Source organism: Odontesthes bonariensis, chromosome 6 (assembly GCF_027942865.1).
Source record: "Odontesthes bonariensis isolate fOdoBon6 chromosome 6, fOdoBon6.hap1, whole genome shotgun sequence".
In the NCBI taxonomy this organism is placed as follows: Eukaryota; Metazoa; Chordata; class Actinopteri; order Atheriniformes; family Atherinopsidae; genus Odontesthes; species Odontesthes bonariensis.
In genome coordinates, this window is record NC_134511.1 from 24,697,939 (window position 1) to 24,820,568 (window position 122,630).

The window sequence follows — 122,630 nt, forward strand, 5'->3', positions numbered from 1 at the left end:
TTTCACCATTAAACATTGAAATGTTTGAAAGAGATTAATATTGTTGCACATTAACATCAACTGATCATCAGAGATCAGTAGCTCCAATAGTTATATTCAGAGGAAATAACAAAAATAACTCATATAAAATCAGGTTATTACATTAGTATGTCCAGTTGTTTGTTATATGACTTTTAATTGCATTGGAAGAAAAGTTTAACATAAAGCTGAACTGCTTAAGGTAGAGTATATAGTAAGAAAAAAGTTTTTAACAAGTAATGGATTATGACAACATAGTTTAGATAATCATTTGTTGGTTTTGTCAAACAAATTAGCTAGCCTCAACATTTCTTCAAGTTATGACTAACTTGTATAACTCATAAGATTGATGGTGAAAATGCAGTGGAAACAATAGCAAGTGAAATACAGGATTTATTTTTGTGATTATGTGATTGATTTATTCTGTTCTTTTACAGAAAAAACTACAAGATTACAATTCAGCGCCGCACTCATGGCGGGGAGCATGACTCTGGGAAGCATCGTCAGTTACGAGAGGACTCCATTAGATCCAACTTCTCAGCGGCATAATCAGCGACTGTAGCAGAGAATCTCACACGTGAATGTGACCAAAGACTTTAGTGTGATTTTCAATGAATCCACGTCATTTGAAAAGAGACGTTTATGTTTGTACTCCATAGTGTTTTGACTTATTATAAACTGGGGCAGTTGTAACAGGCTTAAACTTAGATTTTCCTTTACAGAAAGACATATAATTGTTTCATTTAAAGATTTGGACATAATATTTTTTAAAGATTTTTTTTCTTACTTTTTTTTCTCTTAATACAGTTAAAGAGTGGTTACAGTTACTGTAAATGTTTTGGTGCTTTGGTGAAATTTTACATTTGCTTTCAGCATGAAAAGTGTGGATGAAATCTACTTTTGCCTTGAGTATGACAAAAATAGGCATGATATACCAAAATGGTGGAGAAATATCTCAAAAGATGATAGAGATGGAGCCAAATTGATGTGGGCTGGATTTATTTCTACATGCTAAAAGCTACTGATCTTAAGATACTGATATGGTAAGGATTGCAACAAGCTTATGATTAAGCTTATGACAATACCCACAATCGCTGTGTGGCAGCTGGAATGAGCTCTTGCCGCCCACTACCCTGGAAAGCAGAAAAAGGAGCTTTAGAAAATGGATAGATGGCTGAAGAGGAATAAATGAAAGAATAAGTAAAGTAAAATGTGGAAATAAAAAAGCAATACAAAAGAATAAATAAATGTACTTATTGTTTTTCTTAATTTAAGTAATATTTATGTATTTTACAGTGGATTTATTTAATGTAAATTACTTTACAGTTTTTATTTTTCAAAATTTGATGTATTTTTCACTGTCACAACTAGTGACAAATAAATGTTCCATCTTTCTTTCGCAATGCTTTTTCTTACCTTTCTTCGATAGTCATTTGTCAGCCAAAAGTTAAAGGGGGACTCCGGAGCATTTGAAGCGCGTTTCCATTGCTAGAGGTTGTCAAATACTGATAGTAGGACACAGAGAGGTGCAAATCTGCGCTCCCTGTGTGGAGATTGCGCTGTGCGCACAGCCTGTCATGCGAGGCTAATACGTGGTGGCTACGGGCAAGCGCTAACCCTTCCACGTAAAACAACAACTTGCACACTGCAGAAACGTCACACCACTTTATAAACCATCTGACAATAAAGTCACAAACCTTACCATCAAAACCATATGCATGGTTCTCACATTACTGGCATGGGGACGTTACAAAACAACTTTATAAACAGCATGTAACTCACCGGTTAGTTGTACGCTCGCGCATGTGAAAGCCCAAAAGAGTCGATGGACGATAATCCCATATACAAAACAATTATCTTCTCTAGAAAAACTGTGTTCAAGTATTTAAAACATTAAAACAATATTACTGGGCATGTATTAGCCTCGCATGACAGGGTGTGCGAACAGCGCGATCTCCACACAGGGAGCGCAGATTTGCACCTCTCTGTGTCCTACTATCAGTATTTGACAACCTCTAGCAATGGAAATGCGCTTCAAATGCCCCGGAGTTCCCCTTTAAGGAGATGCCAATATCTGGCCTCGAACTTCAAACAGCAGGATGATTTATGAAAACTCTGTAGCGAGCCAGATGTATCTGTGCAGGTGGTAAGGCAGTATTCCACCACCAGGTATCTTCATTAGCATCAAAATGAAGACGCAAAACACCCAGGATTGAAACTGACTAAAAGTCAAATCATCCTAACATCACATGAAACTGAATGACAGAAGAAGAAGAACAACTCTGACCACTTTTTTCCACAGCTGTGATTATTATACTTATTTAGCTGTTTATTTAATTAATTGCAGTGATGTAAATAACATTAATCCTGGTCTTCTCTAATGATTTTGTGCTGCAGACACAAAGAAAACTGAATATGTGGAGATGCATTTTACACTTCTTCTTCTAGTTTTTACTGAAGATGCGTTTTTAAAGTTAAAGGATCTATTTAAGAAAATATGGTGAAAAGGCACGTGAACTAACTAACTGTATGAGATACATTTTTACTAAAAAAAATTAATGTAATGAAGTGTACCGTGCTAATACATTTATTTTATACTTTGTTTTGATGCTGCAACTAAGATCAGCAGGTTTCATACAAAATTTCAGTTTGAATACAAACACCAGCAAATGACATTTCATATGTGCAGAAATGTATTACTCTGCCTAAGCAGGAAATCCGTCTATAGGCAGTTGCTTTCAGAGCAAGTTTTTGTCTGTAATATTTCAGTAGACTGGTGGAAGGAGTTCATTCTTTTTTGGGGTGGTAGGTGAAGCCCTGACATTAGAGACGCTTACCCATATACACAAGGTTGTTTGTGGCCAAGTGTTGGCATCTCCTTAACGTTTTATGGATATAATAGGATACTAATAAAATGTAACTTGATATATATGTATATAAATATATACAGAAAAAGATGATATACCTGCAATCATTAAATTGACATTTATTTGAATAATTTTTTTTTTGTTTGGATTAAAAATAAATAGAATCAGTCATTAATTGATGTTAACTGATAATCCAAATAATTTAAAAAAGCATATTATTAATATTTATCCATCCATCCATCCATTTTCTATTCCCACTTAATCCGTCTGTTGGGTGGGGGGGGGGGGGGGGGAGTCTCCAAATATTTATTAATTTATTCTTCCACATTTTTATTTACTTCTTTATTCTTAAATATTTCTTATTATATTTGTTTTCATCTAATTCCTAATTTATTCATTATTTGACAAATGTATTCTTTATTGTGGAAGCTCTGTCATTTTATATGTATGTCCAGCACTTTATGGCTTGAAGTGACAACATGGAAAAAATATTGAATTGCTGTGGCTTTTATTTTTATTTTTCAGGTAACTCTGTTTTGTCTGGGTTGCATTATTCATGCATATATATCTTTATAGAAGGTTTCTATCGAGAAAAATTCAGGACGGTGAACTTGATAAACTTCCAAGCCACCCATTTAAGTGTGTATCTTCAAGAAAATATTCTTATTGTTAATTAAGTGTACAGAAATTCTAACAGTTACATCCTTGAGCTCCACATTCAACTTTATTTAAAGATCCATTCAGTATCTAATAGCGTCTAATGATGTAATAGTGAGTATAATACTTGAATGATTAAACTTCATTTGATTTAGTTTGTTTTCGTTATCATTTCTCCATCTCTTTTTGTCAAATGTCCATAATGACGTTCCTTGGGGCTTGCGTTTGAGTCCATTTCTCATTTTGGCTTTAGCCACCATGACAGCACGATCTGGCCAAAATATGGACTCAACAGATTCACTCAGGGCAGCCTTATCCAACCAATGCGTGTTATTAGGTGAACATGAGAAAGCTCTTCGGGTGCTTGATGAGTCAAGTAACCATCGCCTTGAACAAGTGTTAGACATGATGGTTCAGATTAACGCGCGTTTGACAGCACTCACCGCAGCTACTACTGACGTTAATCTACAATCTCAGAAAATAAAGTAGAGAATTGTACCCTTCGGGGTACGATGGCTTGTCACTGGGGCAGTACCCTCAGAAGGTATAGTTTTGTACCCTTGTGGTTTGTGCCTTACAGAGACCGATCTTGTACCTCTGGTGGCAATTCTGTACCCTTATCCCGAAGTAGCCTAACACAGACTGTCTATTGTACCCCAGCATGTAGAAAAAAAGGTACATATATGTACCTTTTACCACTTGAGTACATATATGTACCTTTTGGACCCTCAAAAAGGTATATATGGGTTACCTTTAGGTCCAATAATTAACCCTACGGGGTACATTAGTATAGATTGTACCTCAGGGGACAAAAAAGGACTCGTACTGTACCCCTATTTCTGAGAGTGTACCTGCTGCGACTCCACAGGTCCCGTCTCCCTCACCACCTCCTTTCCTACTCCAGAGAGTTATGCATGTAATATTGGGGGTTGTGAAGGCTTCTTACTCCAGTGCTCGTTGGTCATCACTCGTTCCCCTCACTCCTTCCCCTGTGAGTCCGCTAAGACAGCATACGTCCTTGGTTTGCTAAAAGGTAAGGCTTTAGCCTGGGCAATAGCCTTTTTAAGTCTAACTCTATAGACACCTTTCCTTTCGACAACTTCATTGAGGAGTTTTGTAAAGCTTTTGACCATCCTCTTAGTGAGGATAATGCTGCTAAACGCCTGCTTAACTTGCACCAGGGGAGCCAATCAGTCTTGGACTTCCTTATTGAGTTCCGGATTCTCGCAGCCGAGACTGATTGGGGTTCAGAGTCCTTGCGGGGCATATTACAAAATGCCTTTAATAATCAGATAAAGGATCAGTTATCCTTTCGTGACGAGCCATCTTCCTTGTTTAGTGTTTAGTGTTTTGTTTTCTTTTACAACAATCCACAAGTCAAAAGAGGGTCTCAAAACAATACCCTAAATAAAACAAAATCTCCAAAACAAATAATTACATCTTAAAAAGAGGTAATTCAAAATTCCAAACAAAACCAAAACTAAGCCAAAACAAAATCAAACAAACCAAGAGGCTTCAAAACCAGTTTTAATCAAAATAACACAAAACCATAGACACAGGACTCTTTAAAATCAACCTAGCTACAAACAGGTTCTAGTAGCCTTCAGAACATACAAAAAAAAAAACAGTCAGCACAAGCTAATAAAGCTATCCAAATGATCAAACAAACACCCAGCAAAGATTCAAGTATTTCAACTAACTGTAAATGCAAAAGTGACACATATGGTTGTATTCTGAAAAGCCTAACAAAAAATAATATGAGAGTAAAGTGAATGTAATACAAACAAGTTTTATTTAAATTGACGGTAAACACAACTGTACAAAAAAACAGGTTTTAGAGGTCTTCAAACAGTGCAAGAAAACACACTATAAATATATCTAGCCAAGACTTTTGAAGGTTGAACCTTGTAAACAAGTGTTGGCTGCGTTAGATTCGATTCTTTCGATGGCAGCTCAAGAACAAGCCGGAGGAATCTCAAGTAAAATAAAGTGTTTATTGGAAGTCACATGTCGAAGCATATCAGCGCTGGGCTCAGTGGAACAGAGCTCCCGCAGGAAGTCCGTCAGACTGAGCCTCGATTTCCGGTTATCATTTGCATTTATAGCCTCATAGGTTGGACTCACACTCGACCGAGTACGATTGGACATGAGTAGGTTCAACATGCTTCGTCATATTCTCTGGATCAGCCAAACAATGTGTGTGTGTGAATCTGCACCTGTTTTCCCAGGCTTTCCTAATTGTTTTGTCTTCCCATTCCTGGATCACTTTAGGTCATCATGGAAAAGTACTGAGACTATTTCATTTATAATGTCTAAGAACAAAGCCAATTTTTACAGGCTGCATAAAAGTAAAAAGTGCAGTCAGAAATGTTTTGTTGTTTCCACACAAACTGTAAAAAAGTAATTGTAACTCCAGGCAGTGTCTCTGTTAGTTGAATATTAATTAGATGGGTGTGTAACACCCCTGATTGCCCCCACCCCCCTGTCACTCTCCATGTGATAATTGTCTGTCTCGGGCAGGACATTGTTGTTGAATGGGGCGTGTTCTCACCTGTGAATAGCCACTCAATCACCTGGTACTTTACATGTGAATAGCGATAGGTGTGGCCTAGGAGGCTGCTGCAGTCAGAGAGTACAGAAAATCCGAAGATTTCTTTTCACTCTCTTTAAAAAGGGCCAGCTATATAATTTATTTTAAGATATATATATATATATATATATTTGAAAAGTAGAAGTTTCAAGGTTTTTAATGGTGTCACTTATATGTTTGAATGACAAAAACTCACAGAGTTACAGATGTGTTTTTGGAGAAGTGTGAAAATCCCGCCGGCAGGTTCTTACGGTGCGTTCGCACCAGACGCGGTGCGAATATTCGCACCGCCTTACGGTAGGCGTCCATTGTTCCGTCAACGCAAGCCGTATCCAACGCATTCAGTTAATTTTCAATGAAATCCGGCCGATCGTTGTCGCCGTGCTCGCAAAGAATGCTGGGATTCCGGCACGGCGAGCGGGGGACTGGCGGCACGTCAAAAAGTTGGGCTCGCTCGAAGTTTAGTAGACCATGTAGTTTTTTTCCCCTTTGTTTATTCACCCCTGAATGTTTCGGGTATTGCTCATGTCATTGCTATTGCGGGCAAAATGAACAGCAGCAGTGGCCAGTGTGGCTGTGCTAAAACGATTGTAGGCGAATAAACACACCTAAAACATCAGGCAATTGTGTGAGCATCTCCACTTTTGCAGTAAAGTAATGACCATCAAGGAATAGAGGTTCAATCCAGTGCATCAAATTCTTTCATGGGCAGAGGTGGAGTAGTGGATTAAACGTTATCAATAATTGTGATAGGCATTCATTTCAACAAAAGAACCAAATCACACCCATGGCCATGTTTTCACAAGATATCTTGTTCATGTTCCATTTTTAAAACAGAGAAAAGGTGCAGGGACAGGTGATGCATTTTTAGAGGGAGAAACTTTGGTTGGTTAAAATCACAAGTTATTTACTTTCCCCCGGAGCCATTCTACCGTATGTTCTATCTACAACTTCGTATACATGCCCACTGTAGTAGCAACACGGCGACACTAGGCATCCAATCCGGTGAGTTAAGGCGCTAGCATGGTTGCCGCGTCTGTCACGGCGGTGTCGCACCGTGACGTCAAAATGACGTATCAGGCCTGGCGCTTCCCTTGAACAGACGGCGCAGCGCGTTGTCGTGCACCAGTCGATTTTTGTAACTTGACTGCGCCGAGAACAACGAACCGGATGGACCGTTGTGAGACCAGGCTCAGTGAGGAGGTGCGTTTGTACAGACAGCTGTACGAAACTGCAGTGAAACAGCACAGGGAGCACGTAAACTCCAAAAACTGGTGCACAGAGATTGGCAGAACTTTGGGGAAAGAGGGAGAGTTCTGTAAGAATGTGTGGAAGAAGCTACGGGACAGATACGTGAAGGCAAAGAAGAGGGCAGAGACTCTGTTGATGCCGGGGGCTTCAAACCTTCACCTATATTAACTGAATTAAAAAATTAAAATGATCCGAATACTGCAGCAGTATCATTAATACAGTATTCCTGCTCTTGACAGCGGCATTGTTTTCTTCTCCACTTTCGTCACCTCTGTGACGGAGAAAATTGCAACTACTGGCGCATCGACTTGCGCTGCTTGCGCCACTATACATGGCGGGCACGAAATCGTGACGTCATCAACACCGCTCGCGCTAGCAGACGCGGCAACCATGCTAGAGCCTTTAAGTTGGCGTGACGGAACAATGGACGCCTACCCTTACTCGCGCGATCATTGTCGCAGGTGTAAATTAAATTCAATCGCCTCAATCGCGCAAGTAAAAAACGAGTGAATAGCTCAAGGGGCTATCCATGGCTGATATAAGTACCATCGCGTCCTTGTACCTGCTCTGGCAGTCTGAGATTCGTCTGAAACGCACACGCCGTCAGTGACATCATCCGGTGGTGCATTCAGCTCGGATAATTTCACCGCCTTCCCCATGAGTTCCGTCTGGATGACGGCCGCCTCCAGCGGCACCCCAGGCCCACCAGGATCCAGCCCGACGACCCGCTCGGGAGGACCGGCGCCGCGATCTCTCGGCAGGACACCAACCACAGGCGCCCCGCAGCTGAAACGGAGCCGCGGCCCAGCTGCGGAGCGCCTGCAGCCGACGTCCCGCCGAGAGATCACGGCACCGATCCTCCCGAGCAGGCCACCAAACTGGGTCCCGGCGAGCCCGAAACATAAGTCGTCCAGAATCTGAACGCTGATAGGCTGTCTGCCGCGAATATTTCGGCAAACTTGGATTCGCATATTTTCACTTGCGCTGCGGCAATCGCCTCACCGCACCGCCTCACCGCTCCTCACCGCGCCGCCGGCTCGAATCCGCGTCTAATCGCGTCTTTGCATTGACTTTGTATGTAATCGCGTCGCCCGACCGCGTCTGGTGTGAACGCACCAGTGTTGTGCCAGTTCACAGCTTTTCTGAACTAGTTCAAGTTCAGTTCATACATGCTCAAAGTGAACAGTTCACGTTCAAAGTTCACAATTTTAATTCTGAACTAGTTCAAAGTTCAGTTCATTTTACTTTTTTCGTGAGATATTCAAATAAATACTTTTTTCACACTACGAGCAAGAAATCACTATACGTTCTTGCTCATTGTAGACATTTGCTCATGACACTGCGATTGTGGGTTTCTTACCAGGTGATGAAACTTGCAGCAGTACAGACAAGGTAGACCAGTTCTATACTTAGTGCAATGAAATCTACCAGCATTTAACTAAAAAAAGAATAAATAATATGAAATGCCGTCAGGGTCTTGGTTTGCAAGAGTGTACAATTGTTTTAAATGTTCATAAGGAGAATCGGTGTATGTCTCCGTGCCATCACTTCCACTAGCCTTTTTTTTTATTGCAGCGCGCTCTCTCTCTCTCTCTCTCTCTCTCTCTCTCTCTCTCTCTCGCTCGCTCCTCCAGCCCTCCACGCTCTCGTCGTTGCCTGCTACGTGGCGTTGCTATGCCTACCCCGCTCTGCTGCAATTCATCACGGGTAAAGTCGTGCGGAAGCCAGTATGTTATTCAACTATTCTCAGCCGGACACTACGTTGCCCGCAATGCATTGCGCACACAATGTCAATGTCTGGTGATACATGATTTAAGCGGCACCAGCGAGAATACAGGAGGGAGGAACTTTCTCTCGTTGTGTTTCAAAAGAGAAAACAGATGTCACTCAGTTTTCAATGGAAAACAAATTCCAACGTTCATTTACAGTGATGTCTGCCGTTCATGACACATAATGTGAACTAATTCACGTTCAAGTTCTTTATTAAAAAATGTGTTGCGTTCAGTTCAACGTTCACGGAAAAATGAGCGTGTTCAATGAACGCGTTCTTTTGAACTCGTTCACGCACAACACTGGAACGCACCGTTAGACTCCAGAGTGTTAAAGAAGGAAGAACCAATCAGAGCAGGAGTAGGCCTCAACCAGGAAGTGCCAGGAGTAGAGTTGCATCCAGTTCCCTCAGTGGAGACAGCAGGCAGGAACCTACTCTTATACGGGAAAAAGAAACATACATACGGTGGCCCTGAAGTGCAAATCACAACGGCAACAGAGAAACGACAATGGCAAAAGAGAAAACACAACAGCAAATCAAAAAACACAACAGCAAAAGAGAAAACACAACGGCAAAAGAAAAAACACAACGACATTAACCAAAACGGAAAAGGTAGGTACCCTCGGGCGAAATGAATCGTCGCTGATTGGACTGGTGGTGGTCCGTGCTTTAAACCGGAAAGACTATGGTTTACATTTTTAAAAATATAAGTGCTGCTATTGACAACTTACACACTGCTATTAACATTGCATTCTATTACTCATTCATTGAGAGTGTTTTGGCTTTCTCTATATGCATCTGGTATCACTCCATTACTGTACAGGATAGGAACCGCCTGCATCACATTGTCAAGGTGTGTTCCAAGATTATTGGACTTTCTGTTCGCCATCTGAACACTGTGTACGAGCAGCAGGCTAGCAGGCTGGCTCGTCGAATTCTCAAGGACCCTACTCATGCTCTGTTTCCAGCATTTGAGAAGCTGCCATCTGGTCGCAGGTTCCGCTGTCCGGCCCGTAAGACCCAAAGGAGGAGAGCAACCTTTGTTCCCAGTGTCATTCTCCTCTTGAACTCTAAGAAGTCTGAGACAGTGACTATAACTATAACTTAGATCTTCTGTACAATTCTGTAGTGCAATATCTGATGTGCAAATTACAATATCACCTCGACACTTTAACCATAATGTCACTTTAATTTTTTATTGTCGATATAACCGACGCCTTATTTTATTTATTTGCAAAATATTTTATTTTATTTTAATTGATTTTTTTTTTTTTTAAATTTCATTTTATTTTATTTTTCATTATTTATTTTTTATTTTTGTCACCCCTTTCTGTGTTTTATTTTCTTTATGATTCCATTTTCTTGTTCTTTTAATGGACCGCTTTTCGCCCTTCTAATTGCCCTTCGGGGAAAAATAAAAGTTTTTTCTGACTCTGATTCTGATTCTGATTAAAGAATACTATATTAAAAAATCAGTAATAATGAACTCATATGATGATGGTGGCCTTAACTTTTTAGACTTTTACACTTCAAATAATACTTTCAAAATAAATTGGTTTAAACAATTTATCAAGAACACATCTTCAATTTGGAACTTCATACTAAATGTTATTTTCTCTAAATTAGAAGGCCTACATTTCTTTTTACTTTGCAATTATAATGTTGAAAAAATCCCCTCAAAACTATCCTTCTTTCATAAACAGATGCTTCTTTCTTGGTCATTGATCTACAAAAAGATTTTTTTCCCCACATTGATACTACATAATTATGGAACAATATTGGTATGAAGTTCCAAATTGAAGATGGGTTCTTGATACATTGTTTAAACCAATTTATTTTTAAAGTATTATTTAACGTCTAAAATGTTAAGGCCACCATTATCATATGAGTTCATTATTACAGATTTTTTAATATAGTGATTTTTGTAACATCTTGTCAATATCTTTTGAGATCTTTTTGTTATCATCAAGAGATAAAGCAGCAGGTAAGACGGGATATTTACATAAAAATATTCTTTAATAGCAGCGTGTACGTTGTCACTAGCAGCGCTTTTATTTTGAAAACATGTAAACCATGGCCTTTTCAGCACGGACCACCACCAGTCCAATCAGCAACGACTCATGTCGCCGAAGGTACCTACCTTTTCCGTTTTGGTTAATATCGTTTTGTTTTCTCTTTTTCTGTTGTGTTTTCTCTTTTGCTGTCGTGTTTTTTGATTTGCCGTTGTGTTTTCTCTTTTGCTGTTGTGTTTTTTATTTGTCGTTGTGTTTTCTTTTTTGCTGTCGTGTGTATATATATATATATATATATATATATATGTGTCGATATGATGTAGATACATGTATGCATTTTATGAATATGCAATAGTGCAGAGTGTGGGGCCTTCCTCTAAAAATTTTTGCATTTCTTAAATGCAATTTCTTCCATTCTAGTCGATTTTAGGGTGACTAGTTAGACATGGCAAATCCTAAATCCACATCTCATTCATAGCCTACATCCTCAGCTGCCCATCAAAAGACAATGTTGTTTAACAGAGAGAAAGTAGTCTAGGCTGGTTCAACAAATTTCAAAGCAAAGGTGAGATGGTAAATGTAGATTTTTAATGGAGTTTCATGCCATAGTCATAGATCAATTCAGAATTTAACAGAAAATTTACAAAATGACAATGTACATGGTCCCTCTTAAAAATAACTTAATATATACAATATAATATATTACAAACATCAATATATAAACTCAAATCAGAAATCAAAATATTAATAATATTAATACAAACATTAACATTCTGTAACAATTGTGACCATCAAAAAATAACCATTCATCAGGGTTGCTGATCCATTTTTTTGTTTGCCTTTTCTTGGTCTCTTTTTTTTTCTTTTTGCCTTTTTTGTCTTTTTTTTTTGCTTTTAATGTCCATATCGAAAGTGTCTCTCTTCAATTTCCAACTCATACAGTACAGTCCCCTCCAAAAGGCTACCAGGCACACACACACCACCAGACAGACAGACAGACAGACAGACACACACCACCAGGCACAAAAAAACCCAGAAGATATCAGTGTGTGCATATCTAATCATCACATCGTAAAGAACTGTTATAGCGGGTTGTGGCAGACTTTGCGTCTTTCACTATCTGAGCCGGGGGCTCATACTTGTAGCACGGCTCTAGGTCGTTCATTTTTATGCACATAATGGAAGAGAGGGTACCATCGAGTGAAAGCCTATTTCTTGTGTTACCTCAGTGCAGTGGCAAATTCTGTCCTTCCCCTCAGACTGAACTGGCCACGCTCACTTGAATCGAATAACACTACATTGCTGTAGTGAGACAGCGTTGCGTTACCAATCAGATTTCGCCTTGGCAGACCGGCGTCACTGACGTACCGACTGACGTACCGACTGACGTACCGACTGACGTACCGACTGACGTACCGACTGACGTAATGACAAGCCGTTTCCAGCGAATCAACAATCAGAGAGGGATTAGACACTCTGTCGTGGTCCAATCATTAGTTTAAGGGGGGGGGGGGGCTCAGCCATACTGGGAATACATGTTAATGACCCCAAAGACATAGCCTCAGATTTTGCAAAGTTAATTTTGTATCTTGAAAAGATACTGAATGACAAAATGACCTTAATCAGGCAAGGAACAGCAGTTTGGGGGTGCAATAAATGTATCAAAATGTCATCTGCATATAAGGTAATTTTGTGTTCCCTCTCACCATCTGCCTTACTGCCTGGGCCAGTGGCTCTATAGCAATATCAAAGAGCAGGGGGCTGAGGGGGTCGCCCTGCCTATTCCCTCTGTGAAGGGGGAAATGATCAGATCTCAGCCCGTTAGTTAAAACCGCCGCTGTCGGAGTGTTATACTGAACCTTAATCCAATTCAAAAAGTTATCACCTAGGCCAAATTCTTCCAGAGCGTAAAACAAATATGACCACTCGACCCGCTCGAATGCCTTCTCAGCATCGAGAGACAGCACGATGACCGGGTCCTCACAGTTTTGGGTTAATTGGATGATGTTAAGGAGCCTCCTTACATTATCACAGGAGTTCTGGCCCTTAACAAAACCGGTTTGGTCCTCCTTGACAATATGAGGCAGCACCTTCTCTACCTTCTAAGGCCAAGATTTTGGAGAGCAACTTTTGGTCAGAGTTAAGTAGGGCTATCGGCCTGTAAGAAGCGCAGCCATCCGGGCATTTTCCTTTTTTAAGAATAAGAGAAATGTTGGCCTACCTGAGGGATTGAGGTAGGATCCCATTTTCAAACGAATGATTAAGCATAGACAGCAGTGGGTCTAAAAGAATACCACTAAACTCCTTGTAAAATTCATGGTTCTGGTATCAAATGATCTAACCCCATTAGAATCAGCAATAGAGACTATATTTGGAGAGTCTGCCCTCTTCTTGGGAAGATTAGCAAGATATCTTCCAGGTTTTTCCCCAAACTCATATAGTTTCTGCCTGGCAAATTTTAGGGGCTGTTCAGAGTCTAGAATCAGAAAGGTACTCAATGCGGCGCATGCAGATAACAGCAAATCCGGACTTGGGCTAGATATGTGACTTTTCTCCAATTCAGCTAGTCGAGATTCAAGATGTTTTTGCTGTTCATTCTTCCCACGTCTCTTGGATGCAGCAAAAGATATAGTCAATTCACGGGAGTATATTTTACATGTCTCCCAGAGGACAGAGGGATTATCTGTGGATGGTGAGAAGACAGAGGAAGAGGTTTTCGACGCTGTGACGCTTTGCGGTAAGACGTATTGCATCACTTCCTGTTACCTTGCTTGTGTACCCCAAAACGGTTCCGGGTGCCCACTTGAATGACTTCAACCAACGGCTTGCAGTGTTTCAGTGCAATCTTTATTTTTTCCAGTTCGCTGTTCAGCAGGGAAATCGTCGGTAGAAGCCATCCCATTTGGACTTCCACTTCTCATTGGATGGTGTTGATGGACTGGGCGACAGGGCTCATGGTGTTGTAGTACTCTTTGAGGAAAGTGAGCTCAACTGGATGGAACCTGTTAGGGAGAAAACACACCACTGTTTTACAATTATGCATGAATATTGTACCCCAAAATCAGTAACCTAGAAATTGTACAAAGCAAGGTTTTACAGTAGACGTATGAACCATTTTCGAGGTTGTCTATGACTCCCTATAATAGTTTAGTTTACTTGTCGATCAAATATTTGTTACCACCACTAGAATGCAGTAGTAAGTAGGTTGGTGAAAGCTGAAGAGTGTATGTTTAACATGTTACTGCACTCTAGCGGTGGTAAAAATATTTACTAGCGCCTGTAAACTAAATGGCAAACATAGTATTAAATGATGACTTTAATGTAGCATAGTACTTACACCTTGGGGATCATTTGTAAAGAGGTTAAGTGGTTTTCAAACAAGTCTCATTTAAATACGATACAGGTCAGGGACATTCATAGAATCCATGGCAGGCAAAATAAATAAATAAATACATCATTCAAACTTACATTGGAACCATCAACTCTGCACAGATCTCTCTCAAAGCTGGCTCTCCCTTCTCTCTCAGAATCTTGAGGAGCCTTTCTACAGCCATAAACATTGAGTTCCACCTGGTGGCGTTTGGTCGTAGCAGCTGGAGGGAGTAGGCATCTTCCCCAGCTTCAGCTGCTTGGCAGGGTCTTCCACACTTATTCCACAGCCCATGACACTTGCTGAATGTTGAGCGTTGCCGTTTTTTGTATCCATCGTTGGCTGTTGCTTTTTCAGCATCAACTGTAGACACTAAGTTTAGGAGATGACAAGCACATCGTTGATGTTTTGGAAGCTCAAACTGAAAGCCATCATTGTCATCTAGGATCGAAGTCACGTAAAAAAATTCCACTCCCTCCTCCATCTCATTCCCTTCCTCATCCTCGTTCTTTGCCTCTTCAGCTTCATTATTGTTTTTGTCCCAGTAAAAACTTGAAAAGCCTTCAGGAAGTTGGAGCCATTATCGGTCACAACTTTGTTCCTGATGCCATATTCAGAATGGATGTCATTGAGTGCAGTGGCCAAAACATCAAAGCTGTGGGAACCTTTTAGCTGTCTGCAAGCTAGGGCTGCTGAATGTCTAGTTAGGTCTGTAGGGTTCACTCAATGGGCAGTCACACCAAGGAAGCTCCTCCTCCTAACTGACCAGCAGTCTGTAGTGGTGGCGATGTGGCCACTTTACTCATCTCCTCAGTTAACACGTTTTTCATAGTTCTTTGCTAAATCTTCAATCCCTGATCGCAGGGTGACCCGTGTGATAACTTTGGCAGTAGGAAGGAGATCTGTGAGAAGCTCTCTGAAGGCTTCATTTTCAACAGTTGACAATGGCTGGAGCCTGTTGACAACATACTTAACAATGGCCCTGTCAACTGCACTCTGAGATATGGATCGGTATCCAGCAAGGTGGTCTGTTTGAGGGTGGAGGTTCCAGCTTCCGAAGCCTTCTTTCTTTTCTGTGAAGTCAGCTTCTCATATTTTTTCAGATGGTGTGGATGTGCTCTCTACATGAAAAACACAAAAGTAAAAGAAATAATAATATTAGTTTAAATGATACTCAAGACAGCATTCAACAGTTACCACAGTGACGGGTCTGGATTGTTTTGACCACTTTCATCATGGTGTCCCAATTGTGGGCATGTCTAACATTGATCAACTGTCAACTATATTTTATCTTTCAAAAATGCCAAATTGTTTAAAGCCAAAACATAATGCAGCACACTGAGCTTGGACTAGCTTTGTGGTTAACATAAATGCAGTTTTTGTTCCAACTTTTGCAGATGTGCTCTGTATCTGTTAATTATTACATGCACGTACATGCACTTTTTTCATATCTTCTCTAGACCCAGACTGGCAATAGCTGTGCATTACAACAAATATAATTTAAAAAACAAAAACAAAGCTATTATATTGAACAGCATGCTATTTTACTACAGCTCCTATGAACAAACAGGCAACTTTTCAATAGTCTATTGCTTAACTTCAAGTTAGATCTTGTATGATTTGTTTCTGTATTTTTTTCAATAAAAAAGTGAAGCACTTGATATTAAAATGTATTATGTGGGAGGGAAACTGCCTTGGCCTCACAGCAAGAAGGTTCCAGGTTCAACTCCCGGCTGGGGCCTTTCTGTGTGGAGTTTGCATGTTCTCCCTGTGTATGTGTGGGTTCTCTCCGGGTACTCCGGCTTCCTCCCACCGTCCAAAAACATGCATGTTAGGTTAATTGGTGTCTCTAAAAAATTGTCCTTAGGAGTGAGTGTGAGCGTGCATGGTTGTTTGTCTCGTTTGTCTCTGTGTGGCCCTGTGATGGACTGGCGGCCTGTCCAGGGTGTACCCCGCGTCTCGCCCATTGACCGCTGGGATAGGCTCCAGCCCCCCCGCGACCCGACTTACGGATTCAGCGGTAAAGATAATGGATGGATGGATGGAAACTGCCTTGTTCGAGTAGGTTAAGATGCTAACCCTGTTTTATTGACACTCCTGGAGAACAATTTGCTTTTACAATATGTTTTATACATATTTAAAGGCCTACAGAAAGCTGACACTACACCCAATACATAATGATAATACATACACAGAGGAACAATAATGATCATTGAGCTATTGTAGTATGCTTGTTGAGTGGTGAAGGCAATAAAACGTTGGGTTCAGTGCAGTTTTTATTGCGAGTAGATGTACGAAGTGCTGTGGGTGCGTGTGTTGCTGTCATGCCATGGACTCATGCCATGTGTTTTATGTTTTAGATCATGTTTGGTTTTTAGATAATGTCTTTAGTTCTTAGTTTAGATCATGTTTTTGGTTCAGGTCTTGATTAGTTTCATTCACGTCACCTGCACTCATTTCCTTCAGCTGCACTCCATCCTTAATCACCCTCCACAGTATTTAGTTTCCAGGTTTCCTTTCATTTCTTGTGAGATTCTTTCCCGTCACCCTCCATGCTTCGCCACGCCACAGCTAAGTTAAGGTTTTTCCTTTGATATGCCAAGTGTTTTATTTTGTTATACCTTTTTCCACAGTTCAGGTTTTTCTATCCGGCTCAGCCGCGCTTTCCTTTGATACTTTGTTTTTGTTAATAAATCTACTTTGCTTTTGAAAATCCGCATCCGTGTCCTCCCTAAAAACCCCCAAACTGACAGAAGAATCTCACCACCATGGACGCGGCGGATTACGCAGCCTTTTGGGAGCTGGTTGGGGACTTCTGGTGCCGCTCAGGGCCGAGCAGCACCTCCTAGGAAAAGCTGAACTCTGCAAATGAAGTTTTGGACTTCTTCTCTCAGAAGCAGGTACTCCAGCACATGCCAGGGGCGTCGGCTATTTGGGAGGAGGTCAGGACTGTGCAGCGCACTGTCTCGCTGGAGGTTTTCGGCTTGGAGCCAGAAGAGGTAGCTGCGCTGTACAGCTCCTCCTCCTCCTTACCTGCAGCGCAGCCCCAGGACCCAGCCGTCCCAGAACTGGCCCCGGCCCCGGCCCCGGCCGTCCCAGAGCTGGCCCCGGAGGCCGCGGGGCCTGAGCTCGTCACAGAGGCCGCGGGGCCTGAGCTCGTCACAGAGGCCGCGGGGCCCGAGCTCGTCACAGAGGCCGCGGGGCCCGAGCAAGCCACAGAGGCCGCGGGGCCCGAGCAAGCCACAGAGGCCACGGGGCCCGAGCAAGCCACAGAGGCCGCGGGGCCCGAGCAAGCCACAGATCAGCCCACAGCCATAGCCACAGATCAGCCCACAGCCATAGCTTTAGAGCAGACCACAGCCATAGCCACAGATCAGCCCACAGATCAGCCCACAGCCATAGCTTTAGAGCAGACCACAGCCATAGCCACAGATCAGCCCACAGATCAGCCCACAGCCATAGCTTTAGAGCAGGCCACAGCCATAGCCACAGATCAGCCCACAGCCACAGCCACAGAGCAGCCCACAGACTCCTGCTTTCGAGCCCCTCCCTCCCACCCCCAGATATTGGGGATGTCTGGGATCCATCCCTTAAGGGGGGGGCTCCCCCCTCGCCGTCGGAGGTCTGGGGGCCCACCAGACCACCGCCTCCTGTTGCCACATCGACAGATGTCTGGCCGCCTGCCAGACCACCGCCTCCTGCTGCCACGTATTTGGGGGGCTGGGTGCCAGCCAGACCATCACCTGCTCCTGCTACCCCGTCTGCGGTCTGGGCGTCCGCCAGACCACCACCGTCTCCTGCCGCCACGCCATGGGAAGTCTGGGCGTCCGCCGGACCACCGCCTGTTCCTGCCGCCACGCCATGGGAGGTCTGGGCGTCCGCCGGACCACCGCCTGTTCCTGCCGCCACGCCGTGGGAGGTCTGGGCGTCCGCCGGACCACCGCCTGTTCCTGCGCCACGCCGTGGGAGGTCTGGGCGTCCGCCGGACCACCGCCTGTTCCTGCCGCCACGCCATGGGAGGTCTGGGCGTCCGCCAGACCACCGCCTGTTCCTGCCGCCACGCCATGGGAAGTCTGGGCGTCCGCCGGACCACCGCCTGTTCCTGCCGCCACGCCATGGGAGGTCTGGGCGTCCGCCAGACCACCGTCTCCTGCTGCCCGAAGCCGGTACGAGCTGCATGCCTGGTTGGCCACTGCAGCCACGCCGCCGGATGTCTGGTCCCCCGTCGGACCGGTTTCGAGCCCCTCCCTCCCACCCTCAGATTTTTTTTTTTTTTAGGGTCGTCTGGGATCCGCCCCTTGAGGGGGGGGCTCTGTCATGCCATGGACTCATGCCATGTGTTTTATGTTTTAGATCATGTTTGGTTTTTAGATAATGTCTTTAGTTCTTAGTTTAGATCATGTTTTTGGTTCAGGTCTTGATTTAGTTTCATTCACGTCACCTGCACTCATTTCCTTCAGCTGCACTCCATCCTTAATCACCCTCCACAGTATTTAGTTTCCAGGTTTCCTTTCATTTCTTGTGAGATTCTTTCCCGTCACCCTCCATGCTTCGCCACGCCACAGCTAAGTTAAGGTTTTTCCTATGATATGCTAAGTGTTTTATTTTGTTATACCTTTTTCCACAGTTCAGGTTTTTCTATCCGGCTCAGCCGCGCTTTCCTTTGATACTTTGTTTTTGTTAATAAATCTACTTTGCTTTTGAAAATCCGCATCCATGTCCTCCCTAAAAACCCCCAAACTGACAGTTGCCCTCAGCACCAGCAGCTCACACCACCGGGGACAGAGGAAGCAGAGAGACCTGCGGTCGGAACTTGTGTCTGTGTCTCGCCGTGTTCAGCTCCCTGCGGTGCGGACGCTCAGGGGGAATCCACCTGGCGGAGAGCGGACACACCGCGGGATGGTTGCCCTGAAATCAGCCGGCAGACGTGTGTCCATGTCGGGGCTCTTGATGATCGCTCTGCCGAGATTTCCACTCTCCACCTGGCGGAGAGTGTGTCCGCTCTCCGCCAGGTGGATTCCCCCTGAGTGTCCGCACCGCAGGGAGCTGAACACGGCGGGATGGCTCCGGCTGATTTCACCAGAGAGGAGGCAGGCGGACAGGGAGACATAGACACAAGACCGCGGGTCTCTCTGCTTCCTCTGTCCCCGCAGGGGCGTATCTAGCCATTTTGGGGCCCTAGGCAAAATATAGACATGGGGCCCTCATTTTTTAAATACACACATAAAACAAATTACCATCCCAATACCCTTATTTTAAATTGAGATTAAAGAATCACAATAAACCAATACTGCACTGCCACTAACAATGGTATCAACTCTCCACAGTAAAATCAGTTTCAGATTTCTCCAGCATTTGCCAAAATTATATGTTTATTATTCAGATCAAACGAGAGAGAGAGAGATTAGAATTTCCATGACACAAGTAAGTTACATGTGAAAATCAAATAATGTTTTCACTGCCAGAGATACAAAATGATCTTATGCTTAACAGAACTAAAATACAAAATGGACATGAGTAAAACCACCATTTACATTTACCAATGAAAGGACCAAAGAAAAGATTTTGTGTGTGGACAGGAATAACAGTGGTTCAGTGTTTGCTTTGTAAGCAAAATCAAGCCATAGGAATGATTTAGAAATTTGAGGACTTCCCAGCACTTTACAAAATTCCAGCATTATCCTAGAAGTAAAGCCCTCCCTCAAAGGCCTGCCTGCCAAAGTATTTTGTGAGTGTATGTGTACAGAATAACAACAATATATAAACATAGTAATTTGGGGATTTTTTAAAAGGCTTAGACAGGCTGGATATAGATAGTTAGATACTGTAGCTGGCTAGTTAGATATAGGCCTACACAATTTAGTAACTAAATGTGTATTGATACTTCAAATAAGTCTTTGATATGTTTTGCTTTATTTTATAACAGCATTTAACCTACAGAAATAAAATGCAGATGATGGCGCGTTCACCTACCTCCACATATTTTACAGTCATTAAGTCCCCTGTGGACAATACTGAAGTCACTATTACATACAGTGCACCTCGCCACGGTGTCATCAATGCCGGTTTGGCAATGGTATTATCCGGGACCCATCCCGGCCCAAACCACCGACCTGGGCTGCTTGGCCCATGGGGAAAATAGTTGTAACTAATTTTTGTCACTTATCTTATTCTTGCATTAATATCAAATCGACTGTAGTCTGCATAAATTCACCATTGGAACGCAGCCGTCTGCTGCATCACAGCAGATTAAATAGGTTCTACCATGTGAGGGAATTCTCTCCTCCCAAATGTTTCAGATGGTTTGGCCCATGGCTCGTCTTTTAAATAACAATGGCGCGACACAGAGCGCGTCAGTGATGGAGGGTAGAAAGAGGCCAAGTGGAACAGAGAGGGCTAAGCTAAAAAAAAGACAGGAGGTGGCACCCAAATGTGCCAAATTGACAGATATCTTCTCAAGACAAGCTGGTAGGTTACTGAGAGACATGGATAATAGGCCTGGTTGTGAATTTGATCAAATAGGCTATAACGTGGCAAACGTTTTTCAATGTCAACTCAACTGTCATGTCATCTGACAGCTTTTGTTGTTAAATATGTAAAATCTCACAATTTATATGATTTAGAAGTGTATTCCTATATTCAAAGAAGAACCGAACACTTTCTTTACATTCCAGTTCTGATGAACAATTGCTTAACGCTTTATCACGCTTTATCTCCTCATCAACTGTAGCCTGCATTCCCACAGGCGCGCACATGTGGTTACTAACGCAATATTATAGGGGCGATCACATTTGTTGTTTGATATTTGTTATTAAATGCATCTCAAACATGCAATTAAAATAAATATAATTATTTAGAAGGGCTGTATGCAAATATTGTACATGGTTCGCGTGCGCAGGGACAGGGGCAGTATGGCAGGGCAGGGCTAAGCGCGAGCACGTTGGGGTGTTTAGTTGCCTTTTTTAATTACTGGAGAGTCTGCATACGCGTTCTATCCGCGGGAATCTATTTTCAAGTTGCAATGAGCACTTATCCGGACACCGCGCGGGCACGACGCTTTGATGTGAAAGGAAGAATCTGTTTTCTTGTTGATTTCTATCCATTTCGGACTGAACACGAATGTTTTTTGTTTGTTTTATCTTTTTTTCATGGACTCAAATTCCTCCTCCATATCAGAGTGGCCTGAATTTGAATTAAATTCCCGGACTGAGTAAATGCCCCGCCCCGGCCCTGGGTGTCATCATTCTTCACCTTCACTAGACATGGATATATAGCATATTCTGCTGTAAAATGAGTCTTATATTTTCGTTTTTTACTCAAGGATTCACCCTCTGCCATTTGGCAGGATGTACAGTTTTGAGTGGTAACTTAGGTGACTGTCAGAGAGTAAATTGAAGCCCTCCCACACCGAACGTTTTTTGGCTTATTTTGCTGACTAAACCAATCAGCGCGCCCTCTGACAAGCAGTCGTCTTGAGCGCTGGTTGAACAGAGCATCGCTTTGGACAGATATGCACAAGTTTCACAAGCAACCTCTCATACCCCTCTCTCTCTCTCTCTCTCGTGCCGACGCAGTCGAAACGCGCATGGTGCACGAGTTATTATATTGCCTGCCTCTCACTCGCATTGAAAAAAAAAAAAAAAACACTCCCTCGCACTGGGATGGCAGACCCCTTTTCAGGGGTGGCGGCTGCCACCCTGTTCCGCCCTGGTAATTTCGCGCGTCTGAGAGTTTCTCAGAGTCTGTTAAGCCTGATTCTTACTCGGCGCAAACGCGCAACTGTTCTGGCTCGAGAACCATTAATGACGTCATCGAAAGCGCCAGCCCCTTCACAGCTCCTTCAGTTCATAAGCGCAGTTCGCGCCGAGAACGCAACACATTTGCAGTTCTCTCCAGACCAGCGAGCGTCACTGTTGAGGAAACAAGCTGAAAAGCATACGAAGAAAGCATACACAATGCCACCTGTGGTGTCACGTCAGCAGAGGCTGGCACATCTGATGCGGAATGAATTTACTCTGGGTGTAGAACTGTATATGTATCTCAGAGCTAAGCGGCAAAAACAGAAGAGAAGGTGGAATGTTCGTCCTTTGCAACAAGACGAACTTTGTCAAACGTTGTCCCAGTGTAACTTCATAGACGTGTCGTACAGATGTTTGTAGAGGCGCACCCTCTCGGTCACCGCGGTCTCTGCAGTGTTCATGTTTCCTTTCTCTTGGTCAGCTGTTTCCGGTTGAGCGCGCGCGAAGTCAGAAAAAAAGTTGTGTGCGCGCCCTTGCGCCGCGCGAGGATTTTCTAGCTTGCGACGGGGGGCGTGGCGGAATTTTGGGTCACGTGACCGTTTGCGCCATTTGCGACCAGCTAGTATGAGCGAGGTTGCGCCGAGTATGAATCAGCCTTTACTCTGGTAACTGACCGAGAGGTTAAGTTACCTCTCTTTGTGAAACAGGCTAGAGTTACCCCTCTTTCTCGGGGTTGAGTACCTGCCTTTGTGAAATGGAAAACTCAGAGTTTCCCTGATTTCAGGGTTAACCAACTCAGAGTTTTCACTAAACCTGCTTTGTGAAACGGACCTCTGGTCAATCATGGTGCATTATAAATAAATAGAGCATTATAAATAAATATCCAAGTCAAGTATCAATGTTTTTTGAATGATTACCTTCTCTCTTTCTCCCTATCTTCTTTTTCTCTGTCTGTATCCCTGTTACTCTTCATCTGTGTCCCTGGTTTGCCTTCAAGCTCCTCTGCTTCACACCTGTCTCACTCATCTCTTCTTCATGTGCTTTTCCTGCACTTTGTCAGGTCTCATTCTCTCATTTTTTCAGCAGCGCATCTGCAATTCTTTTGTTCTCTGTCCGTTTCTTTCTTTTAGCATTACCACTATCATAACTCCGCTTCATTTTTCACCGAGTCGCATACAGTTCCCTCGCTTTGATTTGAAATCACGTTATGTCGCACATTGCTACGTTATCATATTCTGGACTAGTCCAATGTACAATGGATGGGGGCATGTGTGCTTGAACAATTATTATTTAGGCATTAGTTCGGTGTTATGCTGATATGTCTGTTTTTTTCATAGAAATATGTTTTCTTTACTTTACATAAGTAACAAATTAACATTAGTTTTTTTGTGTATTTACTTTGGCTGGGACGGTCAGATTTGGGGGCCCCTATGAAAGACAGATTTGGTTGGGGCCCTAGGCAAATGCCTAGGTTTGCCTAATGGGAGTTACGCCACTGTGTCCCCGGTGGTGTGAGCTGCTGCTGCTGAGGGCAACACACGCACTTCGTACATCTACTCGCAATAAAATTTGCACTGAACCCAACGTTTTATATTTCCAAGCGACGTCCCGCGGCACACATCGAAATTTGCCGTGAAGAAGCTGTCCAGGTCTGGCAAACTGCTGGCTTCGCTACTAGAACTACTGGGGGTTGTTCCAGCAGCTGGCACTCGCGACGTCACGCACCTGTCGTTCCAGTTTGCCAAATTCGAGTCAAATGTGGTGATAGTTTATTGGGCCTAATCAGGACTATCTAGGGGCCTAAAATTATTTTAAAATCATAAAAAAATTCCATGGTATATAAGGAATCGATCTGCTATTTCAGTTTTGTGCAAAAAATCACCTTTCTGTAGGCCTTTAAATGACATTGGTAGTGATTAACATTACTTAATTCACTTACCTCAATGTGTTTCTTAAGGTTGGATGGAGAGTTCTTAAACGCCTTTTGCTCGTGGCACTTCGGAAGGCACAAGAGACACTTCATTCGGTAGGTTTTGGGATTTTCCCCCATCCCGAGGTAGCCAAACATTGTTGCCAGGTATGACCACGGCTGACCGCGTCTTCCTCCGAAGCTGTAGCGTCTTCTGTGTCTCCCTCGTTGTGAACTTGCTCTGCGGCTGCCATAGTGCTGCTGACCTCCGCCGCCCCGCACATTGGTATAATCCGGTTCCATATAATTGTTTGATTATTTTACCAGAATTTGTAATGAGGTGGCAAATGTCAAAGTAATGGAGTGAAAGTACATTTTTTAGCCGGGTTATTGTAATTTTGATTTTTTTGTCGTAAAGTGGGTGTTACTGACGTCCTCGTCGTGCTACTGCCACAGACAGCCCACAGACCTGCTGCCTATTTATTCATTCGGCTAAAATTCAAAATTAGTAACCCGGATTTTTTTAAGTAAGCGACGCACCTCCACGTTATCAGTCCTAGTGTAGAGTAATTAATAAATTATAAACAGCATAGTTTGTGCCTGTATAAGCTTGCCCATAGGAAACCGTTTCATGGCCGAATATCTCAAGAGAGCAGCCAGACGCCTCTCGAATATCTTCGGAACAGCTCCAAATGACCAACAACAAGCAGGGGTGAGTAGAACATCATGTTATAATGTGAAATCAAGGGCCCAATGTCAAAAAACCGGTCTTATCCTTTCAGGTCACAAGAAATCATAAGTGCATTTCCTTCCAAAAACAGCTAAGAGCATAACTGGTGCTAGAGTAAGCGCGGTAAGTTAGGTACCTAGACAAATGGGCAGACACTTTAGAAAAGAAAGACAATTTAGGAAAGAAAGACAATTTAGGAAACAAATAAGTGCGTAAGGAGCTGGGACGAAGCAGGTGATGTCCTAAGAGGGCGGATCTGGGTAGTGTTTCCTGAAGAGGTGGGTTTGCAGCCTGCGGCCAAAGATGGGCAGCGACTCAGCTGTCCTGACATCGGTCGGGAGATCGTTCCAGCATCGGGGCGCCAGAACAGAGAAAAGGTATGAAGGAGCTGTTCCTTCCACTGCCCGGTAGGCCAGCACCAGAGTCTTAAACTGGATGCTGCAGCTACAGGGAGCCAGTGTAGAGAGCGGAGAAGGGGAGTGGTGTGGGAGAACTTGGGGAGGTTGAACACCAGACGAGCAGCAGCTTTCTGAACCAGCTCCAAAGGTCTGATGGCAGAAGCCGGGGCGCCAGCAAGGGGCGAGTTGCAGTAGTCCAGGCGGGAGATGACAAGAGCCTGGATGAACACCTACGCTGCCTTGTCGGTGAGGAAGGGGCGAATCCTCCGGATGTTGGAGAGGAGGAATCGGCAGGAACGGGTCAACCTTCTATCGCCCCTAATTTGGTAATTGATGCTATCGTGTTTATGATCATAGGCTTAAATCTGTACATGCTAAGAACTGCTGTATTAATGTGTGTGTGAGTGTGACTAGTTTATACTTTAGTTGACCGTAAAAGTACCATTTAAATACAGATCTTTTTCAAATTCCTTTGTAAAGAAACTGATTTTTAGCAATTTCAGCTGCAAATCTCTCAGGGTGTCTCTATATTATTGACACATAAGCCAGTGGATTTTTTGTTCATTCCTGAACACAGAAGTACTCCCTCAAGCTAGGTGAGGTGTTGACTCAGAGTAAGCTGTTCCAAGACATTTAAACGTTTCCGAGTGTTGTCTTTAGTATTCTGCTGTCCACTGTCATGCTGAAAGGTGAGCTTCTATCCAAGTTGCCCAGTTCATTTTCCTGTGCCTTGCAACACTCATCATTCTGTCGATTCTGACCAATTTCTCAAACTCAACCAAAAACAAACATCCCCATTGCATTCATCTCCAACCACCAACCTTCTTTTTTTGTGGAGTTTTTTCCCTATATTGTTATGGTAAATCCCAATCTGTACTTCTGCAGAACAATGTCCCTGACCTGTTTTGAGAGCTTGGTCTTAGAACAGAATAGAATAATACTTTAATTATCCTAAAAGAGAAAATATATTATTGCAGAAAAATTTTAATTAAAATAAATAATTGATTAACTGGTTAATAAATAAGAAGATAAACAACTATTTTCTATCATCTATATTCTGTTGATAATGTGTCCATTATTTTATACATCCAGTATTGCTTCAACTAGAATCCACTTGGTCTCCTCTTCTAAATAGGCTCAGCATTTAGTTTTAGTCCAGGTGTTATTCAGATATCTGTAGTCCTCCACCACCTCCACCTCATTTTCCTCTAAAATTCACAATTTTCCTCTTTGTCTTGTTTACATTCAAGATGAGGGGATTATTCCCATACCATGCTACAAAGTATTTGACCAATTGCCTGTCCATCAATGATACATCCAACAACTGACAGGACTTGTCAGGGTCTGTGTTTTCGGTTCATGATTTATTTTGATAGTTTTGTCTGCTTCCTGTTTTATTTTCCTTCACTTCCTGTTGTGCGTCATTTTAGGTTTCCTGACTCCTGTGATGTCTGATTGCCCATTGTTTTCACCTGTGTTCTGTTTATTTATACCTTTGCTCCCCAGTGTGTCATTGTCAGATTGTCTGTGCATTTTGCTAGCTTTCCGGCGTTATTACTTCTCGAGATATTGATTGCATTCCTGGTTATCACGACTCTTTGCCCGTTTTCTGGATTACCCCTTTGCCTAGCGATTTTGTACCTTTGCATTACTGACTGCCCTCCCGTGTACCGACTTGGAATAAACTCCGTTTTACTTATACCTCGTCTGCCTCTGGTCTGCTCTGTGGGTCCACTGTCTGTCTGGTCACGACAGCACAATCTGACCAAGACCATGGACCTCGCAGTACCAGATTCTTTCCGGGAGGCGTTGAAGACCCAAGCTCAGTGGCTCCGCATGCAGGAGGAACAGATGGCCTCCTTAAGGCAGGAGCTAGCCGACTCCAACAAGCGCCAAGAAGCGGCGTTTGCCACATTGTCTACCCAACTCAGCGACTTGAGGGTCGGTCAGCAGCAAGGGGAACCCACCGGGCTCTTTCAGACGGAACGCGGTGGCCCGCGCACCTCCCCGACACCGGCTCACTTACAGCTATCCAACCCCGAGAGGTTTTCCGGTGAGTCTGGCGACTGCAGACCCTTTCTGACTCAATGTGAGCTTCATTTTGAGTTTAATGCAGCCGCATTCACCTCCGATCGCAGCAAGATAGCCTACATGATTTCCTTTTTGTCCGGTCGGGCCAAGCACTGGGCCACGGCGGAGTGGAATCGCCGGTCAGCCATTTGCAACTCTCTGCCATTATTTGAGAAAACGTTCACTCAGATTTTTCAGACTGTTATTCCCGGTCGTGAGGCTGCTAAAGCCCTAGTGTCCTTGCGTCAAGGAAGACGCAGTGTTATGGACTTTGCTGTCGAGTTCCGAACATTAGCAGACAGTGGGTGGAATCAGCTCGCGTTGGGGGATGCATTCTTTAATGGTCTTTCTGACCGCATCAAGGACTCATTAACTCCTTTGGATCTACCCACTGAATTAGACGCATTAATTTCTCTGGCTGCTAAAATAGATAAGAGAATGTTGGATCGTGACCAGACCAGGGGTTTTCCCCCGGACCGTTACCCCGCCGCCCATTCATCCAGGAGCTTTCCACCTCGACATGCATCTACGCCCGTTCTCCCACCTACGACCACCGCCAGCAGTGACACTTCGGAGCCCATGCAGATTGGACGCACCCGACTCTCTCCTGAGGAACGCCTTCATAGACGCAACGAGGGAAGGTGCATCTACTGTGCTCAGATGGGACATTTCCTGGCTAACTGCCCCATGCGGCGCAGTGGGGCGACTCATCAGGCTTCAGTGAGGGTATGTAGCTCTGCCAGTAGAGAGAAGTCTATCCGACATTTCTCCCAAGTGACTCTTTCCTCTGATACTATAACCATTCCTCAATCTGTTCTCATTGACTCTGGTGCTGATGCTAACCTGATGGATGGTAATTTAGCCAAGAAACTTAACCTCTCGTTTATCCCTCTAGACTCTCCCGTGCCTGCCACCGCCTTAGATGGGCACGTTATGTACATTGTGACTCACTGCACCTCTCCTGTGACCCTGACCTTCTCCGATTCTCACACGGAGCGGATTACCTTCCATGTTTTCGATGCCCCACAACACTCACTTGTCTTAGGATTTCCCTGGTTAACCCTTCACAATCCTCATATAGACTGGTCCTCCGGTCCTCTGTCGTGGGCTAACAACTGTGATACGCAGTGTTTTTCCAGTCCAGCAGAATCCGACGAGAGGGGAGGTCTCTCCTTACCTGAGGATGCCGACGAGGAGTTTCCGGACCTGTCATCTGTGCCTCCCTGCTACCGGGATCTTAAACAGGTATTTAATAAAACAAAAGCTACTTCCCTTCCTCCTCACCGGCCATATGACTGTTCTATAGAGTTGCTTCCTGGCACCTCACCCTCTCGTGGTCGTCTGTACTCCCTGTCGGGACCTGAACGCCAGACCATGGAGGATTACATCAGTTCAGCGCTCAAGTCTGGGATTATCCGGCCGTCGTCTTCACCTGCCGGAGCGGGTTTCTTCTTTGTGGGGAAGAAGGACAAAACTCTGCGGCCCTGCATTGATTACCGTGGTCTCAACGACATCACAGTTAAAAACAGGTACCCTCTTCCTCTCATCACCTCTGGGTTCGAACTTCTCCAGGGAACCAAGGTATTTACGAAATTAGATCTGCGTAACGCCTACCATCTTGTTCCCATCAAGGAGGGGGATGAGTGGAAGACTGCTTTTAACACCCCCACTGGACATTATGAATATTTAGTAATGCCTTTTGGACTCACTAACGCTCCTGCTGTGTTTCAGTCATTGGTAAATGATGTTCTTCGTGATTATTTGAATAAGTTTGTTTTCGTTTACCTGGATGACATTCTGATTTTTTTCTCCTGATTTAGTGACTCACAAGAGACATGTCAGACAAGTTTTGGAACAGTTATTAAGATGTCATCTTTATGTCAAAGCAGAAAAGTGTGAATTTCATGCATCCACGGTGTCATATTTGGGGTTTATTGTTTCTGAGGGGAGGGTTGGCATCGATCCTGAGAAGGTTCGGGCAGTGCAAGAGTGGCCCTCACCCACTTCCAGAAAAGAGGTTCAACGGTTCCTGGGGTTTGCTAACTTTTATAGAAAGTTTATCCCCAATTTCAGCCGCATTGCTTCCCCTTTGCATTTTCTAACCTCTTCCAAGGTGCAATTCCTCTGGTCTCCACAGGCAGAGTCCGCCTTTCTGAAGCTCAAGAGTAGCTTCGTCTCAGCCCCTGTGTTGACGTTGCCTGACCCCACGCGGCAGTTTGTCGTGGAAGTGGATGCTTCGGATTTAGGAGCAGGGGCAGTGCTTTCCCAACGTTCGGGGAGGGACGACAAGCTTCACCCATGTGCTTTCCTGTCTCGTCGCTTTTCGTCATCAGAGAGGAACTATGATGTGGGGGACCGAGAACTCCTGGCTGTCAAGCTGGCCTTGGAGGAGTGGAGGCATTGGCTGGAGGGCGCAGAACAACCATTCCTGGTCTGGACCGACCACAAAAATATTGAGTACATCAGAACCGCTAAAAGACTGAACCCTTGACAGGCCAGGTGGGCTCTTTTCTTCTCTCGTTTTAAGTTTACCATTTCTTACCGTCCTGGCTCTAAGAACATTAAGCCCGACGCCCTATCAAGGCTGTTTAAAGGGGATTGCAACATTTCTGAGCCTGAGACCATTATCCCCGAGAACTGTGTTTTGGGTTGCGTCACCTGGGGAATTGAGGAGCAGGTCGAGAGAGCTAATCGGGGAGTTCAGATTCCCACGAAGGTACCACCCAACAAATTATTTGTCACCCCTGATCTTCGGGGCCCTGTGATTTCCTGGGCTCACTCTTCTCTCATTTCCTGTCATCCTGGTTTCCGCAAAACGCTGTCCCGGGTTCGTGAGAGGTTTTGGTGGCCATCCATGAGGGATGATGTCTGTGAGTATGTGGCAGCCTGCACAACCTGTGTGCAGAACAAGAGCCAGAGCGTCCCCAGTGCTGGACTGCTTCAGCCCCTGCCTGTGCCACAGCGGCCCTGGTCTGATATTTCACTCGACTTTGTGACGGGATTACCACCCTCTGAGGGTAATACTGTTGTACTTACAGTAGTGGACCGTTTCTCCAAGATGGTGCGGTTCATCCCATTGTCACAAATTCCCTCTGCCAAAGAGACGGCAGAGGTGCTCATGTCTCAGGTTTGTCGAGTTTTTGGATTTCCCAGGAATGTCCTGTCTGACCGGGGTCCGCAGTTCGTGGCACAGTTCTGGAGGGCGTTCTGTCAGCTCTTGGGTGCCACAGTTAGTCTGACCTCGGGCCACCATCCTCAAACCAATGGGCAGTCGGAGCGGTTAAACCAGGAGCTGGAGAAGGGGTTCCGTTGCCTTGCTTCCCGGAATCCTGCCTCCTGGAGCAACTACATCATGTGGGTGGAGTACGCCCACAACACGCTTCCCTGCTCTTCCCTCGGCATGTCTCCATTCCAGTGTGTGTTTGGATACCAGCCCCCTCTGTTTCCTGCGCTGGAGAGGGAGGTCAGGGTCCCGTCTGCTGTCGCCATGGTCCGTCGTTGCCGGCGCATCTGGGCTCAAGCCCGCCAGAACCTCATCAGGGCTTCCCAGAGCCATAAGAAGTTCGCGGACAGAAAGAGAAGAGCGGCTCCAGCATATCAAGCCGGCCAACGGGTGTGGCTATCTACAAGACACTTGCCTCTAAAGGTAGAGTCTCGTAAGTTGGCCCCTCGTTTTGTGGGTCCATTCCCTGTGTCCAAAGTCATTAACCCTGTTTGTGTGAGACTCAACCTCCCCAGGTCCCTTCGAGTAAACCCCTCCTTCCATGTCAGTGAGGTTCTGCCTGTCAAGACCAGCCCATTGGTCCCTCCTACCAGACCCCCTCCTCCCGCCCGGATCATTGGAGGGGGCCCGGTTTACACCGTTCGCAAACTTCTGGCGGTTCGCCCCAGGGGGAAAGGGTTTCAGTATCTTGTGGACTGGGAGGGTTACGGCCCAGAGGAGAGGTCCTGGGTTCCATCTCGGCACATCATGGACCCTGACCTCATTCGGGACTTCCACCGTGACCATCCCGAGGGTCCTGGGCCTTCAGGGGCCGGCCGTTGAGGGGGGGGGGGGGGGGTACTGTCAGGGTCTGTGTTTTCAGTTCATGATTTATTTTGATAGTTTTGTCTGCTTCCTGTTTTATTTTCCTTCACTTCCTGTTGTGCGTCATTTTAGGTTTCCTGACTCCTGTGATGTCTGATTGCCCATTGTTTTCACCTGTGTTCTGTTTATTTATACCTTTGCTCCCAGTGTGTCATTGTCAGATTGTCTGTGCATTTTGCTAGCTTTCCGGCGTTATTACTTCTCGAGATATTGATTGCATTCCTGGTTATCACGACTCTTTGCCCGTTTTCTGGATTACCCCTTTGCATAGCGATTTTGTACCTTTGCATTACTGACTGCCCTCCCGTGTACCGACTTGGAATAAACTCCATTTTACTTCTACCTCATCTGCCTCTGGTCTGCTCTGTGGGTCCACTGTCTGTCTGGTCACGACAGGACTCTTAAGTTGTACTGGAAGTCTGAGTTCTACAGAGTAAAGAGAAACAGTGAGAGTACAGCCCCCTGTCGTGCTGCTGTGCTGCTGACCAGCATCATGGAAAACAATCCCTTAGATTCAGAATTTATGATCTGTTAAATGTAGGTCCATTACTTATTGAAATTACAGGATTTATTGCAATAAAATATGGACAAATGCCAAATTGGTGTAAATTTTCACAAGACATTCTACATACAGAGCCAACACAATAGATCAGCCTTTTCTTTGCCACTATGTGCTCTCATGACCTCCTCTGAAAACAAGATTTATGAACTTTTGAAAGACTAGTTTTCTAGAGTTTCTAAAAGTAGAATAGGAGGCAGAGGCCTCAGTTATCAGGCCCCTCTCTGTGGAACCAGCTGCCAGTTTGGGAGGCAGAGCCTTCAGTTATCAGGTCCCTCTCTGTGGAACCAGCTGCCAGTTTAGGTTCAGTTTAGGTTCAGGAAGCAGACACCCTCTCTACCTTTAAGACTAGGCTTAAAACTTTCCTTTCTAAATAATTTATAAAGCTTATAATTAGGGATGGCTCAGGTGATCCTGAAACATCCCATAGTTAAGCTGCTATAGGCCCAGACTGCTGGGGGGCCTCCCACGATGCACTGAGCACCTTTCCTTACTCTGCTCTCTTTACATGTAAGGGCTGGGTATGCCATTATTGCTGCCTTCAATTTTTTTCATTTTACTGTATGTTCTCATAGAAGACAGATCGCTAGTTCTGATAAAGGTTCTGTTCTAGGGAGCTCTCTACTGTTGCCTGCTACCATGTGAATGCTCTGGATGGGAGATTGCATCGACTTGAAGATTTAATGTGAACTATTGGCTTCTTCATTAGGACAACGATTTACGAATTTGCATTAGATAAATGCAAAAATACTGAATTTGACTGGATTGAATTAGATTGCCTGTAGTTCCCTTGGTTGACTTCTGTTGTGAACTGGTATTATATGCCCTAAATAAGGCTAAATTAAATTGAAAATCCTGTTGTTTTTTAACTATATTTTTTATGGCATTTTCATAGCACTTTATTTTTACAGCTCTTACAAGTTTACATGTATTTTTTTCCCATTGATTCACTGAGAGGCATCGGGTGTATTTTGGAGAGAAGTGGACAAAAAAGTAGAAATTAGCGAGTTACAAATGAGGCAAGAAAGCAGTGGCAACCGGAGGGATGTGGGGAGTGATATCTGATGTTTGATTGCTATCACTGTTGTAAACATTACAAAGAGAGCCACTCACTGTAAGCCTCAACAAAGAAAGCTAAGTTTTCCCATTTCCCAATTACCCTATTATGATACTGATATGGACATTATCCATTTGGCCATCAACAGTTGATTTGGATGACGTCAAAAACATTTTATCAGATCAAATCTCACACTCTACATGGCCATGCTGACAATTTGCAGTGGAATGCATTCCCTCTCAGCTTTGGAAGAAATGGCTTCCTTCCGTCTTTGCTTGATACTTCCTTTCTCATTAGTACCATACAAACCTTATTGTTTAACTTTCTATCTGCATTCTACACAATGTCAAAATGAATTCTCTTCATATCTTTCAAAGAATTAATTTAAAATGGAATCTTTCAGCAAATATTTGAAAAATATTCAGATTTTACGGTCACAAAATTGTCACAATGCAGCAAAATAGACAGAAGTTTGTGTTAAAGTCTTGTGCAGCATATCAGTGACAGACAAGAAGACCATGACGTTACTTGCTTATTAAACTTAGATATTCAGATACATTCAGTAACATAAACCTTGCTATTTCCTTTTAGTAACTACTTGGAACAGTGGGAAAAAAACAATAACAAATAAATAGAAAGAAAACCTTTATTTTTTTTGCTGGACTCAGGCACAGGCATCAGGAAAGCTAAAGCCCACAGTGCCAGTGTTCTCATCATAGTTTGCAGCACCATTGTTTTTTTTTTAAAGAAAGAGGAGGAGGGAGGAGAGAGAAAAGAAGAGAGTTTGAAAAGATAGACACCAACAGCCAAAAACCGGGTAACCAACTGCTGGATCTGTGGAGAGAAAAGAAAGCAAACTGTGGCCATGCTCAGGATCGTCAGGAGCACCTGCAGAATCATAAATGAAGAGAAAAACAGAACAAACAAACAGCAACAACATCACCAGCAGCCAGTATATGAGAGGGAAAGTCACTGTAGTTACTGATTATTATTAAAGTCACAGTCCCAGTGGAGTGAGCATGAATGCTTGTGCATGTGTGTATGTCAATTATATGCCAATTTTTTTTACATGAATTATGTATAGCAATGTGGGAAGGGAGCCACAACCACACCCTGCCAAGAGATTAGGAGCAGACAGGTAAGGCCCCTGGACCCAGGCAACCAGTAACCCCCATGAGGCAAGGAAGAGAGAAACCAGGCAGCCCATCACAGGAAAGCCACGCTCCAGTCCAATGGACAGCAGAGGGCCCAGCAATTAGGACCTCCACAGCCATGGAGCCAAGGAGCCAGGGAACCGAGGTCGACAGGCCAGAACCTCTCTGCCCAGGATCAAGAGCCCCATGTGGCTGAGGACCACACCTCCACCCGGCAGAAGCCCCCAACCGGAGAGGATTGGGCCACTCCAGACAGCCAACCCGAGTGACCCAGCACCCACCCCAGTGTGTAAGGCAAAGTTGCCCCAGGAACCAAGATGCGACTGAGGGTAGCAGGGAGGAGGCTACCCTCATGCCCACACACACACACACACACACACACACAAGAGGGAACAGTGAAGACGGGCCAGAGGCCAAAATGCCCCTATGTGTGTATGAGGTGTCGGTGTGTATTGTGTAGAAATTAATTACTGCCAATGTAGTCCAAAATTCTTTGAAGAATTCTACTGGAAAACTGTCTGGACCTGGGGCTTTATTACTAGATATTTGTTGGGGGGCTTTATGAAGTTCTCCTAATGTGAGAAGAGAATCTAAAGCCATAGCCCACTTATGATGTAAATTTGGAAGGCTGATGTTACAAAAAAACTGGTAAATGTTCTTGTCTAGTGGGTCAATTTGTGATGAGTATGATTTTTGGTACAAGTCTGTAAAAAAATTTAATTTATTGCATCAGCATCATGGGTGATATTTCCTGATGCGGCCTTAACAGACACTATGGTTGTTATTTCTTGTTTAGTTTTAATTGGTTCGTTAGATGTCTCCAAGACCTGTCGCTATGTTCAAAGTTCTCCAAGCAAAGTCTTTTCTCTATGAGCTGTGGTTTTTTAAATAAAATAAATTTGATTTGATTTGATTTGATTTTGAAAATGAGTTATTTTATTTCATTCCAGTTTAGCTTTTCTTATTCTGTTTGGAATGTGTTCATCTGAGGAGGCACCGTAGGCATCCACTTATGATTTAGTTTTTATTTCTTATTCTGATACCTTTGAATTCTTTTTTTTTCTTATGCAATAAAAAAGATTATTTTGCCTCTCATAACTGCTTTCCCTGCTTCACGAAGAACACTTGCCATATTCCAGGTAGGTCAGTATTTTCCAAATATCTAGCCAATTCTTTTTCTAAAAGTAATTATATTAAAGTATAATAGTATAATATTAAATCAGGGTCTTTAAGTAATGATGTATTAAATCTCCAGTTTCTAACTGGTGGTGTAACTCTGTTATTCTTCAGTGTGATAGAAACTGGAGCGTGATCACTGATAGTGATGGGGTGGATTTTGGTGTCTGAAATATCACTCATCAGAGAACTGCTAAGTAAGAAATAATCTATTCTTGAATATGAGTGGTGTACTGCTGAGAAGAAGGTGTACTCTCTGAGAGTGGGGTGGTGGGAGCGCCAAGCATCACAAAGACCAAAATCATTCATATATCGTTTAACAACATTTGTGGACTGCCAGTTCTGCTGACTTCCTGCAGTACTGCACCTGTCCACTCCTGAGTCAGATACCATGTTAAAGTCCCCTCCTATGATGAGTGTGTTATCTGAGTGATCAGAGTCAAAGTCAGGTTTATTGTCAATTTCTTCATATATACAAGACATACAGAGAGATTGAAATTGCGTTCCTAACTATCCCACAGTGAAGACAGGACAAGGCATTTACCAACAAGTAACATATGACAGTAAACATTAAAGTGCACAGGAGACAGCAAATGAGGACAGGCTTATCCTCGTCATACTAAAATAAAATAAAATGAAAGTAACGGTGACAATAAAAGTGCAAATGACAAGACAAAGACAAAGTGCAAAGACAGACAGCCGTAATAGAGGGGGGGGGGGTTCAATGAACGCGTTGTTTTGAACTCGTTCACGCACAACACTGCCACTGAAGCAGGTGGCCAGTCTCCCTTAATCTCCCTTAAACACCCACCTCACCCGCAAAGCCAACACAATTGTGAGCGATGCCAGCCACCCCGCAAACAACCTGTTCAGCCTCCTGCCCTCTGGACAAGATTTGGGAGCCTCCTGCCCTCTGGACAAGATTTGGGAGCCTCCTGCCCTCTGGGAGAAGGTTCGGGAGCCTCCTGCCCTCTGGGAGAAGGTTCAGGGGCCTCCTGCTCTCTGGGAGAAGGTTCAGGACCCTCCGCTCCCGCACCACCAGGCTCACCAACAGCTTTTTCCACCAGGCTGTTAGAATGCTGAACTCGCTACCCCCAGCACCCACCCCCCACCCCAAAGTAAGATGAGGGTTGATCTACTACTGTAGACAACAAAGCAAGGCTGCTCAATTTCTCCATTGACAAAATAAATTCACAACTCTACAACATAAAAATTCATAAAAATTCATGTAGAATATTAGCCTTCATTCTCACTGCAAAGTCAGCCTGGAAACCACCACCCTTATTTTTGCCTGAGTTTGGGAACCAATCACAGAACGGGGGGGGCAGCAAGATGATGACGACGTCTCTGCGCTACACCGAAGCTTGTAGAGTGTTAATCCAACATGGCAGCGGACACAACGTTACCGTTCGATGCAGCCTTAGAAAGGGTTTTAAGTAAGTTTTAAAATAAGTTTACTTTTATTTTACTTTTTTTTCTTCTTCTAACTCGTCGAATTTCTGTCGTCATCTGGTATAAGTGATACAATTGGCTATGAATCGCGCGCAAAGCAGCATGGGAAGAACCTGACGCCATTTGATAGACATTCGTAGCGCCCAATAAACGGCTCTAGGCATTCGTAAACCACGCCTCAAAAACGAGAAAATGCACACCTAGTTCCAAGACCACCATCTCATCGAGATTGTGGACGCGTTAGCCAGGCTAGTAGAATATAGCATATACTTTGTTGTCTACAGTAGTAGATCAACCCTCATCTTACATTGAAGCTCCCAGATCAAGGAAGTGACGTTGACGCAGCTTTAGCAGCAGAGAAGCTATTAGGCTTGTGTTGATGATAATAATAAACTCCTGGACTATGTACAAACTTCCAAATGCATCGTTTTGTGAGTACAGACCATATTTGTACTACTGTAGAAGTTTGGTGTCATGGCATGTGATTTTAGTGTGGTAATTTTGGAGATACCTCCAGGGTCCATTAGCGCTTGTACTAAGCTATTCGGGATAACTCAGTAACTCAGCTGATGTTCGGCCAAGATCGAAAAAACTTCGGGTGGGTTACTCAGCGGATGTCACGGTTTAAATGACCCTAGAGTGAATCTACTCCGAACTATCACTTTAACTGTAAGAAACCTCTGATGAGGTGAATTAAGGGAGACTGGTCACCTGCTTCAGTGGCAGTGTTGTGCGTGAACGAGTTCAAAAGAACGCGTTCATTGAACACGCTCATTTTTTCGTGAACGTTGAACTGAACCCAACACATTTTTTAATAAAGAACTTGAACGTGAATTAGTTCACATTATGTGTCATGAACGGCAGACATCACTGTAAATGAACGTTGGAATTTGTTTTCCATTGAAAACTGAGTGACATCTGTTTTCTCTTTTGAAACGCAACGAGAGAAAGTTCCTCCCTCCTGTATTCTCGCTGGTGCCGCTTAAATCATGTATCACCAGACAGAAATGGTTTTGACATTGTGTGCGCAATGCATTGCGGGCAATGTCGTGTGCGGCTGAGAATAATTGAATAACATACTGGCTTCCGCACAACTTTACCCGTGATGAATTGCACGCGGAGGGCTGGAGGAGCGAGAGAGAGAGAGAGAGAGCAATGACGAGAGTGAGAGAAAGCGCTGCAATTAAAAAAAAATGGCTAGTGGAAGTGATGGCACGGAGACAGACACCGATTCTCCTTATGAACATTTAAAACAATTTTACACTCTTGCAAACCAAGACCCTGACAGCAAAAATCTTACCTTTCTGTGTAAGATATGTCCACCTGCGCAGCAAAAAAAAGTTAGGACATCAACAACGTCCTTCTCGAATTTGAAACGCCACATTGAGTTAAAACATCCCATCCAGTGTGAATGCATATATGCACGCCCTCGAGGGTCATAAGGGAGGAAAGGGAAAAAAGACCCCCTGCCAACCCCAAACGCAAATGACACTGCCAACTGGTCTACCTTGTCTGTACTGCTGCAAGTTTCATCACCTGGTAAGAAACCCACAATTGCAGTGTCATGAGCAAATGTCTACAATGAGCAGTTTCAAAGAACGTATAGTGATTTCTAGCTCGTAGTGTGAAAAAAAGTATTTATTTGAATATCTCACGAAAAAAGTAAAATGAACTGAACTTTGAACTAGTTCAGAATTAAAATTGTGAACTTTGAACGTGAACTGTTCACTTTGAGCATGTATGAACTGAACTTGAACTAGTTCAGAAAAGCTGTGAACTGGCACAACACTGTTCAGTGGTTGGGACACCAAAACACGAAAGAAAGACAAGCAGCAGCAGTTTGGTCCGGTCACCACAGATCAGAACAGTGCAGCTTTTAAGTCAAACCATCAAAAATACAAAGACAGAGAAAACAACAAATTGTGAGAAGCAAACAAGGTTAATGGTATGCGATAATGTCATAAAAATGCATAAAGATGGAGAGAAATTAAATCAGAATAGTGGTTCTGTGCATAATGGGAGGTGACGCAGCAGCCTCGCAGCAATAAAAACAGATGGTTCTGAGTCTTTTCAGACAGAACTATGACGGAACATAATCAAAAAAGAAAATGGTGGTGGAGAGTTGTGTTACTGGCAAAGGTTCAGGGAAGAAAAATGGGGTAGGACTTCACAGAATAGTGTTAGCTATTACTGATTAACCACAATTACACAATTGGACCAGAGCAAGCTAAAGTTAAAAACCTCTCTATTTCAAATGTATTGCTGTTGGCCTGCAATATTGTCCTTATGATTGCCTACATTATACTGTATCATTGTAGATGTCACCAGAAATACTTGTGCAATTTATGTACAGTGCATAGCAACAGTAAACAATAGTAGGCTACATGTGCTCAAATTGTCAATACAGTACCGATACGGGCAGGAAATGACATAACTAAATAAAACACAAATTAAATTGTCACAGTGAAATAAGGTGTGCAGCTTTCAATATAATGTTTCAATCACAGCAAACAAAAAAGTAATGTTTAGTTCAATTTGACTATATAATTGCTTTGCACAGCAAGCAGAAGAACAAATGCAAGTTTGATTGCATGTAAAGTATCCATGATAGTATCACCTCCTGTTCCAGATTCTTCTGTTGAGAAGCACAGTCATTTTCTTCCCGTTTATGTGAACAAAAGAAATAACATTAGGGCTAACATTATTCCTTCCTTTTCCACCTCAATAGCTTGTCTTTCCCAACCAGTAATCTTTGAAAGACTTTCTCCCATTTCACTACAAGATCTAAACAGACTAGCTGATTCAATGAGAAGCTCCTCAAATCCATTAGATGTGTTACCTTCTTCCTTGTTTAAAAATGTTTTGGGATGAGAGGAATGGCGACGTAGGATTTAGCTCCCACCAGTCGGAGCAAACAAACCCCCCCTAACTAACGATATCGTGAATTCAGTTATAAATGAATCCAGCTGAGCACGGGGGAATCCGAATAGTCATGAAAGCACAGGAGAAAATGACAAAACTCGTAAGTGAAGAAAGCAGCGAAATGGAGGAAAATGGCGAATATCCAATAGTTTAACTTAAAAAATAATTATATTTGTTGTTTGATTTACGTACTTGGAAATGTGTCATCTCTTAAGACATCAAAGCCAGATAAAGCAAATGTTTACTTTGTTTATCTTGGTGTGCATCAATAATAAAATGTTTTCTTGTGTTCTCTACAATTGAGAACATCAAACATAACAGGACTAGCCGCTCATTTCCCTGCACTTAACATCTCAGGGGAGAAGTGAGGAAAGGGAAAACAAGCAGTGCTGTACAGCCTTATCAGTGGTTGCCTGCCCAAAGCAGCCAGAAATCAGGCAGCTGAAACTGAAAATTCTCCAAAGAGCAAAGAGCCAGAGTCAGCCTTTGGAATGTATGTGACTTACATTTCTTTTTCAGTAGTCGTAGTAGTAATTAAAAACAAACTATTGCTGTATAAGATTATAGTAAACAAATGACCCCTTGATTATAGAGCCGAATGCAGTTTAAATGCACATCCTGTGCAGACTGATACATGCCTCACACCTACACACCTTATCTTAGCTAGACATTCCATCCATTCATGAACACAGGTTTTTGTTTTAAATTAAAAGATTTTATTAAAGAATACAATAGAAAAATGCAAGTAACTCTGGAGTTATGACTCAGCACCTTTTTTTTTTTAATTTTGGAATTCCAACCATACTAACTTTATTTCAATATGAGAAAGACGCCAAGTCCACCAAATTTAAAAATAAAAAAACATTTTTGATACTCTTCTTAGCAACACATTGTCTTTATCTGATGCACAAGAGATAAGGTTTTTTTTGTGATCACATACACACATGGCAAGTGAATGTTCAAATTTTAAAAGGCATTGAACAGTAAGACTGTGTTTTTTTGGCTGGTAAGTGAAAGAAATGTCACTTGCATATTTTACCAGCATTTGGCTGATGGCTGGTTTAATTGTCCCCTAAATGCATCTGTCAAATAGGTTGGTTTAGGATCTATCTTCCAAATACATTTGCCTCCCTTATAATGGCTGCTAAATAATGCAAGAATAAGCACAAAACTGCTTAGTCAATAGCGCTCTTTTATATAAAAAGTTAAGAAAAAGTTATTACCAGCTGTAATGGTCTCTGCCCTTCTTCTTTGTCAGCTTCATCCTCTGGTGACTTTTTTCATAAGTTTTTTTTCCTGAAGGAATTTAATTAGCTTCAAAGTTTTTCTCTGCGAACTACCTTGAAAAATCAGTTTTCTGACTTTATCTTGGAGTGTCATCCTGGTAAACTCACTTGTTTTTTCCTCTTCCTTCTCTTTCCGGTGCGGGTTGGCCGCTTCTTTTTCCGCTTCTTTTATTTTGAAAGCAGACAGTAAAACTGAAGGTTCCGGTTTCAGGTAGCGGGCGGCTGACAGCTTACACCAGCTTTAAGCCGGAGTTACAGTTGACGCGTCTGTCACGGTGGTGGCGGACTGTGACGTCAAAATGACGTTTCAGGCCTGGCGCTTCCCTTGAAAAGACGGCGCAGCGCGTTGTCGTGCACCAGTCGATTTTTGTAACTTGGCGGCGCCACCAACGAAAAACCGGATGGACCAATGTGAGACCAGGCTCAGTGAGGAGGTGCGTTTGTACAGGCAGCTGTACGAAACTGCAGTGAAACAGCACAGGGAGCACGTAAACTCTCAAAACTGGTGGACAGAGATTGGCAGAACTTTGGGGAAAGAGGGAGAGTTCTGTAAGAATGTGTGGAAGAAGCTACGGGACAGATACGTGAAGGCAAAGAAGAGGGCAGAGACTCCAAGTGGGGATGCCGGGGGCTTCAGACCTTCACCTCTATTAACTGAATTAAAAAATTAAAATGATCCGAATACTGCAGCAGTATCATTAATTACAGTATTCTTGCTCTTGACAGTGGCATTGTTTTCTTCTCCACTTTCGTGGTTGTAGAGTAGTGGTAACCTTCACGCAGCAGCGCCACCTCTGACGGAGAAAATTGCAACTACTGGCGCATCGACTTGCGCCACTATATACAGCCGGCACGAACTCGTGACGTCATCAACACCGCTCGCGCTAGCAGACGCGGCAACCATGCTAGAGCCTTTACACACACAGGATCGACGTGAACGTCATTCTGATCCCGCCTGAAAAATGGACGCAGTGGCCGCAACACCTCCCCCAAGTCGGATTCAAACATGAAGTGGACCTCGAAAAGAAGCTGGGAAGAGGAAGTGTAGTGAGAGTAACTCCTCTGGTAAGTTTAACTGCTGCTAACTAGTTAGTGCAAAGTCAAACAGTATCCAGCTACGTAGCTAGCTAGCTAAAGCTAGACGCATGACTGTTGCTGCCCATTGAATCGATGGAAGCACGAAGTCGGTCGCTCCTCTGTGTATCAGTGAGGAATGAAGTGGCTGCCCAATTGAAATGAATAATCAAATCATTTTTTTTGTTACAAACACATGTGGCTATGATATAGGATACTTGTTTACAATAAGAACGCTGTTTTCATATTAAAATACTTTAGTTTATGCATCTGGTAACAGTAATTGCTAACTTATTTGATATACTTTTACTTTTTTTTTTTAAATTAATGTCATTATTATTAAAACACAGATTGCAAAGTAAACCGCATCATTATTTATACATTTAGCCGCCCTGTATGTCTGTTCCCAACAATGCTGTTACTCAGAATGTATGAATTGTGCGTTGAACCACGGCACCTTGCCACAATGTTGGTTAATTGCATTTACGCATCACATATGATCTGTACATCGATCGAATGTCCCACACGGCTGGCATGGCTCGGGTCAGGGTAGACTGGCACAGTCCCAATCTATTGGCCAGCTCCCTCTGGAATGCCCCGGTTTCTATAGGAACCCCAGTGTGCACATCACCTGTGTGCACAGGCAGCGCATGGCTCCTCGATGTGTTGCGCTCCAACGCCGGCCGCAGCTCTGCGCACAGTTCCAGGAGGATTGCCCTCGGAAACCTAAAGCGGCTGATGAGCCAGTCACCATCATGTTCACACACGCTCTCTTGAAAGGACAGCAGCAGGGGAGCTCAAGCTTTGAGCACCATCCATACCATGCAATAATCTTCTAACGTTATCCGTTGCCAATCTAGACTTTATAAACCCTGTGTGGTCACTGTTAACCAACCCTGTCATATGGCCTTGAAGGGGCTGGGACAGTAATTAGGCATAAATCTGCATTTAAAGGTCCTATGGCATGAAAATAAATGGAGGCTTTTATATATTTTTATAGGCTTTAGTGGTCCCCTAATACTGTATCTGAGTTTTTTTCCCCAAAATTCTGCCTTGGTGCAGAATTACAGCCAGTCCCAAAAATGAGCTTTCCTTAGGATCCTCAGAATGAGCTGTTTAGTGGGGGTGTGGCCTTACTTACGCCCGTGGTACCATGCGCAAATGTTTTGTGAATCGCTATGGCAAATAGATGGCACGGCAGCCCTATGCCGTAAAACTAGCGAAACCTGTTCATATGAGCTTACTTTGACAATATGACGAACTAGTTACTGAACAACTCTCCTAACAGTCAAACATCAAGCAAGTGCTACACAAGATACAGCAAAAAAGGCGTGCGTGAAGGGGAAAGCAGGAGTGAGGATTTTGACATTCTCATCTGATTGCTCTGGTTTGCAAAGATGCACGTAGCGTGAGTCATTTCAATCAGGGGAAAGGCAGATATCGTACGCGCCATAACACCAACAGCAGGACGGCTATCAAAACAACAAATAAGTACACAACACTCGCGTTACAGTAAATGAGGTGTCCACTTGCATACCTCATGCTATTTACTGTTACATTAGCGACAGTGACCCAGCTATTAGCTGCAGAGCTAACGACACAGACAGACTGACCGTTTTGACTCTGGAACCATGAATGAATCATTATCCTGATGAAATGCACGGAATTTGCGGATTCATTCTTCTTCAGGAAGCTTGAAGTAGGGGGTTTTGGTCTAAAATGAGCGAGCTAACCATCTCATGGGCATGCAAACACCTCCAACAGCCCAGTTGACAGAGATAAGAGCTTGCAGATGCTATTAGCTGCATAGCTAACTGTTAGCTAACGTTAGCTGCTAACGATACAAACCCTTTCTTGTGGTAACAAGTTATGTAACTATACTGTACATACAGGAAAGCAACAGAATAATAGAGCATTAAATTACTTACTCGGGAATGAGATCCTTCCCCAAGTAAGAGGGCGAATGGAGCAGGAGATTGACAGGCGGATCGGTGCGGTGTCTGCAGTGGTCTCTGCACCGGCCCGTCGTAGTGAAAAATCAGCTGAGCCAGAAGGCGAAGCTCTCGATTTACCGGTCAGTCTATATTCCTACCCTCACCTATGGTCACGAGCTGTGGGTAGTGACCGAGAGAATGAGATCGCGAATATAAGCGGCTGAAATGAGTTTCCTCCGCAGGGTGTCTGGGCTCTCTCTTGGGCTTGGTATTGGCCCAAGTTCTGAAAACATTTGTAGGTGAAAAATTTGACGCACACATACACAAATCTTTTCGGTTCTGTCGTCACTTTCCCAGAAAAAAAACCAAATCTGTCCACTGGCTCATTAGAGGTTCTGATGCAGGAGCTCTAAACAGATTTTTTACATCCATGTACAGCGCAATGAGCTGGCCAAAGAGCTGTGGGCGGGGAAAGGCAGTTTTGGCATAGCCATATATGGGCTCTGGGTGGAAACAACCTCCACGTCATAAGCGGCGCCCACGTCATAAGTGGCGGCTTTCCCGATCAGGCCATCTGCATGGTCACATTTCCAAAGGCGGAGAATAATTTCCAGTGCATGGTTAAGGTCTATCGTCATTTTTAGCCACTGGGGGACCGCAGGCAGGCGAGGAACTCATATTAATGTTAAACAACCTTAAAAAGGGAAAATTTCATGCCATAGGACCTTTAAAGCTGCCGTCGGCAACTTTTTTTTAGTCATATTAGCTTGAACTGTCATGGGATTCTGGAAGTAGAACATTAAATAGGCTGTTCAGGAAAAATCCCGAATTCTGTAGCTCCCTCTAAAGCCTGTAATCATGCTTGGAAAAATCGAGCGCTCCCGGCTGTTTTTAACAATCACGTTAGGGTGGAGGAATCGCTACCTGTCAATCACAGCTTGTGCACAAGCTGCTGAGCGTGAGTCTGCCCCAGCTTGTGTGCGCGCACACTGGTGTGAACTCACGTGCACAACCTCGTGCACAGAGGGGGAGGGGTTTGGGGGGGCGATTTGGAGCTTGGTAGAGGTTGGGGGAGGGACCTGAAAGTTGTATCAGTTCGAATTTTCCGACTTTAGACTCGGAATTTTGAAAACCTGCCGACGGCAACTTTAAAACTGAAACAGGCCTGTAACTGGAGCACTCGACCGGATCCTTTCCGTTTATTAAGAAGGAGTGAGATTAAAGCCGAATTAACATCCCTTGAAAATTAACCCACTTCGATTGAATATTGGATCATGTCCACTAGAAGCGGGCTGATCAAAGGCCAGAAAGTAAGATAGAATTCAGGTGGGATTCCGGCCGGCCCTTGAGATCTACCTTTTCGCATGTCTGTGACAGCTGCCTCACAGTCCTGTAATGTAACAGAGGCATCTAGTTTTACAGAGTCATCTTCACTAAGGCGAGATAATTTAATGTCATTTAAGAAATTATTCCAGACATGTTTATCAAAATGACTTTCCGAACCTGATAAAAGGAGGTAAGAGAAGCATTTACTTTTTTTTGATCAGATTGTATTTTGCCATCTTTATCTTTAATCCAAAAAATAAAAGCAAAGTGCTCATCTGTTCGAAGCTTCATTGCTAGTCAATGACTGGGTTTAGAGGAGTTAAAATAGTAAGTTTGCCTCATTTTGTGCATGGGGAATTCTCTCTATATAGGGAGTATAGGGAAATATTCACTGAGTCAGGTATTTTTAGCACGTTTCTTGTGTTTATCTTAAAATAGTAGTGTATATTTTACGCTGGGCCGCTGCTGACATTGTTTACAATAGTTATTGCCAAGTTATGGCAATTTCTGGTGATTTCAATCATCTCTCCCTCTCTGCCATACTTTCAACTTTTCATCAGTTTGTCAAATGTTTCCAGACAAAATAAAATGTTGGATTTATTCTATGAAAATATTAAAGATGCATAAAGCTGCTCCTCCAATCCTCCATAAGGAAAATCAGACCACAAACTCTTCAAGCAGCTGTAGCACATATGGAAGACGGTCATATGTAATACCGAATGTGTGTGATTTAGTCTCCAGCTTCCGCACACTACATGTTGCATTGTTCTTGGGCAAGACAGTGAACCTTGTTTTGCTCCTGATGCACCCATTGGAGTGTGTATGTGTGTGCCAGAAGAAGTGTAACCTGTAATACTGTAGATATAAGATGCTCTGTACGAGTGTGTGAGTGGTTAACTAAAACTGCTGTATGAATGTAGTCCATTTACCATTTAGCGGCAACCTGTGAGCAAAAAGAATCTGAGGAGATAGTTTCAGGAAGCTAAATAAACTGATGGGCTGCTTTGAGGCTGCAAACTGGAATGCACTTTCTGTGACACTTATATCATCACTAAGTGTGTGACAGCTATATCAACTTCTGTCTGGAGAATCTCATGTTAATAAGGACAGTGAAGTGTTTCACAAGTATTAATCCTAGACCACCAGTGAAATAGCTCTTGAACATGAAGAAGGGAGGTAAGGGGAGACAGAGTTACTGAAGAGTGTAATTAAGCAGCTTATGAAATAGATAGGAGAGAGCAAGGGGTGTACAGAAAAAGGGAAATCATACTTCAGGAGAACCACATGAGGGATGTGTGGTCAGGGATTAAAAAATTAATTACTAACTGTCAGGGTGAGAATTTAGGAAAAAGTCTGTATAAAATAAGACAGGGAAATGGAGTAAAGCAACCAAATACTTCACAGTCCTTTTGTAGCCTTGAATTTGAGTCTCCTCTCATACTGTCTGTGCATTTGCTCTGAAAACATGGTCTTAATTTAGAATACAGATAAGCCTTTTTTCACAGACAACTTATTGCAGGACTGAGGGCAGACTGCTTTTGAGTGAAACCATTTCCCTCAAGCATTTGTGTGTCCTGACTCTGAGTAAAGTTCACCTCTTCATGCATGCTGGGAAGAAAAGCAGGATGGTCACTGTTTAAACAAAATTTACAGTTTAATGGTGTCATGTCTTGAAAGGAGGGATAGTGGAGTATTTGTTGACATTTCCCAGACTCTTGCAACTATATGTGTGTGCTTTATTTGTTTCTAACAAAATTGAAATAATGCAAGGCAAAATAGCATGCTTTTTGGGTATTGAAGTTGCTCCCTTAACTCACCCTTACTTAAAATGTTCACTTTATTTTATATCAAATGGCTCAAATGCAGTGTTAATTTCGTCAGCTTTTTTTTAATTTAGTCTTAGTCTTAGTCACAATGTCGAAAATCAATTTTAGTCTTAGTCAAATTTTAGTCATTTTAGTCAACACTGTATATAATAGAACGTCTCCACACACTGCTTCTCTTTTTAACATATATCACACTGTACAGAATAAAAAACTTCTCCACACACACACACACACACACACACACATTAGCTAGTTACCGGTAGGTTGATCATGACTGGCTTTACAACTATACCCAATCAATTTCAACACAACGTGCATCTAAGTTCGACTACTTTTCGGTCAGTATGTGCCACTCTCATAGTAGCTAGCTCTGGTCTGGCGAATCTACTACCATATTTTACTCGCCAAAATATTCTGATCAACACAACACAGGCAGACGTGTATTTTTCATTATCCCACTGTCCGAACACACTACGCTAACTGTTATGATTCTGACACACTTCTGATCATGTTAACGTTGAGTGCTGTTCACCATGCTTGTCGGAAAATAACCAATTCAATATAATGATCAGTCATGACCAATGTTTCCAAAAGCTTCTATGCGTAAAAGCATCTCTCTCCAATTGTTTTGATATGGGCGACAAATAAACCCTCAGCGTGACGCTGTCAGAGCTAGTTAGCTAACTAATGTTCTGTGGGACAGGCGCCGTGCAGGGACAAACAGGGCAACAGCGCGTAATCTTCTATGAAGTTCAAGAATTAATTATAAACAATTCCATTTTTTAATGTCCATTCGTCCATGGCTTGTAAATTTCGTCTCGTCTTAGTCTCGTTATCGAAAATCATTTTTTATTTTCGTCATATTTTTATTTTCTGGAAGCAATTTTGTGCGTCATCGTCTCGTCATCGTCACGGGAAAAAGGGGCGTTAACGAAATATTTTCGTCATTGTCCTGGTTGACGAAATTAACACTGCTCAAATGTTATCAAAAAGAGCTCTTTAAAGCTCAAATTAAGCAATAATTATGACGATGATGATTATAATTAGTATGTATGCATACTAGTTTATGAACATTGGTGAAAATATTAAAAATAATAATCATACTGAGACATTATTTGAAAGTGAAAAAAATTATTCCCGCTTAGGAGTTGGCTTCCATCATGCATGTCAACGAGTCAGGACATCAAGGACAATTGTGTATGCTGACACATAAATAGTGTATGTGGTTGTCTCTACCAGTGTTAGCTTACTAGTGGACTGGAAACAGGTCCAGGGTGTACCCATATTCTTGTCTATGACTAATGGGTTAAACAACAATACCCCATGGACCTGACTAAATAGATGTTTCATTTTTATCAACTTTTTTCAGATATATAGATGAAGGAATATTACACTAGAGCCATGTTGATAGGTCCTCACAATTCTCAAGCCAGAACTTCTGGAAAGGGGCACAAAACCACAAAGCGTGTGCATAATCATCAGGTGTGTTATCTGTGCAATGTGAGCAGATGTTTGAGTGTGTTAGACCCATCCTGAACATCCTTTGTCCTGTATAATGTGTTCTGTGAAGAATTTTGTATTGGATGAGCTGCAAATTAGGATTTCGAGTCATTCTGAAGGTGTTCAAACATATTTGTGGCCAGAGGTTATGGTTAGAATTAGAACTGAAGGATAGATCTGCTACCATTTTGAGGATGGTAAAGAAATCGTGTCATCCATCTTAGACAGTAATTTATATATTTTTGATAGCAGTTTTGGGATGCAGATGCTTAAAAATACTGCCACCCTAATAAGGAGTTGGAAGTCTAGTTGGTTGAAGATATATTTTCATCGTTATTCTGACTTCAATTCAATTCAGTTTTATTTATACAGCACCAAATCACAACAAATGTCATCTCAAGGCACTTCAATAATATAGTCCAATTCAAGCCAATAAGAGTCAAATTCATTTTGGTCATAATCTGACTCATTTTGAATTTAATTAATTGGATTTGATCGAATTCATACATACAGAGCCAATTCAACAACATTTTCCTAGCTAAGGAAACCAACAGATTGCACCGAAACTTGTCTTCAGTCCAATCTCCTGTCCTGAGCGTGCTTGAGGCGACTGTGGAGAGAAACGACTCCCTTTTAACAGGAAGAAACCTCTGGCAGAACCAGACTCAAGAAGGGTGGCCATCCGCCTCCACCAGCTGGGGTTTGAGAGGACAGAAAAGAGGGGACAACAAACACTGTAACACCATTCAAAGGATATCTGTTGGAACAGGGAAACACAAGTTAATGACCACAATAATGTCACATGTACATAATATCATTTGAGAAATTAAAGTGTAAAAAGAGAGTAAAGTGAGGAAAGGTGTGACAGATGAGACCCCCCCAGCAGGGGGGCCTATAGCAGCTTAACTATGGGATGTTTCAGGATCACCTGAGCCATCCCTAACTATAAAATTAAGATTGCTTTATTGTCATGTTACATGTCACAGAAAATTACTCTCCGCATTTGACCCATCCACATTGGCACCTGTTGAACCAGGTTGCATCTGTCTCACATTCAATGAGACAGATGCTATTTCGAGCAGTGGGCAGCCAATGGAGGAGCATGGGGGTACAGTGCCTTGCTTAAGGGCACCTTCACCATGGTAAGGAGGTGGACTATTCGGTCAAAAGTATTTTGATACACGTTAAGAGCCTCAGAAAAGGTTAAACGCTTGCCCGAAAGAGCCCGCTTTCATGGAAATCAGCACAATTGGACAACTTTGAGCAGCGGGCATGAAAATTTCTCGCGGTTTTCCCTTTGGCCAACTTCCCTGGGCTCCAACAGGTGGGATATGTTTGTAAAATGGCCGGAATTCTCCTTTAAAGGTACAGAGGGTGTCTGCTTCCTGAACCCAAACTGGCAGCTGGTTCCACAAGAGAGGGGCCTGATAACTGAAGGCTCTGCCTCCCATTCTACTTTTAGAAACTCTGGGAACCTCAAGTAAACCTGCAATTTGGGAGTGAAGTGCTCTGTTAGGAAAATATCTTATAATGAGATCTTTAAGATATGATGGAGCTCGGTCATTAAGAGCTTTATATGTAAAGAGAAGAATCTTAAATTCTATTCTGAATTTAACAGGGAGCCAATGAAGAGAAGCTAAAACTGGAGAAATATGATCTCTCCTGTTAGTTCTCATCAGAACTCTGGCTGCAGCATTTTGGATCAGCTGGAGGCTTTTCAGAGAATATGTGGGACAGCCCAATAATAAAGAATTACAGTAGTCCAATCCTGAAGTAACAAATGCATGGAGCAGTTTTTCTGCATCACTCTGAGACAGGATGTTCCTGATTTGAACAATATTATGAAGATGAAAGAAGGCAGTCCTAGAAACCTGACAAAATGATAGTCAAATGATAAATTCTGGTCAAAAATAACTCCAAGGTTCCTCACTGTAGAACCAAGCCAAGCCAAGGAAATACCATCAAGAGGAACTACATAGCTGTATAATTTCTCCCTGAAGCGCTCAGGTCCAAAGATAATGACTTCAGTTTTCAGAGTCATCCAGGTCTTTTTGTCTTTAAGACATGCTTGTAGTCTGACCAACCTATTGGGTTTATCTGGTTTCATAGATAAGTACAGCTGAGTATCATCAGCATAGCAATGGAAATTTATGTCATGCTGTCTAATAATGTTACCTAATGGAAGCATGCGTGAAAAGAATCGGTCAAAGCACAGAACCCTGAGGAACTCCATGACTTACTCTGATGTGTGAGGAAGATTCTTCTTTTACAAGAACAAACTGAAATCTATCAGATAAATATGACATAAACCAGCCTAATGCAGTTCCTTTAATCCCAATAACATGTTCAAGTCTGTGTAATAAGATACTGTGATCGACCGTATCAAATGCAGCACTGAGATCCAACAGGACAAGCTCAGACACAAGTCCGCAATCAGAGGCTAAGAGGAGATCATTGGTAACTTTCACCAGTGCTGTTTCTGTGCTATGATGCACTCTGAATCCTGACTGAAACTCTTCAAACAGATTATTTCTGTGTAAATGATCACAGCAACTATTTTTTCAAGAACTTTAGACTTTAGAACTTTAATGGAGATTGGATATAGGTCTATAATTAGCCAACACTTCTGAATCAAGAGTAGTTTTTTTAAGTAAAGGTTTAACTACAGCAACCTTAAAAGGCCGAGGTACATATCCTGTCAACAAAGACAGATTCATCAAATCCAATATGGAAGTGTCAATTAATGGGAAAACCTCCTTGAACAGTCTGGTTGGGATTGGGTCTAAAATACAAGTTGATGGTTTAGAAGAGACTATTGCTGTTGTTAGTTCAGAGAGATCAACTGGACAGAAGCCGTCTAAATACAAATCAGGTTCTAAAGATACTTCTAAAGCTGCTGTACTTGATGATACATCACTGATAATAGTGGGAAGGACTCCATCGATCTTCTCTCTGATAGAAACAATTTTATTGATAAAGAAGCTCATGAAATCATCACTGCTGAGAGTTAAAGGAATAACTGGCTCAGCAGAGCTCGGACTCTTAGTCAGACTGGCTACAGTGCTGAAAAGAAACCTGGGATTGTTCTTATTCTCTTCTATCAATGATGAATAATAAGCAGTTCTAGCTTTACAAAGGGCTTTCTTATACGTTATTAAACTATCTTTCCAGACTCAGCATCCTTCTGTTTGAGGAATGGTCTAACCCGTGTAATATTTTGTAAGTGATAGAATGCTGTTCTTGTAACATTTCCAATGTGAGGTTTAAAAGTTAATTTGGAGTTTAGAATTACACTCAGATTTCTAATTTCATCCTTCACTTGTATAGACAAATTTCCAAATTGGTTCAAAATCTTTGATTTTTCAGCTAGGTGGCCAATTATAAGAATTTCTGTTTTTTTTTCATTCAATTTTAGGAAGTTTCTATTCATCCAGTTAGTGATGCTGTTCAAGCAGGATGTTAGTTTGTCTAGAGCACTTGTATAATTTTGCTCAACAGAGATATAGAGTTGCGTGTCATCTGCATAGCTATGATAACTGACTCCATGTTTTTTAATAATGTGTCCTAAGGGTAGCATATAAAGAGAGAACAGTAGAGGACCCAGTACTGAACCTTGAGGGACACCATAATTTATATCATAATCATTGGATCTATGCTCGGCAGACTAATAAAGAACTTTCTGCCTCTAAGATACGATTTGAACCACTGTAGGATTGTTCCTGAAAGTCCTACCCAATTTTCAAGTTGATCTATAAGAATGTTGAAGAATGTTGTCTTCTGTGTCAAAAGCTGCACTGAGATCTAAGAGAAGGAGGACAGATACCTGGTTTCTATCCGCATTAACTCTGAGATCATTTACCAGTCTGACCAGAGCCGTTTCAGTGCTGTGACCTGATCTGAAACCTGATTGGAATTTATCAAACACCTCATTATTTTTTTCAAATTCATTTACTTGTGCAAACACGACTTTTTCTAGGATTTTACTAAGGAATGGTAAATTTGAGCTGGGTCTGAAATTATTTAAAACTGATGAGTCAAGTTTGTGTTTTTTCAGTAAGGGTTTAACTACAGCAACCTTGAGGGCATCTGGTACAGTGCCTGTATCTAAGAAACAGTTGATGATATCTAAAACCTTGTGAATAACACTTTCTAGAATCTGTTTAAAGAAAGAGGTTGGTATTGGATCTAAAGTACAGGTCGCAGAACTTGGCTGAGTTATTATTTTACGCAGTTCTGAGAGAGATATCTTTCTGAAATCCTGCATTACAGATTGTGATTGAAGGATTATCAGAGTTTCAGGATTTGAGCTCATCAGACTTGATATAATATTATAGATATAGTCTATGGTTGAAAATAAAAATTTTGGATTGTTACTATTCTCATCTATAATTTTTGAGATATGTAACTGCCTCTGTGTTCGAATGGTCTTATTGTACACTTCTATGCAATTTTTGAAAATGTCAGTGTACATTAAGTTTTGTTTTTCTATACACCCTCTCTGCTCTACGACACTTTCTTTTTAGTTGTTGAAGTTGTTCAGTTTTCCATGGTGTTTTCTTAGTCAAAGAGATCATTTTTTCTTTTTCTGGAGCAACTAAATCTAGAACTGATCTTGTTTTTGTGTTAAAAAAGTTGACCATTTTTTTTGCATCAAGGTCCTCATAGCGAATTGGTGTATTATTTAAAATGTTAGTGAAATCATTAGCAGTTGATGCCTTGAGGTACCATTTCTTTTTTAATTTTTTAGTTTTGGTTCTCTTATTTAAATGGAGTGATACTGTAAAAAATACACAATAGTGATCTGAGACTGCAACATCTAAAATTTCATCAATGTCTAAGTGCAGATTTCTTGACATCACTAGATCTAAAGTATGTCCTCTGTTGTGTGGGGTTAGTAACATACTGATTAAAATTAAATGTTTCTACAATTTGCATAAAATCCTGAGCTTTTTTATCCTAAACATCATCTATGTGAAAATTAAAATCACCAATAAGAAGAATTTTATCATACTGAGTAACACAGATAGACAGTAATTCTGAGAATTCAGGGAGGAACGTGGGTGAATATTTTGGAGGTCAGCAGAAGGACTGACTCTTGACCTTTCAATATGATTGCTAAATATTCAAATGATTGGAAACTATCAAAAGATACAGTTTTTTTAATACAGTTGCTAAGCCACCCCCTTTCCTACTTTCTCTCACAGAGTGAAGAAAGTTATAACAGTTTGGAGCAGTTTCAATAAGAGAAGAAGCCCCATTTGAGTCGAGCCAGGTTTCTGTCATAAACATAAAATCTATCTCTCGCTCACATATAAGGTCATTTATAATAAAAGTCTTCCTAAGCAGAGCTCTAACATTTAAAAGAGCCATCCTGAAACTCTTCTGGCCTTTCTGTACTAAGACTCTCTGATTTAACTTCTATAGTAATTAGGTTAGATAAACTTCTACCCTTACTTCTACCCTTACTCTTAATCTGACTTGTTCTACTAGTATTTAAAACTAGAGGAATAGTCATATGAGGAGGAGGAGGGGGAAGTCGTCCACGATCCAGCCTGGTACCGTGATAGGATACCACCTGTGCAACAAGTCCAGAGGTGAAACTTCCTCGCTACTAAATATTCCACAGTTATCTTTTAACACAGCTTTTTGTTGACACAAAATTAACACACATTAACAACCTGTTTTGTACAGGAAAAGTACAGACAAGAGCCGTCAATTGTGCTTGTTCCACAGGCAGTCCTTAGTCTGATTAAAAAAAGCCTGGCGTAGCTTATTACTACTGGCGCTCACTTTTGGCGATACTCCCCCTTGTGGTGGAGCTGGGAAACACACTCTAATAAAACCCATATAAAACACACATTTAAATCTGGCATTTTGCATAGAAATACACACAGTACTTCAAACAACTCAAACAATTGTGACCAAACATTTGTAGGTGTCACACATGCTTCCATTAGGTAACATTATTAGACAGCATGGCATAAATTTCCACTGCTATGCTGATGATACTCAGCTGTACTTATCTATTAAACCAGATGAACCCAATAGGTTGGTCAGACTACAAGCATGTCTTAAAGACATAAAGACCTGGATGACTCCGAACTGTCTGCTTCTAAATTCAGACAAAACTGAAGTTGTTATCTGGAGTTATTTTTGACCAGAATTTATCATTTGACTCGCATATAAAACAGGTTTCTAGGACTGCCTTCTTTCACCTTCGTAATATTGTTCAAATCAGGAACATCTTGTCTCAGAGTGATGCAGAAAAACTGCTCCATGCATTTGTTGCTTCAAGATTGGACTACTGTAATTCTTTATTATTGGGCTGTCCCACATATTCTCTGAAAAGCCTCCAGCTGATCCAAAATGCTGCAGCCAGAGTTCTGATGAGAACTAACAGGAGAGTTTTAGCTTCTCTTCATTGGCTCCCTGTTAAATTCAGAATACAATTTAAGATTCTTCTCCTTACATATAAAGCTCTTAATGACCGAGCTCCATCATATCTTCAAGATCTCATTGTAAGATATTTTCCTAACAGAGCACTTCGTTCCCAAACTGCAGGTTTACTTGAGGTTCCCAGAGTTTCTAAAAGTAGAATGGGAGGCAGAGCCTTCAGTTATCAGGCCCCTCTCTTGTGGAATAAGCTGCCAGTAAATGTCCGGGAAGCAGACACCCTTTCCACTTTTAAGACTAGGCTTAAAACTTTCCTTTTTGATAAAGCTTATAGTTAGGGATGGCTCAGGTGATCCTGAAACATCCCATAGTTAAGCTGCTATAGGCCTAGACTGCTGGGGGGCCTCATCTGTCACACCTTTCCTCACTTTACTCTCTTTTTCCCCTGTTTAATTTCTCAAATGATATTATGTACATGTGACATTATTGTGGTCATTAACTTGTGTTTCCCTGTTCCAACAGGTATCCTTTGAATGGTGTTACAGTGGGTTTTTTCCCCTCTTTTCTGTCTTCTCAAACCCCAGCTGGTGGAGGCGGATGGCCACCCTTCCTGAGTCTGGTTCTGCCAGAGGTTTCTTCCTGTTAAAAGGGAGTCGTTCCTTTCCACAGTCGCCTCAGGCACGCTCAGGACGGGAGATTGGACTAAAGACAAGTTTTGCTGCAATCTGTTGGTTTCCTTAGCTAAGAAATTGTTTGTTGAATTGGACTAATTTTGAATTTAATTCATTGGATTTGATTGGATTATGATTACAATGAATTGGATTCTAATTGGCTTGAATTGGACTGTAATATTGAAGTGCCTTGAGATGAAATTTGTTGTGATTTGGTGCTATATACTGTAAATAAAAATGAATTGAATAGAATTTAATTGAATATTGGTTTTTAATACTTCAATGATTTTCACAGATCCTATGCTCCTTAAGGACTATGCCTTTCATGGATACTGCTGTTGTACCAAATCATGATTATAATAACTTGTTGACATCACAACACAAAAAAGAGACTACTCTTTTTGGACAGAGTTGCAGGCCTAAATGTAAATATGGATGTACACTAACAAATTAAATTAGGCAAATTATACAAAACATTAAATATTTTGGATTCAGACTGTCTGCAATTAAATAACAGTGGAAGAAAGTGGAAGATTTACAGTTTTTAGAGTTTTTTTTGGTTTGTTTTTTCCCCCCAGCTTTTTTTTGCATTTTCCATACTGTCCCAACTTTCTCTGATTTGAGGTTGTATAAATACAGGAAATGTCTCAAGCCGTCCAAAAATGTGTTTATTTACAAACAGGTCTTCATTTAATTTGCCGGTGTTTGTTTGTAACATTTATGCTTCACTTTTGGGAGATTTCTTTGGCTCGGGTGCTAAAGCAGATTGCTTACTGGATTACAGTTTAATCCGTCTTCCCTGCTATATGCCTTGTGTTCTTCAGAAAGAAAATAAACCCCAGTTTTCTTGTTTTGGCAGACTAGCACCTTATATGGTATCTGTGTGAGTTTGTGTGTGCTGCTACTTTCAAACTGAACTCTTCTGTTTAGGATTATGATGGGAGAAGTTGTGCATGTGATTTGAGAAATCAGACCTCTTGGAAAATTCCACTTCCAAGGTTATCAGTAACACAAGAAGGGGGTGTTTGTATGAACTCTTCACATAAATACAACCCCAATTAAAAGCATCATATGATTAGGTGAATGAGAAACACATTGTAAAGTGCTTTGTAGGACCAAGCAACATTTTAATGGAACAATAAAAATGCAGACCTTTTTGCAATGCAGTTACAAAACCCAATATGTTCAAAACAGTCGAGAAATCTTCTGCAATGCAATAAAAACAGGAGTTCTGGATTTGTTTATTTGTTTGGAGAGAGCACAAATTTAAAAAATGTTGTTCACTAACTTAATTTTATTGTGTTTGGAAAATATGAACAAATCTAGAAGTTGATGCCAGTATGCGTTCTGATTGTGCCAAAATAACCAAAGAAACCTAAAAGATTAAATGTGAAAACTCAACTTGAAGATTAAAACTTATTAGCAAACATTTTTTGAGTTATTGTTTAAAGCAGGGGTCTTCAACGTTTTTCAGGCCAGGGACCCCCAAACTTATGGATAGTTGGAGCAGGGACCCCCCTACTATTTATATGGCATACAGTTGTGTTTTATATTAAACGGGGCCTAGTGCCGTGTATAATCATAGCTACTCTGTTATTGTACATTCAATACTAAGCTATTCAGATAATACACAGGTTAATATATTCATGTTTTTATTTTAAACATGTGCAAGGTACAGGGTGGCCGTGCCACTGCCATTTCTAAACAAACATCTTGCATACAACACTGAGCTATTAAAATCATCCACAGATTTTAACTTTAAACATGCATGTAGATGGGACAATGAATCCTCAAACCATCTGTGAATGGGACACATACTCTCACATTAGTGAGATGTCTGACCCTGATGAGCAGCACACAGCTGCTCTCAGAGAAACATCTCAATGGGCATACCCCAGGGCTCCATACTAGGGCCGCTGCTTTTCAGTCTCTTTATAAATGATCTGCCTTTGATTTGCCCAGGTGTCCGCTGCCAACTTTACGCGGACAATGAAGTTTTTTATGCAGCCCCAAAGACACCAGAGCAAGCTGCAGATGTTTTATCTGCATGCATGGCTGAGGTTAGTCAGTGGCTCTTCAAAAATCAATTAGTCCCTAATCTTACAAAAACAGTCTCTATGTGCTTTTCAATCAAAAAACAAAAATTAGATCAAAATTTGAAAATATTTTTCCAAAATTGCAAAATACAACAGGTAAATGAAATGAAATATTTAGGATTGGTTCTTGACCCACAACTAAAATTTGATGCACACATAAAGAAAATATCCAAAACAATTCAAAGAAATATAAATTGCTTTAGACTTATTAGGCTCTTCATTCCAAACCAGGCGGCCCTGCTGTACATGCATGGGATAATATTTTGTCATATCTCCTACTGCATGACAGCATGGGCCCAGGCAGCTCCCTCAGCCACAAAGTGCATTGGTTCACTTTACAATCAAGTACTCAAAATTATGGACAGAAAACCAATCCATTATCACCATTGTCAAATCCTCTACAAACATAATTTGTTGAGCTTTGACAGTTTTAGCAATTTGTGTTTTCTCAAATTATTTTTTAAATGCTATCACAATTTGGCTCCAGAACCACTCAGGGAATTTATAATGAGACCAAACAGCAGCAGGACAACAAGAGGCAGCTCCAACCACAACTGTACAATCCCTAAGTGCGGAACATCATTTGGACAGTCGGTCTTTTCTTACAAAAGCTGTAAACTCTGGAACTCAATGCCCACAGATATTAAGTCCATCAGTGAGTTTAAATTGTTCACCTTTAAACTTAAATTTTGGCTTAAAACAAACCAAAACTGTACTCACTTGTAATAATGTGAGAGTGAATGAATGAGATGAAAGTTTGAACTGCACTGTTGTATTTATAGATTAATGTTCTTATGTAAATTAATGTCTATTTTAGGTCTTGTGTCAGCATAGAAAAGCCTAACCAGGGACGGGAGTTGTAAATTAGCACTTGTTGCTATACTTTGTATGCATCACATCAGCTACAAGCTTTGATTTGTAACTATGTCTGATTGTATTGTCCCTGGCAAATAAACGAAATAAAGATAAAGCTGATCCAGCCTTGGACGGATGGAGGTTGTCAGGCAGAGGGTCATATCAGCCTCAGGCTGCAGCCTTGACCTGTATTTGTTTTTCAAGTAAGTCAGTGAGGAAAATCCACTTTCGCAAAGATAGGTTGTGGCAAAGGGCAAAAGGCTCAACATGGTTTTTCCTGCCAATTGCGGAAAGTCTTTCTGGCAAGAGATCCAGAACTGGGTGAGTGGTTTGTGTCATATATGTGTCTGAACGTACTGTCAGTGGATAGTTCGATTAGCTGATCCTCCTCTGTCACTGTCAGGTGTGTGCCGTCTGCTGCGTTGTCTGTGAGTGGAAACAGTATCCATGTCTTGTCCCTGCGCCAGGAGTCAGCCTCAGAAAAGTAGTGCCCAAATTGTCCCTTGAGCGCCTCCAAATGCGCAAGAATTGCGCGTGTTACGGGGGGTGAGAGCACAGCAGAATCTCCCAGCTCATCCACTGATGGAAACATGGAAAATATTTCCTCCCCGATGCGCTCCCTCCACCTTTTGATTTTTTTTTAGAAAGCCTTCCATTTTGTCATACAGATGAATGGCATGTGTATTGCAGCCTTGCATTGAACTGTTCAGTTTGTTCAGCTCAGCGAAAACATCAGCAAGATAGGCAAGTTTGGTGACCCAAACATTGTCAATGAAAAGTGCAGCCAGCTCTTTTGAAGAAGCAAAAACTCCCGAATAGACTTGCGCAATTCCACCACACGTGACAACACTGTTCCCCGTGAAAGCCACCGAACCTCGGAATGGTACAGTAGTGCAGTGTGTTCTTCTTCCTCAGCAGCACAGAGATTAGAGAAGAGACGTACACGGAATGTCATTCTCTCTAAAAAAAACATAGATCACTTTGAAGATTTCAGAACTAGTTGTGCGTTGAGGGAGGCACTTTCAAAACAAAAATTCCTCCTGCATTTCCTTATCATCGACAAAGCGCACAAACGCCAGAAGCTGGGCGTCCTTCGACACATCTGTTGACTCGTCTAATTGTAACGCAAACGCATCTGCCAACCTCAGCTTCTCTATCAGTTGCACCCTTACATCAGACTCACATCTCATCTATACGGCGAGCTATGGTTGTGTCCGACACTGGAATGGTTTTCAGTTTATTAATGTCAATATCATTTCCATCCATGGTTTTACACATATCGGTTGCTGAAGGAAATATTAAATCCTCTGCAAGTGTGTATGGCTGTTTCTTCTGGGCAATCCGAAGAGCAATTAGATGAGAGCATTTCAAAGCTAGCTCACCAACTTTGGCTGATTTTCTGATCAATGTCTGTTGACCTTGGAGGGAGTTGAGGCTAGCTTGGAAGTATTCAACAGGTTCGTCTTTTAAGTGTCTGTGTGTTGTCTCCAAGTGACGCTACAGCTTTGATGGCTTCATAGATTCATTTGAAAGAACAGTAGAGCAAATGACACACATTGGAAACTCAATGCCATCTGTCTCCTTAAAGGTGAAACCGAACTTCAGATAATGATCTGCATATTTTCGGGTCTTCTCCCTTTTGCGCTCACCCTTATTAGCTGCTACATCTGCAGCAGGTTCTGCCTCGTCACTTGCATGTTCACTGGTGGTTCCTGAGGTGGATGGTATCTCGCTTGTGTTTGTGGATTTTTTTGGTCGAGTTACAAAACGATCCATTTTATATATATTTGGTCTTCTCAATAATGTCGCTGCGTGCGTCCTTGTGTCTGGGTCTTCAGTAAACTGGGGACTCTCGGCCAATCACGGGGAACCAGACAGAGCCAGCGTGTGTCACGCGGCCTCGTGATTGGCACAGCAGCAAAAGGGGCGGGTCCTCCCCTTTGTGTACAGGGGGCCTGGTGGGACAGGTCTGGGGCGTGCTATGAGTGAACTGGCGCCTAGCCTCAGATAGCTACTGTGTGTAGCTGAATGCGTGCATTGCTGACTGAAAGATAACGTCTTCTGCCTCCATTTTTCCGTTCGCTACAATATTTTGGATTCGTGTTAATGTGCATTTAAAGACATTGCAATTTGTGAGAAAAAACTGTTTGGAAAAAATAAAAAAAAAGAAATATTAAAAATCGTATATTAAAGGTAGGGTAGGAGATCCTGGATTTTGAGTCCAGCGAAGCTGCATTTTGAGAATACACAGGTCAAAAGTCCCAATCCTTTTCTTCACTTTCCCCCCGAAGGCACGCCTCTAGAGTACATGAACGCGCACGAGCACGAAGGTGCACGAGCGCTGTTCTGACAGCAAGCATCGATCATTGTGAACGGTCCGTTCACAATGATTGGATAGTGTTTTTCCTAGATTGTACGTTCTAGAGGCCACTAAAACTTTTCATATTTGTGTAAAAACTTTTAATTAATTGGTTGCAATGGGGGTGTGAAGAGTATTTCAAGCAATATGTAAAAAAATGTTCCAGAATAAGATCCCCTACCCCATTTTTAATCAACCAAAGATTTCGCGACCCCCCTGCAGTACCTCCGCGGACCACCTGTTGAAGACCTCTGCACTATATGAATGAATTGGATTATTTTGTAAATAATTATGATTACAATTAATTGAATTCTAATTGGCTTGAATTGGACTATACTATTTAAGTGACTTGAGATGACACTTGTTGTATTTGGCGCTATATAAATAAAAATGAATTGAATTGAATTAAAAGCTCAGACAAATACGATGGAGCGAGGCCGTTAAGATCTATAAAAACAAACGTTAAAGGACAGGAAGCCAATGGAGGGAGTTAAGAACAGGAGTGATGTGCACACGTCTGTTGGTGTTGGTTAAAAGACGGGCAGCAGCGTTCTGCACAAGTTGAAGGCGACTGAGAGAAGACTGGGAGACGCCGACATAAAGTGCATTGCAATAGTCTAACCTTGAACTTATTAGGGCATGGATGGCTTTCTCAAGGTCATGAAGACTTAAAAACATTTTAACTTTGGCCAGGAGACGATGTAACCATGTAACAATACTGTTCAGTCAATGTAAATGCATATGGTACAGTGAGTGAGAAGTCCATCCACTTTTTCTCCATACCTGCTTCCAAGGGCGTAACAATGGTGTTGACATTGGTAGGGACATAATTTGCCACTCCACCACCACCTAAGGTTGAGGGACACCTCATTTGTGTATTTTTGTATTTCTTAGATGCAATTTTCTGCATTTTAACCAATTCTGGGGTGAATAATGGCAAATCCTATCTGATTCACAGCCGTCTGATTTTTTTTAATGAAAACCATTCTGGCAAGATTGAGGATTGATTTTTTTATGTAAGTCACTCAAGTTTCTGGTGACTTCAACATTATCACAGGCTTAGGCAGACATTTCCACAGTAAGATGTTTTATTATTACATGTGTTTCTGAAAGTTTGGGTGCTGCAGTTGTAGTGCATTTTGTAAAAAATATTAACTGATGAAGTTTCGAAAGTGCACACTGCAAAGATAAGTGTGAACAATAAAAGTGGAAATGTAGAATTTTTGAAAAATGTAGGCGGATGACTACTTAGCATTACCAACAAGCATTTATTAGCTCTGCACAGTTCCCACAAAAATTAAACACCAATAGTCAAAAGATTAAGGTCCAGCAAACATTTATTAAAAATAAAGACATAAACTGTCACATGAAAAACACATTTCCACGACTCACTTTTTCCTGAAAAACTATTAAGTTTGTAGCTTTGAGCCTATTAACTAGCCAAATCTTGTATGAATGAGCCAAATGCATGGCACCGCCGGTCATTGACGCAAACAAACAGCTAGCATATTTGTTTTATTTTAATGCTATCCAACCTGTCCTTGTGGATATGGCAGACAGCAGCATGGTTCAACCGTGCCTGCGTCATTGTTGTCCTGAGCCATGTTTTCAACCTCCTCAGAGCACTGAAACTTTGCTCAGCCTCTGTTGACGAGCTGTTTTCCCGCTATCACCGTTTAGCAACCAACCTAGCAACAACAAGCCAGGCATAGCGCTATAGAAGGTGAGCCAATCACAGATAGCAAGGCTGTCCCCACCAATGACACGCCGTCTTTGAGAGAAGGAACTGCGGAAGGGGAAAACTGACCCTTTGTTTCCCGAACGCTGTGCAATTTCCCATTCAAAATTGGTATGGACAGGGCGGTCAGTGGCAGTGATAGTGGGTTAAGCAGCCGCCCCATATACAGAGGCTACAGTCCTCACTGCAGCTGGACCCGGTTCAACTCCCGCACCGAGTGGCCCGTGCTGCGTGTCTTTCCCCTCTCTCTGCCCCCTGCTTCCTGTCTCTCTCCAACTCTCCTATCATTAAAGGCATAAAAAGCCCCCAAAAAATACTTAAAAAAAAATAAATTGGTATGGACATTTTCTACGTATCCAAATATTGGTATGGACACGTCCATACGCGATTTTACGCCCGTGCCTGCTTCATCCCAATCAGTGTTGCAGGGGGATTGGAGCTGATCTCGGGTGCGATTGGGTGGGGGGGCAGGGCAAACCAGTCTATCACAGAAAGCTTTTTGGTCTGTGGGAGGAAGCCGGAGTACCCACTGAGAATCCCACTGATGAAAGGGGAGAGAATGCTTCTGTTTGAAGAAGTGAGGTGATGGTGCCAACCACCCTGCAGCCGTATCAGCATAGTGTATTTGCTCGTTTATTTTTGTATGTGTTCAGGAATGTACCATAGGTGCTTCAAAGATAAACTGGTCAATCGCAACTGACAGGTTGACAACCCCAGCTTTGCAGCCTGTGAGCAAGTTGACTACAAATACACAGCCCACTGTTATAAAACTCTTATTCCAAAACAACAGAAATGCTGTGGAAGTTGAATAAAATGCAGGCATTCGGAACATTTTTCAAACCTATTTTTCACCTGAAACATCACAATAAACACATTTAAAATTCTGAAGATGAGATTCCTTTTCTTTTATATTTTGTGCACTGGAATTTAATGCCAGCCACGTTTGATAATTGAGGAGACTAATTCTTCCCCTTTGTAAAACATGCTCATTATGCTAAGTTATAGTTGTGGTATTGCTGTTCATGTAAACAAAATCAGTGATGCATCTGTCGACCGTCCAGCTGTGGATTCAGCATGCCATAGCTCACTGCGGCTGCAACCAAAATGAATCGCATGCCAGGAAAGGCAATTTGACATTTGAATCTGATTTTGTGAAAAATATAGTCTTTTTAGACATTCAGGTGTTAGTATTTGTTCTTTCACAATTATCAGTGTAGGTGGCATCTTACTTGTGTGAAATAAATCTAATAGATGGCTCTCTCCTTGTGTTATACAGGGGGATATGTTTGATACATTCTTTGCCAAAGCGTTGGGTAGTACACATTTAAAGTTTGTCAATAGCATATTGGAGATGTGGTTTGTATGCAATTTTTTATTTGTATAAGAATTAAGTATTTGGCTAATTAACAGCCCTGAAATGGTATGTGTATCGTTAAAGTTTTGTCAAACTAAGAAAAATACAAGGTAGAGAGGGCAGAATTGGGATCAAGAAAAGCGAACCAGAAAACAAATCGGATTTTTAGACCTAACAACATCCAAGCAGGAAACACAGTGAATACGTTGTAGCATTGGGTTGTGGAATGCACGTCCAAAGGTGACGACTGTACCATGTTAATAAGAAGCCATGTTGATTTATAGCAACGGTTACTGCTTTTAGATATTGCAGCTCTAACCACCTGTTCAATAAATAAGGACAGCAACCTAAAGTCAGTCATTTCTTTTTCCTTCAGCATATTGACATTCCTGTTGTCAAAGTAACAAGCTAATGGGATTTTGCCATGCTAGTAAGCATTATACTGTGTTTCCTTGGTAACCATTGGTGTGGGAGCAACAATTCGAAATAACTGCCACGTAACGGCTCTTTTCAAAATGGTTACAACTAGGCTGTTTTTACACTGAGTAGCTCTGTGAGTGTGATGTGTTGATAACTGTGAACTTATATCATAAATATCTTTGGAATTTTAGCCAGTATTAACATACACGCTGCTGAAACAACACCATGTAAAAGATCTAAATAAAGCAAAGGGTAAATGTAAACTCAGACATGTTTTGGCATTCCTGTGTGAGTTGTGAAACTTCCATCCTGTTTATATGAGAGTGCTGAACTGAATGTACATCCCACTGCAGACATTTCTTTATGTTAGTTGATGAGCGGAATATACTGTATGCAATGCCTATTTAATTAAGCTGATTGATTGATTTCTGCTTCCATAACATATTTTGGGAGAAGTACATGTTATTTATATTATTTAAAATACAATCATTGTAAATATTAAAAAAAAAAAAATACTAGTAATTTTGAGCTACTTGATTAATTTTGAATTTCCCCCACTGGGAGATGAATAAAGTATTTTTCTATTTTATTTCATTTAATTCTAATTAATGACACAGTCCTCTTGTGAACTTTAGCTCATAAATCTCCCAGAGCCAGCAATACACAAGATTGTTGTGAGGATTATGCTCACACATTTTCTTACTAGTTGTGATGTTTGATTTATTAATTCATGATTTGGTATATTTGATTAATCTGATCAACCTTGTTTATTTGACTCTTTTCACTGTTTTTTTTCAAGAATTTAGTCTTCTTATAACACATCTGCATGTCTGGAAAGGATGAAAATGTGCCCATTACTAGCTATCAGGACCAAAGAAGACGGCTCAGAAGAATGCCCTGTCCTCTGGCAAACACTGGATGTGTTTGTTTAACATTCATAAAGCTGTGGGTGTTGTAGCAGACGTCCAGCAGACGTATGACGACCTATGACGTATCAGCTGGGTCAATATTAGACACTGAAGGTAAACAGAGCAAATGCCATTCTGGAGCATCTATCTTTGAACAAGCATCAGGAACCTCACAAGAGGCATTAAAAAGGGTTGAGGGAAGTTCACAGAATCCACAAACATGAGATTTAAAAGGCTATTTTCTCCTTCCTATTCATTCGCAGTTTACTTTTGTTTTACCTGCCATTTCACTTGCTGTTTGATTGAGTTTAGGCACCATACCCATTTGGTTATGTTTTAAAATGCAACACTTCATACTATTTATCCTACCTGTCATATAGAAACACACAGTTTATAGATGTATTTACTAGTTTCACACCAGACTCATTATTAAAAGTTACTGTTGTATAGAACGCTTTAGAAAACAATTCCTACCTTTTATCTGCTCACCTTCACTTCTTTTGATAACATTACAAAATGCATTAACAGACTACATAACACAAAGCACCAACATACCATCAAATATATTTGTTACACAAGTAAAAAAAAATTAAAAGTAGAAGCTCTGACTAAATAGCTCCCACTATGACAGATGCATATACTATTATTTCACTTAGGCCTTAAAAACCTCTTACAACAGATAATATATAAACAGATAAAGATCTTTTTCATTAATATAAAACAAAATTTCAAACTATTTATATTATTTTATTGTTTTTTGTATGTTATATGAATTGGGAGATAATTCCCCTGCTCTATTGCCAGACATAACTGTTCGTCACAAGGCGTGGAATGGACTAAAAAAGTTCAGAGTATGTGGTTGGTGATGTTCTTGGTGTCTGTTCTTCAGCAGGCGGGCAGACAAACCGGGCTCCCGGTGGCTGGAGACCTTTAGCGCTGAAGGCTGGCAGACAATGACTCCAGAAGCAAGGTTTTTCCAGGGCCAGTAGCAGAGGACACACGGAGTAGGTATACTTCAGGAAGAGGCTTGAGGTAGGGGGACGCATGTGTGAGTCGGTCAGTACTTCCAGTACAATCTTATCCATATCCCTTGCAAGAACGCAGCGTCCAGTTCAACTCTAACTAATCTCAAACACGCAGTACTCAATGTCAGATCTTTGAGTCAAAATTGAAATCAAAGTCAACTTTATTTGTATAGCACATTTCATGTACAAAACCATTCAAAGTGCTTCACATAAAATAAAAGACTTGACACTGCAGTCAGTCTGTGTGTATTTTAATTACATATAGGAACATTACTACCACCCAGAGAGTGGGTCCGGATACCTTGCATGGCGGTTGAAAACCATCCAACAAAAAAATGCAGAGGAAAGAGGTGTGTCTGTGAGCAAATCTCCCTAAAGTAAGTTTACTTGTCACAGTTATCAATAACTTGAATGATCGCAATTATTATGCATAGCTGTCATAATTGTTTACATTCGTGGTTACAAAAACCGCAGGATGAAACTAACAGAAATGTCATATTTCCATCCCTTTTCCATTCCTTCCATCACTATTTCCATGTTGTTTCCCACCATTTAAGGTTTGATTGGTCCTCTTTTAATGACATCATGCCATTCATTCAGACAAGTGTCTAAATATAGACAGTTTAACGTGGTTTAGCTAAAGAAATGGAGCCGTTCAATACGGTTGAAAAATCCAGTATTTAAAGAAATGCTGCAAAAGACTGACAAGCCAAAAAAGATTTGTATGGCAGTTATTCGTAAACTAAAAATTCATAATTGTGACTGCCCAAGTTACATATGATATTGATGAATTGTGTAGGCAGGAGTCCATCAAATTGTGTTTTGTCTTTGAAGTTGGTGGGCCAAGCCGTGTTCAACCCAGACCCTTCACTGCTGACAAAGTGTTATCTGAAGAGGATGTGGAAGCAGCTATTGCCGTTTTGAAACACTCTGCTGATGAGGACACCATCCGTGAGAAGATGAAAGCTACCTTCATTTATCATCAGTCAATGGTCAACAATGAGAAGAGAACAGGGGATGTGTTCTCAGTCTTCCTGAGATTACTAGACACACCTGGACTGGTAAGACATTTCCAGTTGTTCAAAATGAGAAATCGGCAAAATTAAGTTTCCTCAAAAACAGTCCACAAATGGGACATCATGCATTCAGTGTGTCTCATCACTCCTTTCTTTGCATTACAGATAGAACAAGATTTCAGACTGCTGTTTTGGGAGGCCACAGCCAACAAATTCCGGGAAAAGTGTCCCACTAATCTGAAAAGAAAAGTGATAACAGAAAGCCATGGACTGGTACCAACCACAGAGCTCTTGGATTTAATGTGCAATGCAGTTCAGTCATGGTGCTTATTGAGGAATGCACCACTCCTCTTTGGAGATTTCGTAACCTCTACTGACCAACATTGGGGCCATCCTCCTTTATTACTACAAATAATGAACATTGTGTTTTCTCTCATGTTATCTCAAGGTCTGTGTGTATATTTGAAACATTTGATTGTGGAACACCACAAACTGTTCAAGATGTTGTATCCCCAGAAAAAAACTTTTACCAAAGCACCATTTTCTTATCCATTATCCAGAAAATAGGACCTGTACTTCATAGTTGGTGCATGCGCTATGAAGGCAAGCACAATCTTTTCAAGAAACAGTCAACCAAAACGCTGGCCAAAAAACACCAGCAGGCGATCTTACACAACTTTTAGTCGGTCAGACATTGGCCCCGGGAAAATGGTGTCTTTGGAAATTGTCAAGGCAGTGCAAGTGCCTTCCAGTGTTCCAGTTATGAAAGTGAATTGGGCTAAACACATCTGGTTATTTGTGGCAAAGTTGAATCTGAAATGTCTGTCTTTTACCAGATTGAGTCAGTGCTGATAATACATGACAAATTGTTGCTGCTCACTTTGCCTATGTTTACAGTTACCTTTAAAGAACATTACCATGCATATGAGGTGACCAGGACAAAAAACTATTTTGTGGTCTTTCATGCTGACAGCCTGCATTATCCAAGTCCTTTTGACATACAAATGTTATCCGGAGGGAATGAAATAGCTCTTTTTGTTGTTGCATATCTGTTGAGCATTAAAGCACACTGTTACTGTCACCTTGTCTAAATGTGTTTTTTCCATTTGATAGGTTAGAACACACACATATATATATCTATATAGATATATAGAGAGAGAATCATCACCTAATGTAAAAAAGAAAAACTTAAAAAAAACACTGGAAATAAAAACTGAAATATTTTTAGGGTCATTTTAAAACTCTATTGGGAGACAAATTGGCTCTATAAAGTGTAATCATATTACTCTGAACAGTGTGAATAAACCTCAGTGTTAAATACTCTCTTAGAGTTGAATTGACACTGTTTTTTACTGTGTGTAAAGAGGCTAAATTTATTTGGGCAGTTGATGTTCCAGATTAATGAACATCGACATCAATGATGGTTTTGACAATTTTATTTCTACCTTTAATCGTCTCCGTGTTTATCACCCACGACATATTCACTCCATGCTGCACAACATACCAGAACACTTTGGGTACCAAAACCATGCCCCATGTCAACAGATTATGTATGCTCTTATGCAGAGCCTATAATTAATTAATCAAAATAAGTATTCATTGATAATCTGTCTTCTTCTGAACATGTGTTTAGTGTCAATTCTGAGGTCAGTGGCTTTGGCCCTGTAAATACAATGATCAATGTAAATAACTCGCAGTGCTCATTTACAAATCCTATTACATGTCCCAAAATAAAAAAACTGAAAGGAAGAGTACCGACTATAGCATACTGCAGTCCCCTGAGACAGAGTCCTATTATTTAATGCTACATTACAATTCAATTGTGAATATTGAGCTTAAAAATGGAGCAACAATATTAAGCTAGTGCATTGTTTTTATTGTTCAGTACAAAAACATCACTGTATTGATGCAATCCACCCACCAAGTGTAATGATCATCCACCTACTCATCCTCCCACATCTTTACTAAAACAGCTCAACAACAAGTTTAACACACAAACCCAGAGAATGTAGACAACTAAATGTGTAAACTACAACTTAAACTAGTCCATTAGAAAACAATCCCAGGGTTTATACAAAACTAATTAACAAACATGTCTAATTAGCCCGACAGGTAACATTGGGAATGCTTATATTCTCTTAATGGCATCGTCAATCTCTGAAATCTGGTCTTTTAGTTGGTTCCATTGTTCAGGGTTCAGGGAAATACCTGTAAGAAATAAACAACAGGGGAATCTTACACTACGAGCGCAGACTAATAAAAACGTTCAGCTGTTACTTTGACTACTTGCCTTGTGTGTTATTTCCAAATAAAAAAGTACTGTATATGTGTCATTGATTTTTAAAACATAAGGGAATGTGTTTACCTTTCTTCCCTGGCTTCATCTCACCATCTTGGTTCATCCAGTACTCCCTGACATCAATCAGGACTTTACCCTTGAATTCTCGAACGCTGACATATCTCATCTTCCCAATCTACAAGAAGTAAAAGTTGTTTTAACTATTGCTCTATGAAGTTTATTCAAAATGCTGGGAAATTGCAGGCACACGCAGAAAATGGGTGGGAGGGTTGTTCCCTCATCCATTATATCGTTGTAAACACACTCTATTTTACATGAAAGCATAAAATGCATTGATCCGGGCATATAAGCAGCAAAAAACTGTACAGCCATTCAGTTCAAAATATGACAGTTTAACTCACAAGTGGAAAATAATCAGTTGCCAATCTTCCCAGGACTGAACATCCCTGACAGTTCACTCCAAGGTCAGACGGTGTGACTGTAACATCTTAGACTCTACCGGCCTCATTTAGAATATACAGGCCTCACAACACTTATGGAACAATGTCCTCTGGACAGGCTAGATCAAAGAGGGATGTTTCATCATAATGCACAGGAGCACGTTTGGAGAAAGCCAAACACATAATATCAGCACAAAACATCCAAGTTTTTTCAGCAAATATGGGGGCAGTCTTTTTTCACAACCGTTGTTCACAAAGGCATATCACCAGGGCCGGTTTTTGCTATGGGCAATCCCGTGGATCCGGTAGATTGACGGGTGAACGGACGGCGTTAATGGGAAAAGCAAAGGTAATAATGTGGAATCATCATGGATCATCATCATGGTAAAAGACCAAAGAAGCCATCAGGTGCCCAGTTTAGAAAGAGAAGAGAAGAAGAGGAGAAACGGGCAAAAGATAAAGGGATGCAGATTTCTATGAGTGACGTAAGCTATAGGCTATCTGTTAGCCTCTTGCTAACATGTTGCTATTAGCCACGACTATATTTGATTTTTAGTTTTGCTGAACTAGAATTAGAATGCATGTCATGAAACTAATTGCACCCAAAGGCAACCTGGTCTAGTTTGTGTTTGCAACACAACAAGTGCAAATTCAGACAGAAGTCCTGACAGTGGATTTTTTTTTTATTGTTATGAGCTATATGCTAAATTAAATAACTTAAATAACTTCTAATATACATTGACATGGCATTTTGTAAGCTACATGTAGTATATTTTTGTATTTAGAGAGCTAGAGAGCTTTAGTGTGATGTGAAAATCCCTGTATTTTCCAGACTATAAGTCGCATTTATTTCACAAAATCCATTTGTCACTATATTCACACTTTCTGCCCTTTCTCTGCGACACTTGGGCCCATGGGGATGTCAAGCGTGAGGGCGACCTCGTCCATGTTGGTGATATGATCCGGTGAAGCGTTGTGTTCAGGTACCTGCTTTTCAATGAACTCACGGAAACCGTGGACCTTGGCTTGGAAGTCTGCCGGCAGCTTCTGACACACCGTTGTTCCAGCACCCACCTGTGGACTCTCCAGCTCTGCCATCTTGCTTTCAGCTTAGCTTAGTTTAGCTTAGCTTCCTTTGTTTTCTTCACTGCAGTCAGATTAACCTCTGCTTTTTCTCCAGTCCCTCAAAAGTTTCTCACTTATTCCAAACTTGCTTTCTGCTGCTCGATGACCGTTTTCAGCTGCATGTTTTACTACCTGCAGTTTGTAATCTACAGAATAGGATTTTCTTCTTTCTCAGTTGTCTTTAAGTTGATGTTTCAGTGGTACAGGAGCAGCATATAGTTGTCACAAGCCCACAGTGTCCTCTCGTGGCTGTAGACAGCAATGTTTACTCCTTAGTTCATGTGAGTCAGTATGAATTAACATTTAAAAACATGTTAAACTTGTGTATATATATATATATATATATATATATATATATATATATATATATATACACACACACACACACACACACACACAAGTCGCACCACCAGTGAAACTATGAAAAAAAGTGTGACTTATGGTCTGGAAAATACAGTACTTTTTTTTTTTTAGGAACGCAGAACAAACTAATGACGGGTGAGAAATTGCAGGCCTAAAAAGGTCCTGGTAGGCAGGTAGTACTTTGGAGACTATCCTGAACCTTTGAGGTGGAGCTGGCAGCACTGAACATTTCTGAATTGGAGTATTATTTCCATTTTTCTATCCAACTCACCTTGGGTAGCTCTAAAATGGAGTCCCTCAGTGGGGCAATTTCAAATTTGTCACGTAGCTCAAAAATGTTTCAATATTTAGAATGATTGTATATTAGAACAAAAACTATAGTAATAACTAGGGCTGGGCAACGATTAAAATGTTTAATCTAATTCATCACATGATTTCCCTGATTAATCACGATTAATGGCATTTGTACGCACAATCCCAAAATGAATCCAAAAGTAGTGTATAGCTTTTAGCATTTGGTTTTATTTTAAATGTGCTGCCGTATGAATGAAAGTGCCATAACATTTGTTGTGCAAACACACTTTTAACATCAGCATCTTTATGTAGTTGTTATGTAGAAGCCTCGCTCCACTGTCTGTTTCCTTGAATGACTTGCTGCTATCAGTTGTGTGTTTTGCCTTTAAGTGATATTTTAGACTGGAACTACTACGGTGATAAGACAATTCAACTTGGCAGAGTTTACAGATGACTTTGGTTCTGTCGACTCCGCCGTCTGGAAGAACTTTAAAATGAAAATGGTCGAGTAAAAGTTCCGTACCCTTCTCCATGTTTGGTGGATCCGCCGATTACTTTCTTTTCCGGTTCCGCAGCAGGCTTTTACAAAATAAAAGCCTGTGAGCAACAGACTTTTACAAAATAAAAGCCTGTGAGCAACAGACTTTTATAAAACAAACAATAAAACCTGTGCGAATGCGTGATAAAATATTTGTCGGCGTTAAACAATTAATGAGTTAACGCGATAATAACGTGTTAACTCGCCCAGCCCTATCTTTAAACAAACAAACAAAAAAAAAACAGTCAAAAAGATTCACATAGAACCTTTATTGTTATACATAACAGTGCCTTAGTCTCACAGTACCCTGCCTTCATTGTTCATACAAATGCCGTATTGAAGGTTGGCCAGCAGGTGTCAGCATATTCCATTATATCAAATGCTCCGAAACAGTGAACCATTTCAACACAATTGCTTCATATTGATTCAGTGCTTCAGAAAGCTTTGGTTTCTCCATCACTACAGAATATCTGTGACACTCACCTGGAACATATTGTCCTCCCCACTGCCGCTGCCCTTTGAAGAACCACCTGGCTTCGAGCTCTCTCCACTCTTTGCCTTTTTGGCGGATTTCTCTGGCGCACTCGGCTTCTTTCTTTTTGCCTATAAGCAGATGTTGCCCATCATCATGTCCTCGTTAAGGATGGTAATTACAGTATTTGTATTAAAGTCCAAAGTTAACTAGCATACAAAGACCAGGGTAAAAGTTTACCAAAACAATTAGAGGGAGTACTGATAAGGTTTCAGACAGCTTTTAGCAGTAACAGTAGAAAGACATTTCTACTTCTTCACACAAATCCTAAACAAAGACGAGTATACTATTATACTTGTGATTTAAGCTGTAAAAGCATGCCTCCTGTAAATCACCTTGAATTTTTGTTTGTAAATATAGATACAGTGCTCAGCATAAATCCCTGTTTGAAAAGTAAGATTTGAATCAATATCTCAATGAACACAAGAACAACATGAAATTAAGGTTAATAATATCACTTAGATCACAAAATCTTCAGTTTTACTCAAATTTGTTGAAGCAAAAAGTGAATACACCCCTCAACAAAAACTACAAAACGTGGTATTTTGTATGACCGCCGTGATTTTTGGGGACAGCACCGAGTCTTCTAGGCATTGCAAGGAACAACATATTGTAACATCTATCTTTTTCCATTCTTCAAGAACAACCTCTTTTAGAGCCTGAATGCTGGATGGAGAGTGCTGCTCAACTTGTCTCTTCAGAATTCCCCACCGGTGTTCCACTGGGTTCAGATCAGGAGACATACTTGGTCATTCCATCACCTTCACCCTGTAGCTTTCGATATTGGATCATTGTCGTGTTGGAAAAGTGCCCGACGACCCATGGCACGGAGTGATGGTAGCATCTTCTCTTTCAGTATCGAGCAGTGCATCATACCAACAATGAGATGCAGCCCCACATGAGGACACTGCCACCACGTTTCACTGTAGGCACCATGCATTTTCCTTTTTAATCCTCACTTTTGCGACGCCATTTTGAAGCCATCAGCTCCAAAAGCAGCGATCTTTGTCTCATCACTCCAGAGTAGAGTGCCAGTAGTCCTCATCTTTTTCAGCATGGGCCCAGGCAAATTCTAGGCATGCTTTTTTTTTGTGCGTGGGCTTGAGGAGAGGCTTCCTTGGTGGACGACACCCATGCACGCCATTCCTCTGCAGTGTGCGCCGTATGGCGGCACGGGAAACAGGCACCCCAGTTTGGCTTTCCACTTCTTCAGCTCACTGCAGTGAATGGCCATTTCCTTCAAGCCTTCGCATCAGAAGACCCTCCTGCCGAGATGTGAACTTCCACGAACGGCCTGGATGTCTCTGTGAGATGTTGCACTTCCATCCTTCTGCATCACCTTTGCTACAGTACTCTAACTGATATGCGAAGCTTTGCTGATCTTCTTGTAGCCCTCACCTTTGTTGAGTAAAGAAATGATTTCCTTTCTCAGGCATTGGGACATTTCTCTTCCATGTGGTGCCATTGCTGACAGCATGAAATAGGAAGGGCTTTTCTTTGGTAAGCAATGCCCTTTTAGAACCACCCGTCTGCTGGTAAATGAAGAATTACTCACCTGTGGTTGAAATCTTGTTAGAATTGTGTAGTCTTGAGTTTGGCTTTTCTCCTATAACTATAATTGTTATTAAACTGGATTTTTTTCCGACATGAAAAAAAAAAAAAATCACTTGTTTGTGTGTAAATGAACAAATCTTGCTTGCAATCAATGGCCCACATTTGTGGGAGTATTTTGTAGTATAGTATCCCACAGAAAATGTTGATGGGGTGTACTCATTTATGCTGAGCACTGTATATTGTACCTGTCAAAAGTTTGGATCCTGACCCATTCAATTTCACAGAGTAGGCGTTTCCACATTTTGACTGGAAATGTGTATATATTCCAAGTACATGGGAGAAGTGCTCCAGTCAGAAGTAAGCTTTAAAGCACAAACCTTGGTCTCCACTTCACTGTCAGAGTCACTTCCAGATGTGGAGGAGAGCACTTCCTTTGATTTTGGCATTGTGCTGCAAACAAGAATAAAACATCAGTGTGTGATCAGTTAAAGGAGAGCTTTCAGGGCCATGGCCACTCCAGATCCCCATCTTTAAATAAGATTTTTTAAAAGCAAATGTCAATATTCAGCCTATGTAGCTTTAAAGGGGAACTGCGGTATTTTCAACATTAAGCCTCTTTTCTGAGTCGTCTGCAATGTTTTAGAACCCCCCTCACCGCTTTTTTGATGTTTACTGCTGTCTCTGGTATTTGCCTAATTTTGATTCTTCTCCACCTGCTTCAGAATGGCAAGTCATGTGCATGTCCAAAAAGGTCCGTAAAAGCACAATAAACGTCCGTTTTCAAAATCATCAACTCACCGGAGTGGTTACTGGTGTGCACTGGTAATCCATATCAAATTTCGTTGCGAAAAGTTGCTTCTGTCGTGTTTTATTTGGCAGCTCGTTCATGCTCGCACTATTTTCTTAGCCACCTCACAGCCGTGGATAAACTTCCGCTCAGCAGTTGAATCTGACTTGCTATACTCCACATCGGTGGCGGAGTAATATCAACAAACATCCAGTCTTCAATAGAACTCAATGGGATTTACAAAATGTCAAATAAAACACGACAGAAGCAACTTTTCGCAACGAAATTTGATATGGATTACCAGTGCACACCAGTAACCACTCCGGTGAGTTGATGATTTTGAAAACGGACGTTTATGGTGCTTTTACGGACCTTTCTAGACATGCACATGACTTGCCATTCTGAAGCAAGTTGAGATGAATCAAAATTAGGCAAATACCGGAGACAGCAGTAAACAAAAAAAAGCGGTGGGGGGGGGGGGGGGGGGGGGGGTTCTAAAACATTGCAGACGACTCATAAAAGAGGCTTAATGTTGAAAATACCGCAGTTCCCCTTTAAGTGAACAAGTGAGCATATTTTCTACATTCAAAAACTGCAGGCTAATTTAGACATGAAGCTGATGAAATCTCTATCAACCAAGTACGGACAGGAAAAATAATTACAGCAAGCAATATTTCTTTACAGACATTCAGTGTTAGGAAAGTTTACAATGCTTAGGATTATACAACGTGTCAAACTGTACCCAATTGAAGCCAAGGACACGTGGCATGAACTGGTTCAGAGACATGGATGTTGGGAAAAAGCCTTTATCTGCTTGTCAAAGAGACTTAAAGCAAATTCAGAATCGACGTGTTGGAAAATAATAGTTTCTGAAAGAAGACACTTTCCATTCAAATGAAACTTCCCTTCGTCTAACTTTACTCTCCTGTGGGGATCACAGTAAGATGGCGGGTTAGAATCTAGCACCATTTGACTGATGAGAGCTGCTGTTTGTTTCCCACAGTGTTGGAGACTGGTCACTTCATGATGCGGCCCCAGCAGATGTCAGAGCAGGTGGCAGCAGCCTGTGCAGCTGCCCATTTACATCTGATATGAAACGGTGAACTTAGTCTTCAAGTAAACCATATTTCATCCATTCAGTCTGTTGTCATCAATGCTTTTTATTCATCAAATCTATTGGCCCGAAATTCCAAAACCAAGGGGAAAATGTGTGCTAATGTGTAGGACTGAAGTAAGACTGAAGGTGCAACACAGAATTGATGGGGGGGGGGGGGGGGGGGGGGGCACAGGACAAAGGGGGGGCATTATGAGGGTTTAAGACACGTTATCACCACATCTCCACCAGTGGGTGAAATGGATGAAAGGATGTTCAGGCTGCAAATGGCTGTTTTCGATGGTGAGGCTCTAGTTTGTTGCCCACCGGGTGATTGTACCGTTAGCTGCATCTGTGGGGTCATTAAGGCTGCACGTGGAGCTGCTTTTAGGACCGGGTTACTCATCTGATTACGGTTAAGGGGGATGTTGCGTTTAGCGCCTCAATCTACGTCTCACGAACATTCCGCTACTTTTGACAAAACAATCACCTCGGTCATCTAATCTTTAGTTCTAGTCGCCTGTGCTGAGCTGACAGCAGCTGAATCCAGCCGTGATAGTTTCCGGATAAGATCCACTACATGAATAGCTTAGCCACAGTAGCTAACATTAGCAGAGATCGTTTGACATGATGTGACCCGTGTCGTTGTTCTTTTGGCCGTGTCAAACTGTTGCAGTTATGGAGACACAAACCATTAATTACTCCACTACACATAAAATCACCACATATACATGTTAAACATGAGATTTTTAGAATGTTAATGCTTACATGATGTGATGGAGCTGCACGGAGCTTTTAACAGGAAACGGAAATGAGATGTATTGTATGTTCTTCTTCTTCTTTGGTTTTTAATGGCAGCTGGCATCCTTGTAGTTGCATTTGCCGCCATCTACTGGACTCTACCTCTTACTCCTATCTAAATTCTTTTGGCTAAACCAGTCTTCACCAGGTACCTCATTATGACCCTCCTCCCTTACCTATTCCTTCCCTCAACCTTCTCCTCTCCCTCTTATACCTAGGACATTCTAATAATACATGTTCTACTGTTTCTCTTCCCCCACCACTACACTGACCTGTTGCATGTTTGCCCATTATACTAAGAGTGCTATTTAACCCACTATGACCTATCCTAATTCTACTCATGATTACTTGTTCTGTCCTTGCTTGCCCATAACACCCTCCTTCCCCTACTGTACTCTGTAGTTTGTATAAATGTCTCCCCTTTCCCCGATTCTTCCAATACTGATTCCACTGTTTATTAATTTATTTCCTTATTAAACTTTTGCCCTCTGTTTTAGATAACTTTACTTTCATGGACATCTCTTCTCTCTTCACTGCTTCCTTAGCTAACTTATCTGCTAATTCATTCCCTCTGATTCCTACATGTGACGGTTGTATGTTCTTCTTCTTTGGTCAGATAGATATGACGTGCGATTAGGTGTTGCTGCCCCCCTCAGTATGAATGCCTTCATTACCAAACGACAAGGGTATCTACAAACATACTTCCATCCATTCATCCTTTTTCCAATCATCCAATAAATTCAGTCTGCTGTTACTCATTTAGTATCTTAGCTTTTCACAAGCTGAGAGCTTACACTGGTGGCATTTTGGCCCCTCTGGTAGCAGCGTCTCCCTTCAGTGTGCTGCGTTGTCTTGCATCTTCTGGCTGGAGTGGCCCCTACCTTCATGAAACTGCCTCCCTATTGGTAAACATCAGCTGGATTAAATTGTCGTTTAAAGGAATAGTTTTCTAAAATGAATTGTAATGATGAATGAAACAAGTCTCCTGTATTCTCAAGCAGGCTATAGGCGTATTAACCTGAGAGCTGTTTTGGTAGTCATGAATGCATTTTTTTAAGATTTTATTTATTTGATTACAGAATATCTTTTGGGGGAAATTTCCAGGGTGGTGTTGTCTGTTTCTTCAATCTGACCCCCTTACCTGACTATTGCCACACACTTAAAATTGTTGAATGAGAACATGTGAATATGAAAATGAAATACATAAAATATGTTTGCACAACTAAAATAAATTGTTACAGTGTTTTCAAATATAGTCTGTAGTTGGGTGTTTGTTTTAAATACTGCAATGTTTTATTATAAAGAATGATAAACAATATATGTATGCGTATTTTTTGTTGTCATGGCAAAAGCCGGGCTGAATCACAAAAAGAGCAGACACGACTCAGGGAGATTTGAGTAAAGACTCAAGGTTTATTAAAGTAAGTCGGAGAGAGGGTAATTTGTCCAATAGAAGATGTGTGTTTTTCCTTATTGAGTCCAAAAGGGTTTCCAGAGTGGAGGGGAGAGTGCTGGCTGTGGTGAAGAAGGTACTGAGTCAACGGGGGAGCGAGCAGGCAGCTTGTGAGCAGGCAGGTGTCTCGGAATCCACAGTGTAGAGCTAAATCATTTAGCTTGGAAATCCAGAGTGCAACGAACAATTAATGAACAGACTAGTGATGTTACCTCCAACACCGAAGCTCCGAAGCACGCTTCAAACTCGACAGGGTAGTTATAGTGAAGCAGTGGGCCGGAGCTTGCTGTTACAGTGTTCTAATGCCACTAGGTGGCACTCTAAGGAAGAAACCTAATATACAGCCTACTACCACAGAGGAAGCAGTATTAGATAAGCCAGGAGAGCAAGCAAGCTGTTTTTGTACGTGCTACAAGTTATCAGAATAAAGCTCACAGAATTATTCTATATCTGCCTCATGACTGACGTCTTTCAACATGGTGTCAGGAGTGGGATGTGATACGCCATTCTGAAAGTTGTTTTCTTGTTCACCGTTTGTTCATATGTCCAAAAGGCATCCGGGTTAGACTCCTGACGCCATGTTGAAAGACGTTGAAAACTTACCATCACTCCTATCCACAGCAGTCCACTGCTTGATGATGACAACTGGAACACTGGAGGTGGCATGGAGACCCCGACCGACATACCGGATACAGCAGCTGAAGATGCACCCATGAGCCAACCTCCATCTCCATCTCCCTTCCCCCTTTCCCTCGCCTACAGCATACCAGGCAGGACCGCTATAGTATATGCAGAAACTTGGTACTGGAAATTTAAAATTAATGCATTTATGTTTTGTCATTTTTGTGCTTTTTCTAAAGAGTTTATATTAGTTGTGTTCCAGTGGCGGCTGCTGACTTTTAAAACAGGGAATGCATATTACGTGTTCAGGGTTGTAGTGGCTCGTGCCATCCCAAAGCAGAAGATAGCAAAGTTAAAAAGAATTAGTTATAACATACCTGTGTCTAGTATGACCAGTGTGCCCAGCAAATACACAGAAAGAAGGTATAGACTTTGAAAATTCACACAGCAAGGCCAAAATCAAGTATGATCGAATCTCAGGCCAGTAAATGGCTGGATCTGAGGCTGGATCAGAATCTGTGGGGCATTTTTCCCTGTCATAATGAATACTTAGAGTTTGATGGTGGTGGTAAGTATTCTTAAAAAAGGTAACATTTGTGAATGGGCAGCATGAATTCTGGAAAGAAACAACTAAAAGTATGAGTGAAACTCCGACAGCACTTTCACAGACAACCAGTCTCTTTCGTATCCGCTTTGGGACTGAAGTTCCAGCGTGCTTCTCCCCGCTTAAAAATTCGGCTGCCACAACATCTCTCATGATGGACAAACACTAACTCCAATCATCACGACACAGCCCCTCATATTGACACGCCCACATCTAATCTACCCCCAGAGACTCCGAGCAGCCTCGGAAGTGATGAGTTTTTGTCGATTTAGCCAATGATGACCTAGAATTGTAGAAAAAACTTGACTCTCCCGGCCCCTCCTGAAGCCGGGCAGCCCTCGGCTCGGAAGCCTGGCTGTTAGTGGCGGCTTCATAACATGATTTCCTCAGTGAACGGCGGTGATTTCAGAACAAATCACTTCATTAAGCTACAGGACAACATGTTGTAGTTATGAAAGTAAATGCAGTATTGGGCATATCTTGTGTTTTGTGAATAACTGTTTTATCGTCAATTTAACATTGAAGATGTAGCAATTTCGCCAGAGAATGGGAGAGGCTGTCCGGCTTCCCGTGTTGTCTCTGAATAGCCGCGGCTGTTGTGTTCTTTCATAGCCAGTGCTTTAACACAGGAGCTGCACTGGTAAGAGTTCTGGCTCTAGTTATATGTAAAGGGAGATGTTACAGTGTTCTAATGCCACTAGGTGGCACTCTAAGGAAGAAACCTAATATAGAGCCTACTACCACAGAGGAAGCAGTATTAGATAAGCCAGGAGAGCAAGCAAGCTGTTTTTGTAACCTTAGGCTCTGTTTACATTCATTCATTTCACCATTTCTTCGTGTCGGCGTCTTGCAAACTATTTACATTTACACACAAAGTTGCTGTCCTCTCAATAAAAGCCTTACTGTTTACTCTGAAACGGGGATCGGCTGATTCGCTAGTCACATGACTAATCAGCCATCACATCACATAATCACCCTTGCTTTATTATTTATTATGCTTTATTATTTATTATGCTTTATTATTTATTATTGCTAGATTTATCAGGGCTGCTCTGGACATTCGAAAGTTCTCGCGCCATTCTTCGGCGACAACAACTTGGTCCACGAAATTGTCCCACCATGCGCTGCTTCTTCCCGGTCTAACCCAAAAGCGGCGCTCCATGTACGGCTTGCGTTGCTGCAGTGGCTGGGTTCTCATCATAAAAGCTTGTTGAATCTGGCGCCTCCTTGCCACGTATTGTTGTGCACAGCGTACTACCAGCAGTAGGACATGGAGCAGGCTCCCATGCTGATCGTGGTTGTCCATGATTTCCATATTCTTCTCGATGACACAAATAGAAAGGAAGTGTGTAACTGAAGTGCAGCACGCCTGTTTGTTTTTAGTTTCCCAGCACTCAAGTCACATGACCAACGATACCAGCATAGCGAATCAGGGAGGAGTACGTCCGCAGTAGCTACAGCTCAGCACTGCGGATCCTTGTTTCTCACTGTTTACAACTGCTAAAATCAGCATCGTATGCGAATGCTTACGTGGGCTCCGGCGTCTTTGAATCCTTCCACCTATGAAGTCGTATTCCAGTATTTTAATGTAAATGGACAGTGCATCCGCGATAGAAACGATATAGAAACAGATTAGTATAAATGGGGTCCTCTAACACCATGCTTAGTTATCATTATCGGTCATCCTTTTTAAATCACCATGGGGGAATTTGTCGTGTCGCACTGAAGGTGCCATTGTGTCTGACCAACACCTCATTGTGTTAAAGAATGTGGGATCTGTCTTGATTTTGAGAAAAAGCTCCAACAGGCAATATGTCTTGGCTGGTAGCAATTACTAATTTTAACCTTTATTCACAGCATGAATTAAATTGATGAAGCAGTATATGTTTTTGCCTTCAACTAAGTGTTATGTACTTGTTTTAATGCATTAATGTTGTAATATATTTTTCTCTCTTAGTCACTCCTGTCCATGCAAGGAGCAAAAAGGCCAAGCTCACAGATTACAAAGACAACCTGGACTCCAAGCAAGACCATTTTGAGTGTCCACACTGCGCAGCTTTGCTCAGTACTTTTTTCTCTTTTGAAACGCAACGAGAGAAAGTTCCTCCCACCTGTATTCTCGCTGGTGCCGCTTAAATCATGTATCACCAGACATTGACATTGTGTGCGCAATGCATTGCGGGCAACGTAGTGTCCGGCTGAGAATAGTTGAATAACATACTGGCTTCCGAACGACGTTACCCGTGATGAATTGGAGCAGAGCGGGGTAGGCATAACAACGCCGCGTAGCAGGCAACGACGAGAGCGCGGAGGGCTGGAGGAGCGAGCGAGAGAGAGAGAGAGAGCGCTGCAATTAAAAAAAAATAAGGCTAGTGGAAGTGATGGCACGGAGACAGACACCGATTCTCCTTATGAACATTTAAAACAATTGTACACTCTTGCAAACCAAGACCCTGACGGCATTTCATATTATATATTCTTTTTTTAGTTAAATGCTGGTAGATTTCATTGCACTAAGTATAGAACTGGTCTACCTTGTCTGTACTGCTGCAAGTTTCATCGCCTGGTAAGAAACCCACAATTGCAGTGTCATGAGCAAATGTCTACAATGAGCAGTTTCAAAGGACGTATAGTGATTTCTAGCTCGTAGTGTGAAAAAAAGTATTTATTTGAATATCTCACGAAAAAAGTAAAATGAACTGAACTTTGAACTAGTTCAGAATTAAAATTGTGAACTTTGAACGTGAACTGTTCACTTTGAGCATGTATGAACTGAACTTGAACTAGTTCAGAAAAGCTGTTAACTGGCACAACACTGGTCAAACCTGCAGTCTGTCACACCCATGGACTCACGTTTTTCAGTTTCATGTTGTAGGTTATGTTTTTGTGTCAGTTCATGTCTTAGTTTTCCCTGCACCCTGGTAATTAGTTCACTCACTGCACCTGTTTATTCCCCTCCAGTTGCACCTTGTCCCAATCACGTTCACTCCCTATATATGTTCTCAGTCCTTTTTGTTCGGTGTGAGATTCTACCATTTCCCATGTTTCTTACCCCACGTTACCTGACCTTCCTGGCTTGTTTCCTTGTTCCATGTTCTGCGTTCCCTTCGTCAAAGTTAAGTATTTATTTATCCCTTGCCATGTCAAGTCTTTTTGTTTGTTCTTCATAGTTTTGATTTTTTGAATCCGGCCCAGCCGCGCCTTTTGTTTATTACTTTGTGTTTTTGTGAAATAAATCACTGTTTTCCTTTTAAGTCCGCATCCGTGTCCTCCCTAAAAACACATACACCTGACACAGTCCTCCAATCCACTTCACTCCAAGACATGCTTAGAAAAGGGCTAATGTCATCTGACTGGGGGAGAAAATGTGAAGAAATGGACAATGCAGCAAAAAGATGTAAGGTAGACAGTGTTTTCCCTGTGTCTTTTGGAGACAAAGGATCCCCTCAACGGTGGTATTTTTTTTCCATCTTCACCAATGACACAGACAGCTGGTGTCAATTTGGAAGGACAAGAGTTACATTTGACTCTGTGGCTGGAAAGTGGAACTGTCAATGTAAGGGAAGTGGAAAATCACATCGCTGTATTCATCGCATGATGGCAATGTGGCGGATTTTCCAGGAGTCGCCCAGCACAGTTATGGCCATGTCTGATGTGCAGGTAGAGGACATTGATGACTTAGAACAGGGGTGTCAAACTCATTTTCACCGAGCATAATCGTTGCCCTCAAAGGGCCAGATGTAACTTATAAATGTAACTAAAATAAATGTAACTACTCCTTAATGTTTATTACTTATTCAAGTTACAAATATTACATATATATTTGCATAGATGTAAAAAAAACAAAACATGTTTGATTGTTGCTCTGTTATTTTATCATAAATACTTTTAATTTGTCAGGTTATGAAACCCACATCACTCCATCAATCAACGATCAAACTATCCAAGTGAATAAAGAAAAATAACATCAAACACAAGTTATGACATTTACTTTGTTCAAAACTTGAAATATCAAACATTTACTGCCACATTGTTTTTGGTTGTGGCTTTCGCGAACACATTCTGCTGCGATCGCAGTTTGCCTTTTAACTCTTGGGCAATTTGTTGTTTTTCTCGATGGCTAATGTTGGCATACTTGGCTCCGTGTTTGGTCTCAGAATGCGGACGTAGATTGGACTCTTTGACAACCGCCACCGCCTCATAACACAAGGCTTCTCCTTGAAGCACAAACACGTATTCGCCTTCCAATCTTTCTTGAAACAGAACAATTTTTCTCTTCCTGGACATTTTGGGATCATTATTTATATTTCTCAATTCCACTTGTTGGGAAAATCGCATCGATTTGGAAACATTGCAGTCCAGTGGCGGGATGCCGTCACTTTGCGCGTAACATAATCGGCATGCATTGTGGGAAATGTAATTTTTGATCACTGCACGTATTTGACTTATTTATTTTTAGACAATCAGACCTTTTAACCGGCCTTGAGTTTGACACATATGACTTAGAAAGTCACATGGTGGATATGGACATATCTTCTGTTCAGCAAAATATGAACACTCAAAAAATATGTGCAATGACTGCGCACATCTACGCACATAAGCGTATCCCACCTCTACAAGACTTACCCTTAAAGCTTAACACAGGAGGAAATGCCACCATCTTGCTTTTTTCCCTCTGAAAACACCTGTCCCTACTGCCCAGGGCCCACTCGTCCAGAACTCTGTCCCTACAAAGTAGTGACTACACAAGCCACGGTGTATGGAATGAAATATGTCAAAAAAGGTGTGCCTCTATGAAGCCTTACTATCGTTAGCTCCGGCTAACAGGAGATCACAGTGTCTGCGTGCAGGAGAAATTATCACTCTTGAGAGGAATATCTCGCTTTGACTCACTTTATTGGAGGACGGCAGCAACAGGTGAGTTACATTCACAGCCGAACGCTCTAACTCCAGCGCAGACAGACTTCAGTCTACACCAGAGCAGGGGAGCGATCAAAAACACAGGGCTGAACTAACTCCGGAACTCTCTGACCACAACACAGGAGGTCTGTCACTGACCCGCAGTCCGGGCTGAGGTCAAACATTATTAACATTAACAGCACTACACTACCCCCCCTTTAAGCATACTGAGTCCCTTCAGTACCAACTAGTGTTAAGCAGTCACTACAATTATCAGTTATCAGCTATAACATGAAAAATGAAAAACAACACTATTAAATGAACTATACTTTTCCTCTAAGCATCTCCATAACGAACTGGGGGGTGAATTTCCCGTCCTTTCAGTGTTCTCCTCGTTGGAGGTCCCTGGCTGTCCTTCTCACACCCCAAGGTACGTACCTCCTCTTGGTGCAGGCGCAAGGCAGCCTGCCTGCGCCTGCGTGCCGCAACCCGACGCTTGCCTTTTGTCACAGGCGGCCTAGGAGGATCCAGCCCAGCTTCATCCAGTTCATTGTCACTACTGTGATCAGTAAACAGAGGCTGTAGTGCATCGGGGCCTTGTTCAGTTGGTTCTGGCACCGAGGGGTCTGGTTTCTGGCACTGAGGGAGAACTTTGTGTCTCTGTCGCTTCATCCATGCAGGAATCATATCGCTGGTATACATCTTCAGCCGATCATGGTGCATGACCTTTCTTCCACGCTGAGTCAGGATCTCATATAGCACTGGACCACAGCTGGCAGTAACTATAAACGGGCCTTTCCAGGGCGCTTGTAACTTGGGGCTGAAACCTTTCTTTTTTGTGCTGTCTCTTACATAGACCAGGTCTCCAACATTGTAGCTCTGCTGTTGAGCTCGTAAATCATGCAGCCTCTTCTGTCTGTGTTGAGCTGCTTTGAGGTGCTGCCGAGCCATCTCGTGGACCTCATTAAGACTCTTTTCCAGGTCCTGTACATGCTCGATGGGCTCCTTTCCACCTTGATTCTGCCCTGCCACCCCCAGCCAGATGTCCTGAGGCTGATGAACTTCTCTGCCCAGCATGAGCATGTTAGGTGTGAATCCAGTACCTGAATTTTGTGCACTGCGATATGCTGCTGCTAGTAAGGACAAGTGTTCATCCCAGTTCTTCTGGCTTTGATCGACATAGCAACGAATCATCTGGAGAAGCGTACGATTAAATTGTTCCACCTGTCCATTCGAAGCAGGATAATAAGGTGTGGTCCTAGTCTTGGAGATCTGGAAGAGCTGACAGATGCTCTTAAACAGCTCACTCTCAAAGTTACGTCCCTGGTCTGTGTGTAACTCTAATGGGGCTCCAAAGCGTGCCATGAAGTGGTTGACTAGAGTCTTAGCGGTTGTTTCAGCTCCTTGATCTGGGATTGGAAATGCCTCCACCCACCGAGTAAACTGATCCATGATGACCAGGATATACTTGTTCCCAGAGGATGAGATGGGGAATGGGCCCAATACATCAAGATGCAACCGGTCCATAGGTGCTCCCGCCTGATAAGTCTGCAGCCTGGCTCTTGGTGTGGGACTGCTTGATTTTTGAGCCTTGCACTGAGGGCACCTTTGAATGTACTTGTTAAGATCACCACCCATGCCATACCAATGGTAACTTTGCCGGAGACGCTGCAGAGTCTTTGCCTCTCCTAGATGTCCAGACTGTGGAGGGTTATGACAAGCCTGTATGACATCAGTTTGCAATGATGTGGGGACCAGTAGCAGCAAGGATGGATTACTTCTGTCGACACTCTCCCAGCGGTAATACAGGACTCCCTGGCGAAGCTCAATTTGAGGCCAACAGAGCCAGTATTTCCTCACTGCTGGGCTTTCCATTGTTACCTGTACCTTGGTTGGAAGAACTCCTGATTCTTTCCAGTTGTGCAGTATAGAAAGCACTGGATCGTCCTTTTGTGCAGATGTCAACTGCTGGCAGGTCAGAGGTTGCAGCCAATTTACTGTGGAGGTATGGTGGTCGGCTCCGACTTGCTGCTGCAGTTCTGTGCTGTTCCTGGAGTCCTGTATGGTAATCTGCCTGATGACCAGAGGCACAACATCATCCACATCCTCTTCAAATCTTGCCCACTGCTCATGCAGTCTTTGGCAGTGGGAACATCCCTGACAGGGCAGCTCTGTTGCTTCCTTGCCCGCTTGATAGCAGTTGCAGTCCGTTGGACCCTCTGTGTTGCACCTAGACAATGCGTCTGGATTAGCGTGTTGTCGTCCAGCACGATGTTCCATCTCGAAGTCGTACTGGCTGAGCTAACTGGCCTTCCGGGTGCTTAAACCGAAAGAGCCAAGTCAGGCTGTTGTGGTCTGTTCGGAGGAGGAACTTCCTGCCAAGGAGAAGGTGGCGGAACTGCCTTGTGAATCTCACAATTGCCAGCAGCTCCCGTCTGGTCACACAGTATCTTTGCTGTGCAGGGGTGAGGTGACTGCTAGCATAGGAAATAACTCTCTCCTCCCCCCACTGGAACTGCGACAGCACTGCACCAATACTGTGGTTAGAGGCATCAGTGTCAAGGATGTAATGGCCAGTAGGTGTTGGATAAGCCAAAACTGGAGCCGTAGTTAGCCTCTCTTTGAGCTGCAGAAAGGCGTTCTGTTGTGGTTCGCCCCACTGGAACTCTGCTGATTTTTTAAGTAGATTATTCAGGGGGCTAGCAAGCTCAGAAAATGTAGGAACAAAGCGGCGGTAGTAGTTGCATAGTCCTAGAAAAGCTTGCAGTTGCTGAGTGCTCCTGGGAGGCTGCCATTCCTGCACATCCTTAATCAGGGCTGGGTTGGGGCTTATCCCCTCTCCACTGACCACGTGTCCCAGGAAAAGGACCTTGTCTCTCAACAACTGACATTTCTTGGGTTTGAGCTTCAACCCGTAGCTGTGGAGACGCTCAAAGACATCGGCCAAACGCTGCAAGTTTTCCTCAACACCTCCGCCTAGGATAATTATATCATCCAAGTAGACGAGGAGTGTCTTCCACTGAAATCCTCTGAGGACTAGTTCCATGGCTCTCTGGAACGTTCCAGGCGCGTTACAGAGGCCAAATGGCATCCTTGTGTATTCATAGAGGCCATAGCGGGTGATGAACGCTGTTTTGTCACGGTCTTTGGGGTCAACAGCAATCTGCCAGTATGCAGATTGAAGATCCAGAGTTGAGAACACAGTGGCTCCTCCAAGAACATCAAGACACTCGTCGATTTTTGGCAGTGGGTATGCGTCTCTCTGCGTAAAACTGTTTAGGCGCCGATAGTCCACACACCAACGGACACCACCATCCTTCTTCCTTACGAGGACGATTGGTGATGCCCACTCAGAAGAAGATGGTACAACTACTCTTGCCTCCAACATGTCTTTAAGGTGCTGTTCCTCTTCACCCTGAAACCCCAGAGGCGTTCGGCGGACTGGTTGGCGCACTGGTCTGGCAGTCCCAGTGTCAATCTTATGGGTAACAGCGGAGAGATGGCCAAGGTCTGCATCACTGGCTGCAAAGAGAGTCTTGTACTTTAGGAGGAGCTCAATCAGTGCTACCTGCTGTTCTTTACTGAGAGCCTCACTCGATGACGTGTACAAAGCTTGCAGATGTTCTGGTAAGTCTATTGCATTTCCTGTCACTCTTCCAACCATTGGCCTAGCAGTTTCATTGCAGTCTTCTTCTGATGTACTCCTGAGCTGGTCACTTTCTGAGTCGCACAGGATAACAGGATCATCAGGGAAGGTTTCAATTAGGATACCGACACAAACACCACGGGGCAGAGAAGCTTTGGCATTTGAGAAATTGCAGAGTCTGACAGGGATTCTGGGGTCCATATAGATGGCGACACTTCCTGATGAGACAGTCTCAGTTATGTTGAGAGGCTCTAGAACTGCTGGAAGACCAGGTTTTGGGTTTTCAACTTTTCCCCACACGAGGCACTCACTTTCAGGTGGTAAGGTGGTGCTGTCTTCCAGGAGCACACGTGCCACGGAGTAGTCTTCCCCATTACCTTCGGTGACCCAGCAGGGCACTGGGTCGTTGCCGACAAACACTTTGTGACCAGCGAAAACAGTCATATCAGCAGCTTGCATAGCATCAAGGCCCAGGAGGAAAGAGTCATGAATGTGGCCCACAAAGACTTTCCAGGTGAACTTTCGGCTGCCAATTCCCAGCGTCACTTCCAATTTTCCCATGGCAGACATTTTGCTTCCAACTCCAGCATTTCGAAGGGAGGTTTCAGTGAGAGGCTTCTGTGTTACAATTGGGAGCATGTTATACAACTCTTCTGATATCACTGTGGCTTCAGCGCCAGTGTCAACAACTGCTTTAATGGGCAGACCATTTACTGTCATTTCAATCTGCAAACTGGGGCCTCTTTTGGTTGTGCGTCCCAGCTGCGGAGGAAGGGATTGGTCCTCAATAGCCGGAGGGCCCTTGAAAATATCTGAATTGTTTTGTAAGGTGAGGTTCTTTTGGCGACTTGGACTTGGTGACCTTGAACAGTCTCTCCTAAAGTGTCCCAATTCCCCACAGCGGAAACAATTCATTCTGCTTGTTTGACTTGGGCTGGGTGACTGCATTCTCAAACTTTGTGAAGGCAGTTGCTGTGTTGGACTTGTGGTCTTGTTGATGTGTCCTCTCACGATAGGATGCAGAATGCTCCATGGAACCCACAACTCCACAGTCTCTCACCACAGGCTGTAGTTGCTCCAACTTAAGATGCAGTTGCTCCACTCTGTCCATCAGCATTTTAAATTGTTCCTCTGTGACATACTTTGGGCTCTGCAAGCGTTGGGAGACAAGGGAGAGTTCATCAGGGCTAGTATCTTCTCCATCTGCCCAGGAGATGCGTCTGGCTCTCCCAGTCCTCATCTCTGTCTCACGGCCAAGAGTTGCTCTGAAATTATGTTTGTGGGCCTCAGCTTGCTTCTGTGCCTCTGCCAGTGAATGTGGATCACGGTTCATCACTTCATAAGCTACCTTTTGATTTTTCACTCCCTTTAAAAAGGCATCGGTAGCAAGTTGGTCTTGTAGAAGTAGGTCTGTTCCAGGATAAGCCAGACTCACCAGACGTTGCACCTCCTCAGCAAACTCTGCTGTGGACTCTTTTCCTTGACGCAGCTCTCCCAATTTCCTGCGAACAGTTGTAGGGGGATCTTTAACTCCAAACCGCTGTGTAAGTTGTTCTTTAAGGAGTGTATAGTCTTCACGGATATGCTCTGGGAGGGAGCAGACATAGCGGATAGCAATTCCACGAAGGCACTCGTGAAGTCTATCAACTCGCTCAGCACCAGTCCATCCATGCTTGCGTGCTTGGCGCTCAAAAGGCAACAAAAATGAGTCCCAGTCCTCTTGGCCATCATATGTTGCTAGTTTGATTTACCAGGCTTCATTGGGCGAGTGTCGCATCATGTCCTGTCTATTTCCACTATTGCTGGCTGTGGCATATGGGTTATGTGAACTCACGTGTGCTGGGGAGGCATGAAAATGGGTCAGGGGTTAAAAAGGTGAGAAGAGCGAGCGCGGCCCAGGGGGCGGGGTATGACGAGCTTTGTTCACCAACACTGTTTCACAACCGGCACTGCCACCTTCCCTTGCAACTGCTGCTTAGATCTGGGCCCTGAGTTGCCTGGCTCGGCCCTGCTTGTTCTGGGATCAAACTATGCAAACTATGTGTTGAAGCAATAGTTTCCAGCTTCTTTTTGTGGATGTCGGTCTGCACATGAGCCATCAAGGCATGGCTGCCCTTATTGGCATAGTTGATCTCCTTCTGGCAGAGGACACACCTGGCCAGTCCCGGTTTGTTTATTTTATGGAAAACATCCCCTATGTTGAAGGACACCTCCTGCCCCTTCACGCAAACCTTTCCCTCAAGTTTGACCCAAGCCCATCTCCAGCTGCACTTGATCCCTGAGTCTATCTGCTTCACAGCTGCAGCATCCTCCTCTGTTAATACACTCATCCTGCAAGAACATTTTGTGTTAGTTCAAATGGAACATCAGTATTAACTGTAAACAGGGCTCGAAATTAACTTTTTTCACCACCACCCAAAATGACAAGAAGATATTAATGTTACTAGCCAAACACAAAATGGCTAGTACGTTTTCTTTTCTACCAGCCACACTAAGCTTAAATTTACCACCATTGGGCCAGTGTTAAAAGAAGAGCTGGTTTCTGTAACATGGTTACCCAGATGTCAGAACAGTAATTGGTCGTAAGTAAATGTCACTCTTAATTTAGATTAGTTGTGTGGTGTCATAACACTAGCACTTTTGAGAGCAAATAGAATGGCCAATCACTGTTTCTCACATTTGGGTAGAACTAACCACTGGACTACCAGATATCATTTCACCCTGGTGTTTAATTTAGAGCGAGACGGGCGGTGTTCGCTATTTTTAGGCGGCTTGAAACCATTACATTTCAATGAATCAATAAATAACATTACTGGCGACCAGTGTTTCTGTTACGTAGCGTTAAAAACAAGCTTGACACTAACTGTATTAACAATCAGGGCCGTAGCCAGGATTTTGGAATAGGCGAGGTCCAATATATATATATATATATTTTAAATTATATAGTTTTTAATATAAAGCAGTGTTGCACATTGAGGCTAGTAGCAAAATAAACCATTATAATGTAACAAGAACCCATAGCTAAAAAGAACCTGATTATTTCCCAATGCAAGCCTATAGAAATGTTTGGTACAAGCAAAGGCCATTTGGCCAGGCATAGAGTAAGGCTAACTAACCAATATAAAAAATAGAGTTAAATATAGATGGATAGATGCATATTGTAGGCTATAGCTGTTGCTAAACAACCTATAAATATGTATGGGCTATATTGAATTCATTACTAAATTGGATGTGAAAAATTGTCTCCAGCCTACATAAATGTGCATTGCTATAACAAGGTGCTGTCTTTCAAAAGCGCACCTATGCTTCTCTGCTTCTTTATTCACGAACCATACATGACACCGATATAACAATCATATCATTCTAAAGAGCTCGAGCTGAGCTTTCCGTCAGTATATAGCAATCGCCACTGCACTAAAGAGTGGCCGAGGAAATCGTTCGTCAAATTCGTCTAATTTTTCTATTACTGATTACTGGTATGCAGCTACTATGTTGACGGTACTTTTCTCACCGAATACGGAGCGCACACACGTGTTATACACACCGTTGGAAAGGGCAGAAACAGACTTTTCAAATGGTACCACGCACTCACACATTCACGAAAGTGATGTCAACACAAACGTCAATTGAAACGTGTATGTGAAAACCGAGATTATAATAATAATAATTATAAATAATTAAAAAAATCCCTGAAAATTACCGAGGTCCAGACCTCGCTTTCCTCATAGCTGGCTACGGCCTTAACAATATCGAGCGAACGGGAGCTAATCATTTCTACCGGAGCTTTAGCTAGCTCTCACGGTGTTCAAGACAAGTTGTAGCGAACAGTGACTTAACCCATGTCAAGAGAGCTCCTCAGTTGAAAAAAAAACAAAAAAACAATCTCGGCTTTCTAACTATCAAAAAACGCCCAAATCAAGTCTGCGGTTTTTTAAAACCGTCCAGCGTGAACAAGGAATTTCTCTATTCAACACCACTGAGCTTAGTTTCCATATCACTCGTCTCGCAAAAGCAAGCTAGCAGGTAACAACTAGTATTTATCATCTGCAGCCGTCATGAGCCAGATAACGTGTTGCCCTAAACTTGATTTTCAGCGCGCATGTTAGAATAACATTTATGTGCACATGTTTGCCACAGTAAGCGAGTTACCTCAACACGTAACAGCAACACAACCGTGCGACTTTTCCATTTAGCAGCTTTCACCCTAAAACGCGTTGTTCAGATCCAGAGCCATTGCGGATTATTCCATCAGTCAGTTTAGATCCAGCGGGAAATGAGTTGCCATGTCAATCAATAAAAATGTGACTTTGCTGTCTGAATCAGTGGAATATTCGTAAGCGAGGACTGGCAACCAGGAGTGGGTTGTACCAGCTGATCAGAAAAGAAGCGCTATATATAATAGCTATTAATCTCGATTGGCTGTAACCATTTGTATACCCCCCCCCAAAAAAAAAAAAAAAAAAAACTCTTCGGATCTACACGATTCACACAAGTCACCTATTTTGGGACCAAAACGGCGAATTTCGCCGAAAGGTGAGGGATTATCATGCCTGGCTGGGGCAGGACGTTGAGACACCCGCTCCTCTCTGCGTCTCACAGCTGGGTCATGCAAGCTTGGAATGTTAGACGGGCCTGTGTTATGCGATCTCTGTCGAATTACCTCCAATTCCGCTGCAAAAGGTCCATCTGTTTGAGCACTGGATTGTCCTTGGGTCACTTGGGATGATAACTGGGGGGTTTCTGCACCAGGATGCTGGCCTAGGTTGCTTGGCCCAGCTCTAGCTGTTGATTTTTGCTCTGCAGCCACATGCTGGAGGATTGGTGTCACAAGCTGTTGGAGTTGTTTTTCAGCCAAGCTGGTGGACCAAGGACTGGGGATGCTGCTGTAGCTCCAAGCAATTCATCACCTTCAGACATTATTTAACTTGTATTTTTATACAGTGCTGAAATCGTCACTTGATTTTTTTTTTTTTTTCTCTTAAATTTTTTACAGTGTACTTTTCGGCGCTTCCTCGGCAAACTTCGGTGATTCGTGTTGTAGGCTACTTGCTATGTTGTACTTGCCAGCCACAAGCATGCAGTCCGGATGACAAACTTATTTATTTTTTTCTCATTGGATCTTGTCCTTTGTTAGTCCTCTACCTCAGTCTTGCTTGGGCGATTCCTCCGACTTGAAAGTCCGTTTCTCCTGATCGGTAACTCCTGTACGGCAGGCTCGACATCCCACTTCTGACACCAGTTGTTAGCTCCGGCTAACAGGAGATCACAGTGTCTGCGTGCACGAGAAATTATCACTCTTGAGAGGAATATCTCGCTTTGACTCACTTTATTGGAGGACGGCAGCAACAGGTGAGTTACATTCACAGCCGAACGCTCTAACTCCAGCGCAGACAAACTTCAGTCTACACCAGAGCAGGCGAGCGATCAAAAACACAGGGCTGAACTAACTCCGGAACTCTCTGACCACAACACAGGAAGTCTGTCACTGACCCGCAGTCCGGGCTGAGGTCAAACATTATTAACATTAACAGCACTACACTATGCTCCTTTTTCAGATAAAATTAAAATTCTCTGTCTTTGATATTATTTTGTTATTGTAAATGTTTATATAGGTTCTTCAAAAAGCTGTATATCACGAACAGTGTTGGGAGTAACGAGTTACAAAAGTAATGCATTAGTGTAATGCATTACGTTTTGCTGTAACGTGGTAATGTAAGGCATTACAAAAATAATATTGGTAATATTTTACTCGGTACAAATCTCAGTAACGCAGGTTACAATGCATTTCTTTTTTTTTTTTTTTTTAATACAAATTCCCAGCCTGCGAGATTAGCAGTGGCGGGAAAATATCCACGCAATGTTTACTTCCTGCTCCGGCTACTACTAGAGAACTATCGATTGAGGAGAAGATGACTGCAGCAGCAGAGTTGGACTCTACATTCGGGAGATGGGCATACGCTCATTATTTTCAGTATGTCAGAGACAAGGAGGATACAAAGAACATTACAGTTAAGTGCACTTTGTGTGCGAAACCAAAACAACTCTCTACCTCGCGAAATAGCACAAGTAATTTAACGAAGCATCTAGCGAGGTGCCATGCTAACATCAAGCTAGTAACCAAAAGAAAGCAAACTGAGGACGAGAGCGGAGGAAAAACTAAGCAGCAAAAACTAACATTCTCCCGTTCTGCGATGCTTGAACCTCGAGAAGTGAGGAGACTCGTGGCAGAGTATGTTGTCGAAGATATGCTGCCCCTTTCAACAGTGGATTCTCCATCTTTTCGAAAACATTGTGAGCAAGATCCTCATCCAGGCTAGCAACGACAAGGTAAGCTATCATTGCCTCAACAGGTTAAGTGTACTATACTATAAATAGCCACCAGAACAGCGACATAACGTCAATCTGTATCACGTCAGTCTGTATCTAGATAAAACATACAAAAAACGCATGTTAAACAGATATTAGCAGATATAAAGGGTCTTTCAATGTAGGCTTTCAATTTTCACTTTCAACACAATGTAGATGCATAGTAGGACAGGTAGAAGTACTAGTAGTACAGGTAGTAGTACTAGTTGTCCTGGTAGTAGTACTAGCAGTACAGGTGGTAGTACTAGTAGCCTCAAGGTGTAAAATAGTGGAAGTCCATTTTACCAGCCTTGTTTGGCTGCATGCTACCTCCGTTTGTATATTTGTTTAAAGTCTGACTGAAATGATTGAACTGTGTTTCCTATGAGGGCCAGTAGGCCTAAGCACTTTAATTTAATTTGAAGAACTTCAGTTCCATTTTTGTCACCTTGCAATGTGGCTGGGTAACCCCATACAGCTAATAGTCTAGCTGTAAGTGATCTAAAGGATTACTTTGTTTGGCCTGTGTTTGTTTTTGTTTTTTTCTGTGAATGAAAGATAATAACGGGAGAGAAATGTAAAAAGGGTTGTGCATCTTGTCATGTCTTTAGGTGTTAGGTTCAAATATGCAGTAGTAGGCTCTAGCTTTTAATATGAATTTGCCTAAAGTAACAGTATATATATCACAATATGTATTGTGCCATGAGCCATAACTGCAGCCATTATATTGTACTGTGGTTAGCCTTAAGCCTAGCTCACTCATTATGCCATACCTCATCACCTCCTACTGGATGTCTTAATGAGCTGGATTGAATGCAATAAGATCTATTGAGAACGCCAAATCCATATTTCCAGTTATTTTGATGAAAGTAATGTAAAAGTAATGCAAAAGTAGTGTAATGCCTTACAATTCAAAGACAGTAATATTGTAATGTAAGGCATTACTTTGAAATGACAGTAATAAGTAATAAATAATGCATTACGTATGTGAAGTAACTTGCCCAACACTGATCACGAATGAACTAATGCTACATACAGTTTCATCTTTAGGTATCTCGGTGGCTGAAAAACAATGCCCAACATGTGGTAACATTGTGAGATTCCAAGAATATGATTCTGGATTCCACAATTTCAACAACAATGTCCTCCTTACCATGCCACTGTGTGAACTTCTGCTGTCAGGGTTGGTGGTACGGATACTTATGACAGTCTGTTACATAACTACATAATGACTGTTATTGTGGGTATTACAATTGAGGTTGATGTCTGTAAATGTACTTTATGTATTTACAGAACAAGACAACCAGTGGACGGATGCTGGAGACATTATCCCTCTTCCATGACAACCGTTACCATCATGAAACTGTTCGAAAGGCCTTTCACCATTTCTTGTCACTAACTAACTTTGACTTTGATTTTTCCTGTTATCGATGTGGATACCACCCAGCTGTGATAATAGCAGACGCCAACTGGAAACTGGCCTTTGATATCCCACGTAAGACATTGCTTTTTACATGTTGAATCCTACCATGAACTGGTGTCAAATATGCAAATATGAAGCTCAATTAAGGAATTTGTGCTTATTTACATGGGTGGTCAATATTGTAATTTATATTACGAAATTGTATCATTAAGTGTAACATCACAACTGTGTTTTCTGTGTATTTCTTAAATATCCTTGTGTTATGTGTGTCTATTTTTTTTCAGTTGGGACCTTTAAAAGACCGGATCCAGATACCATATCTGTTGAAGATCTTCAAATTGACATAGTTAAGGCATGGTCTGACTTGGACAAATCTGTTATAGCAGAGGGCCTCATATCAGGTACGTGTGTATTTGCTGGGTTGATTGTCAGCAAAGTACGGTATCAGCTTCATCACATATGTCATCTGAACAAAGGTCATGCAACACTGTTTAGATGCAATATATTTTGATGATACACATCTTATTTTAAGTGACAACTGTGGCCAACCCATACTTCACATCCACTCGTCACTCTACTTTGGCACCCTGGATGGGACAGCACACTCGAGTGGGGAACATCCTTCCAAAAACAGAGATAAAAAAAGGCTTTGAAAAAGAAAACGGACCACACAACACATCCCACTACAGACATAAACGAAGACATTATTCTTGAACTCGTTGAGTCAAAAAAGGTAGACTACATATTTGTCTGTACTCACAACACCTCAGTCAGTTTTGTTATTCCTGTTAAAATGTATATAACTATATATACGTTGTCTTGTGTGACACAGCACAATAAGAAGGATCTGCAAGATGCTTGCCTTGCCCTGGGTGTGTTGCCTGAGGGATCAATTGCTGATTTGCTGAACAGGCTCCAGGAACTTCTAAACTTTAAAGATTTACCCCCAGCTTCAAAAAGCTGGGGGTGAGTTTTTTTTTGTGTGTGTGTGTTTTTTTTTTGTTATAAATTACAAAAAAAACAGTCATCTACAACTTTCCTGTAATTTTTAGGTGGTGTTCTACACTTCTCTTGCATGCATGGTATTGTGTACTATGTCAACTTCCTTTTCTGGATGGAGTCTGCAAGAGACCACAGCGATGGGCTTCTGAGCTTCAAGTACCTGCCTACCTGCTACATATCAGATGTAGCTGGGCGAGTAGCTCGACACACCAACAACCGCACCAGACAGCTTTTCTTCCAACCACATGATGGAAGACTTTGTGCCCCAACACCAGAAAATCTAAGCAAAGCAGCACAGAAGGAATTAAAAGTTTAGATGGAGTGAGGAAAGAACATGAGATTTCCATTACCACATCAGACAGGAAACACTGTCGATCGAATGGCAGAACAACATCCAGTCACAGGGACATGTGAGAGATACTCTCTGTACGACAGATTTCACCAAACAAATCAGAAAAGACCAGAAGAGAAGCTGAGAAGCCTAAATATTTTCCCTGACCTTAAAAAAGAAGTGAACTCTGCTGTTGCAGAACAGTTCAACCGAGACCTTGCATCTGTGCCAAATGAAAGAAGCCCATTTTAAACAGACTCTGAGGGTCTTAATTCATCTGCATAATGACAAGATAAACAGGCACTTCAAAAAAGCCATGGAGGAGACGTGCAATGCCCAGCTGTCTGTTGGACTCAATGGGATGTTGGGACTTCACTGTCCTGGTAAGTTTCATCTGCATTTAAATTGAATTATGAATACTGAAGACATTGCAACAGTAGGACAGATAGGGCATAATGTCAGTGATTATTTAACTTTGGTTGTAATATAGCTGTGTGGTACTAACTACCTTAATTTAAGCTGTAGATATTTTGATCCTTTGATGTTTAAGTTGTAATGCTTTCATTTATTATTTTTATAACATATTGTTCGTGCTTCCCTTTTCATTCCTTATGTTTATATTACTTTCTTTTTAAGTGTTTTTCATTTTCAGGTTCTGTCACTTACGTTCTCTCTGCTTTATGCACTGATCTGTCAGCCTGCCAGCTTGCTCCTAATGTCAGTGGTTCCAATTTACCACATTTCTGTCTCTCTGCACTGTCAATTACCCATTTTCCACTGTTATCTGACGTGCTACTTTGTTTTCTTTTTCACTTCCACCTCAATATCTAATCTGAACAGTGTTTTCCATTACTCATAGCGTACTATTGCATAGTTATGCTTGGTCCCTGCTTATCTGCCTTTTAAGAATTGTTGTCGGTAACAGTCAAGAACTATTTATTTATGCCAGCACTGTTTTTAACTTCATAAGTAACTTAAATACTACGTTAAAACAATTAAAATGCTTTGTTTTTAGAGGGGTTGAAAAACAGTGTATCTCCAGAGCAAAAAACAAATCGCCTTCTTGACTGCGGTGTAACCTCCTCCTTCGTGGCACAGCGGTACACTGTTGATGACAACAGCAAGGTAATTAACGATCTCACAAGTCATTGTTCGCTATTTTTGAAGCAATCACAACCATGTCTTTCAAAATCTATGTATCAAGGAGAAACTGAAGACCTTATTGTCTGGACACCGGGATGAAAACCAAGCCTTGGCACATGCAACCAGACGATTCCCTGTGTCAATAAAAGACATAGCAAGTGTATGCCCCCCAGAGTTGTTGGAAGAGTCATCATTGCTTATGCCATGGTTGACAGATGATGTAAGTGTACTAAAAACAACTTTTTTGGAGTCACATGTTATTTACCTGTCTGCTATGTAATTGCTAAGGTGTAATATTTATAAATTTTAGGCTGTAAACTATCGAGTAGCACAACTGGCCAAAGAAAGTAACGTAAGTATTAAATGTCGAAACCTCAATTAATTCCTCTCTCATCAACTTCATCCCTTGTTGATGAGAGACTGGAAAAAATCCTCTTGGTTCCGGGCAGTGGACTTGGAGACCAACACATGATCACAGAGGTAATTCTGCCAGAGGTGAGCTTGAGTCCATAAAACAGGAAAAGACAAAGCAAGTACCGAAAACATGGGGTTGTAAGTGTGAATGGGCTTGAGGACATAACCACTTTTCTAAGTAACTGTGTATTTGTAGTGGACAAAACACTGGCAAGGATGACGGGTTCTAAAAGATCAGAAAAATAAAAAAGAAAGGGAATATTTGATTGACTAACTTGAATAAGTAACCAACTTAAACAAAGTCCCCCTGTTGAGTCGTTTTATTAAATTAGGTACCAATATTCAAATGGCTTCCAACACCTCCAGGCGGTCTCTTGTCTGAATAACTTCTAAACAACAAAACAAGTGTAAAACGACAAATCAGACAAATATTTAATTGGGCACCCATTTTTTTAAATTTTTTTTGAAGTTATGTGGTGTGATTTGTAGCTGATGTGAATTGCAGAATAATAATCAAAAGTTGGATTGCATGGTAATAATACATCACAGTATTATAAAAATGACCGTAAATGAACATAGAAATGTGACTTTATTTGTAATTTCATAACAGCTGTTCTTTTTATTGATATCAATAAGATTTTATTTTTTTTTTGTAGGCTGTGATCCATTGGCTGCAAGGTAGCATCAATCTTTGCCGCTACCAAGCGGAGATGGTGCTTCTGAGGACCGTCAAGGACAATGAGGGGTAAATAACAATTGTGGGTGCAGACCGTATACCACAGTCATGATAGAATGCAGAACTGGCTCACACCCGTCCCTCTTTTGTTTTATTTCCAGAGATCAGAAAGTACAACAAAAGCTTGATACATAAACAATTGGTTCATTTAATGACATTGGTTTTTGAATGTAAGGGGTTTTGACACACTTGTTATATAACACTACTGTTATGTCAAAGGAAATATGATCTCTTAATGTTAGCTAAATCGCCAATCTGTAATAACAGGTAACACTATACAGTACACATATATAATACCCACAGTAATCTATATAATTTTCTGCAGGAAAGCTCTATCCTTGTTGACAGCCAGGTTGCAGCCGACTGGTGCCGACAACAAAACTTTGAGGGGAGAGTAACGCTTCCTGTTGTTCTGGACTATGACAAGCAAGAACAAGCAGAAGCTCTTCAGGCCCTCAAGAGTTGGGATGAAAACTCTCCAGCAGAACATTTTACATTTGTTTTTGAACAGAAGGAGGACTACGAAAAGTTCTGTTGCAACATAGTGGATAACATGGAATTTAAGATTTTTGCAAGATTTGAATAAGTAATGCTAATAAATATATTATTTAAAAGTAACCATATGTCTTCATTGCTGCAGCCTCTCCCCATCTGAAAAAGAGGTGGGGGGTGGGAGGAGACACACACTAATCAGTATAGCTTAAGAATTTATTTACAACTACGAAAACCTGACCTCATTTTAAACCACCAGTATCCCGTGGAACTATGTCATACCCTGGTATTCTCTGACATCCGCATGGCCACGGGCTTCCACAGGGCAATTTCTGAGTAAGAATTCAAAATAGCCATCAATGTTGTGTTACAAACCAGCTACTTGTGGAATGCCTCTTTCCTTACAGCATGTTAAATACATAGAAAACACTATTTGAGACATTGTTTCCAAAGAACATGCAATCCCTTAATTAAATGTTTTATACGGTTTAATAAGCAATAGTGTCACAATTAGAAATCAATAATTTACTAAGAGGCAGTATAAGTGATCAGTTTGCCGAAAACCGGCATTGACATCCTGTAAAACACTGACATCGTACTGACACCCAACTGGCAGCTGCCAGCAAAACAGTGACATCCTAAAGCAGTTAAAGGCTTTTTTCCCCCTTTGAGTAAATGTCTCTTAATTAAATGTTTTCTACGGTTTAATAAGCAATAGAGACACAATTTTAAATCAATAATTTACTAAGAGGCAGTATAACTGATAAGTTTGCCGAAAACCGGCATTGACATCCTGTAAAACACTGACATCGTACTGACACCCAACTGGCAGCTGCCAGCAAGACAGTGACATCCTAAAGCAGTTAAAGGCTTTTTTCCCCCATCAAGTAAATGTCTCTTAATTAAATGTTTTCTACAGTTTAATAAGCAATAGAGTCACAATTAGAAATCAATAATTTACTAAGAGGCAGTATAAGTGATCAGTTTGCCGAAAACCGGCATTGACATCCTGTAAAACACTGACATCGTACTGACACCCAACTGGCAGCTGCCAGTAAAACAGTGACATCGTAAAGCAGTGAAAGGATTTTTGTCCTCTTTCAAGTTAATGTCTCTTAATTAAATGTTTTCTACAGTTTAATAAGCAATAGAGTCACAATTTTAAATCAATAATTTACTAAGAGGCTGATAAGTTTGCTGAAAACCGGCATTGACATCCTGTAAAACACTGACATCCTACTGACACCCAACTGGCAGCTGCCAGCAAAACAGTGACATCGTAAAGCAGTGAAAGGATTTTTGTCCCCTTTCAAGTTAATGTCTCTTAATTAAATGTTTTCTACAGTTTAATAAGCAATAGAGTCACAATTTTAAATCAATAATTTACTAAGAGTCAGTATAACTGATAAGTTTGCCGAAAACCGGCATTGACATCCTGTAAAACACTGACATCGTAAGGCAAGGCAAGGCAATTTTATTTATAGAGCACAATTCATACACAGGGCAATTCAAAATGCTTTACAGCAACATAAAATCACAAGAAGGCAATAAAACCATTAAAAAGGAATAAAAAAAAATAAAAGAAAGAAATTAAAAAAGAAAGAAATTTAAAACCCATTAAAATAATCATTAAGTAATTAAAAAGTGAAGAGTGCAGATAAAATACTTTCAGGTGTCATATGCACAGCTAAATGAACTGTTTTCAGCCTGGATTTAAACATTGTCAGAGTTGAGGCCTGTCTCACATCTTCTGGAAGACTGTTCCAGATTTTAGGGGCATAAAACTGAAACGCAGCCTCACCTTGTTTAGTCCTGACTCTGGGCACCAGCAGGAGACCCCTCCCTGAGGTTCTCAGAGCCCGAGTTAGTTCATATGGCTCTAACATGTCAGAGATGTACTTTGGCGCTTGACCGTGAAGAGACTTGTACACAAGCAGAGCTGTTTTAAAGTCTATTCTTTGAGCGACAGGAAGCCAGTGCAGAGACCTGAGCACTGGACTAATATGGTCGTATTTCCTGGTTCTAGTCAGGACTCGAGCAGCAGCGTTCTGGATGTACTGCAGCTGTCTTATAGCCCGTTTAGAGAGCCCAGTGAGCAGGCCGTTACAGTAGTCTAACCTGCTGGAGACAAACGCATGGATCAGTCTCTCTAAGTCTGGTTTAGACACTATTCCTTTGATTCTGGCAATGTTTTTTAGATGGTAAAAAGCTGCTGATGTTACTGATTTAATGTGGCTGTTAAAGTTCAGGTCTGAGTCCAATATTACCCCGAGATTTCTAACTTGATAGTTAGGTTTTAGAGAGAGAGTCTCAAGGTGACTGATAACACTTTCTCTTTGTTTCTGTGGGCCACAGACAATGATTTCGGTTTTGTCTGAGTTTAGCTGGAGGAAATTGTTTTGCATCCACACACTGATCTGATCGTACTGACACCCAACTGGCAGCTGCCAGCAAAACAGTGACACCCAAGTGACACCCAGTGGCCTGCCACCGGAAGTGTCACTACTAGATGCCAGTGCCACAAATTGAGCTCGGCCTTGCTGAGTGAAACTTGTCCTCACCTGTCGCTGTTGTTCTGAATCAGCTGTCCATCCTGTCTTTTAAACTCCTCACGCCACGCCCACGTCCATCCCGCGTCAATTGCTTTCACATCAAACTTGGCTCGGCAAAAAGACTAGGGTCCGACGAGGGTCAAATGGCGAGTCGAGTTGACACGCCAGCCCGGATCGTCTTTTTTTAATTTAGTCTTAGTCTTAGTCACAATGTCGAAAATCAATTTTAGTCTAAGTCATATTTAGTCATTGCCTTCCCAATTTAGTCTTAGTCACAATGTCGAAAATCACTTTTAGTCTTAGTCAAATTTTAGTCATTTTAGTCATTTTAGTCAACACTGTACATAATAGAACTTCTCCGCACACGGCGGCGTGATCAATCATTATCATGCAGGTTGTTTTGTTGTCCTTCGCGTTGTAAATGAAATGGTTCCATACATCCAGGCGTTGTTTTCGCCCAGCTCCAACAAACCGTATACCGGTATCCGAGCCCGACGCCATGACTGGATTGCAAAGTTGAACTAGCTACGGTTAAGTTATAGCTAGCTACCGGCTACGTTACTTGACATGGGAAGGGCCTAAACTCAACTGAACTCGACTCACTGAACTACTACTGATTGAGCCGCGCAAAACACTGTGAGACAGGCGCCGTGCAGGGACAAACAGGGCAACAGCGCGTAATCTTCTATGAAGTTCAAGTGTAGTGAAGACACTGGACTAAATTATATCAGGCGTTAGTTCAGGGGTTAACACAAAGTTCACACTGGGGTGCCGGCCAGAACACCAACTTAAGGCCAATCAGACTTCCAGAGGGTCCAAAGGAAGAGGCAGGTTAATGATGGTTCAGGTGATTTATTTCCCTTTTGTTGCAGGCAATAAGGTCATGTGTGTGGTTTCCTATCAAAAGAACAACAACAAATACCCAAATGAATAAAGAATAAGCTCTTTCTCTCTAATAAAGGAGTACTGAAATTACTACATCTTCATTTGCCTCTAAATCCCACTATCACAGTCCTAAACACACTTCACCTGACTTATTATTATTAAACACATCAACAACATCACATGGTAACATGGTAACATTACCTAACACTCACTGTAAACATCACACTAATGAGTCGGAGCGGTAACAACAGACATAACACGTGACGTGGCGTACACTCAGAGGCAGGTGAGCTAAATGCTACAACTAGCATATACATGGCGAGTTACACATCAAAGCAACAGAAGCTAGAGAATACCCCTAGAGTCAGCGAGAGCAGGGGCGGAAGATGACTCACTGGCAGACTACATGGCAACTGACACTGGAACGAACATGACTAAGAGGTGGATACGCGACTCAGTGAAGGATAGGGGCACGGGCCTATTCTCTAGGGCTAGAATTGACCAGAATAGTTCTCAGAGGAAAGAGAGCGTAAATAAAAGTGGTAGACTAGAGGGAAGTAAGCTTCAGGTTTGTCCTTGTAGCTGGCAGAAAGTAACATCAGTAAGAGGCCTTAAAATGCATCAGGGAAGAAAGAGATGTGTGGTAAAAGAAGGGCAGTGTGGCCGCATCGATCAGTACTTTTTAAGAAGTCAATCGAGTAAGTCGGATGAAGTCCAGCGGCAGGTAGAAAACCACAGTCCGAAGGATATCAATAACACAGCTATGGAGGTGGATGAGGAGGTTCTAAGAAGGGATGTAGCTGATACTGAGGTGAACAGGCCAGTTAGAGAGAGAAATATGGAGCTAAGTGGCCTAGGGCAAATAGTTACAAAGAATGGGAGGCAGTCAATAAAGATTTGTCAATAATATTGGGTAGGTTAGGAGGAAATGCAAGTGATAGGCTAGAGAAGATGGGAGATATAATTTATTCCTATGGTGTAGAGAGATTTGGGGTGCAAGATAGAAAGAGGGTTGAAACAGTACATTTAGGTAAGTCTAGACGGCAAAAAGAGATGGAGAAATTGGTTAAGGAAAGAAGAAATTTAAGAAAGCAGTGGAAAAAAGCTACAGAAGAAGAGAGAGAGGGAATTAATGTTTTGCAGGAAGAACTGAGAGGCAGGCTAGCAATACTTAGAAGGGCTGAATGTCTTAGGAAAAAGAGAAAGAAGAAAGAATATGTTAGGACGGCATTTTATAGGGACCCGTTCAAGTTTGTTAAAGGGTTGTTTAACCAGGAAAAGGGAGGGCAGCTTGAGGCAACAAAGTTAGAGGTGGAAGAGTATCTAAGAAATACATATTCAGATCTTGAGCAGCGTAGAGTAGTAGGCCTTCCACCTGACATGCCACCGTTAGGAGAGATAGCTCATAAGATGGATGTTAGACCACCTAGGTGGAAGGAGGTTGAGGAGGTAGTCAGGCGTGCAAAGGCTTCGTCGGCCCCAGGGCCAAATGGAGTCCCCTACCGGGTTTATAAAAGTGCACCTGATATCCTAAAGTTTTTGTGGAGGCAATTAAGAATAGTTTGGGAGAAACAGGTTATTCCTAGAGCATGGCGTAGGGCAGGAGGCGTTCTTATTCCAAAGGAGAAAGAGTCCTCGGACCTGAGTCAGTTCCGGATGATCTCTCTCCTAAATGTAGAGGGGAAGATTTTCTTTAGTTTGGTTGCACAGAGATTAGCTAGTTATTTAGAAAAGAATAGCTTAATAGATACTACTGTGCAGAAGGCAGGAATACCTGGTTTCGCAGGGTGTTTAGAGCACACTAGCATGATTTGGCATCAGATTCAGACAGCCAAGATTGAGAAAAAAGACTTGCATGTTATATTTCTAGATCTAGCAAATGCATTTGGTTCAGTGCCACATAGCCTTATTTGGGAAGCATTTGAGTATTTTAGAGTGCCTGTAGTAGTGGTTAACTTAGTAAGAGCATATTTTCAAGATATTAGACTGTGCTTAAGTACAGCAGGTTTCACAACAGGTTGGCAGAGGCTAGAAATAGGCATTATGGCAGGGTGTACAATTTCTCCATTAGCATTTACAATGGCCATGGAGATAATTATTAGAGCTTCCAAGTGGGTTGTAGGAGGAGAGAGACGTCAGGATGGCATGCGCCTTACGCCAATTAGAGCATACATGGATGATATGACGTTAGTGACTTCAACAGTACCATGTATGAAGAGAATACTTGAGAGACTTGATAAAAATCTAAAGTGGGCTGGGATGAAAATCAAACCTACTAAGTCTAGAAGTATCTCAATAAGTAGAGGGAAATTAAGTGATAGAAAGTTTGTAATAGATGAAGAAAGCATTCCAATAATAAGGGAAAAGGCAGTGAAGAGTTTAGGCAGGTGGTACCAGGCAGACATGAATGATGGAAAGCAGTCAGTGCAGTTTCGTGAAGATGTTGTTGAGGGACTGGATAGAATAGATAAATCAGAGCTTCCAGGAAAGTTGAAGCTGTGGTGTCTGCAATTTGGATTGTTTCCTAGGTTGATGTGGCCACTGTCTGTGTATGAGATTACATTATCTGTTGTAGAAAAAATGGAAAGATTAGTTAGCTTTTATATTAGGAAGTGGCTAGGTGTTCCTAGATGCTTAAGTACTGTGGCACTGTATGGGAAGGGCATACTCCAGCTCCCAGTGTCTAGTCTAGTAGAGGAGTTTAAATGTACTAAAGTTAGGACAGAGCTCCTGTTAGCTGGGAGTAAAGATGTGGTAGTTAGTAAGGTGGTTCCAAACCCAACCAAGGGGAGGAAGTGGAAACCAAGATTGGCAGCTCAGGAGGCAGAAGCAACTCTTAGACATACAGAGATTGTGGGCAATGTGCAAATAAGCCGGGGAGGCTTGGGGCTTGGCCCAGGCAAACCAGTGTGGAGTAGAGCAGGTCCCAAGGAGAAGAGAAAGCTAGTTGTTGAGCAGATTCGTAGACAGGAGGAAATGTTAAGGGGTGCAAAGGCAGTGGCTCAGGCTAAGCAGGGACGGTGGGTGAATTGGGAAGGTGTAGAAAAGAAAAAGCTTAGTTGGAAAGAGCTGTGGAGTATGGAGGAAAGGAGTATTAGATTTTTGATAGGGGCAACATATGATGTATTGCCTACTCCCCAGAACCTAAAACTCTGGGTAAATGGAGACGCGTTATGTTCGTTATGTTCAGGTACTGCAACTCTAAAGCATATTTTGTCAGGTTGTAAGGTTAGTCTGTCACAAGGCCGGTATACATGGCGACATGCAGTGGCGGTCCGACACTGATTTACGCCCCGGGCGAAACCCGGTGCTGGTGCCGCCCCCCTCCCCCCTCCCCCCCTCCCCCTCCCCCTCCCCCCTCTCACCCTCACTTTTTTTTTTTTTTTTTGGGATCGTTTTTTTTTTTTTTTTGTATTTTTTATTTTTTTTTTGTACCTAACCCCCCCCCCCCCCGCGATGCCGGCCCGGGCGCCTGCACCTCTGTGGCCGAAACGCAGTCCCGGTCCGACACTGATTTACGGCTGGCGCCCCCAACCCCCCTACTGCTCACAGAAAGACACTTCACTGTGCGTTGTGGTGGGAGCATCGGTGTAGTGTAGTGTTAGGTTAGCAGACTGACCTGTCTTTATTTCGTTCTCCGTCCGTTTTCACCCGTTTGGTCCATCACCACCTGTAATACTGTGCTGGCTCATTCTGTCTTCTTCACTTTTCCATTAGTACTATTATTGATACCACGTTCGTCGCCCTCTGGCACAGAAACACCTCCAATATCTTTCTGTCCGTATCCATCAGGAGAACGAGCCCAGTACAAATGTTTTGGTCAAAATCCTCACTTTAGGTCCACCAAAAGCATGAATATGCAGCGTAAATGTTGCCGCATCGAAATAACACGACGTTTATTTGCGTAATTAATTATTTCCATCCACACGAAATGCCATCAAACATCCTGTTTTCTGTGTTTATTTGAAAGCCGCGCGCGTTCATCCCCCTCGCTAAACATGTCCTGTTTCAGCAGTCAGGTTGCTGGGTGATTTCTACAACAGCTTCAGCCAATGATGGCCAGGCCCTGCGTAAAGCGCTTCCCCTCGCTCCATCGCATTTCTTTCCTATTGGTCAACGGAGCCCAGCTCAAAGAGAGGCTTCCTTCAAGCCATGAGGAAAAGGCTCATATGTAGTTTTTCCTGTAGAATAATCTACAGTGATCGTTTAAGAAAAAGTGCAGTTTGCAGGCGTTCCTTCAGGCAAATCACCAGGAATGCTAAGGGGTTAAGGCAGTTATGATACTTTATTGTGTCATAATGATAATGATTACACTTGACACTTTTTTTGTTATCACCCTGTGAGTGAATGAAAGGCTTGAAATCACAAATGACCGACCAAGGGGAAAAATACAATCAACAAAAGGAAAAAAAAAACATAATAATAACAGTAATAATAGTAATAGTAATAGTAATAATAATGCACTCTCATTCAAAACTATTCATTAATAATAAAAAAAAATATATATTGAATCATCCCCCCTCCCCCCTGCACAAACTCTGCACTGTGCTGCGTTGCTCACCTAACACGAGAGGTGAGAGTCTCAGGAGGGGGCGCCGAAAACAACTGTGGCCGAAACGTGTATTGATGATGTGTGATCTGAGTCTGAGTATGGCCAAGGGGAGGAGGGGAAGATGGGGGCGCCACGATTGCGCCCCCCAAAAACCCCCCCCCCAAACCCCTCTCGATCTTTTTTTTTTTTTTTACATTTTTTTTTTTACATTTTTAAAAAAAAAATTTTTTTTTTTTTTCACTCCCCCGTGATGCCGCCCCCCACGCGATGCCGCCCCGGGCGCATGCCCGGTCTGCCCGCCCCTAGGACCGCCCCTGGCGACATGACCAAGTATTAAGAAGTTTAGCTGCAGGTATTGAAGATAAACGAAGGCAGGTAAACTTAGGAGGGTCCAAGGTACAGAGCAGTGGCGGTCCGACACTGATTTACGCCCCGGGCGAAACCCGGTGCTGGTGCCGCCCCCCTCCCCCCTCCCCCCCTCCCCCTCCCCCTCCCCCCTCTCACCCTCACTTTTTTTTTTTTTTTTTGGGATCGTTTTTTTTTTTTTTTTGTATTTTTTATTTTTTTTTTGTACCTAACCCCCCCCCCCCCCGCGATGCCGGCCCGGGCGCCTGCACCTCTGTGGCCGAAACGCAGTCCCGGTCCGACACTGATTTACGGCTGGCGCCCCCAACCCCCCTACTGCTCACAGAAAGACACTTCACTGTGCGTTGTGGTGGGAGCATCGGTGTAGTGTAGTGTTAGGTTAGCAGACTGACCTGTCTTTATTTCGTTCTCCGTCCGTTTTCACCCGTTTGGTCCATCACCACCTGTAATACTGTGCTGGCTCATTCTGTCTTCTTCACTTTTCCATTAGTACTATTATTGATACCACGTTCGTCGCCCTCTGGCACAGAAACACCTCCAATATCTTTCTGTCCGTATCCATCAGGAGAACGAGCCCAGTACAAATGTTTTGGTCAAAATCCTCACTTTAGGTCCACCAAAAGCATGAATATGCAGCGTAAATGTTGCCGCATCGAAATAACACGACGTTTATTTGCGTAATTAATTATTTCCATCCACACGAAATGCCATCAAACATCCTGTTTTCTGTGTTTATTTGAAAGCCGCGCGCGTTCATCCCCCTCGCTAAACATGTCCTGTTTCAGCAGTCAGGTTGCTGGGTGATTTCTACAACAGCTTCAGCCAATGATGGCCAGGCCCTGCGTAAAGCGCTTCCCCTCGCTCCATCGCATTTCTTTCCTATTGGTCAACGGAGCCCAGCTCAAAGAGAGGCTTCCTTCAAGCCATGAGGAAAAGGCTCATATGTAGTTTTTCCTGTAGAATAATCTACAGTGATCGTTTAAGAAAAAGTGCAGTTTGCAGGCGTTCCTTCAGGCAAATCACCAGGAATGCTAAGGGGTTAAGGCAGTTATGATACTTTATTGTGTCATAATGATAATGATTACACTTGACACTTTTTTTGTTATCACCCTGTGAGTGAATGAAAGGCTTGAAATCACAAATGACCGACCAAGGGGAAAAATACAATCAACAAAAGGAAAAAAAAAACATAATAATAACAGTAATAATAGTAATAGTAATAGTAATAATAATGCACTCTCATTCAAAACTATTCATTAATAATTAAAAAAAATATATATTGAATCATCCCCCCTCCCCCCTGCACAAACTCTGCACTGTGCTGCGTTGCTCACCTAACACGAGAGGTGAGAGTCTCAGGAGGGGGCGCCGAAAACAACTGTGGCCGAAACGTGTATTGATGATGTGTGATCTGAGTCTGAGTATGGCCAAGGGGAGGAGGGGAAGATGGGGGCGCCACGATTGCGCCCCCCAAAAACCCCCCCCCCAAACCCCTCTCGATCTTTTTTTTTTTTTTTACATTTTTTTTTTTACATTTTTAAAAAAAAAAATTTTTTTTTTTTTCACTCCCCCGTGATGCCGCCCCCCACGCGATGCCGCCCCGGGCGCATGCCCGGTCTGCCCGCCCCTAGGACCGCCCCTGGTACAGAGAGTTGCAATTCAGTTTGTTCAAGAGGGGGAGAAAGTTAAAAAGACGATAAGGAGGCACGGCAGCTTGGAGGATGCTTGTGATTGGGAGATGCAGGTAGATTTAGGAAATAAGCTTGTTGTTCCCCAGGAAATAGCCTCTACAAACTTAAGGCCTGATATAGTCTTGTGGTCTAGGAGTAGAATGAGAGTCTATTTCATAGAGCTGACTGTTCCTTGGGAGGAATTGGTAGAGGAAGCATATGAAAGAAAAAAGCTTAGGTATGTGGAGTTGGGGGCAGAAGCAGAGCAGCGAGGATGGAAGGTTAGAATTTGTCCAGTGGAAGTAGGATGTAGAGGATTTGTTGCAAAGTCTGTTGTCTCATTGTTGAGGGAGCTGGGTGTAACTGGACAGAGTGTGAGAAAAATAGTGCAGGAGGTTTCAGATAAAGCATTACAATCCAGCCAGTGGATTTGGATTAGAAGATGCAATAGCAGCTGGGGGCCCAGCAGGGGGAGCACTTAGGGTAAACAGACTTTTGAAAAAGCAAAGAAGAAGTTCAAGCTATTTAAGTGGAGGGTTTGGCACATGTGATCCTTTTGAAACCAGGCGGCCATTTTGGGTGAGTTGGCTTGGAGTGAGTTGTATGGATTTGTTTTTGCTGGTATTTTAGTGATTATAGGACTATTTAGGTGAGTTTGTCTGCTGAATCTGCTAGTGTGTCTTGTCCTTCCTCCACCTCTGGCACCCTCTATATTTTCACTACCCCTACCCGAACCAGGGTTTGAATCCCATTCCTGCTTTTCTTACCTCTTTTATTTCTTCCCCCTACCCGAACCAGGGTTTGCATCCCCACCCCGCTGTGACTGGTGTGCAGTTGGTGAGACTGAGTTGTATGGATTTGTTTTTGCTGGTATTTTAGTGATTATAGGACTATTTAGGTGAGTTTGTCTGCTGAATCTGCTAGTGTGTCTTGTCCTTCCTCCACCTCTGGCACTCTCTATATTTTCATTACCCCTACCCGAACCAGGGTTTGAATCCCATTCCTGCTTTTCTTACCTCTTTTATTTCTTCCCCCTACCCGAACCAGGGTTTGCATCCCCACCCCGCTTTAACTGGTGTGCAGTTGGTGAGAGGCTGAGGTAGATTATGGTCGTTGTGGTGTGAGGGGCAGTGTTGGCTGGCATTAGGGGGGTGACTCTGGGACGCCAGTGGTCATTGTCTAGCCTCCTGGAGGTGTCGTGGGCCCAACTAGACGAAACACTGATGAAAGGAGGTTCCCACCTGATGACCCCAATGATATGTTGGTCAGCACTGCTCATTGATCTATATAATACGGAGTGTAGGGAATTATTCACTGAGTCTGGTCCTTTATTTTATTTTTTATTTTCTTTAGCACAAGTTTCTTGTGTTTATATTGAATACAGCCATACTCACGTTTCATTTACGCACACACCACTTGCCGGGACATTAATCAACAGCTCGATCTTCCCTCTGTCGACTCATAAGAGCACACACCTGTTCTAACCGAGCACCGACAGTTACGCTACATGACCAGCAGGGGGCCGCTCCGCTCTGAACTGACCAACACAATACGTCTATAAACGTAACAAATCTCAACTTTGGAGCCTTTTCTACATCAAGAAACACTTATATTAACAATTACAAATTAATTATAAACAATTACATTTTTTAATGTCCATTCGTCCATGGCTTGTAAATTTCGTCTTGTCTAAGTCTCGTTAACGAAAATAATTTTTTATTCTCGTCATATTTTTATTTTCTGGAAGCAATTTTGTGCGTCATCGTCTCGTCATCGTCACGGGAAAAAGGGGCGTTAACGAAATATTTTCGTCATCGTCCTGGTTGACGAAAATAACACTGCAGCGGACACACTAAATTCGCGAATTAAACGCGGGTTCTTCCTCAGTGTGAAATGGACTAGAGTCTCTCCAACGTGTCTGGGGTCTTCCCCGGGGTCTCCTCCCAGTGGGACGGGCCCGGAACACCTCACCAGGGAGGCAGTGTTCGAACTATGCCGAGATTTTCGGGGGGTCCCATTTTTTTCTCGAAGGGGGGGGGGGCGTTGCTTGCTCTTGCGCTTGACTCAGAGCGCGGATCTCGAAAACACATGAGAAGCCTACATACAGAATCATACGCGGACAGCACAGCTTTATGCCAATTACGCATACAGGCTCCACACCTCCACACACGCAGCGCGTCTGCAATCATAACTCATCAGGGGAAATCATGTCCGTTGGCATGCTCAAAAACAACATTGCGTCAACAATAATTCCACACGCAAGAAAAACACAGGCAACATAGGCCTACTCAACACATCCACCAAAGATCACTGGAAATCAATTCACATCGGCATACACAATAAAACAACCAATCTTGCACAGCAACAAGCGTCAACAAACAAATAGGCACCACAAACATGAACGAATCCATCAAGCGTTTCCAAACCCAGCATATAGGAATAGTTAAATGCATGTCTTACCTTAAAGCAGAATAGACCACAAAGGCCTTGGCTCGTCTTCCTTGGCTGTTGGTCCAGAAACCCATGACGTGGACAGGCGATGACCTGATTTAATCCATGATGTGATGAAGGGTGCTGGGTCAAAACGCTCCAGTGGGGGTCCATTTAAATCCACAAAAAGTAGCGATGACAGGCTTTTCTCACGCAGTCTGTTGCGGGTTTTACTGTTCGTATTATTGGCGACCGAAAACCCCCTTTCATACTCTGACGAGGTTGGGAGATATGTCCTGCTTGCTGTACACAGCTTTTCCAGGGTTTTGCCCGGAGCGCCACCTTGCAACTTCCAGTCACGAAACTCATCCACTGCCTCTTTAGCCGACTCGCCTAGTGTGTTCGCTAGTTTCCGTACTTCATGTTCTCCATACATGATTAACGCATTGCGGTCTTTTGGCCAGAAGTGCTTTTCCAGGGGTTTCAACCTCTGGACAAGGTCCGACTCTGGCATGCGCATTTTAAGTCCGTCAATCACCAACTGATAGAACTGGCGCCGGTTAATTTTCTCCCTGCTCTCGGACAGTTCCACATCTTTAAACAGGCCCACGGACGCGCGTTGTTCGGCCTTCAGTGTGGATTTCCCTCCGCTCTCTTTCATGGCTGTCAGGACATCCACTGTCTGCTGAATGTGGTGAGTGGCATCCACTAGGGATAAGTCTCTCCGCTGGAGTTTTAATGATAGGCCCTGCAGCTCACATAGCATATCTTTTATGCACGCCAGATCCATTAAAAACCCTGTGTGTGTGAGATGTTTGTATAGCCCCAGGAATTTTTTTCTCTCTGTGTCATTTCGACCCGGATCTTCACTTGCTGTTTTGAAGTGGCGCGCTAATGCGGGGTAGTTGTTCCACACTGCTCTCATGGTGTTAAAGCTACGAGCCACCCATCGTATAGTGAATATTTGGCCGATTCTCAAAACCTGCATATTGAGGTCAGCAGCCGCAGCCTCAAGCAAGCGTGCATTCTTTGCGGACTGGTGGTACAGAGCATAGAGCTTGGAGATAAAAATCTCTAAGTGGTTACATCCAGCAACCTCCTTGAGTGCGTCATTGACAGCCAATTCAAGGCGGTGGGCGAGACAGTGGATTGACTGTATGTTGGGGAGATCGCGTTTCAGCCTCGCAATCAGCCCAGTGGTTTTACCGGTGAGGACTGCAGCACCATCTGTGGCGATGCTAATGAGGTTCGGACCCAAAAACTCGTCATCTAACCCAGCTTGGCGCAAACTCTGTCTCAAACTATTGTAAATGGATTCTGCATCTGTGCCCTGTGTCAGCTCTGCAATGTCCAAAAATACATTGTCCACGTCTCCTTTCCAACTCACGTCACACCTTACATAAATAATGAGATAGGCACGTCCGTGCACTGTGCTCTCATCAATGGTTAGGCTGATTCTTGAATTCATTTCCTTTATGTTTGAAACTAACTTTCTTCTCATTTTCTGCGCAATATGACCAATAATTTCAGCACATGATTTGTCTGACCCACTTTTGCCCCATTCAGCTCTTGCAATTTCATTATAGCAGGTAGCTTCTGATAGGCTAGCCTTTCCTTGGCCACCATATAGGCCGATCTAAAGGACAGTGCCGTTTCTTCTGTCGCTTTGGCATTAATCGCAATAACTCTGTTGGGTAGAATGTCCTTTTGCTTGGTTTCGGTAATCTCGACTACCCTTCTGTGCGCGTTGCTATCCCTATGTTTGTATATTTTTTTACGTAACCCGAATTGTGTCTGGGTACTTACATCCCCTTGTATCCATTCCTCAGACAGGTGTGTGCCACTTCCAATTTCCGAAGAAAGGGTTTTTGTGTCCCGGCAGACAGAGCATCCCAACTTGCCATCCTTTGTAAACAGCCAGGGGTTTTGAGACATCCACTCTGTCCACTGCTGGCTCGTCCAGATGCTCGGGTGAGAGAGGGCCATGGACGTGGACTCACCGGCAGATAGCTCCACGCTGCCTGCTCGATCCTGCTGCATGCTGACCGTGGGTCCGGCGTTCCCAGTAGTGCAGGTGGTTGTGGACACTTGTCCACTGTCATCTGCTGACTGAACATCTCGTTGTTCCTCGGAACTTTTGCTTTTCTTAAAAAATCCAAATTTGGAAAGAGTGCCTTGCTGTGGTTTAGCCATTGCTAACACTTACATGATCTGACTGAAGATGGAATGATTAAAAAAAGCACTTTCTCAAACTTCGGCTACACCCACAACATACATTGTATCAAAACGAGCGTGGGAAAGAGGCACAACCACACAAACAGGCCTAGAAATAGAATTCGTGAGAAATTATGGGGATTATGGGGACTGTGTTGGCAGTATGCAGTCGTTGTCATATCTGTTTATTTTATCTTTGATGTAAACACAACACTTCGGATATGCAAATAGTTCCTGTTACACACAATTTCAATATCAATAAAACACATTTTGCCAATATTTTAGAAACCCCCCAACATTTCCCAAATCATGTTTTCGGGGGATCTCGTGTCAGTTTCAGGGGGTCTCGGATCCCCCACGACCGGCCATGACCGAGGCTGCGACCATGACTTTCTGGACAGACGTTGCGAACAGGAGTCAGGGGATTACCTTTCACAGGTAGGATTCAACATTATTATTGGTTGTATTTTGTCAATAGAATATTATTGGACTGTATTTGTGTCTGCCGGCGAAATCGTAGCCAGCAAACGTTAAACTAGGATATGTTTATAGCCGGTGTTATGCCGAGAAGTGCAACCCCTCTGCTGGTCGTACTTTAAAGAGAGTCTGTGATGGAATGATATGATATAACTACATCATAATTTGTTTACCTGTTTGAATTAACGGATGCGAATCTCAACGACAGGGCAGGGTGAAATACTTATCCCTGTGTGTGTGTGTGTGTGTGTGTGTATTTTTATATATTTTTATATTATGCTTCTTCATTTTAGCCAGAAAAGGGCAGGACTACATGTTCTTCCAGAAAAGCTGAAGAGAGCCTGTCTGTGGCCACTCAGGATGACTCAAAAGCTTCAACCTCAAACTCACTAACTCAGCCTAATGATGTGAGTATTTCTTTTTTAAACATCATATAAAAATGACCGTTCTAAATATGTTAAATAGCTATTTCTCAATATTTATACTGGTGGATGTTGTGGACAATGCTTTGTACTACATCGCATGGTTTGTAGTCCGCCAGATTCTGCAAAAGCTGTCCTGTGGTGTGTGCCATGCAAGCTTGGTCAGAGATGCTGTACCTTCATCATTTCATGATAGCTACCCCTTTCTAGCCCTGAAAAACAACAGTGTACTAGTGATTCCATCATGTGGCACAGTGAAGGTGCTGAGAGCTGCAGAGTGGGTGATTCGCCAAGCTTCAGCAAAGCTGTAAAGACGGCGACAGTCATGTACATCATCCAGGAGGAGATTGGAACGGAGGATGTCTTTCATCTTGGGGAACACATTGAGGAGACAAAGTTTGGCATCAACAACCATTATTCCAACATGTTGTCATTGTTTGTGTCTGTGTTTCTGAAAATAAGGCTCCACCACATTGGCAAACTGACCTCTCTTGACCTGCATAAAAGGGAACATGAGACAGAAGCTCTGCAAAACACTCCTCTTTCAGGGCTTTTAGCTCATTTTGTTTTGCTTTAGGTTGATACCATTCAAAATATTAAAACTTGTGTATATACAACTACCTTCTTGTACTTTTTTATATTCTTTATATTTTATTATAGTATTTCTATTTTTCTAGACTGTTAACTCAGAGAGATCCCTGAACAAGAAATGCATGTGTCTTGACTGCGGTTCATGCACAATTGGCAATTTAAAAAACATTGCACCTTGAACCTTGATGCTATGGTCATAACAAAGTTATGCTGTGAAGCCAAAAAAGCAAAAATCAAAGATATTTTCTTACATTGTTTTGGCCTTGTGAAATATATTATTACAGATTTGATAAAGATGTTACATAAAAATCTTAACAGCTGTATAGTGTCTTTATTCCTCTTCAATGATACAAAGCTTGTAGTACTTGATTGGAAAATTCGTTAGGTCAACAGCTTGAATGATCTTCAAGCAGTGTGTATACATACGTACTCATTCATTCGTAGGGCACCATAGGCAATCGTCAAATAAATACACATACAAAACAAACATCCTCTACCTTACACTAGAAATATATACACATATATACACATACATATGTATATAACAAAGCTGGATTCTCATTTTTCCACCCGTTCCAAATTACGACAAGGCTCGAGCTGCCAAAACAGCGGCAGGTGACAATGAGCATCGGTGTCTTATAAATATTGCCTACTGACCAGTCTATCACACACTGTCATTCTGCTGTTAATGTACGGTACCTGTAGGTGGCGTTCTGGCCCTAGACCTCCTGGTGTTCTACTTATCTGGGTCTGAAAAATAATTAATTAATTAATTCAAAAACATAAAGGTTTTGACACCTTTAGTGTAGGTAAAACAGTAGCAGTTGCCATGGCAACTCAATGGCAGCTGTGTGAACACCTGGAGATGTAACCGGCAAGTGCCAAAATACCTTCTGTTGACCTAGACAGCGGCAGTCATAGCTGCTCCCTGAGTCATTAATGGTTGCTCCCTCAGTAATGACTGCAGCCTCGGTAAGTGATGGCCGCAGCCTCGGTAGTGACTGCTGCCTCGGTAAGTGACCAGTCTGCCTCGGTAACTGACCGAGGCAGACTGGTCTCTTACCGAAGAGAGACTGTTTAGCCAATCAGAATGCAGAACACAATGCACGATGCAAATCCGTGAAGCAGCGAGACCGTGAAAGGTGAACCGCGTTATAGCGAGGGTTCACTGTACATGGAGATTAAAGAGAGCAGAGTGAGGAGAGGTGCATCCTGGGAGGCCCCCCAGCAGTTTAGACCTACAGCAGCTTAACTATGGGATGTTTCAGGATCACCTGAGCCATCCCTAACTATAAGCTTTATCAAAAAGGAATGTTTTAAGCCTAGTCTTAAAAGTGGTTCCACAAGAGAGGGGCCTAATAACTGAAGGCTCTGCCTCCCATTCTACATTTGAAACTCTGGGAACCACAAGTAAACCTGCAGTCTGAGAGCAAAGTGAGGAAAATATTCAACAATGAGATCTTTAAGATATGATGGAGCTCGGTCATTAAGAGCTTTATTTGTATATAATAAAGAATTACAGTAGTCCAATCCTGAACTAACAAATGCATGGAGCAGTTTTTCTGCATCACTCTGAGACAGGATGTTCCTGATTTTAACAATATTACGAAGATGAAAGAAGGCAGTCCTAGAAACCTGTTTTATATGCGAGTCAAATGATAAATTCTGGTCAAAAATAACTCCAAGGTTCCTAACTGTAGTACAAGAAGCCAAGAAAATACCATCCAGAGTAACTATATAGCTAGACAATTTCTCCCTGAAGCACTCAGGTCCAAAGATAACAACTTCAGTTTTGTCTGAATTTAGAAGCAGACAGTTCTGAGTCGTCCAGGTCTTTATGTCTTTAAAGCTGCCGTCGGCAGGTTTTCAAAATTCCGTGTCTAAAGTCGGAAAATTCGAACTGATACAACTTTCAGGACCCTCCCCCTCTGTGGACGAGGTTGTGCACGTGAGTTCACACCAGTGTGCGTGCACACAAGCTGGGGGCAGACTCACGCTCAGCATGGAAGACGTGGTTGGTGACTGTTCTGCTCAGATAATAGATAAATAATAAACCTAACGTGATTGGTTAAAAACAGCCGGGAGTGCTCGATTTTTGTAAGCACGATTACAGGCTTTAGAGGAAGCTACAGAATTCGGGATTTGTCCTAAACAGCCCATTTAATATTCTACTTCCAGAATCCCATGACAGTTCAAGCTAATATGACTAAAAAAAAGTTGCCGACAGCAGCTTTAAGACATGCTTGTAGTCTGACCAACCTATTGGGTTCATCTGGTTTTATAGATAAGTACAGCTGAGTATCATCAGCATAGCAATGGAAATGTATGCCATGCTGTCTAATAATGTTACCTAATGGAAGCATGTATAAAGTGAAAAGAATTGGTCCAAGCACAGAACCCTGAGGAACTCCATGACTTACTCTGGTGTGTTAAGAAGATTCTTCATTTACAAGAACAAACTGAAATCTATCAGATAAATATGACTTAAACCAGCCTAATGCAGTTCCTTTAATTCCAATAACATGTTCAAGTCTCTTTAATAAGATACTTTGATCGACCGTATCAAATGCAGTACTGAGATCCAACAGGACAAGCACAGACACAAGTCCGCTATCAGAGGCTAAGAGGAGATCATTGGTAACTTTCACCAGTGCTGTTTCTGTGCTATGATGCACTCTGAATCCTGACTGAAACTTTTCAAACAGATTATGTCTGTGTAAATGATCACAAAGCTGAGCTGCAACTATTTTTTCAAGAACTTTAGACATAAAAGGGAGATTGGATATAGGTCTATAATTAACTAATGCTTCTGAATCAAGAGTATTTTTTTTTAAATAAAGGTTTAATTACAGCAACCTTAAAAGGCTGAGGTACAAATCCTGTCAACAAAGACAGATTGATCAAATCCAATATGGAAGTGTCAATTAAGGGGAAAACCTCCTTGAACAGTCTGGTTGGGATTGGGTCTAAAATACAAGTTGATGGTTTAGAAGAGACTATTGCTGTTGTTAGCTCAGAGAGATCAACTGAGCAGAAGCCGTCTAAATATAAATCAGGTTCTAAAGATATTTCTAAAGCTGCTGTACTTGATGATACATCACTGATAATAGCGGGAAGGACTCCATCAATCTTCTCTGATAGAAACAATTTTATTGATAAAGAAGCTCATGAAATCATCACTGCTGAGAGTTAAAGGAATACCTGGCTCAACAGAGCTCGGACTCTTTGTCAGACTGGCTACAGTGCTGAAAAGAAACCTGGGATTGTTCTTATTCTCTTCTATCAATGATGAATAATTAGCAGTTCTAGCTTTACGAAGGGCTTTCTTATACGTTATTAAACGATCTTTCCAGACTAATTGAGGCTACGTGCCCATGACAACGGTAACGACAGATAAACGTAGAACATTTCGACAGATGTGCCTATCTTGCACACGGCGACGGCGTTTTTAGGAGTTCAAAACGGAGAAAACACAAACGCCCCCCAGAGTGGAGATCTTGAAAACTTTCCAACCTCTCGTCGCCGTATGAACAGTTCAAAACGCAGAAGTGCGTTTTTTGCACACGTTTTTTTTTGCACACGCATCTGTAAGTAGCCTACTGACGTTCTACCGCCAAATTTGAGCCTGCCCTTTGAGAACAATATAGATGAACGTGTAGCAGTAGCCACGTTAAATACTATGCATGAATCATGGCAACAAATGGCGAGACTCTTGACCGAGAGTCATTTAGATCTTAGGAGACGATACCAGCATATATTGGACATTATTGACGCACCGGAGGAGACACGACGAAGTGAGAGACGAGTGTGGACGAGGCCAGGGAGAAGCTCCGAATGGTGGGATAACTTCGTGAATGATGTGGTGGACGAGCAAGCGTGGTACGAGAATTTTCGCATGACCAAAGACTCCCTTTATGCCCTGACTGACCTACTTCGTCCTCACATCGAGGGTCAATGGACAAATATGAGACAGCCAGTGCCGGCTCTGAAGTGGCATGTACACTGTACTACCTAAGCGATGAGGGGCACCTCCGCAAAACCGCGAATTCATTTGGCCTGGGGAGATCTACAGTGTCAAGAATCGGAAGAGACACGTGCCGTGCAATTACGGTTCATCTCGGACCCAAATATATCAAGCTGCCATTCACTGTCCCGGATACTGAGGAGCTAGTGACTGGGTTCCTAGAAGACCATGGGATGCCCCAGTGTCTAGGAGCAGTAGACGGGACACACATTGACATCAAACAGCCCCCTGTGAACGCCACTGATTACATCAACAGGAAGAGAAGACACTCGCTGATCGTCCAAGCTTATGTGACCACAAGTACAGGTAAGGCTACAGGCAGTTTATCACTCCAAAGACATCAGCTATACACCACCATCACTCACTTGGGCACAGAGCAGTCTGTCCCATCCAATAGCCTTGTAACAAAAAATGTAACAGAATGTAGCCAATATACACCAATATACATGTAGTCTATATTAATAGGCCTACAGTACCATATTGACACAACATTTAGCTATATTTACATACCCATTCATTAATCTCTTTTTGTTAGAAATTTACAAGTTGTGTGGGTTTTCTCTTAAAAAAAACTGAAGTCATGATGCTTCATTTGTGTTGCAGATTCATGGATGTGGTGGTGAAATGGCCAGGTAGTGTGCATGATGCCCGGATATTCGCCAACTCGAAAGTCAACAGTTATTTGAAGACTGGGAAGATTCCCTCACTGGAGAAGCAGATAGTGGAGGATGAGGAAGCCATCCCCATCTTCCTGTTGGGAGACCCAGCCTATCCCCTCCTCCCATACTTGATGAAGGAATATTCAAATGGAGGCGCAACCCCTTCTGAGCAGTACTTTGGCCTCTCCCTATGCAAGGCTCGTATGGTCATAGAGTGTGCATTCGGTCGCCTCAAGGCCAGGTTCGCCTGCCTGAAGCGACAAATGGACATAAATCTCAGTGACCCGCCTACTGTGATTTATGCCTGTTTTGTCCTCAACAACTACTGTGAGGCTTGCCACGAGACCGTAAATCACCATGCACAAGAGGAAGCCATGCAAAGGGAGCGGGACCACCAACCTCCCACACAGAGGAACAATTATACCACAGACTGCAACGAGGCAGGTGGAAAGCGGGTGAGGAGAGTCCTCACCAAGTATCTGGACCCATAACATGTTCTTTTAAAATCAGCTTGTTTGCCAAAGTAAAACAGTTACTGGTGACACCTGTGTTTATTTTTATGCACATTATTTTTTTTGTGTTGATATTGTTTTGTGTTCATGACTTATGAACTGTGTTCAGTCTTCCAGAACTTGTCATGTTATGTTTTGTGTTGTGTTCTGTGTTCATGAATTTATGTCGTTCTCAGTAATTACAACAGGTAATGAATAAAACCCTTTTTTTGTCAAAATAACCTGCATTCATTTACTATGATTATGATTACTATGTTTAGTGGTTCTGCAATATGACAACTGTTTAAACGTCATATCTCCTATGATTTCAGTTGTAACACACATAATTGTAACTACATAGAATTAGCAGACATGATGACAAATGAGGACCACAAGGGGGAGCATTCTGTTAGTAACTGATTGTCCAGTAGATGTTCTTGACCTGTCAAAATGAGGTGTGTAAGACTTTTCTCAATAACACTTGCAAATCAGGGGGGAAATAAAGTATTTTACTTTGTTTAAACATAAATACAGAAAACATAAATCCACAAAAAAAAAATGTATATAGTGCAAATGACAGTTTTACTAAGGTGCAACGCAACATAAAAAAACTTTTTCTGTCAAATATTCAGGACATAAAGTGCATGTGAACATCATGCAAAGACAGCCATAAACCAAATATACAGTAACACTGTACAGAAATAGAAATATACATTACACTCGAAAATCGGCCTGCATAGCCACATGAGGTTAGCCTGGGAGAAAGCCGACTGTTGACTCCGTCAAACAGTC

The 122,630-nt window shown here is 42.3% G+C and overlaps 2 protein-coding genes and 1 long non-coding RNA gene across 4 annotated transcripts in view; 2 read left to right on the forward strand and 1 right to left on the reverse strand.

The window, feature by feature from the left end:
• Positions 1 to 1,416, forward strand: part of npr3 (natriuretic peptide receptor 3) — an 89,323-nt gene extending 87,907 nt beyond the window's left edge. Inside the window, exon 8 of the mRNA XM_075468116.1 lies at positions 456 to 1,416. Coding sequence (XP_075324231.1) covers positions 456 to 567 — 112 coding nt within the window. The 3' untranslated portion in view covers positions 568 to 1,416. The remainder of the gene's footprint in view (positions 1 to 455) is intronic.
• A 65,392-nt stretch (positions 1,417 to 66,808) lies between these two features.
• On the forward strand, positions 66,809 to 68,612 carry LOC142382933 (uncharacterized). The gene is made up of 3 exons (XR_012769968.1): positions 66,809 to 66,931; positions 67,389 to 67,615; positions 67,736 to 68,612. It is a non-coding gene; the product is annotated as an uncharacterized LOC142382933 (long non-coding RNA).
• An 813-nt stretch (positions 68,613 to 69,425) lies between these two features.
• sub1b (SUB1 regulator of transcription b) lies at positions 69,426 to 113,092 on the reverse strand. 2 transcript variants are annotated; one of them, XM_075468118.1, is made up of 5 exons: positions 113,087 to 113,092; positions 75,093 to 75,165; positions 73,113 to 73,232; positions 69,936 to 70,044; positions 69,426 to 69,778 (listed from the first exon to the last, which is right to left on the reverse strand). In XM_075468118.1, exons 2-5 carry the CDS (start codon positions 75,159 to 75,161, stop codon positions 69,699 to 69,701), a joined length of 378 nt encoding a protein of 125 aa, XP_075324233.1. In that variant the 5' UTR covers positions 75,162 to 75,165; positions 113,087 to 113,092; the 3' UTR covers positions 69,426 to 69,698. The 2 variants fall into 2 exon arrangements, with proteins under 2 accessions (XP_075324233.1, XP_075324232.1); XM_075468117.1 differs by lacking the exon at positions 113,087 to 113,092 and adding an exon at positions 77,364 to 77,424.
• Between the last annotated feature and the right edge of the window lie 9,538 nt (positions 113,093 to 122,630).

Excerpts from the sequence above, each read along its gene's own strand:
- sub1b (XM_075468118.1), bottom strand. The coding sequence starts at position 75,161 with ATGCCAAAATCAAAGGAAGTGCTCTCCTCCACATCTGGAAGTGACTCT. Across the intron at positions 73,233-75,092 it reads ACAGTGAAGTGGAGACCAAG|GCAAAAAGAAAGAAGCCGAG; the intron begins GTTTGTGCTTTA and ends ATCTGCTTATAG. Across the intron at positions 70,045-73,112 it reads GGGAGGACAATATGTTCCAG|ATTGGGAAGATGAGATATGT; the intron begins GTGAGTGTCACA and ends TACTTCTTGTAG.